The sequence below is a fragment of the Brachypodium distachyon genome, chromosome 1 (assembly GCF_000005505.3).
Source record: "Brachypodium distachyon strain Bd21 chromosome 1, Brachypodium_distachyon_v3.0, whole genome shotgun sequence".
In the NCBI taxonomy this organism is placed as follows: Eukaryota; Viridiplantae; Streptophyta; class Magnoliopsida; order Poales; family Poaceae; genus Brachypodium; species Brachypodium distachyon.
The window spans coordinates 31,012,254-31,133,405 of record NC_016131.3 but is presented as its reverse complement, the minus strand read 5'-3'; the positions used below and the strand labels follow the sequence as shown (position 1 = coordinate 31,133,405).

General features: G+C 48.0%; 10 protein-coding genes, 3 long non-coding RNA genes and 1 pseudogene across 32 annotated transcripts; 7 read left to right on the top strand and 7 right to left on the bottom strand.

The window, feature by feature from the left end:
- Window positions 1–623: 623 nt before the first annotated feature.
- Window positions 624–4,384, bottom strand: LOC100843239 (nudix hydrolase 2). The gene is made up of 9 exons (XM_003563537.4): window positions 4,104–4,384; window positions 3,234–3,460; window positions 2,635–2,700; window positions 2,281–2,418; window positions 2,075–2,152; window positions 1,931–1,981; window positions 1,785–1,819; window positions 1,222–1,330; window positions 624–1,096 (listed from the first exon to the last, which is right to left on the bottom strand). Exons 1-9 carry the CDS (start codon window positions 4,270–4,272, stop codon window positions 875–877), a joined length of 1,095 nt encoding a protein of 364 aa, XP_003563585.1. The 5' UTR covers window positions 4,273–4,384; the 3' UTR covers window positions 624–874.
- A 1,008-nt stretch (window positions 4,385–5,392) lies between these two features.
- Window positions 5,393–6,546, top strand: LOC112270030 (annotated as a pseudogene).
- Window positions 6,547–9,247: 2,701 nt separating this feature from the next.
- Window positions 9,248–15,429, bottom strand: LOC100842626 (protein STRUBBELIG-RECEPTOR FAMILY 8). 2 transcript variants are annotated; one of them, XM_003563535.4, is made up of 16 exons: window positions 14,991–15,429; window positions 14,737–14,869; window positions 14,124–14,195; window positions 13,979–14,044; window positions 13,836–13,907; window positions 13,685–13,756; window positions 12,683–12,754; window positions 12,533–12,598; window positions 12,350–12,415; window positions 11,936–12,261; window positions 11,403–11,665; window positions 10,824–11,095; window positions 10,489–10,624; window positions 10,232–10,371; window positions 9,995–10,151; window positions 9,248–9,775 (listed from the first exon to the last, which is right to left on the bottom strand). In XM_003563535.4, exons 1-16 carry the CDS (start codon window positions 15,100–15,102, stop codon window positions 9,614–9,616), a joined length of 2,187 nt encoding a protein of 728 aa, XP_003563583.2. In that variant the 5' UTR covers window positions 15,103–15,429; the 3' UTR covers window positions 9,248–9,613. The 2 variants fall into 2 exon arrangements, with proteins under 2 accessions (XP_003563583.2, XP_014753326.1); XM_014897840.2 differs by lacking the exon at window positions 14,124–14,195.
- Window positions 15,430–18,621: 3,192 nt separating this feature from the next.
- LOC100842315 (plant UBX domain-containing protein 4) lies at window positions 18,622–23,510 on the bottom strand. Its single transcript, XM_003563534.4, has 4 exons — window positions 22,855–23,510; window positions 20,346–20,631; window positions 19,310–19,405; window positions 18,622–19,222 (listed from the first exon to the last, which is right to left on the bottom strand). Exons 1-4 carry the CDS (start codon window positions 23,409–23,411, stop codon window positions 18,839–18,841), a joined length of 1,323 nt encoding a protein of 440 aa, XP_003563582.1. The 5' UTR covers window positions 23,412–23,510; the 3' UTR covers window positions 18,622–18,838.
- A 1,120-nt stretch (window positions 23,511–24,630) lies between these two features.
- Window positions 24,631–27,669, bottom strand: LOC100842014. The gene is made up of 3 exons (XM_003563533.4): window positions 26,603–27,669; window positions 25,406–25,712; window positions 24,631–25,297 (listed from the first exon to the last, which is right to left on the bottom strand). The coding sequence occupies exons 1-3, from the start codon at window positions 27,509–27,511 to the stop codon at window positions 25,161–25,163; spliced, it is 1,353 nt and encodes a 450-aa protein (XP_003563581.1). The 5' UTR covers window positions 27,512–27,669; the 3' UTR covers window positions 24,631–25,160.
- Window positions 27,670–29,920: 2,251 nt separating this feature from the next.
- Window positions 29,921–33,313, top strand: LOC104581511. Of its 2 annotated transcripts, none has more exons than XR_002961534.1 (4): window positions 29,921–30,439; window positions 30,541–30,649; window positions 30,720–30,877; window positions 31,126–31,230. It is a non-coding gene; the product is annotated as an uncharacterized LOC104581511 (long non-coding RNA). The 2 variants fall into 2 exon arrangements; XR_729486.3 differs by lacking the exon at window positions 31,126–31,230 and adding an exon at window positions 32,709–33,313 and having other exon boundaries at window positions 29,925–30,439.
- A 1,680-nt stretch (window positions 33,314–34,993) lies between these two features.
- On the bottom strand, window positions 34,994–36,973 carry LOC100840479. 2 transcript variants are annotated; one of them, XR_001406906.2, is made up of 6 exons: window positions 36,829–36,973; window positions 36,647–36,724; window positions 36,372–36,539; window positions 36,056–36,168; window positions 35,592–35,819; window positions 34,994–35,217 (listed from the first exon to the last, which is right to left on the bottom strand). It is a non-coding gene; the product is annotated as an uncharacterized LOC100840479 (long non-coding RNA). The 2 variants fall into 2 exon arrangements; XR_001406902.2 differs by lacking the exon at window positions 36,056–36,168.
- A 17,655-nt stretch (window positions 36,974–54,628) lies between these two features.
- LOC112270211 lies at window positions 54,629–56,087 on the bottom strand. Of its 3 annotated transcripts, none has more exons than XR_002962607.1 (2): window positions 55,656–56,087; window positions 54,629–55,577 (listed from the first exon to the last, which is right to left on the bottom strand). It is a non-coding gene; the product is annotated as an uncharacterized LOC112270211 (long non-coding RNA). The 3 variants fall into 3 exon arrangements; XR_002962608.1 differs by having other exon boundaries at window positions 55,660–56,087; XR_002962606.1 differs by having other exon boundaries at window positions 54,629–55,559; window positions 55,656–56,086.
- Window positions 56,088–57,308: 1,221 nt separating this feature from the next.
- On the bottom strand, window positions 57,309–61,341 carry LOC100841711 (triacylglycerol lipase 2). 14 transcript variants are annotated; one of them, XM_024458127.1, is made up of 12 exons: window positions 61,078–61,340; window positions 60,615–60,674; window positions 60,428–60,516; window positions 59,602–59,704; window positions 59,411–59,527; window positions 59,195–59,335; window positions 58,982–59,095; window positions 58,751–58,894; window positions 58,615–58,655; window positions 58,183–58,262; window positions 57,976–58,071; window positions 57,309–57,880 (listed from the first exon to the last, which is right to left on the bottom strand). In XM_024458127.1, the coding sequence occupies exons 4-12, from the start codon at window positions 59,698–59,700 to the stop codon at window positions 57,558–57,560; spliced, it is 1,155 nt and encodes a 384-aa protein (XP_024313895.1). In that variant the 5' UTR covers window positions 59,701–59,704; window positions 60,428–60,516; window positions 60,615–60,674; window positions 61,078–61,340; the 3' UTR covers window positions 57,309–57,557. The 14 variants fall into 14 exon arrangements, with proteins under 14 accessions (XP_024313895.1, XP_024313897.1, XP_024313891.1 ...); XM_024458129.1 differs by having other exon boundaries at window positions 59,602–59,687; XM_024458123.1 differs by having other exon boundaries at window positions 59,411–59,537; window positions 59,602–59,687; window positions 60,502–60,674; window positions 61,078–61,341.
- Window positions 61,342–68,049: 6,708 nt separating this feature from the next.
- Window positions 68,050–68,610, top strand: LOC104582140 (dehydration-responsive element-binding protein 2A). The gene has a single exon (XM_010231488.1). The coding sequence runs from the start codon at window positions 68,050–68,052 to the stop codon at window positions 68,608–68,610; it is 561 nt and encodes a 186-aa protein (XP_010229790.1).
- A 3,809-nt stretch (window positions 68,611–72,419) lies between these two features.
- Window positions 72,420–73,043, top strand: LOC104582139 (ethylene-responsive transcription factor CRF6). Its single transcript, XM_010231487.1, has one exon. It carries the CDS (start codon window positions 72,420–72,422, stop codon window positions 73,041–73,043), a length of 624 nt encoding a protein of 207 aa, XP_010229789.1.
- Window positions 73,044–75,740: 2,697 nt separating this feature from the next.
- On the top strand, window positions 75,741–76,570 carry LOC104582138. The gene is made up of 3 exons (XM_010231486.1): window positions 75,741–75,961; window positions 76,046–76,143; window positions 76,365–76,570. Exons 1-3 carry the CDS (start codon window positions 75,741–75,743, stop codon window positions 76,568–76,570), a joined length of 525 nt encoding a protein of 174 aa, XP_010229788.1.
- A 3,205-nt stretch (window positions 76,571–79,775) lies between these two features.
- Window positions 79,776–80,414, top strand: LOC104582137 (ethylene-responsive transcription factor CRF6). Its single transcript, XM_010231485.1, has one exon. The coding sequence runs from the start codon at window positions 79,776–79,778 to the stop codon at window positions 80,412–80,414; it is 639 nt and encodes a 212-aa protein (XP_010229787.1).
- A 3,387-nt stretch (window positions 80,415–83,801) lies between these two features.
- On the top strand, window positions 83,802–87,910 carry LOC100839873 (variant surface antigen E). Of its 2 annotated transcripts, none has more exons than XM_024461373.1 (4): window positions 83,802–84,244; window positions 86,497–87,027; window positions 87,111–87,335; window positions 87,442–87,910. In XM_024461373.1, the coding sequence occupies exons 1-4, from the start codon at window positions 84,239–84,241 to the stop codon at window positions 87,481–87,483; spliced, it is 804 nt and encodes a 267-aa protein (XP_024317141.1). In that variant the 5' UTR covers window positions 83,802–84,238; the 3' UTR covers window positions 87,484–87,910. The 2 variants fall into 2 exon arrangements, with proteins under 2 accessions (XP_024317141.1, XP_024317144.1); XM_024461376.1 differs by having other exon boundaries at window positions 84,113–84,244; window positions 85,617–87,027.
- The last annotated feature ends 33,242 nt before the right edge of the window (window positions 87,911–121,152 follow it).

The window sequence follows — 121,152 nt, the reverse complement described above, 5'->3', positions numbered from 1 at the left end:
CCTTTAGAGAAACTGTAGTAGTTGATGATTTCTCCTCAGGGCTCATTCGGATGGAATTTTAGAAGATTTTTACAGGATTTCAAATCTTAAGATCTTTTTCTAGGCCTTTTTCTATGTGCAGCATCATTTCATACGAATTGAGGTGCTAGATTCCTAAGGATTGGTCTCAAATTGACCTAACTCCTAAGCATTCTACACAATTTTTTTTTGAGAAACAAACATTTCATTACTTAATCATCAGCATGAAGATCATGCTGGATACACAATTACAAATGTTCAGGTACATGATTCCACCAGGTCCTAACACCCTCAGATGGACAGGCTAATTTGGCAGTATAATGCGCTGCCATATTAGCTTCCCGCTTAACATGAGTTACATTGAAATAGTTACAAAAAGTACTCTACTAAGCTCCTGAACTTGGGCTAGAATGGACAGCGACCTGATCGATGTTTTTCTTTTGATGGTTTCCCCTAAAAAATACATATTGATGAGTAGTACGTACTTGTTTAGAAATTTACAGCGTTCAATCTTTTTCGGAGATTTATAAATAGGGAAATCGAACGTTGCCTAACTACTCCTGATGAATTTGCTTGGTTGAAAAGCAACGCTATTTCACAGATCCTGCAGGCAACAAGCATTTATTTGTAACATTATCGGTGCAAACTGATAACACAAGCTAGCTACAACAATTTCTTTTCTCTAGGACATAAGTACAACAATTTCAGCTGTACTTTCCCTATGCTACGTCTCTTTTGAGTTACAGAATGGCGGAGGCATGCATCATACAGTCAAAATCAGGCGTACAAAATACCAATTGACCAACAAAATTATCAAGCGTGGATGCTTCAACCCTTTCGCTGTTCAAGTGAGATTTCAACAATTTTGTTGTGTACCATTGGATCCTGAAGCTTTGTCCAGATCCCTTCTGTTCATGTAAAAAAATGACTTCTTGTCCGTGAATGCGGATTTTATGAGGATTGGTGAAAATCCTGCATATTCCTTGTCAACCTTAGCCAGACCGACATCAAGAATGTACTTCACGAGTTCATGTTTCTGGACAAATGGTTGGGCCGCAAATTCCTCTACCGGTATCCACTGCATTCAAGAAGTGAAGCATCAACAGAGCATTCACACGGAAGTGGTTAACATACTGAAGGAAGCCTGTTAGAAATTGTCCCCTTTTTCTGAAAGAAGCATTGAGAGAGACATATCCAAAGTACCTGGGCATCCTCAATTTCTGATTCTTGTTTAGTAATGTCAAAGGAAAGTGGTCGCAAGATGCACACAAAAAATAGATCCGATTTGTCAAAATAAGCTTTGTGGCTCTGTCTGCACAATCATAGGTACATGCCCCCATGAGAGACAACAATTAGTTCACACTTCAAACTAAAATAGAGTGAATGAAATAAATTATAACAAAAGAATGCTTCACTATTTCATTTTCATTTGAGCATTTGCCCTGCCTATCTCGCTAACAGGATGTAAGGAGTTAATCGTCAACATTCTTATCATCTTTTGCATGTATATTGCATGCTTTACCAGAAGAACAAAACTAATATAAATTTGAGAATTTGACTCTAGCTATACCAATTCAGTTCACAACAAAATTAATGCAATCTCCCATATAGTATACAGTGCACACTGTAGAAGGCAAAGATAGTTGATAGAATGGGCAAATGAGATGACAGAGCTAGCTAGCTAGCTGTCACAAGTTTACTGATTGTACTATGGATCTTTAAGATGTGGAGGAACAAGAAAGAATAAAATGGATTCCAATGGTTACCTGAAAGCAAGTACTTCGATGAATTCTGTATCAATCTGATACATGATCCAGAAAGAAAAGGTAAAGGAGTATTAGTAGCTATAGCATATTTTGTCCGCATCAATTTATTGAACACAATTAACACTTCTCTATATGGTAGTACATACCCCTGTCTCTTCTTTTACTTCTCTTACAGCTCCAATGTTTATATCTTCACCCTACATGTATCAAGATCTTGTAGATTATAACGAGAGAAGGTGGTAAAAAGAGTCTGAATAACATCTCGACATGTGCAGAGCAGAAATTTTTACTGGTTCCACAACTCCAGTTGGAAATTTCCATACACCCAGCCCTCGCAGTACACCACTTTTTTCTTGGACAGCCAATACCTGCAAGGTAATTAGAATTTCAGTGACAAGGCAAACCTCTTTAATTTGATTTAGAGAGACTAGAAAAGGTGGCAACAGAAGCATGATTATCTAAACTTTTACACAGTGCTTTCATATACATTTGGTACCTCTCTTTTGTCATTCATTACAAAAGCTCCAACTCCCACGCGATGAGTAGCATTTACAGGTAATGTATGAGTCGTATTCGGAAGCCAGTACGCGAGCATTAAATAAGTTTCCTCTGCATGATGGTACCAGAATCCTTCCTACATCAAAATTAAGTAAAAAGAGATTCAGAGATCAAGCTCAAATGGAGAAAAAAAGAAAGACCATGCCCAAACAGAGTTTTAAAACAACACCACCCGAAATCAAAAGTTCAAAACCTCTCAAACAACTAGTATCAAAACCTAGAAAATTTGTTATTTCCAACTAAAATATACATGATGTACATAAAGAAACATGAAACATTCAAGTTTAGTTACCTCCACTGCTGATTGAATAAGGTTGGCAAGGTTGATGGGCAACTTTATCCAGACACCCCTTATTCCCTACAATGAAGACAACACGGAATTGCAATTGAGTAGAGTTTCAACAGAAAGATCATATAAAACACATGGTTAAATGCTAGTGCAGGCTATGCATTGTAAGCTGTAACATCATCCCTCGAGGTAGACATAAATAGTCAGGTGATGTTAATACACGCAAATATTAATCTTCGCCTTCGCCTATATATGTCATATCCTGGGTAATTGATGATCCCTCAACTCTCATATAATAGATTATTTGAATGAGTCACTGTTCTCATAAAAACACTGTAGTACCTTTCCTTCTTGAAATTATTTAATCTTAAATGCGAGTATGCATAGCACAGAAAACACTTAACATTAAAATAGCTTCCATGGGACTTGTACAGTCAAATTTATACATCAAACACCTCAAGATATTAGTCTATACAGTTGCGGTATTTGTGCTGCACATATACACGTGCATTTTATATTTTTATAGGACGATGGCATTTTTAACAAGTCATCATTCTAAAAGATCCTATGTCCTTTAAAATACCCATGGTTGATGAAACCACCTGCTCCCTCCATTTTGATAATGCTGATTTCAAGGAAGATGAGAAAACTTGTGGATCCATGGGGGCCGTCATCTCAATAATGACACCTCCATGTTTGTCATTCACAAATGGCAGCTGCTCCACATCCCCTCCTGTCTTGGCCGTTGCCGATTCCGCCACCGGTGTTAAATTCATGGAGGTTGACATAGTTCTGCTACCCACTCCACCTCTCTGTCTTCTACCTGCACCTGCAAAATTTGAGCAACAAACTTACTGACTGCCACTGCGTTAAGTAGAGTATACAACTATACGTAAGTCATGAACAGCATGTAGCATAAGCAAAACTGCACTGGATATGCTGTGTGGGGAATTTTAAAAGTTTCAGTCATGAACAACATGCTTTAACGCGGCGGATGGGGAGTAGTGATAGTGCTGACGGGAAGGTGGACTGGACAGGAAAGGCTTCCCTACAACAAATCATGACCGGCCTCTCTTTCTTTCCTTCTATCATGGTCACCTTTGTCACCCATCCAGCTTTATTTCTTTCGGTCAATTCTCCTAGCGAGATACAGTGGTCTACGGTCCGATATCCCAGTTTCCGGGAGTGGGATGTTCCACGTCTATCTACCACTAGCACACAAATTCCCTGGCCATAGTTTTGTACAACAAAATCAACAGAAATATTCCACGCGAGTTTAGATCACCACATCTGAAGCGCACGGGGGGAATGAGAATCCAAGCAAACACGCTCATGTCATGTAAATCCTAAATCGATCCGTGACGGAGAGCGAAGCTACTCGCTGATACTTAAAACACGCGGCGGCCTGACACTGATGTACAGCGGCGAGGACCAGGTGGAGGATCGTGCGAGCAAGCAGAAGAGCGACGAACCTCCGGGTCCGAGGAAGATGCGGCCAGGCGGCGTGGCGGGGGAAGAGCAGCAGTAGCAGGGGCCTAGCCCGGCCGGCGCCGCGGAGGGGATGAGACTGCGGTGGCGGAGCAGGAGGCGGCGGAGCAGAGGCGTCCGCGTGGGGAGGGAGATGGAGAGCGAGTGGGCCATCGGGCTCGGCGCGTCCCCACTCCCGTTTTATTGCGGCCGAGCGCCACCGGTGGGATTGGCAGCTAGCGTAGCGAGCGTACTGTAGCGCTGGCTGCGCCGAGCTAGGTGGGAAACGCGGCGGGTTTTACTTTGCGAGGTGCGGTACGTCTCGGCTCGGCTGGGCGTGTGTGTGCGCGTCGCGTCAGTGCGGGTCTGCGCCGCGGGACGGGTTTCGATTTCGACCGTACAACGCGTTCGCGTGGGTGGGCTCCGCTCCTTTCTTCTTCTTCTTCTTCCTTGCATGGGCTTCGCGCTGGTGGGAACGGCCTCGGTGTGCTGAGAGAGGCAGAGGTAATTGATTATTGATGGCGATGTCGGGTAAAAAGAAAGCAATATTGGCTGGCACCGATGGTGTTTTTTCGAACCGGATACGGGAGTTCCTGGTGACGCATGGGCTTGGGGTCGCCGGCGCAGCCAACCTGTTAAATTGAGACGAAGGAACTAGAAAATTGCACAAACCACTCAACTTTGGTAACCTTGTTGTGGAGAACACTCACTTAAAAAGACACCGAGCGGGTATTTTGCGCAAAAAAGTGACCAATAATAGGTGGATTTTGCAATTTCCTCCGAAGGAATCAACCAGAGATGGCTCACCTAGCGCCGCGTTCAGCGAAATAGATCAGCCAGAGGTGTACTGCAAACTCGATTAGAGCTTGGGGTGTTTTGTGATGTTTACTTAGGGCAAGTCCAGCAGTTTTCGTAAAATGTCTCCCCTTAATCTCAAAATAGGGGACTTCTCTAAAAATTTCCTCTCCTAAAAATTGTTCAACTCCAGCAATTCCCCTAAAAAATCTCCCCTATTCTATTTGAAACCCAACGGCTACCTCTCCAACGGCTAGTTTTTAAACGGCCGGATTTCTAACGGCTAGTTTTTTTTTAATCTATATATACATGATCAGCTCGCTTTCATATCTCTCACAATTTTGTTTCTGCTTCCTCTTCTACTTCGTTTTCACCATATCTCTTGCATCTTTCCACAACAAAATGAGTCGCCGCCGAAGCTTGGCACGTCAATTTTGCGAAGATTCCTCGTCTGATGATGAGGATCTCATGATGGTTGCAGTCATAGCCGAGGACGAACATGCAGGGTTGGATGCTCCGCGCCATCGAGGTTCACTTCCAGGACGACATTCTCTTCAGCACGAATTTGCGGAACGCTTTCAGTGTCTCCACAAAGATTATTTTGTTGTGAATTGTACCTTCAACACAAGGATGTTTCGCAGTAGGTATGTAACCGGTGCAATTTTGTTTATTTTCTGGCATACTAGTCGCCCTTCATGTCTAATTTAAGTTTTTCGTAGCAGGTATAGAATGCACCGTCCTCTTTTTCTCACAATAGCAAGAGCTCTAGAGGAACAAGATAGCTATTTTTCCTTGAGAAGAAATTGTGCCGGTACTCTTGGTTTACATCCTTATCAAAAATTGACCTCCGCATTCAGAATCCTAGCTTATGGGATATCAGCTGATGGTACTGATGAGTATTGTCGGCTAGCAAAGTCTACTGCTTTAGATAACCTTAGATCATTTGTGCGTGCTGCGATCGAGGTCTTTGGTGGTCGCTACCTGAGATCTCCAAATGCTGAAGATACTGCTAGATTACTTGCAATTGGAGAGCAAAGGGGATTCCCTAGTATGCTCGGAAGCATCGACTGCATGCATTTGCAATGGAAAAATTGCTCTACTGCACACAAAGGTTTTTTTGTTGGCCATAATCGTGTACCCACAATCATTCTTGAAGCCGTTGCTTCACAAGACCTTTGGATCTGTCATTCTTTCTTTGGTTTACCAGGATCCCGTAATGATATAAATGTTCTTCACCGTTCACCTGTGTTTGCGAATCTAGCTGAAGGGCATGCTCCAGAAGTGAATTATACCATCAATGGTCGCAACTACAACATGGAGTATTACCTTGTAGATGGCATATATCCGCGATGGGCCACATTCGTGAAGACAATTCGAAATCCAACAATTGAAAAAAATAAACATTTTGCACGATGCCAAGAAGCTTGTCGGAAGGATGTTGAACGAGCCTTTGGAGTTCTGTAAGCTCGTTTTGCCATTGTACGTGGACCAGCAAGGTATTGGGATTTGGAAACACTCGGAGAAATCATGACAGCTTGTATCATCCTGCATAACATGATAATAGAAGATAAGCGCGAAAGTCATGTAGACTACCGATTTCAGAACATGGGAGAACTGGTGAAAGATCGGTATGGTCGGCTAGAGGGGGGGTGAATAGGTGACTAATAAATTTTAATCTTTTTCTTTTCTAGAAAGATACAAACACTTAACCTAGGGTTTATTAAATTCTCTAAAGGTAATGCAACCCTAGGATGAAGTGCAATAGTCGAAGCAATTAGATAACAAGAATGTAAAGGGTAAGAATGGATACCACACGAGAGACGAAGATTTCACCGGAGTTTCACCGATTGGGGTAGGTGTACGTCTCCGTTTGGAGGAGTGCTCTATCACAAAGGTAGAGACGCCACAAAGGCTCACTCTATTCTCCTCTCACGGCACCACAAAGGTGAGTGAGCTCCACTAATGGTTTCCTTGAAGGCGAAGACCGAACCTTTACAAACTTGACCGGGGCTAGCTCCACAACTCAATTGGAGGCTCCCAATCCAATCCTCAAGCTCCACAATCCCCAAGGGAAGAGCTCAAGGCAACCACTTCCGTCTAGGGCTCCCAAATGCCCAAGAGAAATGAAATCCACAAGAGAAACAAGGGGAATCAATTTTGTGACTTGGTGAAACCCTAGATCTAGATCTTCTCCTCCAATCCTCAAAGAATCAACAAGGGGGAAGCTTTATGGAGGGAGATCTAGTAGAATGAAGCTTAGGGAGTTCTTGGGAGAGAGGGGGCTCTTCTTTGCTTCGTGCTCAGGCAGCAAACCCGTTGGGGACGAAGGGGTATCTATTTGGACTCCCCAAAATCTAACCGTTATGCACTGCGAGTTCCAGGGGCGAACTTCCGCTGGTCACCGGAAGTTCCGGGTGACCGGAAGTTCCAGACCTATTCCGGTTCAATTTCCGGAGATCCACAATGGATTCCAGTAGCGTTGTGGCTGGTCCGGAGGTTGGGCGGAAGTTCCTTGGTACCGGAACCCCACTGGAACTTCCGGACCTGAGCAGGCAAATGCACACCAGTTAGGCTCTAGAGTTGGTTCTCTCACACTTTTTGGTAGGCTTTATGTGGGTGCAAGATGTTTGTTTGTGTACGTGAAAAGCGATTCACCCATTACCTTCCCATGTGGACTCCCTCTTAATAGTACAGAGTTCCTACGACTCAATAACCGAAAAAGCCGCTAAAACTCCACTACCCTTCGTTTTTCAACTTGAGGGCATCGAATCGTTTTGTGCCATTTGATATCAAATCTGAAATAATTAACGTACGATTGGTCCACAACACACGTTGTCATCACCACCAAAATTAACTAGGAGAGAAATGCCTTTTCAACTGGTGATACCTTCTCGTGAAGAGGCAGGTACATTGACTTAGTTTCTTCAAGCTCATGGCGCTATTCGAAACAAAGAAGTTCATTGTCAGCGTCAAGTTGATCTAGTTGAGCACTTGTGGCAGATCCGCGGAGAGATGTAGCTTTCATAAGTGGTAGTAATAATGTAGTGTATGAGATCTCTAATATGTTTTTAAATTATGGTGGGGTGTAAGCGGTGCCTGTATCATTTTCTACATAATGCAATGTTTCTCTCGTAATGCGCATCTAGCAAAATTGCAACAATTTCATCTATTTCTTCGCTTCTCCCTCTCTTTCCCATCTCTTTCTCCCTCTCCACCTTTCTTCCCGACCGAGCATACCTCTCCCTCTCTACCTCCTCTCCTTTCTTCCAACCGCGCCTCTCCCTCTCCCCCTGCTGGCCAACGCCCGCATCTGACCGCCGCCGCTCCCCTACTGGCCGCCGCCCCTTGCGTCTGGCCCCGGCCGGCTCGGGCAGGAGAAAGGAGAAGGAGGGTGGGGACGTGGTTTTTTGGCGGGAGGGACGACCTCGCGTCGATCGGGGGATCAGGCTCCCTGATACATCTGCCCTGGATCGGGGAAGCCGAAATTTTGGAGGAAACTTTATGGGAACTGCTGGATGTTGATTTTGGACTTTTTTCCCCCAAATTTGGTATAGGGGAGGTTTTGGGAAACTGCTGAAACTGCTGCACTTGCTCTTATAGCGGAGATTTGGGTGCTAGGCAAACATTTTGGATGGAAAGAAATCGCCCGATGATGGATTCAACCGGTGTCGCCTCCGGAGACACTCGGAAGGTCTATGAACCAGCCCATTGCATTGCACTGTATTACTGCCAAAAGTTTATGTATGTGCATTGCAATTACTCCTACCTCTAAAAACAACATGTACTACCAATCTGGAGAATTGGTACAGGGTACTATTGAACAGGCCCTGACTCTTCTTGCTTCAAACTCGAAAGGAATCGTACTGTCGAAAAAGAGAGAAGGAATCGTTTGCTTTTCCGGTGACTAGTGAACTCGTGACTAGTCACTGGTCCTGGAACACAATAACTCATCGGTGTCGACGTGACGATTAATCTTCAGCATCCATCAACGAGTCATTGACAAAGCCATGCGACGTCGCGTCGTCGCCCATAGGGCTGACCGGCTGATAACATCGGCTTTGCTTGCATGCGATGGACAAAGCTTTTCTAGTTCTACTAGTGACCAGACTCCAGACGTCCAACGCAACCACCTGACGCGCACAACCGTCAGCATCAGCGAGTCGCTGCCAAAGCATTTCGACGTTACCACGCAATCGGCGGGCACGGGCTCCGGCTACGTTCGCCGATGCCCTAGCGAATCAGCCAAGCATGCCTTGCTGACAAGGCACAGCCGCCGGAGAGCCCCCCAAGTCGCTGTCTGCCAGCATTCACCCAGGTGTTCACCATTATTGATCACGAGTTCACGACGCACAAATCAGTCCATACCCCGTCTTCTTCTTGCATTTTTTATATACATACATATACACAATCAGACCAATCGTCGTAATAGATAATCCCTATGTTCCATATTAAGTGACTTTATATTACATGTATCTAGATATTTTTTAGGCATAGATACATATATATTTGGACAAATTTGAGTCACTTGATATGGAACGGACTTAATATGAGACGGAGGGAGTAATTCTGCACATGCAAATCACAAAATTCTCAGCAGTTCAAAATAGATAACCAACCTCACGGATAAATACCAGATGAAAATCGCTGGACGGTGTATTGTATTCTTCTTGCTTGACCTCCTGTATTATGGAGTACTACTATAGGTGACAAGAGTTTGGTCTTAGAATGCGTCCCATGCCGCACCTCCGCCTTCGCGCTCGGGGGCACGGTACGAAGATCCCAGATCCTCTGCCGATTGTCGTCTTAGCATGCTAGCCCTCTGCAACAGGCGCACCAGTTGCTGGACAACCTCCGACATCGGTGGACGGAACTCCGGTTCAGGCTACAAGAATTCAACACAAAAGGTCAGACAGAACAAATGAGGATCTCAGAAATTCTACTTCTGGAGACAGAAATTTACTGTAGTTCATATGTTAAACGAAAAAAAACTTTGACGTTGACAGGGATGATTGAGCCGGTTGCCAATGAATGGTGTTCGTAGTTGGGATGCGAGCTAAAACACAGCACAAACAATGTTGCTGATAAAACAAAATGGATTTACCTGAACACACAATGCAATTATGTCTGCGAACCGGGAGAGGGACTTCGCAGGATACATCCCATCCATTGCTGGATCGACCATCTTGGCGAGCGCATCAATGTCATGAAGCTGCGGGGTTGCCCACCCAACAAGGGACTGTTCCGACCTCTCTCTGGATCTGTACAACACAGCGATGAAGGTCATATTATTGGTTTTAATTTACAGAGCTATCACATCTTGCCATGTAGGAAATGGTACCTGTCTAGCGGCTTACGGCCTGTCAGTAGCTCTAACATCACTACTCCAAAACTGTACACGTCGCTCTTTACGGTGTATGTTCCTGACATGGCAAACTCTGGGGCACTGTATCCAAAAGAGCCAACCACCTCAGTTGATACCTGGCAAAACATGACATAGTAACACCGGTTTCAGCCCAACTGGCAGCCACTATGATCAGTTAAATATGAAAAACTAGAAATAATCATCATCAGTAGATGTGCTACTATGTTACTTACCTCTCTCTCAGGATTTGGTGATAGGGCAGCAAGCCCACAGTCAGACAGATGTGGGCTGTACTCTTCATCAAGCAGGATATTTGATGACTTTAGGTTTCTATGTACAACAGGGGGCAGGCACACCTCATGCAGGTACCTGAAGAAGGGTTGACAGCACATTGTTAGAGGGCCTGTGAAAGTTCTGGCTCGCTTCATCAGAAAAATACAGAGTGTAATGTACTCCCTCCGATCCATAATAAGTGTCTCAGATTTAGTACAAAGTTGTACTAAATCTGAGACACTTATTATGGATCGGAGGGAGTACTAGATTCAGTAGATTTGCTCAGCCAACATACTCTAAAGCTCGAGCAGTGCCTAGGACTATCCTCACACGGGCATTCCACGTAAGGTTCTTGCTCGCTTCTTCAGAAAAGTGCAGTAAATCATGCAGTGTACCATTTCCAATGTACTGATACACAAGAAGCCTTTGCCCATGTTCAACACAATAGCCCGTAAGCGACACAATGTTCGGGTGCCTAAGCCGAGAAATGTTGGACACAACCTCAAGAAAATGATCTTCTTCATACAAGGAAAGTGCAGCACTGTCTATCTTCTTCAAAGCAAGTACCTGTGACCATGCAAATAATTCAGTCCCAATGTCATGATGAAACAAAAAGAGAAGATACGAGAAGCCGAAGGGGCTGATTATATTATGTATAAAAAGTGCTACGCTTGTAAAAACATAAAAAGTAATTGTTGACTTTATGCAAGTAATGCATAAACTGACTCCATGATCCAAACAGCCAACATGCAAATTAAACCTGATCAAGCCACTGCACATCTCATTGCATAAAGATATAAACAACAACGGACTGTCGAAATGACATAGGTCGCAAATATCATGTAAGTCACAAATCTATATAAAATATGCTTACCTTTCCATTGGGGAAATCAGCCCTGTAAACACGACCAAGTGAACCCTCTCCTAGAAGGGAATCTTGACAGAAGCTGTTTGTAGCAACTTGGAGAGAAGCAACAGTATAAGAAGTCGCGGCACTAGGAACCTTTATCTTTTTTGCTGGAGAACCATTTGTACCATATACCCTCTCAGGAGTCATTTTTCCAGTAGGCTGCGGGAGTGTTGAAGTTGCTACAGAAGCATCTTGATGGCTCTTGTCCAAGATTTCCCTGTTAGAACCTAGAAAAGAAAATTTACAAGACGAATTTGGAGATTTAAATTCCCAACCACTCAGAATTTGGTATTTTGAAGTTAATTGACACTAAGCCCTTCTGTGCGGTTCCATTTCACCTTTTGATTATATTTTGATAACAGCAAAATAAGAAGTTCTTGATTCACTTTACGACAAACAGGTTTATGTTAAGTGCAAGAGAACCTAGAAATCTATATGTTCACTGCAAGTGGGAATGGGACACTGTCAAGTTTCATGCAGGAAGAGTAGGAGCACACCTCTGTCTATGTTCACTGCAAGGGAACCTACATGGTCTTTTGATTCACTGCTCCCACCATCCTTTCTTCTATGGACATTGTGAAGGCAGAACACCAACACAAAAAGTATACATGAGCCAGCAGCTATTGAACCAACAACCACCCCTATGAGCCGACCTGTTTGCAGACCTTGCTTCTTCCGACCTTGATTATTAGGAATCTGAGGACGATCTGGAAAACTTATTGGTGCTTGAGGATATTCTGGCTGATCAAGTGGACTCTGAGGCGGTGGCATGAGAGTTGGTGGTGGAGATGCAGGCATATTGATAAATGAGTTTCCACCAAGTCTATGATTGCAATTGCAGTAACCTATCAGCAGGTAAGAATGATGATTTCAATACTAAGATAGAAATAAAAGTATGTTATGGTACCTACGTTAAATTTGGAATGGAACTTAATTCCCCAGGTATCAAGCCGCTGAAGTTGTTGTTGGCTATATTTCTGTTTAAAGGTACGATACCATATGTAATCAGATAAGAAATCAGCGAGGAATATTAGTAGTTATCTTTTCAAAAAAAAGGTAGTAGTAGTCATGTTGACACATGGAAAGTCACTTACAATGTAGTAAGGCTTAGGTTGCTGAGGACATTGACAGTGCCTGATAGTTGATTATTTTGCATATAACTACAGAATGGGTTAAAACAACAATAATTTCCATGAAGCTGCACAAAATTGGGAAGTTTGAATTGAAGACTATTGAATACTCACAGGCTAGAAAGATTTGACAAAGAGATAAAAGACATTGGAAGATTCCCTGACATGTTGTTGAAAGATACATCCCTGCAAGGATTTTTACAAGCATAAGATGAAGTCATGTAGCAAGGGGGAAGTGCATATGCCCTGCTAACATTTATGGAGTGATCTGCCTATGTGCCTATGATTATCAGTTAATCATGCATTTCACAGGCAAAACTGGATAACTAAATTCAGTATCACCCAAACTGGGGCGTTACTTCTGGAGCTCAAATTTTATTCATGCGATAATTGGTGCTTGATTCAGATCAGGATCGAGAAGTGCAATACTTGAAGGCTTCATAAACATGAATGCAGTTTAGTTATTTTAAGGGTCCGGTCCAGAAGCATCACTGCAAAGGGATGTTGATTGTACAGTGATAGGATGATATCCATAGGGCAAAAAGAAAAAAATATCAGGGTTTCAAAACTTGGATAGATAGCTTTAGATGATCTCTTCATTTTTCATTTCATTTTTGTACATATTTTACTATTTAATAAAATGGCAATAGGTCTGATGACCTAAAGCTTTCCTTCAAAAAAAAAAGATATCTTAATGTCTCAAAGTCTAATGATCATGCTTATTGAAGAGACTAGAGAGAACAAAAGGAACATAATTCTTAATTAATTTGTGACTCTTATATCTCTAGCTGGACCAAGATGTTTTAGCATATCAATTCAGATAGTGAGAGTGATACTGCATCATTTTCTTCTGAAACGTAAGAGCCAGATGGTATTTAGAATCCATAGGTACTGTAAGATATTTCAACTTCAATGTGTCCAATACTTTCTAGTTGCTACCCAACTTGATTCAAGGCATCAAGCAAACAAAGAACAAATCCAGAGTGTCAGTTATGCCCTTGCCCACCGAATTCTAGTCAAAGAACGGACTTGGGTTCCCATATCCTTCTTTAGAGAATGATAGAGCGCCTAGCACAAAAAAAGAAAAGTGAAAAAAAAAGGCTCGGTAGGCCTTACAATTCAGAAAGTGAATTGAGGTTTCCAAATAGTTCACCAATTTCCTGAAACAGCGAGTTGTGACTGAGGTTGCTGCATGTAGATGGTATTTATAGTTAGACCATGTCAACAAAAAGTTGCCACGAAATGAATTAAATAGTATGTAACTTACAGGTAGACAAGTGATAACATGTTGGATATAGAGTATGGAAGGTTGCCAGAAAAGTTATTGCTTGCCAAACTCCTGCATCATCGCTATTAATAAAACATAAAGCACCAACTGCTAGTAAACATTTGCAAGGAAAGAGATATTACAGATAAGTAAGATTAGGTGGCAACTGGTAAGGAATTGCATCATGCAAGTTGTTGTTACTCAAGTCCCTGAAAGAAAAGAAATGAAAGATATAAGTTTTGAAGGAAATAAGAACAACAAAGATTTGTACTCGTGGATAGCTCATACATCGTTTTCAATGCTACTAGATCGGACAGTTGGTAACCAAGAGTACCGTTCAACCCCATACCAGAAAGGTTGCTGCAAAATAGGGAAGAAACATTGTATTTAAGTGTCCAGTGTGACTGTATTTATTGAAGGTAAATTTTGTAAATTATAATGATAAATTGGAAAGAATAAAATTATGAAGGCACGCTGCTAATCCATATAGTATAAACCCTTTTTCTACTGTAAACCACATTTCAATAGGAAACAAATAAAAGCATAAAGATTTCATAAAAAAAATGTACCAAAAGGTTAATCAAAAAACATAAATCAGGGACAGAGCAGAATTACATCAATCACTAATCCTCACAGCTTGTTATGAACATCGATTTTTTTAGTTAGTATGTACAGTAGTTGTTCTTATAAGCTTTTCCAGTGTTCAAATTTAGCTCATAATAGTTAGCATGCACACAATTGTAAAGACAGCAAGAGAATAACAGAAACTTTGCTGCGAACATGCAAAAATCAGCAGATTTTAGGATTTCAACAGCTGTTTTCCATGTCCACGGCAAGAACCAAGTTGTTTGCTTTCCATTTCCTCACTAAACATTTAGCAGTAAACAAGAGGATCTTTTACATTGAGGTGATAGCAGAGCCTGAGCAGGAGACGCCCATCCACGCGGCGCCGCAGGGGTCGCCGCCGCCGGCCGACCAACCGGTGAGCTGCGCCGGGCTGTTCCAGGAGGTATAGAGATTCACCAAAGCAGCAACTGCACCGATCGTTCGCAAGGACACGCACATGCGTACGAAACCAAACATCAGGTACTGAAATCACAAAGAGCGCATTTGAAGAAACCCCAAGAACTCGGAGCTGGGGGAATGCAGCATTACCGTCGGCCGCGTCGGTGTCGGCTCCGACCACCGTCACGAGGGCGAGGAGGAGGCCGGCCAGAGCGGCGTCGGCGGCCGGCGCAGCCATTCTTGACCTCTCTCCCTCCTTCATCCCCCTTCCCTTCTTGCGCTCCTCCCTCTATTCCTCTCCCCTATGGAAAAAAGAAACCCTCTTCTAGTGCTCCGAGGACATCACACGAGCAAGGTGTTTGACGGAATGACGGTGATCACCATGGCCAATGGCCCATGCTTCTCCCCCACTCTCTCCTCTATCTATCCAGCCGGGACAGCTAGCTGGCTAATATATGGGGAAGGACTTGAAGCAAGTGCTCGATGCCATGCTTGCTCCAGGCAGGAGATAGATGCAGTGTGGCGTCGGCAAGGATTAGTCCCTCTCCCCATACCCTCCCTATCTCCGGGTTCTTTCTTGGTCTTTGTCTCTCTGCTGTTGTCTGCAGCGTGGGGTACCGGTACCGCGGCGGCGTGCTTTGGCTTCGTAAATACGGGAGACAACCGAGCTGTGGGAGGGGGAAGGCTAACCTGGCACACTGATAATTTGGAGAAATACGATTGACTACTTCCCTACTCAGATACTAGAAAACGTGCAGTCAAACGGTGGCAAACTGAAAGCGTGGCAAAATAACTGGTCATCACAACTTATTAAAATTATAGAAAAGCACAAGTGTGTAAGATAGGTTACGCTGCCTTATATTGTTTCCTCGAACCAAAAAAAAAAGTCGCAACCAGCTGCCACAATTTGGCAGGGTATAGTTATGAACCAAATAGTATGTCCTAACTAATAAAACATTCTTTGTTTTTTTCCTAAAAAAAACATTCTTTGTGTTTGTTAGATCGAAATTTACCACCAGATTTGTCCTTAAAGAATAGCTTCACGATATAGAAAATTATGTTTATTTACTTACCTATCTTACATAATAGCTTCACGATGTAGAAAATTTACCACCGAGATTGACAATTCACATTGCAAAATCCAAAATGTCACCCGTTTTGCAGTTGGGGAAGTATATGAACTTGCAAAATGCCAAGCATGTGAGGATGCATACGGTGCGGAAGGCATGGATGGAGCGTGGATTGCCGATGTGGGCCCGATCTATGGGGTAGGGCTCTCCAAGAGTTCTTCACCGTTTGGGATTGTACGCGTAATCTCCTCCTTGACGATTCGGTGCCCGACTCCTTGATGTGGAACTGGTCCAAAGGCGGCTGCTACACGGCCAAATCAGCGTACCTTAACCTCTTCGCCGGGCGTGCCAGGGACCTGATGGCAGAAGAGGTGTGGGGCTCACGGGCCCCGGAGAAGTGTCGTTTCTTTGCTTTACTTGTGGCAAGGGACCAATGCTGGACCGCAGACCGACTTGCGCGGCGTGCTCTTCAACATCCCCCTAGATGCCCACTCTGCGATCAAGAGATGGAGACCATTTCCCATCTGCTCTTGGGATGTGTTGTGGCGAGGCAGGTGTGGACGAGCCTCCTCTCGCCTTGGGGGCATGCTGATTGGATCCCCGAGGCGGATTCGAGGCTTCGCGGCTGGTGGACGTCTCTCCCCCTCCCCCGCCAGACCCGCAAAGACTTTCGGACAGCGATCATCCTTGTCCTATGGACCTTCTGGCGTCACCGGAATGATGTGGTGTTCAATGGTGCGTCTCTGGCGGTGGCGCGGATCCCGTAGTGCATCCGGGAGGAGCTTGTGCGTTGGGAGCATGCGAGACTCCTTATGGGGGAGGGGTTTCTCTTGCGACTAGTGCGGCGATTGGTTGGATAGATAGCGAGTAGTCCTTTTCTTGTTTTGGCCATTCATTTATGGCATTGTTTGCCGTATGGCGTTATACTAGCCTATTGGCTCTTTTTTTTTAATCGATGATGTACCCGTTGAGTGCATTCTTGAAAAAAAAACTTGCAATTGGGCTTTTTTTTATCGCTGTTTGTTTCCCATTTTCCTTAATTAGGATGTAGTTTTTGGCACTATGGATGGTGGGCTATGAAAAAATTGTTTTCCTAGCCAATTTTTTATTGTTTGTCTAACCATCTTTTTTTCCTGCCTTTGTGGTTATTTCGCATAAAAAATAAGTACAGAGAGTTATGTGAAAAAAAGTTTGAATTAGTGTTTCAATTTTCATCTTTGATATGCACCGTATTTTAAATTCAATGGTGCATGTGAAAAGTTTGCTAGTTTGCATCGATGAATGTTGCATTGGATAAGTCGCCATGGCAATCTACGAATCTACGACCATGTGTCCATGTCAAGCGGAGTACTATGTACTGATCAACCAACCGTGAGTACAGACGTGACTGAAGGATCGGGATGTGGTTACCGACCGAGTTGTAAGCCACGAAAGCAGATAAAAACACACACATAAAAACTGATTAAGACAAACCAGCAACAGCTAGTGGTCTTTTTCACACCGTCGTTGTACCGTAGTTATCTTGATTAGTTTATTATTATTAGTTCGGTGCGACATTCGAAAAGCCGATGGTCAACAAAGAAATCTGTGACGTGTGACCAAACCGAATAATGTTGGATCCGCAGAGCAAACAGTTGAGAGGACACGCAAAACTGTTGGATTAGATTGGTAGCTCTGTGTGTGTGTGTGTGGTGGTAACACGCCCTGGGGCAGCTCTCTAGGGAACAGAAAACAATCGTGCTAATCGGCCATTTTGACAGGACAAACTTGTGAACAGAAACATGCTGGTAGAGCAAGAAGCGTCCGTGACAAGCAGGCTAGGCCCCGTACCCAAAGGCGAGATTAACCAAGAGAGGGCCCGTGCAAAGATCGCATCAAGCAAAGCGCCCGAGAGCCTCCAATAATTAAGCAGCCCAACCTGCAACGGAAGCAAGCGACGTCCTTGTTAAGCCGGATCCGATCTCGCCAAGTCGCCATGGAATGCAAACGTAGCCAATGCCGTCGCCCGTGGCGCGGCTGTCGGCGAGCTCCGGCCTCCGGGACTGTGTCGTCGGGTACAACGCGATGGGGAGGTTTTCGTCGTGTGCCGACGCAATAATCACGGGCGATTGGACCCAGAATCCATGACGCGATGCTGTGTTGTGTGACCGCGCGGATGGGCTCACTACTGAATTGGACAATTCTTACTTGCAGTTAGATCAGATGATGCGGCTCTGTAACTACTTGCTGTTAGATGGCTTGACTAGCAGAGCAGCCAGATTCGAGTTGGATAAAATTCTTGATCACTCCCATTTATGAGCAGAAGAGACGAGTAACGAGAGGCGGCTAGAAGAGGAACGGAACTGAGAAGAGTAAGGAGAGGCAGCTAGAAGAGGAACATAACTCTTTGTCCTCGTACTAGGATGCTGTTCTGAAAAATGAAAAGGCCACTCGACGCAGTAACAAGAATCTGGGAGTTTTCCTCCGGTTCTCGAAGTTAACTGTGAAATTCTGACATTCGAAAGAGTAACTCACCTCGGTTGTTTGCAAATTGCAATCAGCGTAAGGACAAGAGGACGTCGGGTCGATGATAAAACGCTTACATGAATGGTGAGTATCCGTTGCAGCTAACCGTGTCCTTCACTCCATCAGCGCCCACACACTACCAAAGAGGTCGTTAGATACAAACAAAATGACAGTTAAGCACACCAAACGTGATGTGGACTGGAAGCGGAATGCAAGCCAAGTATACTGACGCTATAGATGAATAAGATGGAATACCAAGATCTCAGTTGATTTACAATCTTAATACCTGAAGCAGCTAGCGAAAGGAAGCCGTGGAAGGCTGAAAAGCTAGATTTGAGGGAGCTTAGAAAGAAAAAAGACAAGGATATCCGCACGCCTTAGATGGATGATCTGTTTGATGAAGAGGGTCAGAAACCTGTTGAGCTACAATTTCTGAATGATCACTGAGTTTGCCACACCGGCTTCCTTGATGGTCTTGGTGGCGTCATCGATTGGCTTAGGGGGAAACCCGACCTGCAGTGTGTAGTCACTGGTTTCTCCTGGTCTTGTTGCATCAACGAATGCCCGTACATCACTGATTGTGTGGCTTGTGTTGAAACGTGCAACAACACGGCTGCCATCTGCAAACCTGATCTGTAGAGAGGTTGACGGCAAAGAATCATCCACTGTGATCGTCTTAGTCTTACTGGCAGCCGCTGTACTGGAAGCAGTAGCAGCAGAAGTAGTATCCGAAGGTGCAGTGTTTTCAGAAGGTGTCACCAGAGTTCTCCCCCCTCCTTGAAATGGAGCACTTCGCTTGACTGGCTCCTGTATCAAGGCATTGATTGAGATTGTCAAGACATGCATTTAAGAAACAATTGAAGCAGTACAAAAGGTTAGGCCACTGATACTTACAGGACATTTTTCTTCCTTCCGGACAAGATTTACATTCACCTTAGACCTCCCGTCAGCCGGTGCAAGTTCAGCTGGGCATTCGGAATTCTTGATGCTCTAGGAAAATGGAAAACCACACAGATAAAATGATTATTTACATACAATTCAGAAAGGCAGATATAACAACAGCCATATATGATGCAAGAAAAGAACTAACATGTGTTGCAAGCTTTATAAGACAGCTGAACAGAAAGTGTACGACTAAGATCAGCCAAATTAGCGAGGCAATAAGCAACATAGAAGAACGAATACAGCACTGAACAAGAGAATTCCAGCAAAATATAGCAGAATAAGGTATCATGTTGCACAGAAGTTCAATTTATGTAGAGTTATTTTACTGAAGTGACAGCAATAGCAATAAAAATATAACTTACCAGGAAACATGTCCTCACACGGAAAATGTATGAAGTGACAGGAATAGCAACAAAATTATAACTTACCAGGAAACATGTCCTCACACAGAAAATGTATGTTTACTAGTGGTAAAATAGGGCAATTGACCACTAAACATTCGCCCATCCCTACCCTAAATTTGTTTAATTGAGACCATCCTAGCAGTAAGACAAGAGCATCATCATGGAAGCAAGCTAAGTTTTCCTTTTCAATTACTACCAACTAAGTAACATTAACGTATATTCACAACGAGAAGAGGTCACGTCACATCCACATGATTGCTTTCCACTCACGAACTTATTCCAATTAACCATGATGCTATATTCCATGCACAATCATGGGCATGTAATGGCAAATAGTGAGAAAAATTACTCCAGGTTGGAAACAAAAAGGCGAACAAATATTATAAAAGTAAATACTCATAAAATAATAAAAACAGACATGTACCAGTTCACAAGACAGATACTCCCTCCATCCCGAATTAACTGACGTGGATTTGTATAGATTCTTATACAAATCCACGTTAGTTAACTTGAGACGGAGGGAGTATAAGTTATAACAAGATATACATATACACTCGGTTGCAGACATCAGAGTTGTTCACCTCTAAAAAGGATGCATGCTCTGGGTCATCAAAACTTCTGAGTGGACCATCATCTACTGTGAACCCATTGCTCCAGAAGTAGATGCTGTGAAGAATTTCTTCTGGTGGCTGTGGTGTGTCAGGCTGTACAGTTTCACCTGTTAGAAGTCTGCTAGTCCCAGGAAAGCTCCTTGAGCTAGAAGATCGCCGGCGAGCTGGGCCTTGCTTGACACCTTTCCTCTTAGCTTGCTTAAAAACCTCATCCACAACATTTTTGCGTTTGGATCTATCTCTAACAACCATTCCGCTGAACATAGTAATACAAAAATTATAAGCATGACAGAAACATTGAAGTACAAAGGATGTACATCATATACAATTAAAAAGAGCTTTCGCTGCAAAACATCTGTACCTACAGAACTTTCACGTTACAAACCATGATATCACAGATAATACAATTCTGATATATGTGCGATGCAAATACAATACCAAGGCCAGTCAACCAGGATTAACTTCCTGGCCAGTTCAGGGATGAAAGAAGTGGCAAGCTAATCCAAGAAGTGACCCATGTCAGGCCAATGTAATGTCATCATATTTTTCAACAATATTATTGCAAAAGATACAAAAAATATTCGATTCTTTGTTAAGCCACAATTTGGCTTCAAACATGCAGTTTGAGACAGTTCTTTTGGGTGGTTCATGGAGGGTTTTACTGTAGGTTTGGGCTAGAGCCTAGAATATAATCCATCAAATCACATCTCAAAATGAGCACCTAGCTAGTAACTTATGATCAATGCCTGATGAGAAGCAGCCTCAAAATAGTTTGATGCAAAAGGTTATTTATAAACAGAACAAGATAGGTGAAAATCATCAGCACCTTTTTTTTGTGATGGAATCAGTTTTTAATTTCTTATGATTGACCGGGCAAGAGTCACTGCCTGCCAGAATAAACTAACAGCAGCAGCTGTTGCCTCTCTTATGGCCTTTAACCTTACATGGCCAGCCAATCTACGGTTGGCGACAGTTTAGGTCATCTCAAATGCAAGAAAGCTTATGTAGACACTTGAAGAAAGAGAACAATACAAGCTCCCACATAAGCGTCACAACCTCCAATGCAAACTAATATTTTAGGTGCACTTGGACAACTAAAAAGCACTAAGAATTCACCTTAAGCATTGGACTCCAGTCTCCAAGTAAAGGGTGATATCAGCCATTAGGTTGGAAATAAATCCCATATGACTGGGTTTTGACCATGATGAGCAGTTTTAAGTGCCCTATTGGAGATAGCCTTACAGTATTGCGGGGTTGGACTGGTGGGAGGTAGGACCGGGGGTGATGCAACTGTAGGTTGTTTCAGAAATCTACACGGTACACACACTATGGTTTCCAGCTAGTGCCTGCATCAACACGGAATTGACCAGGTTCCACTAGATTCTATAAATTGGCTGATTGGATAATCACCATGAGTCAGTCCAAGCCCAGGTGTTTTTTCATTCTATGCTTTGCTAAGGGAAAACACTGAAATAATGGCGTTAACATCACATCTAATGAAACTTATACAAAAACCCAAATCTATTACTCCCTCCGTCCAACAAAGGATGTCTCAACTTTGACTAAATTTGAATGCATCTATACACAAAATCATGTCTAGATACATCCAAATTTTGACAAACTTGAGACATCTTTTGTTGGACGGAGGGAGTAGAAGATGCTAACTCACCAATAAGACTATAAGACAAACAAAATATCTAGGTAACTAACGAGTATACCAATTACCGGGGCTCAGGCATAGCCTTGCACTCTTGCTAACATGAACAATTAGCAGCCCCCATAACAAGCTCCAGACATCTACCAAGTACATTGATGATTGATCCTCACATTTTTCCTGGCTATAGAGTTCCAAATTTATTGGTATGCTGTGCAGATACAAGAATCTTTTTAAGGGCCATTTCGTTAAAATTAAAGTTTACAGTCAAATCACGAGTCTCAAGAAATGCCACCTTGCCAAGCACAAACTTGTAATGCCATATCAATATATCACATATCGTACTTGATGAAATGACATTAGATCATTATTACAATGATTACAACATAGATTAACAATATAGATGTTGCTATTAATAGTACTAAGGAACACATCAGATGGTCTAGAACAACGCCATTTAACTCTCATGACATCCAATGTTTAACGCTTGTACACAGTCCATCATTGTATCGATACAAGACCTAGGCATCCGGTGCGACTTAATGCCTAATTAATTTTAGCAGAACCGAAGCCAATAAGAAATTCACAAGATCAGATACTAATAAATAAAAATGAAATCACCTAGCAATCTTAAACACGTTTGACAATGGATTGATCACAACACAGGTCCAGGGCCCTTCCAAATCTCCGCATGCAAGTCCTAGATCCCAAAATTTAGCCACAATCAACAGAACCTAAAACCCTAGAAATTAGTGCCTCGACGATCTACCTACAAATGAAGCAAGCATCCCCAAACCAAAACGCTGACATACAAATAGCACTGACCTCTTTTCGCCGCCGGTGTACAACTCGGACGGCGGCGCCCATTCGTCGTCATCCGAGTCCTCGTCTCCGTCCGACCCCGCGGCCCTCTTGCCACGGCTGAGATCGGAGAGCGTCCTCACAGTCCCCCTCCCATTAGCGGCCCTGCTCCCGCCCTGGTGGTCGCTCTTCTGCCTCTTCGCTGGCCTCCTCCTCTCAGTGGCCGTCGCAACTTCAGCGGCGAGGGGGACATCCTCATCCTCATCCTCGTCCTCATCGCCGCCGCCCACGTAGTCCTCGTCGTCCTCATCCTTGTCGCCGCCACCCACGTAGTCCTCGTCCTCGGATTCCGCGCCGTCCTCAGCGGCTGGAGGAGGAGGCTGCGGTGCCGGATCGGGACCAGCGGCGTCGACTTCCGTGGAGTCGTAGAAGGAGCGAACGGCGGACTCGAGGGCCCAGTTGTGGCTCTCGAGGAAGAAGGAGGCCTCATCGGGGGTCGCCGAGGTCACGGCGCAGAAGGACTCCACCAGCGATTGCGCCTCCGCGGCCGGCGGCGCTTGGGTGGCGTCTCCGGCGGCCATCTCGGCTGCGGCGGCCGAGTGTCTTTGCTTTGTGGGGGGTTTGGGGAGGCCTTCCGGTGTTTTCTGCTCTTCTCGTTCGCCTTTCTGTTTTGACCCTCTCGACGTCTGGGCCGTGACGTATGGAGGGGCTAGTATTTGTGTGGACCAGGAGAAGAGACTTTGGGTGGAAACACTTCTGTTTCACGGCCACGAGCCCACAAAATTTTAGTTTGGGCTTTGAGTTTGTGAGAACTTCCGGCTGTTTCTCCCTAAAGTTCTTTTTGTAATGCCACACTAGCGCCTACATTGTACTACTCCCTAAAAAAAACTGTTTTCTCTTGTTGCCTAAAACGTCATTGCAGCACTATGTAGAATTCGTGCTTTGCTACTGAACGAAAAACAAGAGTGTATAATTTGTCAAACAAGTGTGTTTGTTCTGCCTTGGTTGTTAAAAAGGAATCAGCAGTGGGAGGATAATGATTCGCTAATCTTTGGTGCAAAATTGGTAGGTAGGGTTAGAACAAGTTAAACCATTTAATCCTTTTTCTTTATTCGTTCCTTTTGCAAGAGTTATGATCTCATTTGTCGGTATGAGCCGATAGGGGTTTTCCGGAACTTTATACCAAAAATATAGATATTACCTGTTTGTGACATGTTAAACAATCTATACAAAATAATTTTTAACCAAAATTGCAACAACATTTGAGACATCGCCCTTGCCATCTTGGGTTTGTTGAGCAGCGTCATCGCCGGATAAGAAGAGTATGATCCATGCCCTGTAGTCACTATCTTTCAAGAACTCGGGGCTGCAAAGATCCTCTGTTTCGAGCTCCAGCTCAAGCTTCGTAATGAGCTCCGCGGCCTCTTTCATCCAAGGTGGAGAGAAGATGGCAAAAAGAAGAAAAAAAAATTGTAGAGGAGACAAGGAAGAGAAGAAGCACATGAAGTTAGGACTTGGGCTGAGAGAAACCAACTGCTCACAAATCGACTACTCCCTTCAATACATAATAAGTGTCTGAGATTTAGTACAAAGTTGAATTGGTACTAAATATAGGACACTTATTATGGATAGGAGAAAATAATTTACATGAAGTAACTTTGTACTAAATCTTGGACACTTATTCTAGACTAGATCGGAGGGAGTAATTTGCATGGAGCATTTCTTCTAGTATCTCTTTTATGCTGAAACTGAACACATCCGTCCATAGAAAGAAAATGCAACTGCTAAGAAAATGACATGTAACCCAATCAATTCTTACCTATTTCGCCGCACACAAAAAAATCATACAAAAGGAGTTACAGATACACAAAAACCCTTTATAAAAAAGAACAATGTGGCCGAGGAGAAACAAAACAAAACTTTAATCAACATCGTAAAATTTGCTCTACAACTATTGTTGGCTTACAACTCGAGGTTATAAACCTGCAACACCAAGCTGCACGCACGCACGGGACTCTACAAACAAACACTCATCTAGAAGTACAATTTTACATACACCGTTTACACCTCGCGGTGTCACGAGCAATCAACCCATAATTTACACCCGTCGTCATATATACAAATCCCATACTTACACGTACAAGCGCACACCACTCACGTGCCACCCGCACACAAAAAAAAAGCCACCAACTTCTCCTGAAACTCAACCTTCCAGGATGCCAACCAAATCGAGCAACCGCAAAAAAAAAATTGCCAACCAAATCGAGCAACCATACATGTGTGGGTGAAGAGCAACGAGCCAACGAACGAACCACCTGGAAAGGACAAATTCACGAGAAACCGACTGTCTTCCCCAGCAGCCACAAGAAGAGCGTCCACTCGAGCATGAATATCGTGTGGAGGTACGACCGATCCAGCGTGAACCCGAACACGGTGATGCCGGCCTTGTTGTTCTCCAGGTAGGTCACTGCATGCAACGGGAGTTCAGTGAGTCCTTTTCCTGCTCCGTGCCAAGACCAGCTCAGCTGAACTGGATGGATAAGGAGGAAGAGAAGGTTAATTTGTTGATGATTACCTAATGCCTGCCTCTTCTGGAAGGAGATCACGTGTACTGTGTGCGGCAGCATGAACCTGGTGTTCTCCAGCAAGTCCTCGTCCCCAGTCTCCTCGCTGGATTCGCAGTCACTGTCGCTCTCAGGGTACTCTTCCAGCATGGAGTTCTGGTTGGATCCGGGATCCACTTCTTCGTCCGGGACCGGTTCGATGGTGCAGCAGGCGTGCCACTTGGTGGTCTGGCCGGTGAGGGCCTGCGCCTGGTGAGTGATCTTGGCAGCGCTGCTCAGGATTATGATGAGCCCGGACATGAGAACTACTGAACATAGCTGCAGAATTCAACAGGGACGTCAGAACCAGTATCTGGAGATGTTGCTGAATCAGCTGGTGTGACGAAATGTAAGAACTGTCGAAAACTGTGAGCGCCAGATTCTACTTGACCCCTTATTTAGTTCAAAATGGTGCAAGTCAATCGCATATGTTAGTTTTGAACTGAATCGTGTCTCTTCTAAATTACAGATTACGGAGTACTGCAAAACAGCTGGAGTAATACTGTAACTGGAACTTCTGACTTCTACTAATCATAATCATTCGTTAGATTTGTTAATGCTGCATAGTTGGCAGTCTGAGAATATATAAGATCTGAAATTGCAGACCTTATGGTACTATCGTTAATTCAGTGTCCTTACTTGGACATCCTGCCTTCAGATCCAGAGACAGATCTAGTCGCCAGCTGAGTGAATCACATCGCACCACACTAGCTTAGCTTTTTCTCACACGATCACTGCTACTGCCACTTAATTATAGAACTCAACCCAATTATTGAATTTGCTGGAAATCCCATCTAGTTTATAGGCCAGAGAAGCCTGTCCAGTAACCACCTTCTAATTCAGCAAGCAACGCAATACGGTCAAATTCAGCATTCAGAAATGTTGTTTTCTCCATTTGACCCAGTTCATAATTAATCGCCCCTTATATGCAAGGTACCAATCAGTTCATCGATACTAGACAACTTCAGTTCGCTTGGTTTAATACAGTAGTATAACACTAACACGTCGCGGAATTACTGGTTCTGTCTAAGCTAAGATAAGACGGTGTGCAGTTTACTCCTTGATTAGGGATTGCGATCCCCAATTGTGCCTAACTGAACACACGCCTCACATTGGAATTGGCCTAATTAAGACTCGATCGAGAAATTAAGCAATGGAAGAAGGCTTACCGCGAGCTCACTGGTGTTGAGGAGGTCGTCGACGGAGTCGTGGCGCGTGGTGAGGAGCACGGAGGCGAACTGGCTGGCGGTGCCGATGAGCAGCGCGGCGACGATGAACCTGCGGAAGCGGTGGCTGATGACCTTGAGCTGCTTGCGGATGTCAAGGTGCTCCCTGAGCACGCGCTCCACCCCGATCCTCCCCTCCTCCACCTCGACGAGCAGCGAGCCGGCGAAGTCCTCGAGCCTGAGCCCCTGGAGGTGGCAGATGAGGCGGAAGAGGACGCAGGTGAGGAGGTAGATGGCGCTGCGGTACATCCATGAGGCCATCTCGAGGGAGCAGGCGACGACGTCGCTGAGGACGTCGTTGGCGAAGAAGGGGACGCGGTCGGCGGAGGTTGCGTACCACCAGGCCTTGTATGCGGCCTCGGCGGCGAAGCAAGGAGCGACGAGGGAGGCGAGGAGGCGGAAGGAGAAGGAGAGGCGCGTGGTGTAGTTGAGCCTGACGCGGTCGCTCTTGGTGCGGAGCTTGTCGAGGTAGAGCAGGCGGCGGAGGCCGATGCGGCGGAAGGAGGAGGAGAGGCAGAGGAAGCTGGCGGCGGAGGCGGCGGAGAGCGAGAGCTGGACGACGGCGTTGAAGGGCCGCCTTGAGGCCCGGAAGGCGAGGAGGAAGTGCGCCACGGCCGGGACGACGACGCCGAGGAGCAGGAAGAGCAGCCACGACATGGCGGCGCGGCCCGGGGCCGAGTGGTCCATGCACACCCACCGCAGGCACGACCGGAACCACTGCAGCTCGTCGTCCGCCCGCGACACGGACCGCTGCAACGTCGCCGCCCCCCTGCCGCCGCCGCCGCCCTTGAACACCTCCGGCAGCAGCGGCTCCACGGACCCGACCGGTGAGGCGCTAGACCGCCGCCCCATCGGATCGATCCAACAATTCGCACGGGCGCACGGGTTTCTTCCTCTTGATTCACACACACGCGCTCTGTCTCTGCGCCCGTGGCCGTGGCGTTCCTTGGGTGGTGGCGGTGGAGGACAAGTGGAGGAGAGAGAGAGGGGATCTTTATATAAAGAGAAAGGATTCTGGGATTGCTTGTGCTTGGGATCTTGGTATCTCGCGCAGGTGTGTGGCGGGGAAGGGAGAAGGCGGCGACGGAAGTTGTGGAAGAGTTCGACGCTTCCATTAGCGTGACATGACACCTGGCAGTGTTGTCAGCCAGGGACCAGACCAACAGAGAGGCAGCGGAGAGGAAGGGTCAGTACTCAAATCTTTCACTTTCTCTTGATGCCTCCTTTCTTTTGACTTTTGGAAACACCACTTTACACTATTTCTGATTTCTGAAAAGAAAAAACACCTCGTCTGACCAAGATTAATCCAATATTTTTTTATGATTGTTGAATTTCTCTCTAACCAGTGCCACACCCCTATGTGGCTTCTTACCTGACCTCACATGGTCGCATGGATGATGAATCATCAGGCAGCAATTCTGATGCAGGTTTGACAATTGGCACTGAGTTTTTTTTTTACAATTGACACTGAGTTAATCACCACGCAAATTACAGCTTGCTAAACTTGCACCTGAAAAAGTTCATCCCCGTTGCAACGAGAAGAAACAGCACGTGCTCTTGAACACATGTTGCTACAGTGGTACTCCCTCGTTACGTGGTTTTAATATATTATATTCATATTCAACAATTTTTTCGATCAGTAGCTTATCACCGTCCGGAAACGACAGAATGTGACGTTACCTTATTCGGCCGCAACCGGGTTATGGCTTCTTGTATTGCCTGACTCCACCCACGTATAGAGATGGGATAATCTGGTCATCTGCAGAATTTCGTTTAGCAGTTTTAATCCTTTGACTCCCTCTCGATCGAGCATTCAAGTTTGGGTGGCTTTCGCAGTACGTACGTGCCCACTGCTTCCATCAATTTGCAGATTCCAAGCTGTCGTTTTCGAATCCAGCCTTCATCTCCGGGCATCTACCGCACAGCATTAAGTTCGGCTGATCGAGCGTACACAAGCTAGAACTCGTCCACTTTCTGCCTTTCTGGGAATTATCTCCCTCGATCGCTCTCTAGCTCGCATGAATCGAACAGCATCGTAGCTACGTCTCGTTCCTCCCATATATCGCTCTCAGAATCTCAGGTCAGGCGTCGTCGTGGCAACGGCAACGGGGAGTTGCCCGGCCTCCTATTCATCGGCCCTACCTCGGAACGGGACGGCCCGTCTGGTTTTGCCCCTTGTACGTCTCCAACAGGAGAAGAGCCTGTGTCGAAAAGTTGAAGCGAAATGCAAGGGAGATCTTTTGTTGCTGTGCGAGAAGATGATGCGCGGCGCGTCGGGTCGGGTTCGATCGCTTTGTTGTACTCGTCCGTGGTTTTTGGGTGGTTCCGAAGGGCATCATCCATGGAAAGAGGCCGGGGCGCCGGGGGTGATAATTGATAAGATAAGTGATCGGGATGATGAGATAAGCTTGTAGCGATTTTGGAGTTTCTTTCGTTTCCGGCCGATTTTGGAGGTGCGAGAATATCTGTTGAACAACTTGATTGATGATGTGGACTACTTCTGTGTCGAGGTAGCTGGATTGGTGCTTGTGTGTCAATGGTCCACGTACGTCTGCCCCGGTTTGGAAGTCGGTGGTAATTTTTCCTGCTCCTGCACAAAAAAAAGAAGGGATTATCGGTCCAATTTCACCGATCGCATAAATCTGCAGGCCAAGCGAGCGCGGCCGGCTGTGACTGCCCCGTGATTACCGGCAGATCACCGTCCGCGATTCAAGAGCAAAATCAGTCCAAACCATTCATGTGATCCTTCAGACCTCCAGCTCCCCTCACGTTATACCACTCTGCACCCCGCATAGTCCATCTTCGGTGGCCGGCAGTTGTAATCAGAAAGCGACCACGCCGGTTTTAAATTTACACAAATTAAACCTTGTCGTTTTGACACGAATCACATGATGCAGGCGCTGGCCCGGCACGACGTGCTGTCAAATAGCGAGCCGTCGATCCTAGGTAGACAGGGCACAGGCCTTGTTTTTCTCTTGGACAGGACACTTCTTTGATTCCGGAAAGGGCAGGGGATCCAATGAATGCCGATGAGTCACACGTTGCCAGCAAGTAAAGAATCGGCAAGCGGCGCCCAAGCTCTCGCGCACCTACGTCATGGTGTTTGTTTGATTGATGCGGCCTGGGCACGAGAGCCGTGTCACCCCCATCACGCTTGACCAGGAAGAGTCTGGGACGACGTAGGTTGTCGGTTACTTCCTCCGTCCTGAAAAGATTGACGCGAGGGCAATTTTCTGAAAACCCCCTTGAACTATTTCAAGTTTGATCTGTGGTCCGTCTAATTAGTCTCCGCGTCGTTCCCCATTTTTCCTGGAATCCCCTCGTCTCCGCTCCCTCGCCGGCCACCACGCCCTCACCCACGCCGCTCGCTGCCGCTCCCTCCTCCCGGTCCACCCTCCTGCCGACGTCACGCCTCCATCCACGCACTCTTCGGTCACTTCTCCGCCTCCCTCGCCTCTCCGCATCCAGCTCTTGCCGAGCTTCCGTCCTAAAAATTAAATCTTGGCCGTGGTTGGGCTTGCCGAGCGGTGGCGGAAGTGAAGAGATCCGGTGGAGGGGAAGCTCGTCCGGTGGCGCAGAAGCTCGATCCGGCAGGGCAACTGCAGAGATGGTGGACGCGGAGGCGATGGCGGTGGTCAGGGACGGGTGCACGTGGCGGGGTGGCTCGTCCGCGCCGTCGACATGGAGGAACTCTGCCTTGCCGTGCACGACGAGATGTTGCCCGGTGGATGGCGAGGCTGGATCTCAGCTCCACCATCCTTTGCTTCCTGAAGATCAAAGGTACGTCCTCAAGATCTAAATCGTTTTCCCCCTTCTTCCTCTTCGTCAGGATTACCGCCTCATGTCCTAATCCAATCTTTGTGTCCATGTGATTGATGAAGATGATACACAGCTGCCCAAAGCAGTGCCCTTCCCTTGCACCATCACCACCTTCAACAACTCATGTGGCTGGTAAATCTGCATCCCAAGCCAAGGCTCTCCCTTCAACAGGTAGGGGATATATACAGTACTAATGTTCTTTTTTATTTACCTGATCATGTGAACTTGTTTTCTTTTTTAGAACACATTCATGTAAAATTGTTATGGAGCAACAAAGACCAAAGAACACATGGAGCAATAAAAATGTATGAGCTTGACCATCTGGATTGTTTTAGATTCTGGAAGCCTTCATGCTTCATTGGCAGAGGCTTCATTCCTCATTGGACTAGGGGAGAACAGGTGATCTCTCTCACTCCTTTGTGTTCTGTTTACATACTAGCTACCCCCTTCAAAATATAATGATGCTAGTTGCAGTGATTATGTCTCAATATAATGATCAGCTAGAACTCTAGTCCAATGTGTATTGAAAAATTTACCATTTGAGGTTTCAGAAACTTAATTTAGGTAACTGAAAAGTTGTTATCTTATAATCCTATGTACTGTTGGCTTGGTTAGCTTCTTTTGATGCTAGTGCATTATCTTATCAGGCCCGGCCCTGGGGGGTGCAGGCGGTGCCCCCGCACAGGGCCACGAATTTTGAGAGGCCCCCTACCTTGGGATACATGGATAGGCCTGATACATACATGATACTGAACGTCGTTTGTATTGCAATTTCCATCCCTATCAATCGTGATTCCTTGCGTGATTCCCGTCTGCCCGACTCCCTCCCGATCGGCCAATCCGGCAACAGGTTCCAGATCGCCAGATCGGCTGGCCCTGCCCCTAATCACCACGAGGCGCGAGCGCAAGGACACCGCCCTAGCCTGCCGCCTGCGCTCTCCTTCCTTCAGACTTCAATCCTTCACCTATGCCAGTAATCCTGCCCGCTTGAGCCGTGCTGCTGATTGCTGCTGCTGTGCTGCATCCTCTCGCTGGTTGGTTAGATTGGGGAAGCCGCGTAATGATGAGCCTAAGAAATTGAACCGTCACCAATTCCCTTGATCTCGCGTGCGATTGTTCTTTGTTGTTCTGAAGTCTCCTAATCCTGCATGTCCTTACATCTACTTTCCTTTAATTTATGCATTGAGATTAGTTTGGCAAATTCATGCATTGAGAAGAAATTGGTGGATGAGATCGGTACTCATAGCATCATCAACAACTTTGCATAAAGAAATATTAGAAGAAATTTTTAAGGTAATATGTATAAACTCTTTAATACAAATGCAACTTTTGATTCATCGTTAGCTTTTGCTGGTGAAATTTGATATATACATACATTAATTATTATTATTATATTTTATTAAGGGCCCTAACTGAGCCCTGAGTCCTATTTTCGCACCGGGCCACTGAAATCTCAAGACCGGGCCTGTATCTTATAATTCTAGCCACAAACAAAAGGAATAAAGTACTGGTGCAGTCATCATTACACATGGCTGTGCAAGAACCAGTTTGAGATGTTAAAAATATAAAGCTCGGGGAAAATGATCAGCTGCTAGTTAAAAATTTAAAATATGGCTCATTGAAATATGGCATGCTAGTTTTTTTTGTGTGCAAAGCATGCTAGTTAAATTACTGTCAACAACAGACTGTCTCGACCACTCTCACCAGGTAGGGAAACAGGTTTCATTTTCAGTATGATCTACAGTATTGAACCTTAAACACATGTCCTTTAGTCTTATTTTCATTTTCAGTATAAAAACCACAACTATACTATCTGCAGTATAAAATTCTGTATATGTACAATGGGTGATCAATTCTGCATGTTCAGTTTGATTACTGTGTTAAATCAAATTATTGGCAATTCATGAAAATTATGCTTGCTGCTCAATTAAGGGGGGGGGGGGGGGGGGGGGGAGTACAATTCATGCCTTAATCAAATGAATGGACTCTGAGATTGCTCCCTTCCTTTCTTAGATTGCCGAGATTCCTCCCTTCATTTCTGATATTGCCGGAATTCCTCCCTTCATTTCTGAGATTGCCTTCCTTTTAAAACTCTGAGAGTCCTGAGAATTCTTCCTTCCTTTCTGAGATGAGATACTTCCTTTTTGAAATTGCTGAGATTGCTCGATTGCCTTTCTTTTAAATTCCTGAGATTGCTTCATTCTTTTCTCATATTCTTTGTTTAATTTAGGGAGCAGCGGGACGCGGTGGCCTGGAGCTCGCCTAGAGCAGAGGAACGAGGAGGACGCGGGGGGCTTGTCGGAGGACGACTTGCGGCTGCCCTTGGCGTCGGAGGTGCTGGCGTTGCGGGGAAGCTGATGCGTGGCCTTGACCGCCACCTTCGCGTGCTCAGCCTCGTGCCGCGACGCCGGCAGCGGCTGTGGAGGGGCAGGTCGTCGTAGCGGTCGGAGGTGGTCCGGGCGGAGGGACGGCGGCGGCGGCGGCGGCAGCAGGGCTCGCTCGGACCTGCTGGCCGGAGGAGATGGTGGGGCAGCGACTTGTGGAGGCGGAGCTCGCCTGGGAAGACGATCGGGAGTAGGAGGAGCTAGAATTGTTAATGTTTTACAATGTGAAGGTCTTTTTTGTAAAATGGCATTTAGTTCAGACGAAAATCTCCTGGCGTCAATTTTTTTGGGGACGGAGGGAGTAGTATCTAATTATCGGGATAAGTAAAATAAAGGAACTATACAAACTCATTTGTTTTTGGGTCTGTCTATTGCACAGGCGATTGTTTTTTCTTTTCAAAACAGTCACCTGTTATTTTGTCGCCTGGTTTTTGATAAAAACCAGTCACAATTCAGATGAGCAAAAATCTGCTTTGGAAAAGAATGCAAAATTGCACTACAAAAAACTGCATTTGCAGGTGAGAAAAAGGCTACAGGTGCAAAGAAAAAAAGACTAGCTGGGCACGCAATTCCAATTAAACCCACCGCAATTGCATTTTTTAAAGAACTGGGATTGCACTTTAGACTAGTGTCATTTATACATCAGATAAAACATCAAACTCCCTTAACTATAGATAACCAGAGAAATGTGACACTTTTGAGACATACATGCCGGTGCATATGTATCGGCAGCACAGTGGCGGAAAGAGAAACGAAGGGAAAACACGATGGAGCCTAGGGAAGAAAATAAGATATCCACGCAGCAAAATCACCTAGAGAAGACATGAAACTGACCACATGGATGTTGGCAGCAGAACCCACTGGTACTGTTGCTCTAAATCACCCTCTTGCGTTTTTTTTTCGGTGCTCTTTTCGACCAAGCAATGGTCAGCTGCAAGGAAAAGGATTAACATTGCTTCAATCGTGTATGGGCTAACAAAACGTCAGTAAAAAGCTGGTGAGTTTGAAACTAGAACACGATCAGTCAAGGCATTGTTATAAGTTTGGGATTGCAGATTTAAATTATTGAAAGTGAACTCACCAATCTGAAGCTGAAAAAAAAAGACAAAATAATTACAAAATCGACTGAAACTGAGAATAAAAAGAGACTAAGACTAACACTGAGATTGAGAAGAAATTAAGCTTTGATTACTAGGAAGAGCTAAATTGAAACCATGGCGCATAGATCGGCCAGAAGAAAATGAAGACATGTCAGCACTAGGATTACATTGATAAAGCAGTGCAAATAATTACACCTTTGCAAAACATGCAAAAACAAGGTAACCAGGGCCGTGCAAAAAACTTTGGAAAGAGAGCTAGATAGAGTTTGCACTAACTCCAAGCTGGAATTGCGCCTGCGAAACAATGCAATTTTAGTTGCCGTAGAGTGCAAAATATGTAATTACAAAATCTGAAAAGATATCCCTGCGATCCCCTAAAATTATAGATAGAATTCTAAAGCCTTTAGCAGATACAAAATCTGATTGGGCTTACTAAGCAGTGGATTTACAACCGGCAAAAACATGCCATTAATGTTGCTGGGAGTGGATAAAAAAATTGAAAATATATTTGTGTAATTGATCTTTACCACAATGTAACTTTATTGCAGTAACGTCATGCTAGGATTGCACTTTACCAAAAAAAAGTGCAATTCCGGATACAAATGGGGTTCGAAAACAACTACGTCGATCATTAGAAGAAGTTAGCTTTATTGCACCAACGTCTTGCTGGAATTGCACTTTAGAAAATGTGTGCAACTACAGTTGCAAATGAGTGTAAACACCCACGATCATAGTTATTATTGCACTAACGCCGTGCCGGAATTGCACCCTGCGGGAAAACGTGCAATTACTATTGCGAGAGGGTGCAAGCAGAAGAAGCACATCTCAAACCACTGAAATTTAAAAAGAACACAAGTGCTTCACAATCAATAGGAGGAGCTTGAACTTCCAGAGAAAAAGACATAATGAACACATAGAAAAATAGAAGAAATAGTGATTGTGAAATTGCAATTGCACTTTGCTAAGGTTGCAATCGCAGCTCGCCAACATTAGAATATTTGAAAGTAATCTATGATGAAAAATGACATGCCTGAAGTAGTAGAAACCACCAAGACCGCTGTGGTCATATCGTCTACGAGCCGCTTCACACTGCCGCCAGAGGATCCAAGTATCTCAACCTGCCTGCTGCAGTCCTTTTGCAGGGGGTGAAGCAGCTCTGGTGGATGATGTTCTGACTGAGCAGGAATGGCGAGTCCAGGTGGGAGAGGACAAGCCTCTCTCCAAGACGTGGACGGGAAAGGTGAGCGAGGTGCCCCTGGAATCACATATGTTGCTCCGGTCATTACTCATAAAACAACAACAATACATGCACAGAAGGACGGCAATTAAATTAGATAAAAATGCAAAATTCTTATGGTAATCATATGACTTGATATCTGCAACCAATTGGGTACCATTTGGTTACTGCAAGTGTTCAAGAGCGGGCTATTGACAATATAAACAATCTACATATGCAGAACACTAATTATTCACCAGCTAATCAGGTATGTACTCGCCCACAACCTACATTTATTGCATTGCAGCTGCTCATAGTGGTGATTGTAATCCCAACTTGACAAAAGTTTGATTGCATTGAAAAAAGAACATTGCAGAAAATATACTAACAAGGTGGAATGTCTTAGGGACTACCTATTTTTAGTTTCTGCGATTATTTTCAGATAAAACACCTCTAGTTTTGAAATCAATCTCTGGTCCTGCTTGTTTGAGTTCCTGAAATGAATATTGCACTCAAAATATATCACCAAAATGCACTGTCATTCACAGAATCACCAACAGCTGCTCCACATCACAACGGTCAGAGTCATGTTGCGAGCTAAATTCCTTCTTATAAGATCCAGTGTCGCCAGCAGAAATAACCTGCACACCAAAACACCATTAAACACACAAAAGTTCAGCTAAAGACCCTATAAAAAAACAGCATGAGCTGAAATCAGTACATATTTAGTCTAGCACCATTGGTACTGGTGACCAAATTAACACTACCTGAAAATTTCAACAAAAATGGACAGCCAGGGCAAATAAATCTAACTCTGGTGGTTTCAGAGCACAGAAATCCACAACATATATATCATGAGCAACACAATGAAGACTACCTCAAAATTTGCACCAATTCAATCTGAAAATTTCAGAATACGCTAGAATCCTATGTACCAAAACCCACACAAATCATTTCCGAAATCATATCTGCGCCAATGATCCGTTACACCTAGCAAAAAATCTGAATCCATCAGCCAAACAGGACACACTTTCGCACCACAAAAACAAGAGGAATAAGAGTAAGAATCCCTCTGGCCGGGCGCATCACAACCCTGGCAACTACAACCGCGAAGCTCTTGTTCTAGTTTATGCTATGCGCGAATCAGAACACCACATCCGCACACGGTTGAGACAAAGAACAAGGGAACTCACCAGCCCAGCCCGAAGCATGCTCCGACACGAACCAGAAAACGAGGGATTCAAAGAGAAATCAACAGCTGCTTCTGCTGCACATCCGTCCCCAACCAACCACGACGAGCGAGCAAAAAATCAGAGACTCACCGGAGGCTGGCAGAAAAGCAAACCCCTCTCGGCCCTGCACTGGTCACCTCGCCCAAGCCACCAGGGCCAAAATCAGAGGCGCAAAAAGCAGGAGTACGCGAGCCACGAAATCTCAATCGACGGAGAAGGGAGAGCGGGGGACTCACCAGAGTAGGGTACGGCGCAGAGAGGAACCCCACGCCGCCGATGAGCACTCGAACCCCTGCTGCCTCTGAAACCTTCACCTAGCCAAGGAGAAAGCACAAAAAACAAAAAAAATTCAGCGGTCGAAACTCAGGAGCACAATAGCAGCAAGGGGCTCGCACAGAGGGGCCGCCGGGGATCTCACCGGAGGGCGGCGGTGAGCAAGACCCGCATACGGCGAACAGAATCGCTTCCCCTCTCTCGGCGGCTCGGCCTCTCCAGAAACTCGTACTACAGCAGAGCCAACTGACAAACTGAAGTAGCCGACTGAGTCTGGAAAGAAAAGAGACGACTCGAGGAAATTTTCACAAATCTTGATGTGCCGATCGAGCGGCCCCGATTGTCGCCTGATTTGACAGAAAAAAGTGCCTGGTGTATAGCAAAACGGTTTGTTTTTTCTCGGTGCCGGGAAATGGCCAGATTCTTTTTTTTTTAACAGCGAATGGCCAGATTCTTTCTTTTTTTTAACAGCGAATGGCCAGATTCTTTGATGGGGGGAGGAGCCGAGGAGGGGCCGAAAAGCATCGCCCAGGATTGATACTTTCGTCAATAATAACTGGAATAATGTAATTAGATGATTAGCTCGTCCAAAATATAATTGTATTTTCTTTTCAAGCGCCGTGGGTCAACTCTTGGTTGAAACAGCTGTGGTTTCCTCAACCCCTGCAACTTTTTTGTCCATTGACTCTTGATGGTGTAACGAATTGTATGTGGCTAAGTACATAACACCATACGAAAACCAGAAGACGAAACCAAAGTAAAGCGCACAAATATTTAACCATTTTTTAAGCAAAGGCAAATCTGTATGTTTTTTAGACAAAAATCTGGCTTTATTTATTCAAGGGACCAAGTACAATTGATCGAGAAAAACTAAAATGATAACAAAGATTCCAGATAAACCAAAATTTACACTAAAAGACCTTTGAAGCCAACTTCTCTAGCTGTACCAATCGCATCTTAACAATTCTCCAAATCTCTCGTGAAAAAACAGTAGAAGACCAAACATGCATAAGCTGGACTAACCTTGTAGGTTTTAGAGAGCCGCATGAGACGACCACACCATCGGATGAGAATTTGAGATCGTTGAACACGTGGTGGCCGGGGACACATCCCTTCCAAATCAGGTTGGTAAACATTTTAATTTATTTCTAGAAACCATGTTAAGGTCTGGAGGAATAATGTCCTACTTGTATAGGCTTTAAAATGCATGTATCAGATGTTTATCTTCCGAAAACAAATTTTAAGACTTTTAAAAGACGATACTTTCAAAATGAAAATTCGGTGTCATTTCTAAAGCTGGATTTTAATTGAATATGTTTTGACAACTGTTTTCTTCCGTTATTCCATACTATAGTTCTATTGCATAGTTTTACAGTCGTTGCTTTTCTCAATAACTTTGTGCTGTGGATGGCGTTCCACTAATAGACCCATAATGTTTAGTTGCTTCTTGTTACAATTTTTGTATCTATTTTCATCGGCGGAGCCACAACCGACGACCCCCGCGGCTGCCCGGCTCCTCCACTAAATTCCTTTGAAATCAAAGTAAAAGTGATGATTAATTAAAGTAAATTTTAATGGGGGCAATCTCAATTTTAGAAGTGTTGTAATATAATAGAATCCTTACATGGGTCGGGTCGTAATCCTACGTGGCGACGACCAAGTCAACAAATCCCAAAGACCGGTCAAATCGCTAACAAGGCATAACCATGCCAACTAAGCGCCGGTCAAAGGAGTCAAAGGGTCAAGCCTCCCATACCATGGTCGAAGGAGTTAGAGTAGGGGCCAAGAAAGTTTTAGGGGTGAATTTCCTACTTTACCCTCTCTTTCCCTCTCCCTCAAAGGTAGCCATGGTCTTTTGTCATGGACCTCTAGGCATGTATCACTCACTCTCCATTGGAATAAGATCAAAAGGAAGAGGGCTAGAGCAACCTAAGGAGCACGCTCTCGAGTGCTTGGGTCGAGCCTTCCAAAAGATTAATGGATTCATTCATTAGGATCGAGAATGAGCTAATTAAGGAATTAGTAGGATATCGAGAAGGAAAGAAATTGTCAAGGTCTAGACCCTAAGACAAAGAAATAGGACATGCTTGTCAAGTTCACTTTTTTAAAGAATTGGAAGTCAAAGGATGAGGGAGTGGGTGAGAAAACTTATACCAAAAGGTAGTCTCGACTCGACCTCGCGGACTTGACTTGGGAATCCTAGTTTCGAGGTTCCGGGTCGTCTAGTACGACCCCGACTCGAAGTAGAGGGATCAGGTTAGAGTCTCGAGGGTATCCAAACCTCGCTACTTGGGAAGACAAGTTCGGCCCAAGTCTAAGGCGGCCCCTAAAGATCTCTCGCCATAGGTGATTTGGGAAGACGAGTTCGGCCCAAACACTTGGCTAACGACCCCCTCGAAGCCTCTCCTAACATAGGACTAAGTCGTACCCGCAGGGTCGACCGAACCTATTCAAAAAATATCGACGTGTCAACTTGTCCCAAATGTACGGCGACCTTCGCTATAAGGCCGACGTACACCCCCTACATATTATTCTCGTATTTGTGCCATCGAGCATTGGCACCCCGTACTCCTGTTGTTTTCTAGAACAACAACAAGAAGGAAGGGAATACACTTTGGCCAGGCTTCACTAAATGCTGGCTCAGCCACAATCTACTTTATGTGATTCTTGAACTGCAAGCTCAAACACTTGGTGACTCTTAAAGGCTATATAGCCTTATTTGCCTCCAAGAGTACATGTGTGCATCAATCGAACATTCATCTTTTCCGGAAGAAAAAAAATCTAAACATCTCCTTAGCTGATAAATGTTCATATATTCACTACAGAATAAAAGTTATATGTGAACCAGTCTTTGAAAAATAACGTTGCTCTCGGTTCCCAGTCCGCAACACCTTACAGAACAAACCACAAATCGGCTAGAAAATAAATAAATGAAAGTCGTCGTTTCGATCTTCAGGTAGGCATGAGCAGTCCCAAGTGTCAACTTGTCCCAAGTGTACGGCGATCTTCGCTAAAAGGCCGGCGTACACCCCCTACATATTATTCTTGCATTTGTGCCATCGAGCATTGGCACTCCGTACTCCTGTTGTTTTCTAGAACAACAACAGTGGCGCCGACCATGGGGAACCCTCGCCGCAATTGAAGATTTGATGGCACCAACGAAGCCCAACTTGCCGCGAAATCTACATGGTTACAAACGAAGAAAGCAAGCGCCTTGGGGGCTCCTGAGGAAGAAGAAATTCTCACCAATCCAGATGCCGCCGCAAGCATGGGCGCCAAGACGGAGGTCGTGGCCACACCCCCGCTCCCGGCCGTCCCCGAAGGAGCCGAAGCACTCAGAACCATCGTAGGCGGTCCTTCGGTCTTCACCGGCGTGGTGGCAAGGATCGGCAAGCTACCCGCAGTTACCGCCCCCGCAAGGGACGCAGAACTCGGTATGCCTCGTGCAATGTGCTTCGCGCCGCCTCCCCTGCAACCGGTATTAACCTTGCCCTCGGAGCCTACAAGGGGAAACAATGTGGCATCAGGAGGATCCGCGCCGGAAAACCAAGGAGTCCCGGCTTACGACCCCTCCAACCCGGGACTACCTCCTTTGGCACTCGCTGTGATCGCCCATGGCGCTCCTTGGTACCACCCATATTGGGGACTTCCGCCGCACGGTGCTCTCCAAGTCACACACGCTCCAAACTAGCCTCGCTTTGTGAGTGCCCCACAAGTGCCCCTTGCTCCCCCCGCCGGGGCCGAACAAGGTGGCAACCAAGCTCCGCCCAAGGTGTGCCCCTCGGAGAAAGAGATCCCAGCATGCACGGAAACGAGCAAGTGGCGGAGTCCGGAGCCCTTGCCGGGGTGAAAGAAATCCTCGCCGACGCTCCGACCCTCTAAGAAGACGTCGAGATCCCTCTCCGAGTGATCCTTCTAGCGATGAGAGCGACCCCGACGAAGGAGGATCTCGTCGCCGGAAAAACCAGAAGGGCCAACCATGTTGTAACCCGCTCATGTGGGAGATCCAAGACACGGCTTTCCCACCAAGGTTCAAGCCGCCGACGATATGGCCATACGATGGAGATTCCAACCCTGTTCAATTCCTGGACGTCTACTCCACCGCCATACAAGCAGCGGGTGGAGGCCTCACCAAGATGTGCAACCTTTTCCCGCTCGCGCTCACCGAGATGGCGCAAACTTGGTTTTATAACCTACGGAAAAATTTCGTGCATTCGTGGGAGCGCCTCCAGGAGGTCTTCATCGCCAACTTCCAGGGAAATTTCAAAAAACCCGTGCAAGCTCACGAGCTTTAGGCCATGAAACAAAGGCTGGGAGAGTCTCTCCGAAGCTTCTTCCATCGCTTTGTGAAGGTCCGAAGCCAAATCGCCAACCCGCCATCGACGACCGTGATCGACGCTTGCATGCAAGGCCTTCTCCAAGGAGAAGTGAACGCGCTCTAAGTCGCAATCCTCCAAAGACGACCGAAGAGCTCTACCGAATCTTACAAGAATACGCTTGGGGCGAAGATGGAGACATCTCCAAGAAGGACACGCCACGCGGCACGCCCGAAGGGACTCCCTCGTCGGATCAGCCCCAGGCGTACACACCATGTTCCAAGAGGAAGAGGAGGCGGGGGAAGAAGGCCCCCGGCGACCAGGCTCGAAAGATCTTCGCCGTCGAGGGGCAAAACTCGTCCCAAAAGACTTGGCAGCCCAAGAAGCCTCCTCGCCCCGCCGATGGAGGCGCCGGAAGATGCCTCATCCATAACTCGGCGAGCCACAGCACCGAAGAGTGCAATACCCTCATCGCAGCTCGTGAAGAGTTCCAAGCACGAATGCAGGCCCGACGCAAGGACGAGAAGGCGCCCGAGGCCCCACGCCCCGCCAACGTCATCCTTGTCGACCCCGCGCCCAAGGAAGAGAACCTCCCATTTCAAGAACCCGCTCACCATGTTGGGGTGATACTCGGGGGCTCCTCCACAGGCTGGGGGTCAAAGAGACAACGCAAGGAGTATGCGCGCGAGGCCAACGTCGTCGGAACCTTCACTCCAACACCACCACCCAAATGGGCGAGTGTACCCATTTCCTTCACCGAAGAAGACACTAAGGGGATACGCTTCCCACACGACGACGCCCTCTTCGTGACGGCCATCATCTCAAATTGCGAGCTCAAGAAAATACTGGTGGATGGCGGGAGCTCCGCCGACATCTTGTACCCGAGCACGCTAAAGAAGCTGATGGAGCCGCAAGGAGGATACAAGAACGGTTCCTTGCAACCGTCGCTTTACCCCCTAACCGGCTTCGTCCCAGGCAAGTCCATCCAGCTGCTCGGCCAAATTAAGCTCCTCACGACCTTCGGAGAAGCCACTAATCACCGGACCGAGCTCGTGCGCTTCGACGTCGTGGACATGGAGGCCTCCTTCAACGCCATCCTTGGCAGGACGACCCTGAACCGCCTCTGCGCTGCCGTCCACCACAACTTCCTATGCATGAAGATCCCGGGCCCAAAAGGCGTGATCACGGTCCGTGGTGAGCAATCCTCCGATAGGAAGACGCTATATCGCCACGAGACTAAGTGCGCCGAGAAGGGAGAAGCGTCCAAAAGCATCCACATGCTCCCGAACATAGGGGAGTCCAAGACCGATCACCCGGAACGCTACATCCCTAAGCCCCTTCCCGAGGGAGAGCATAAGGAGATACGCGTCTCCGGCAACGACGCCACGCGCATCGTGAAGATCGGAGCCGACCTCTCGATCGAACTCGAGAAGAAGCTCATCGACCTACTCCGGGAGAACTCCGACCTTTTTGCTTGGTCTCCCTCCGACATGGGAGGAGTCTCACGCGACGTCATGGAGCATCGACTCGCCGTAAGGCCCGACAAGGCGCCCGTAAAGCAGAAACTCCGGAAATTCTCCACGGAGCGAAGCAAGGTCATCAAGCAAGAAATGGCGAAGCTCTCCGAGGCCGGACTCATCTGAGAAGTTTGGCACTCCGAGTGGTTGGCCAATCCGGTCTTGGTGAAGAAAGTAAACGGCAAGTGGCTGATGTGTGTCGACTTCACCGACCTGAACAAGGCATGCCTCAAGGACGACTACCCTCTCCCGCGGATCGACCAGCTAGTCGACTCCACAGCGGGATGCGAGAGGTTAAGCTTCTTGGACGCCTATTCAGGGTATCACCAAGTCCACATGGCCAAGGAAGACGAGGAGAAAACCAGCTTCATCACTCCCATTGGCACCTTCTGCTATCGCAGAATGCCTGTTGGTTTGAGGAACGCCGGTGCGACCTTCCAACGCCTCGGCAGCCTTATCCTCAAAGGGCAATTGGGGAGAAGCGCCTAAGTTTATGTTGATGACGCCGTCATCAAGAGTCAAGCAGCGAGTACCCATCCCGCAGAACTGCAAGAAACCTTCGACAACCTCCGCAAATACGGCGTGAAGCTTAATTCCGAGAAGTGCGCGTTCTTAGTTCGAGGAGGAAAACTCTTGGGTTTCCTCGTCTCCCAACGGGGGATCGAGGCCAACACGGAAAAAATCCAGGCCATCTAGAGATGGAGCCTCCTCGCTCCGTCAAAGATGTGCAACGCCTAGCAGGGAGGATGGCGGCATTAGGACGATTTGTCGCCCGATCAGCCGAGAAGGGTCTTCCTTTTTTCAAAGTTCTGAAGGGCCTCAGCAACTTTGAAGTGGACTGACGAAGCTCAAAGGGCCTTCGAGGAACTCAAAACCTATTTGTCGACTCCTCCACTCCTCACGAGCCCGAAGCAGGGAGAACCTTTGCTCCTATACCTCGCCGCGACTCTGGACGTTGTGAGTGCAGCCCTTGTGAAGGAAGAAGATGGGTCGCAACGTCCGGTGTATTATGTAAGCGAAGCTTTGCAAGGAGCAAAGGGTCGATACACCCAGATCGAAAAGATCGCGTACGCCCTCCTCATGGCCTCTCGAAAGCTCCGTAATTACTTCATGGGCCAGACCATCATGGTGCCGACGACGTTCCCCCTCAAAGAAGTCTTCGGCAACAAGGAAGCCACCGGAAGGATCGCCAAATGGGCAACGGAACTGGCTCCCTTCTCGTTAGAGCCTACCGAGAGAATGGCTATAAAATCCCAGGTCCTCGCCGACTTCGTGGCCGAGTGGCATGCGCCGCAAGCCCCGCCCGAAGAGACGTCACCCAAGACCGGGCCCCCGAACCGCATTGGATAATGAGGTTTGACGGCTCCAAGCGCCTCAACGGTGCCGGGGCTGGAGTCGTACTCATCACCAAGAACTCGCCTGGAGAACGCTCACCGGGGCAAGGTCAGAGGAGAAGCCGCGCGCCCCCTTGCCTCGGCTCGAACTGCAAGCAGCGACAACACTGCCCGAAGCCGCGTGCACGCAGGAACCGCGTCCCCTACAAAGACCGAACGACCTTTAGCACCTGCAATGGCGAACCAGGCTGGCTAAACGCCCCTAAGGAGCACCTACGAGCCACCGGTCTCGTCTTCGTCCTCGGGTGTCGCCGAAGCACGTCTTAGGCACCGGAGGGGAGGAAAACGAGAGTGGGCTGTGCCCCTCCCACTCTGCATGGCTTCGTTTTTATAGGCACGAAGCTTCCCTCGGCGTCCGGGCCGGCCCCTCGCCGGTCGGCCTGGTCACAGCAACAAGACAAGGGATAAGCGACCAAGGGACAAAAGTTGCAGGGCAAAGGAGAAAAGAGAGAAGAAAAAGGAGAAAAGGGGGCGGTCGCCCTAGCCGTTCTGCCCGTGCTGCACGGCCGCCAGTGTCATCCCGGTGACGAGCTCACCTGCAAAAGGAGAAACGAGGACGAGCTCCTTTTCTCACCCCGTACGAAAGAAGACGAAGGACATCGGCCATTGGATCCAGGGCTTCGGCGTGCCCACCTCCGTCCGATCCCCTCATGCAAGCCGGCGAACCGTTATGTAGGCCGGGCTATGAAGTGGGCCTTGGCCCAGTAACGGTCGCATGAAAAAAAAAGGGAAACCTCTCTGGCCCGGTCGGGCGCAGCCCGCACGCCCGGGAAGCCCATGAAGCCGAGCGCGGCCCAGGAACGCTCCTGTGCACGGGGGACGGCCCAGGGGGAGGATTTTTACAGACCCCCCCCCGGACGCGGAAAATCTCAAGCTCCCCCCTGGCGGCTCGGGAATTTCGCGCCGAGACCCTCGGAAGGCCAGAAATTCACAAAAAATTCCCTGCAGCTCCATTACCTTGCAAAAGAAGTCCCCCAATCTCCAAATTTTGCAGGAAAGGCCTTTGTGGCCATGACTTTTCAGATGGAAGGTCCCGAAGGAAGAATCCCAGGAGCCCTAGGGATGCGCCAAGCCCACCTAGGTCTATCTTCCTCCTCGAGAAAGATTACCTAGCTGGTGGTTCCCCCAACGCAACGTCTCGAAGGACACTCCCGAAACCACGAGTACCTCACAAGGCCGCCCACCTAGGCCCGGTTTCCTCGCAAAACCTACCTAGCCGGTGGCACGCCCCGAGGAGAGCTACGCTCGAGGCATCAAATGAAGAATCTCGACACGACATCAACGTTGGAGTTGACCCGAAGGCATTCCCAATACCTGCGGCTCAAGGGGGCTACTGTTGTAATATAATAGAATCCTTACATGGGCCGGGCCGTAGTCCTACGTGGCAAAGACCAAGTCAACAAATCACAAAGACCGGTCAAATCGCCAACAAGGCATAGTCATGCCAACTAATCGTTGGTCAAAGGAGTCAAAGGGTCAAGCCTCCCATACCATGGTCAATGGAGCTAGAGTAGGGGCCAAGAAAACTCTAGGAGTGAATTTCCCACTTTACCCTCTCTTTCCCTCTCCCTCAAGGGTAGCCATGCTCTTTTGTCATGGACCCCTAGGATTTAAATACCCCCCATGGGGGCATGTATCATTCACTCTCCATTGGAATAAGATCAAAGGGGAGAGGGCTAGAGCAACCTAAGGAGCCCGCTCTCGAGTGCTTGGGTCGAGCCTAGTCTCGACTCGACCTCGGGGACGCGACTTGGGAAGCCTAATTTCAAGGTTTCGGGCCGTCTAGTACGACCCCGACTCGAAGTAGAGGGATCAGGTTAGAATCTTGAGGGTATCCAAACCTCACTACTTGGGAAGACAAGTTCGGCCCAAGTCCGAGACGGCCCCTAGAGATCTCTCGCCATAGGTGATTTGGGAAGACGAGTTCGGCCCAAACACTTGGCTAACGACCCCCTCGAAACCTCTCCTAACACAGGAGTAAGTCGTACCCGCAGGGTCGGCCGAACCTATTCAAAAAATATCGACGTGTCAACTTGTCCCAAGTGTACGACGACCTTCGCTATAAGGCCGGCGTACACCCCCTACATATTATTCTTGTATTTGTGCCATCAAGCATTGGCACGCCGTACTCCTGTTGTTTTCTAGAACAACAACAAGAAGGAAGGGAATACACTTTGGCCAGGCTTCACTAAATGCTGGCTCAGCCACAATCTGAACTGTAAGCTCAGACACTCGGTGACTCGTAAAGGCTATACAGCCTTATTTGCCTCCAAGAGTACCCGTGTGCATCAATCGAACATTCATCTTTTCTGGAAAAAAAAATCTAAACATCTCCTTAGCTGATAAATGTTTATATATTCACTACAGAATAAAAGTTATATGTGAACCAGTCTTTGAAAAATAACGTTTGCTCTCGATTCCCAGTCCGCAACACCTTACAGAACAAACCACAAATCGGCTAGAAAATAAATAAATGAAAGCTTTCGTTTCGATCTTCAGGTAGGCAACGAGGCATGCATTAGAGCCAAAGTGCCAAATAGCATATCAGCTGCTCATCAACTTATCAGACAATAAATAACTTCTTTTGACAACATGACACAGAACTTGAGTCTTGACATACGCTACTTTTCTCACTGAATGAAATTGTCAAGGAATGTCTATTCTATTTCTATATGAAGGACGAGAACTGTCGATGAACGAAGGACGGTGACTTTTGTTAATAACTGCCACTGGAATAGCCTAATCAAAATAATTGGAATATCCTAATCAAATTTGGCCGTCTAAAATTTCAAAACCAATTGACTACAGCATTATTGGGAAATGAAAATTATGGTCAATCCAGGACACTTTTCTAGACCATTTCCTGGCCCTTTTGTCAATCAAGATCAAATTGCAGTAAAATTTATTGGCACCTTCTTGGCAACGCAAAATGAGAAATGATGAATAATTAAACTTGAAAATGGCTCCATCTTTGTTTGGAACTTGGAAGAGATGGCTCCACAGGTAGCTATTCCTTATCCTCAAATAAGAGATAAAAGATCTTTCGGAGATTCTAAGTGGGCACGTGCCCCAGTCTTTCCGTACTGCGCGCTTCGGTCCGTTAGATCTCACGATGGACTCTCTCCTGACCTTTCTCCCTCCCCATTGCTCTCTACCCCTCTCTCTCTCTCTCTGGTTCTCCCGATTGGAGCAGGGCCCGGCGATTCCAAAATACTAGCGAGCAGCGCGGAGGAGCAGCGTGGGACGGCGGCAGGGGCGGAGAAGCGTCGGGCGGCGGTGGCGCACGGTTTGGTTCCAGCGCCGGCGTCCTCTATTACACCTTGAAGACGGGCACCATGGCGGCACTGACGGGCGCGTGTGTGCGGCAGCGGTGAGGAGCAGTGCGTCCTCCGGATTCAGGCCGCCGTCGTCGCTCTCCCAGCGCATGCCACGACCGCGGCGCTTCCATCCTGGGCTGCCGCCGCCGGCCTCCCAGCGCGTCCCGCGACCGTTCTCCGAATCCGCGGTGCAGACGCTCTTACCCGCGTGCCGCCGCGGGCACACCCTTCCAGCCCGCGCCGCGCCCGCCGGCCTCCCAGCGCGCGCCGCTGCCTCATCCCTTCCAGCACGCGCCCGCCGGCCTCCCAGCGCACGCCACCACTGCTGCTGGCCTTCGGCGCGGCGCCACCGCCGACTCCAAGCCCACAACAGCCCTTCCTCTCTGTAATCCAGTGAAGGGGAAGAGGAAGAAGTGACGTTCGTTTTGCCCTTGCCCTTTCAATACTCCTTGTTTTGAGATGATATTGATCCATTCGCCTAAACTGGAGTATTATTATCAACTAATCAATGCCATTAGATAAAAAAAATAAACGGTCTAAATTAATTTTGGGGTATCTTAGAAGAGTTCATGTAGTGTGGTCCACATATAATTGCTATATTATTTCATCCTAGTTGTCATATCGAAACTACCTCGTTGTCATGTCATGTGCTCCATAATTGACATGTTGTTTGGTACTAGTTGCCAGATTGTGACGACCTAGTTGCCACGTTGGTTGGCTCATAGTTGACATGTCGTCACTACCTAATTGCCATGTTTTTGGTCTTAGTTGCCACATTTTTTTGACGTATTTGCCATGTTGTTTCATATCGGTTGCCACGTCGCGACTACCTAGTTGCCACGTTGGTTGGTTCATAGTTGACATGTCGTCACAACTTAGTTGCCATGTTTTTTGATCTTAGTTGCCACATTTTTTGTCGCATTTGTCATGTTGTTTGGTATCGGTTGACAGGTCGCAACTACCTAGTTGCCACGTTGGTTGGTTTATAGTTGACGTGTCGTCACTACCTAGTTGTCATATTTTTTGGTTTTAATTGCCACATTTTTTTGTCGTATTTGCCATGTTTTTTGGTATTGGTTGCCAGGTCGGGACTACCTAGTTGTCACGTTGGTTGGATCATAGTTGACGTGTCGTCACTACCTAGTTTCCATGTTTTTTTGTCTTAGTTGCCACTTTTTTGTCCTAGTTGCCATGTTTGTTTGGTATGAGTTGCCAGGTCGTGACTATCTAGTTGGCATCTTGGTTGGGTCATAGTTGACGTGTCGTCACTACCTAGTTGTCATGCTTTTTTGATTTTAGTTGCCACATTGTCTTGTCGTAGTTGTCATGTTGTTGGTACCAGTTGCCAGGTCGTGACTACCTAGTGTCACGTTGGTTGGGTCATTGTTGACATGTCGTGCACTCTTATCTGCCATGTTGTTTGACACTAGTTGCCATGTTGCTGGCTACTAGTTGACATGTTTTGTATTCTAGTCGCCATGTTGTGGTGTCATAATTGACATGTTGTGTACTACCTTGTTGCCATGTTTTTTATACGAAGGCTCAATTAATGTATTATTCACACCAAACCACCGGTTTATTTTATTGAAATATGTGTGCATATCACGACAAGTAAGCGTGGATAAACTGGCAAGTAGTAAGTTTGAAGTAAGCATAGTTAATCTGACAAGTAGACGTAATTATCCCGATAAGTATGTAGGGTAGGGCGCCGTACGCCAAGCGCTCGTGGAAAACGCCACTGCCTGGTCACAAATTAAGCACTATATATCTACTTTCATCACAGCAATGCATGAGTGCAGCATATAGCCAAAAAGTTTAGAAAGACAACGACGGGAAAATAGGACTGATTGCTTCATCGATCCCAATAATGGATTTGCAAAAAGCCTTCTGCAAAGAGCTAACTGGCGGAGCTCCGCCAACTCGTGTTCCGGCGGACGATTTCCGACCAGGTGCGTCCGCGTTGCCTCTTTTCCCTTTTTTTCTCCCCCGTGCTCGCTCCTTTCCTCTTTTCCCTTTTCCTTTTTTTCTCCTCGTCCCGCGCTCGAAGCCTCGAACTAGTATGCGCTCTGCCTCGTACCACGGTGCACCCCTTGCCAGACAGTCGCCCAACTACTACTGGGCTTATTTGGGCCTTTCCACTTTTTTTTTTTGCCTTTTCTGTACCACAGAAACAGTGCTGTGGATAGGCTTTATTTATTTTTTCCCTTTTTGGGAGAGTGGTTTTCAGGGAAGAAAATGGATGGGGAAAAACCACTTTCAGTCGAAAATACTAAACGCTTTCAAATCATATCGGTGAGGTTTTAATTGTTGTGGGTATGTTTTTTTTTCAATTTCAATGCGCCTCCACGTGGGCCCTGCTGTTTGATGGATTTTTGTCATGATATTTCGGCAAAAATGAAGTGAAACACAATGTTGTGACCTTGATACACGGATAATAATTAATTAATGCAAAACGTGGCATTTGATATACAGACTTTTCAGTTCTATGCAGAATATATGTGAAGTGAGCACTAATAATAAGTTGTCTGGTCATGCAAGCAAAAAATAGAAATATTCAGTGGATTAATCCTATTCCATGCATGGAGATACCAGTTATAACTAGAAGAAATATACCCATGCATGTTTCCATCGATCAGAGCTTCAAGTTTAATCAAGTTGGTCCATCTACAGCATATATGTACGTGTGTGCATGCCCTGGCTCTTCTAACTAGAAGTACACGCACGCACCCTGGTCGGAGCTAACTGATTTGATTCAAATCTTTGAAGTTAATTAGTTGGATAAGCAAGGGAAAAACAGAACAACCAATATATCAGGAGCGGCATGGATGAATTTGTTGACCGGCCATCGGGCTCATTTATCAGCGTGGACGCAGCCTGTACGTGTAAACTTGGTGTATGTATCTGATTCCTCTCACGAACATTTGGTCACGTTGGTACAGTTTGATCTAAACACTCAAGTTTCGTTGGATAAGTCCGTGATCCTAACAGCTGGGAGACTTGACCGGGTTTACAAACGAAGTTGTTAGCTCGTAACGGCAGAATGCCTCTGGAGATCTGGACGTGAACGCAAGTATAAAGAGGAGGCGAACAGCAGAGCGAGAGGGAGGCTCGGAGGCAGCACTATGTCAAGATGCAGAGGTTGAAGATCAGATCGTTGGAAAGGGAGGCGCAGCCAGGTTCTGCTCTCGATTGGCAATACACAAACACATACCCACACAACAGATCATCTTCCCTCCGGCCAAGTAGATCGATCGTCATCTCCGTTGGCTTCCTGCCGATGGCTTCTTCAAGACCATGCAAGACTCGCGACCATATGGTGAGTAGATCACATGAAGGTGACATGCGATTATTATTATTATGTTCTTCTTCTCTTTAATTGCAGGTGTTTTTGCATTTTTATGGCATCCGTGGCTCTACCGGGCGCCGTATCGTCGGATGGACCACCGTCGCGAATATGCTCTACACATTCATGATGTCCGTGGCTCTACCCGGCGCCGTGTCATCATCGCGGATAATCATTTGATACGAGAAAGATGTTTTTGTGGCATCCGTGGCTCTACCTGGCGTCGTGTCGCAGCCACGGATGGACCACCATTGCCGGCTATAAATTCGTGAGTCCACGGCTCTACCCGGCGCCGTGTCGTCGCGGACGGTTAATAAAAAAAAGAGAAAGAGATACTATGGCATCCGTGGCTCTACCCGGCGCCGCATCGTCGCCACGCATGGACTACCGTTGCCATCTACAAATTTGTGAGGTCCGCGGTTCTACCCGGCGCCGTGTCGTCGTCGCAGACGGTTAATAAAAAAAAGGTATTATGGCATCCGTGGCTCTACTAGCGCCGTGTCGGCGCCACGGATGGACCACCGTCGGCGTGCAATTCTACAAATTCGTGATGTCCGTGGCTCGCAGAGTTTCAGTTGGCCACAGCGTAGGAGTCAGAAGACGGAGACAAGAGAGATGATACTTCCGAGAGCACACGCAGAGGCTACAAGAGAGCACACTGAAGCTATGCTCGATCGGGAAGAAGAAGCAAACAAGAAACATCAAACTAGCAGTTCACCACATCTGCTTGGCCAAGAGTGAAGGCCACGTCCAGAAGGAAGGAGCAACGAGGAAGCTGTCCAGGAGGTTGACGTGAAGCAACAAAGCCAGCATTGAGACAAGACCCCAGTACAGCATTAGTAAGCAGATCATCAAGACACCGACAATAATTGAGAGCTACATGATAGATTACACCGGCACCACCAGTTTCATCAAGTCATCTTCACTAGTTGTCCCAAAAGCTAGCAGTTAGTAGGCCATGAGAGGCTATCAAAGAAAAGAGAGAGGAAAGGACCAAGCACTAAGTCAAGTTGCTCTACTGAAGATGTGGTCGCAGGGACAAGGAAAGGAGAGATCAATTCTATTTTGAAGTATCATGAGTTAATCTCGCATGCTCCAGCAACCACCATCACCGTACATGCTGCATACATGAGGAAACAAATGAATATCGGTACATCACCATTCATGTGCCGTCTGTGGTTGACGAAATCAGACAACAACATCATATCGAAAAAGTCATTTGAACATCAGATCCCATACAGCTACATGGGGCAAGATGATTGCAACATCCCTTGCATGTAAACACAATCGTATAGTGGATTTGGCCTTCGTGTCACCGTGGTTTTTTACCCGATTTGGGTTTTCCACATTAAATTTGTGTCTCATGCGTGTGCTTGATGATGTTATTTACTTGGTTGCAAAACCTTGTGATGACCTGAACCCTAAAGATGACCGTTGAATGTTTGATGTAGCTTAACCGGAGGTGTTTTGCGAGTATATATACCGCAGATGTAGTTAATTGAAATTCTTCCGAGATTTCAGGAATCAAGAACCTTGCAATCGTCTTAGTCAGATATATAAGCGCAGTACAAAAAATACATGTGAAAAGGGAATATGGAATTTGTCGAGAATCGATAAAATACAAGATTACCCATCTCCATGTGTTTATATCAGTTTAATTTGTATACAATAGTATACTGGCACGCCCACACTCAAAACGCCATAGCGGATAAATTTAAATATTTATCTTGCAAAAACACCCGCCCCTGCGCATCTCCCTTCTCCTTCCACCCATCCTCTTCCCCCCATCACCCGAGACTCTGCTTGCTGTGGATCTCGCCGCACGCCACCGGAGACCTGACCGCAATCGTGTGCATTGAGGAGCCTTACCGGGACGCGGTGCATGGGCGACATGCCTCCACGAGGAGCCGTTTTAACTAGCGCTTGCAGCAGTATGGTCCGCCACAGACCTCATCACCGGTAAGCCCAACCATCCTTTTGTTTCAAAGTTCAAAATTAAAAGTTAAGGAAATCTACTTTAAAACGACCGAAAGCTCACACTAAAATTATTAAACCTCATCTCAAAGGGACTATAAAACTTGAAAAAAAAATCAAGGCTCATCTAAGGGAAAATCAAAGCTCTTCTAAAGAAAATTAAAAGCTTATGCAAAGAAAATCGAAAGCTTATCTCAAGAAAGATTGAAAAGCTGTCAAAAGAATTAAAATCTCATTTCAAAGCAATATACATCTCAGAGTAATTGAAAGCTCATCTCAAAAAATTGAAACCTTAGATCAAAGTAATTCAAAAGCTCAACTCAGATGAATTGAAACCTTATATGAGAACAATTCAAAGCTCATCTCAGAGTCAATGAAAGCTCTTCTCAAGAAAACTAAAAGGCTATGCCAAGAAATTTGAAAGTTTACCTCAAGGAAGATTGAAAGCTCATGTCAAAAGAATTTAAATATCATTTCAAAACAATATATTTCTCATAAAAAATAAAAATATTGTTAGAAGCACATCTCAGAGAAATTGAAAGCTCGTCTCAAAAAAACGAAAGTTTGGATCAAAGTATTTCAAAAGCTCAATTCAGAGGAATCGAAACCTTATATGAGAACAATTCAAATCTCATCTGAAATAAAGTGAAAGCTCTTCTCAAGAAAGTTGAAAGTTTATGCCCACAAATTTGAAAGTTTACCTCAAGGTATTGAAAGCTCATGTCAAAAGATATAAAATCTCATTTCAAAACAAAATATTTCTCATAAAAAATAAAAAATATTGTCTCAAGACAATTGTAAGCACACTTCAAAGAAATTGAAAGCTCATCTCATAAAATTGGAAGTTCAGATCAAATTAATTCAAAAACTCAACTCAAAGGAATCGAAACCATATGAGAACAATTCAAAGCTCATCTCAAAGAAAGTGAAAGCTCTTCTCAATAAAACAAAACGCTTATGCCAAGAAATTTGAAAGTTTACCTCAAAGAAGATTGAATCTCATTTGAAAAGAATATATTCTCGTGAAAAATAAAAATCTTGTTTCAAGATAATTGGAAGCACATCTTAGAGAAACTAAAAGCTCGTCTCAACAAATAGAAAGTTAAGCTCAAAGTGATTCAAAAGCTAACATTGGATGAATGGAAACCTTATTTGAGAACAATTCAAAGCTCATCCCAAAAACAATATGAAAGCTCATTTCAGAACTAGGAAAAATTGAAATCTTGTATAAAAAGAACTAGAAGTTTGTCTTTGAAAATTTAAGGCTCGTATAGAAAAAAATTGAAGCTCTTCCAAGCAAAGTATTTTTTTTAAACGCTTATGCCAAAGGAACTGAAAGCTCATGGTAAAAATATGGAAACCTAAAAAAACTCAAAATAGATCTAAAAAGAAATTAAAAGGTCGTTCCTAGAAATTGAAATATCATGTCAAAAAAAGAAGGCGTAGAAACACTAAAGGACTAAAAAAGAGTTGAACATCTTCTTTGGAAAAACAATTAAAATAAGATGTCAGAAGGATGTAGAGCTCATCCCAAAAGAACTAGTGAATGATTGAAATCCCATGTCACCATATGTACTGCATCAGGGCATGATGAGGAGTTTGTTTAATTTTGAGACTACTGGGAACATACATATGTGATCATTGACTACATGATACCACTTTCAGTAGTTGGTTTTTAAGATCATTCGTCGTAGAAATTAAACATGGTCACTTGTTCCGTAGACTAATTGTGGCAAATAAACTGGCAACAAAAAATTGTAGTGGTTCCATACGAATATGCAGAACAAACATGTCTCATATAAGGCGTCAATAGGAACACATCACAAAAACTTAACTCACCCAAGGAATTGACACCATCTACAGCTCGTAGCCTTCTTCTAAAAAGTGCAAGCTCTGGATGTCCTTGACCTATAGTGTCTAGACACCACGATTCCCTGGCCATCGCTCCTCTGGATTTCATGTGTTGCATAGAGAATCAAAATTAATAATAATGAGAATGTGAGATTAGACGAACCAAGTATGCAAGTTGCTGCTCAATCATTTGCTGATTTTAAACATTTTGAAAACTTGACAGTAGTATAGGCTTTACAGTACTAACATAACTTTGGAGATGAAAAATCTTGTCATCTCTTTTTCTTGCAAACAACCAAATCAGATGTGTTAGCGCTTACATAGCTAGCTTAGGAGAAGAATAAAACTCCAAAACTACAACAACCAAGAGAGAGAGGGGGGAGGAGGGGGAGAAAAACAGAAGAACAGTCAATTGATTAGACCTTCTCACCAGCAGCATCCCAAAGAAGAAATGAATCAGTTAAACACCCAAATCTAACCATCATCGCATCATCCCCTAGCTAGCTTAGCTATTTCGCTTTCCAAAGCACCATCTCTTCGATCTCCAGTGATCCATCCAATGTGCAATCCTTGTTCCTTTTGCATCTCAACTTGAAATTACCAGTGGCCCGGGTTCAACAATGCCAATTGCTTGTTCAGCTTTTTGCATAGTACTATATCTGCTCTATTGGAACCATAAAATTAAAAGAAAAATCATAACCACAAACAATTATTGCTACTCCCTCCGACCCCGAATTAACCGATGCGGATTTGTATAGATTCTTATACAAATCCCCGTCAGTTAATTCGGGACAAAGGGAGTATAATTTCTACTGCTGCTAGTAACCACAAACCTGCTGCTGCTAGTCCCAGTTTGCAGATCATTGGTTAACTCAAAACAAAACAGAAAAGTTGCTTCCAAATTTATTCCAAGTAAAATGCAGCTATACAAGTATCAGAGCCTAAACTGAAACCATCTCTCTACAGTAACCACCATGAGCACTTGCGACAACAATGAACTTGCATAGACAACTTATTCAGAGATCAACGACATATCAGGAAAAACAAGGAGAGAAAGGAAGTGAGCACCTGTTGATGCTTCAACAGCAGTAAAACTACAGACGAAGAGGCGAATAGAGCCGCACGCTCCTGTGTGGTCTCTGAGCAGGCAGGCCAATCTCGCCCCTGTGCATAGGAACAACCCTGCCGTGTAAAATACCAGATGAAAAACCAACGATGGGCAGCTTTATGAAGGGGGAGGGTTTCGAGTGTGTCACGCACTCACTCTACCGTGGGATTGCCGGGCCAGAGCAAATCCGGCGAGGAGAAGGTATACAAAGAGGAGGGTTTCCAGCAGCCGCAAAGCCCGATGCCGCGACGACGGGGACTCGTGCCGCTCTGCGAATCGCCTAAATCAGTCACCATCACGCCGCTGACTCGTCGCCGAAAGACATGGCGCAGCACCAGTCGAAAAATCCCCCGCGGCAAGAGATTTCATGGATGGAGGAAGACGACTGCTGGGATGCAGGGACCACGACGCCGACGAGGGATTTGGCTTAGCACGAGAGCCGGCCAGCCGGGGATGGAGGAGAAAAGGGGAGTTGAGGAGGCGGAAAGGAGATGACGGTGAGAAATACCAAAAAAAAGAAGGGGAGAAGGAAGGGTCCTGAGACGGAAGAGGAAACGACCGAGCGACAGAAAAAGGGAAAGGAGGAATCGCACGGAGCCGCGCGGCGCGGACGAGCGCTAGAGAGTTGTTTCGGATTGCTTGATCGATCCCAAGAACGGATTTGCAAAGACCCTTCTGCTTGGGCCGTGTCTGGCCCACCGCGTTTGGGCCGTGGCTGGGTCGCTTGGGCTGTGGCTGGATGGTGTCGCACGGCCGCACGGGAGAACGCGGAGCAGGCGCGCGGGCATCTCCGTCCTTTTGGCTGGAATCTGACCTGTCCAAACAATATCTCATACGAACACTATCCCTAATGTTATGATGCCTCTTTCTGTAGTTCATAAAGGAGAAGTGAAGAGGTTGGACTTTTTTCGGAGTAGACTTTTACGGCAGGAAGGGAATGCACCAATACGTATCACTGGTTAATTGGCCAGTTGTATGCCATCCAAAGGATCAAGGTGGATAATGAATGTTTGTTTACTCAACAAGTGGATCTGGAAAATGAGAGTACGTGGAGTTTGGCAGAGGTTGCTTAGGAAAAAGTATAGAAGTAAAGATATCATTCCTCATGTTGCCTACAGAAATGGTGATTCACATTTCTGTTCTGGTGTTATGGGGGTTAGAGACATCAATCTTAGCTTCTGTAGGATGGCAGGAAATGGGAAAATAAACTAGATTCTGGGACGTCTCGCTTCCAGCACCTCCTACAACGGTATCCGGGCTAATGAGATCGATACTGAGATGTCATCAGCCGGTAGAGGAATTGACGGCAGTTACTTACAGCTATGACGACAAGACGATGACAATGCCCTTTTCAGTATATAAGAGAGTAAAAATACAAATGGTTACACATACATTTGGAATTTCGGTCCCAAAAAAAAGCCGAAGCAGGCCACATGAGAGCTGCGGGTGAACGATGGCAAGAGGTGGAGTGGATGAGTGTTTTGGCTAGCTCACAAGACGTTAGGGTTCAAAAAGCATATGAATGATACAAATGGTGTGCCTATATATAGTTAACATTATGACTGACCATGATAATCTTCGCTTAGCTGAGCTGTTTTTAGACTCTTGGGTTTCTAGCTATAGCTGCTTTCTTAATCAAGTTTCAAATGGATATGTATAATACATTTGTGAGAGGAAAACCATAATATTAAGCTATGTAACCTTATTACGTGATTGCCAAAACTAAGGAATGTAGCGAACTCCTTCAGAAATAAACTTAACACAAATAACCACAAAAGTGAACTTAAATAGGAAGTAATGAGACAACAGCCGAGAAGATTCATCAGCATCTTTCAAATGATAGTTTAATACATGAAACCGAAGTTCCAAATGATAGTTTAATACATGAAACCGAAGTATTTGACCAAATGATCAACCTGACAAATATAGGCATACACTGCCGCCTCAGAAGTCATATACATGGACAGCTGATATGTGGTCTCAAGGTTTGATTGTATAGGATGCTAAGGAAATTTACTGCTGAAGCAGATCATGGAGACCTGAAGTAATAGCCCTCAGTGACGTTGAAAGAAGTCGACCATCGGTGCGTATACAAGTTGTGGGGCATTAAAACCTATCACAAAGTCGGCATGAGCATAGTCGGGCACATACAGCACCTCAATGTTGTCGCTGTCATGGCTCCTGACCAGTGTCCTCAGGAGGTGCCTGGTGTCAGGGACATCGCCGAGGAAGTCTTGGCCACCATGTGTGAGGAACATGGGGACATGGGTGGGAATGGATGAGAGGTTGTACAGTGGGGGGCGTGGCTGGTTGTAATGCTTCATGTTATCCTTGGCGTTGCCGTAGTCGTACCTTCTGATGCCTTGGTGCCTGACCACTGATTGCAGGGAAATTGGGAAAACATAAGTTAGCCCTGTTCCTTCACAAGCTTTGAATAATAGAAATCTTAAGCTGTCTGACTGGGATTCTTACTCTGCGACAAGTGAACAAGGTTTTTGATGGAGGTAGACTGTGGAGCATGCTGCAGGAAAGCACATGTAGTTGAAGTATTGAGGCAGCAGTCCGGTCCTTAAACCAGCAGACAAATCCAGGCAATCACAGTTAATACAATATCGGGCAAATTTTATCTTAACATCATATATTATTTGGAATCTGGAAAAAATTATGCAAGGAGAGTACCTGCAACAGCTGAAAACAAATCGTAGCAGTCAATTTCAGGATTGCCGCATACTTGGATCAGAATCTCATGTGCAACTGGCCTGAGATGCAGCAGCACGTTCTTAACAGTCAACACGAGTATTGAATGAACACAGTAAAAATCGAAACTGGTCACGCACAATACAACCATACAAGTATCCACCAAATTTAGATTTTCAACAGATGAGTGGCAAGTCTGAACGTATGCGACTTCTACTTGGCAACCTTTGATATCACATCGAGGTTCATATAACGATGGGCTCCTCGAAAAGCTTAGCACTTGCACCTCTACTTCTAATTGATATAAGTAGCCGCGAGATGCAAAACTGAAAGCAGGACCATGGTAATTACGCACATGCGCATACTGCATTTTCTTCCCACTGGACACACTTAACTTGTAGTCAAGATACCTACCCAACAGGATTGAACTCATGATAACCTAGAAAGTGAAATGCCTGCACAAGACAAACAAAACAATTAGACCATTCACCATGTTAATTTTACAGGTGGTAATTAACAAAAACAACAAGTTTGTTCAGCAGAATTTTACTTCTGCAAGGAAGATCTCAGCAGCAAGCCGGGTGAGTTTGGATTTCGTCCTGCTCAGATAAGCAATTGGGCAGAGCAACACAGCTGATCGCACCAAGTGTAGTACCTTGTGCTCGGAGAAGGCTGCAAGAATAATCAAGGTTCCCTAGAAAAATACAAAGTAAAAATTTGCGTCAGCATCCTTCCCAAGTGTCAACCCAGTGACATCTTCAAGAGGGACATATAAGCTCACCAGTGAGTGACCAATATAGTGTACTTTTTGACCTCCTGTGTGATTATAGACCAACTCAAGCACGGAAGGAAGATCATAGGCAGCGATCTCGTCCCACGTCCAATTCCAGTAGGCCTGAAAATATCACTATTAGTGAAAGTCTAAGGAAAATCGAGTTCCATTTTTATTTTCGACTGAGAAAATTGAGTTCTTGATCAGGTTTGAGATGAAAACCGGATCTTTTGGGGAGAGCGAGGTATGGTTCCGACTGGTATTAGTTCCACGGGTGTTGGCAAACCAAACATCAAACCCACCGTCTGCCAGAAGAAAGCCAAGTGATTGCTTTGGTGTACCCAGTAGCCAAGAAACACCATCCTGTCCAATCGACACATTTGATTCAGGTAATGAATGGAACTCAGTGGCAAAACATTTGTCCAACAATGCCCTTACCACCATAAGCCCATGGAATAACAGCACTGGTTGTCTCGTATTATTGGTCGAATTCGTATCAAAACGACCATGAGGAATCCTCTTTAAGCTAAGAATGTATCCATCTTCTGTCGTCACCTGCCATAGGCTGTATACTTTTAAAGAGGGCAGAATTTTCTTATGGAATACTAAAACTGAATTTGAAAGCATACCTTGTGATCTTCACATGGATAGCCGAAAGCTGCTGCTTCTGATTTGCACATACTAAATGGATGGGGTGAAGGTGGACAACGCTGACCTATATCATCCATAGAACTATTGTCCCCCCATGAGAGAGCATTGCAGGAGTTAAGGCCAAGCGAAAGAATCAATAAACTAAGCAGAAACAAATTCCTAGCCATCAAATTAAGTAGAATCATATGTTATGAGATAATGAGAGCAAGAATTGTATATCTTTCTGATGAAGTGCAATTGTTAACGCATCTCTTTTCAGAGAGCACTGCCGCTCTGAGTGTCTAGTGTGTTGGAATAAATAATGGAGGAATGATCTCCTAATAAGAAACAGTTTCCCATCTTCAATACTAATGTAATAAAAATTACCGAAAAGAGTGTTCTGGATTGCTCTCTTGTTTATGGGAAATAGTTCTTGCTTGACAGAAGCATGAACGTGCCACAGGATTACAGGAGAAAGGCTTTAACCTTATTCTGTCCAAAACTGTATGTATGATTGCACGAACATAAGCTAACTAAGTAAAACAAAAATAAATGTCCTAAAACAAATCATCCCATTTTGATGATCAGACATAGAAGGCCCTACGGTTCACTTCACACTAATTATGTGATCCTGTCTGCTGAAGGACTAGGAATGCTTGAGAAGAAAAGATAACCCCCTGAGAGCCGAGCTCAGCTCGGGTGGTCAGCCCAGCGAGGTATGCTGGCTGCCCACCAGGGTTCGACCTCCGAAGGTAATATATGTACCTATATACTTTCGGTTTGCAATCGCACATTTCTTACAGTTTAAATTAGAAAAAATATTACCTTCTTTAAGGTACTAGCAACATGTATTCAATTTGTTTTGCCAGGGATATTCCATATATTTATAAGCAGCAAACCTGTGCTTCGTTCAGCTGAACAGGTAATCCAGGCGTCATTCAGATATATCACCATTCATCAGTTCATCAGAAAAAATAAAAGAATGTGATACTGCTTGTTGCCATGACATTACCAACTGCATACACCTTTTCGTCAAAGAGCCAAAAGAGGTGGGTGACTTTACATGAAATTCCTGAATTGACATTTGAATAAATTTCAAAAGCCAGAAGAACGCAAGGCTCTCAATTTGTAGGAAAATATGAAAGACACATGATTACTACGAAGTAAGCGAAGTGTTTATCAAAGTGAAAAGAACATGGTTGTTGTATCAAGCAGCGCTGCAGCAGCAACAACACAATCGCGAGAGAGATATAACAACAGCAACTATTTCCCTCTCTGTGCAAGACATCATTATCTAATGGATGCAATGCGGAGCACCTAGAGCAATAAATACAGATAACGCTAGCATGGCCTCAAACCGGGCAAATGATTTCAGCATATGAATTTAGTATCGTGACGTTCATCTATTCATCTGCTGTAGAGACTGACCGCAAAGACAGCAATTAAGTTTGTCTCTGAGAACCAAAAATGCTTACCAACAGTCGACAAGTATACACCTATAGAAGCATTTGCACGAACACATGGCGCGCGTCTGCGTCAGGCACAACGCATGAGCAGGAGGATGTCCCACTAGTTCCCTCTGATAGCCTCCAACGCACACGTGAGGCCATGTCTGTGGTGCGTGCGTGCGTGTGTGGGTTGGCTACTTGCTCGCCTGCGCGCGTCGCCGGCTCGCCGGCCTTGGTCTCGCGGACGCCGAGGCTGGCGGCACGCGGAACTGAACTGCGAAATCCGAATCAAACGGGCCAAACTTTGTAACATATTACTGGGCCTTTGAAAGCACCAAACTTTGTGCCGAAGGCCATCTGTAGCATGGGCTTTCGACGTACGGAGCTCTATAATGACTCAGGTTGTGCAGCTCGGCCCGAGCCCATATTTCCAGCTCCAGTATGCGTCGGCCGAGCCCAATTCGGCTCGGTCTAGCCCGAGCTCTCCGCGGCCCACGATGCGGCGCCGCGCCGCGGGCTGCTGGCTGGGCCAGCTCGCGTCCCGTCCGGCACAACCACCGTGCCGTAGTCCAGCGGCAACCGCGCCGGGTCGAAGAAGTACTCGCGGTAGCCGTGGATCCAGTCATCGGCGACCCGCGCTCAAGCTTCTGCTTGGCCTCCCGTATCGCCATCAGCGGGCGGGAAGAGCACGCCACCTCGAAGACCGTGCGACCACGTACCCTACCGCCCCCTGCAGCAGCAGCAAGGAAGACGTACGGCGACGCCGGCGTCGAGCTCGAGCCGAGCCTGCTCAGCTGCTGGCTCGTGCCTACACTGACTATAATGTGCACTCATGCGATCTCGTCGCCTAATAACAAATACCGCAGCAATTCATTGTTCTAAAAATAATAGTCCTACAAATTTAGGACAGTAAAACAGGGCACTATGGGAGCTATCTCAGGCTATCGGTAACGTGAACCATCCATTTTCTTGATCGAACATTCTATGGCCGTTCGATCTGCTTTGTGGTTCGATGGGCTGTCTGCCCTAGTGCTGCTGCTCCCGAAGAAAAATTGGAGGTCTCTGGTTAATTGGGCCGAGTCGGCCCATTATCCCAATTGGGCGATAGCTTTGCGCCCGAACCGCCGCAGAGAGACGGCGATGCCTTGTCTTCGTCTGCAGCACCAGTTCTTGCTCGCCCTCAAGGCCTCAACCTCCATGCCATGGCAGATGTGTTAGCCTCGCCCTCGGCCTCGACACCATTGCAGGATTCCCTATCTGTCATTGCCACCACGAAGCCGCGCCCTTCCGCCCAACGCAGCCACTTCATTTGCAGCGGAAGATCGTGGAGGAGGTGAGAAGGCACGGGAGTAAGTGAGAGGGCGCGAACAGAGCCCGAAACACTCCATCTTCCTTGCCCAGATTTGTGGTGGCTTCACTCTGGTAAATACATCATGGGTAACTGCACCGGCGGTATTCCTCATTCTGTAATCTAACATCTTCCTCTGAAATAATACGATTTAATATCTACCCTTCTCTTATTCCACTTATGCTTTTATGTGCCCTGCTGATGATGTGGTACGACATTAGACAGACAAACATACATAAACCTTGTTCGTTTCTCAGGAAGTGTCAGTTGAGATAATTGATCATTCATCGAAAAAGAAAACATGACGGGATGATGCATAGGCTTCCCAGACACCTAAAACATAGCCAGGGACTTAATGAATCCTCTATATATTCCTTGCAGCTTGGAATTGTTCATTTCAGTCTCCAAAAGCTACTCTCTATTGCCAGATCTACAGATTGGCCAATAGATGACTGGAGTAATACTAATACGATGTCTTCAAGATGCTCAAGAGGTCCAAAAAACTGAATTTCCATTCTACAAGGCCAATCACCCCTCCACGCTGAAATTAATTTAGGTTAAACAGAACCAGCCAAGGTATATATATCCTGCCACGCTTTTTGACCGTCTCAATGCATGAGGGAAAGGTCCTACACTTAATTAGGTCTTCTTTGGTTACACTGATTTTTTATAGGTCTTGTATACCTGCTAAATAGGCCACTCATTATTTATATTATATGAGAATTACCTCATAAGTAATAGATATTAATTTGCACTCCTCGCAAGTATTTCTGTGCTGTTGAATTAGTTCTGTCTCCTGGCATATATCCTTACAAACACCATGCCATCCACCTACATTACTAAGGACATCTTGCTATTAACATATTTGTTAGGTCTCTTTCAAGATTGCGTGCATAAAGATTTATTTAATTCTTTACCTACAACTATAACCAAACATATCACTTTGATCAAACATACAAACTTATATCGAGAACCACTTAAATATCCCCGTTTACATGTGTTGTCCCATTTCAGATGGATATATCTTCTTTTGTGAACATGGACATTTCTGCCTTGTTTAAGTTCTAGCCTATTACTTCTCTTTGAGGTGTGACCAATATGTGGAGAAGTTCATCTAGAAAAATAATATACGGAGAATTTCATGCAAATTTAATTTCCATATTTCGTGGCTTCATATATTTATGGAAATTCCTATCGCTAATGTCAAAATGGACGGGCATAGCAACACGCTGATGGCTTAAGAGCTATTGATCGTCTGGTCGCGTTATGGTCGCCTCTCACCAGCAGCTAGACCCATATAACAGTACTAATGAATTAACTACATGCAAATTTAACTTTCATCTTTTATGTCCCCTCGTATTTATGTTCTTCCTATCCTTGTACTGTCCAAACTGATGAGCGCATCATGATCTAGTATTTAAAAAAGCTCGTCAGTGAATCACGAAACTGCAGCAACCTAAATTCAGACTGTGAGATTTAAACTCATGTGGTGGACATCCACTCCTCCAAACACTCAATTAATTTGTAAACTACATTGCTTCAAAATAAATTAACTATTTATTGGGCTGGCCAACGAGAGAGTCCCATGTAGGCATGCCAGGCCATGTTGTAGCTAGGCACAAAACTTCGAAATCACGGAGCACCTTCCATGCATTTGCTTCCACGTCCCATTGTCGGTGTTGTATAGTCGAGTCTCCAAAATCATCTCCATCCAAATTGATGGAGTGTTCTCATTGAAAGATTGGAACACCGGACCTCATCAAGGACCAGGACACCCGGCCATAGTGCTATATATCAGGTAGCCAACTTGAGATATGTGTAAGACCAAACTTGTCTGGCGTAGCAGCAAGTAGCCTTGCGGATTGGTGCAAGGTGTTGGTTTTCAACCCTGCCGGCTGGTTTGATCCCACTTCGATCAAACATTGGTGGGTTCATATTTTAGACAGGGTTTTTGCGGCGATGGGTCGCAAGTCTTCGCGTGCGGCGTCGTCTCTTTTCATCCTTACCCTTTGGTCCGTTTGGAAGGAGAGGAATAACAGAATTTTCAACCGTCTTCATCGTCCTGCGCCCTGTTTAATCTCAGCTATCAAGGCCGAAGCTTCCCTATGGGGTCTCGTTGATACTTCTGGTTTAGGTGCCCTGGTTTCGGGTAACAATGATGTCCCATGGTTCTAGTGCCCCCCCCCCCCCCCCTCTCTAGCTTGTTCTTCTTTTTTGTTGTTTTGTTTGTAATTGTTACCCTCCGGGTTGAGTTCTTCTCGACCCTCTTTGATATATGAACGGCACGCTGTGTCATTTCGTAAAAAAAAAAGATATGTGTAAGACAAAGGGGGAGGAAGACAAGATATGGAATGCGATACAACGGAGGTCGGGATGGGGTAGATAGGGAGTTGGTGCAAGACACCAATGGAAGGTAGGAATCGATGGATCTGCTTGGGGAAAATATCAGAAACATGATGCGCACGAATTGAACTGAAATCCAAATAGGAAAGTGATCGAGTATGGTTTGTGACAGAGAAAAAAGTTTGCACTTTCCTAGGAGAATGACATTTCATGAGAGGCGCATCAGGTTACACGGTTACACGAGTTCCCGCACATACTAGTGCCACAATTTAGATGGCCGTGACATCAGATCACTATATAGGCACATTGTTATGATTGAAACATTACTTTCATTTTAGAGGTAACAATTTTTTTTCTGGACACGTCGCACACATTGACACACCAATGGCCAGTCATTAACACCTTGTTTGGCTCCCATCATTTGGGCCTGGAATCCTATAATTCATTTTGGATTCCAGGAATCAACATGTTTGGCTGGCACATTATTTGGCTATATGAATTCAGTCTGAAATTCCATGGAATCACACACCTATACCCAATCCCAATTCTTTTCTAAAAGACGTCATTGCTTTGGATTTGTCTCTCATTTTACAAATCCGTGTGGCAGACAAACATGTTACGTGATCCGAAATTCAAATTTTCAACCAATCTAATTCCTATAATTTTTTGACTTCATTTCACATTTACCAAATGAAATGAAACGTGGGTTACCAAATGGGCTGTAATTGTAATGTAGAAGGAAAAACGAATAAAAATGTCACTCACACATTGAGAATTTGAGACACCATTGGCGCCAGTCACCACCACTCACACATTGATACCCAGCACACATTCTGTGCTTGCATGTGGGAGCATGACATCAAATAAATTGACAGGTTTTACATGTCAATTCCATAAGATCCAACTATCCACACTCCAATTAACTTATAGATACCAAGTTCGTCCAGATGTAAATTCCACCTCGCTCCGTTGTGTGCGAGTGCACGCATCACTTGCTTGCATCACATGCATGCCCTGACACGCTACCTGTTGAGCTAATTGAGGTGACTATGCCAAACAAAAAATAAATACTAAAATGATCCTTGAAAATTAGGCTCACCAGTTTCAATCTTGAAAACTGACATCAACTTTGATCTTGATGCAGCCTTTATAGCGAACGTGTGCACATATAGTCCCCAGCGATCACTACTAGCACAAGAAAAAGCAAAATGGCCAGAAAACCTTAAGTAGTTGATGTATGCATTATCTAAAGTAATCAACATTGTTAGAGATATTAATTTCATTCAGAAAGTAAGATCATGAAAACCTGTAATGATGTATCGCTGTCTAAAGTGCAAAGCTGTTAATTCTGTTGAAGAGAAACAATTTCATGAGAGTAACTAAATTGGGGCACTCTGTTCTAGTAGTTTTCTCTTGGACATAAATCATTGCATATAGGAGTATATCCTTAATTATTTTTCCTCTCATGTACTCCCGCTAGCTGCATCAAGAAAATAAGTAGCCTTTTGTAATTATTTTCACCTTCTGTTTATATAACAACAAATTCAGCCACTCACTTATGGATGTATTTCATATATATGCCACAGATTTGCCAAGACATATAAGTCTGGAGGACAGTTGATAGTGTCTTTGAAAGCAGATCAGGACCCTTGAGTGTGAAGAAACGCCATGACGGAAAGGTGAACAGCTTTTCTCTATCCACACTCTACCACAAAAATGGATAGGTCTTGTCATATAATCCTTTGCTTATCGAAAGCTGATAGTTAGTGAAAATGCTAGTGTTAGCATCGTATTTGATTGTTGGCGCCAAAACCATTAGGACGGTAACACAAGAATATCAGGATTATTGAATTAAGCTCATTGATGGAAATCTAGCTTGGCATAGGTGGAAAGCGTTACCGGATAAAACCAGCAAGATAATTAAGAACCCTAGGAGTTGAGGTGCTTATTGGCGGGAAGCTATGTTCACATGGAGAAAGGGTTACTACCTAGACACGTGTCGTTAGTTCTTGTACCGGTTGCAACCAAGCATCCAACTGAATTATGACACATATGAGTATCGAATGCTTTGATTTTCTCAATTACAATATTGACTGTCAAATAAAATAACATGGTTGCTTTGACATCATTAATTTATAGTAAAGAATAGTCTGTTTTGGTTCTTCAAAATTACCTGAGAAAATTACCTACAGATAACTCCCAAAATACTTCCTCCTTAGGAAAAACATTTTCATACATTTGGCATAGTATATCTAAGATAACTTATATAAGTACATGGAATTACAAAATGACCGAAAAACCTAAAGGTCGATCGTCAATGTGCAGGAATATCTAAATTAATCTGTATTATTTGAGATGTTTATTTTTCCTGATCAAGAATGACCAGAAAACCGTATATATAGTTCTGGATGTGTGTCAATATCTGAACAATTTTATTAAAAATCAACCGAGACATATTGTTCCAGTACTTTTCTCTTAGACATACGGATGCTATAGGATATATCATCATTAATTAATTGTTTCTCAAAGCATGTACTTGTGGTACATCAATAAAATCACTATCAATTGTAACTGTTTCCCCCCTTTAAATATTAAAGGGGATATGATCACAAATTGAGTCCTTAACTTGTTCTTGCATCATTCACTTGTAGATGCATTCGATCCATTAGGCCACAACTGTTGTGATGTTGGACTGTTGGTCTAAGTTAATTGGATGACATGTGATACTTGTTGGAAATATTAAGGGTATTAAGACCCTTGGATACGGAGAAGGACCAAGATATGTAGGTCGACAAAACTAGCTAGAACGTCTTATATATATTTGGAGGCAGTAGCTAGGTTGTTTTGGAACAACCAAACAAGAAATTAGATAACACTATAACATGCAGCTAGTAGCTAACTTGTGATAAACCGGTAGATGGGATCCGTCAGATCACTGAGAGTCAAATGTGCCACAATATTCACTGATAGTAGAACGACGTCGAACTTGTAATCACCCGGAGAAGCTGAACGGTATCCAAGCAGATAGATAGCACGACACCACGGCCGGGGAGTAGGTAACGCCAACGATGACGTTGTCACCTGATGACAGGCTCTGCAGGAGAAACAGCAGGAGGGGGTGGGGACCATGCGACGAAGACAAAATTGGAATCAATAGCGCATGCTCGCGTATCCCTGGCCCCTTGCTGGAGCATTAAAAACACGGCTTTCTTCCCCCGGCCCTCCTCCTCTTTCAGGCTGACCCCCCCCGGTAGATCTGCCCTCCCCACCCATCCACCGTCCTCAATATGCTAGCTAGGTTCAAGAAGATGTACGCAGAGGAGCAGCTTGCGGCACAGGCCGAGGAGGCGGCGAAGAACAGCGCTTGGGAGGAGATGTGCCAGGCTTTCGGAGGAGAACCCAAGAAGAACTTGAAGGGGGTGAGGACGTTGGCGAATGGCAGGTACGCTGCTGAGATCCGGGACAAGGTCGCGGGGCGCAAGGTCTGGCTTGGGACGTTCCCGTCCCTCAAGCTCGCCGCTTGCGCCTACGAGCTGGCTGCCAGGGGGATGCTGTCGGGGGGACGCCATGCCGTCCCAAACTTCCAGCAAACTCCGTCTCCCGCCTTACGTGCCGAATTCGATGACGAGCTGGCCGCACAGGCGCTCCGTTACAGGGAGGCGGACGGCGGCGGTCGTCCTGTTCCTGCTTGTCTCTTGCGTTTCGCCAGGGTGCCGGTGCCACCGGTAGAGGAGTTCCCGGAGCAGCCGCCGTTCACCGTCGAGGGCCCAGGTTGTGAGATTACGTTCGTCCGCTCGATACCCCCAGAGCCAGTCTACATCGAGGCAGTCGAAGAATCGTACCTCGCGACGCCAACCTGCACCTGGTGAACCTTCAAGAATATCAGGCATACTGCGCTCAACATGACGACGCGCGAGCGTGAGGATGCTCTGAGGGCATATGCATGGTTGTTGGTTGTGTGCCATGGTTCATCAGGGATCTGCTCACAGATCCTCCTATGTACCGAGATTTAGTTCAAGCTGCATGCATTTTTCTAGTAATCCATTTTTATTTTAGTTTTGTTGCTTGCCACCATGTAATCCCTATTCCCTTCATGTATCATCTGCCGTCGTCATGCATGTTTGTTGTTTACCAATCATGGATGTTAATCTCTTTAGTTACTCCATCAATGAATATTTTTGCTTAATTTTCTGTGGTGGTAAATTGAGAATTTTGTTTTTGAGATAAAGAAAGTATTTACTATATATTAATCTACAGTTGGCGATGATGGTAGATTAGGCCGCCCAAATATAATCCAATATACCATATCACCCAATTAAAGAAATTAGAGCCTCCAAATTCAACACAATTAATTAGCACATTCCTTAATTACTTTATATAGAATTAGCAACAGAATTCCAAAGATAAGGATCCAATAAAGAGCAAAAAAGTTGTTCAGAAAGAGAAAACATTTATTGGATTAAATAAGTGAAAACAGCGCGATATTAATTCCCTACCTGGGAAAATTTATTATATTAAAAATAAAATAATATAATGAATTGCGCTAGCTATAACGCGCGGGCACCTAGCTAGTAGTACCACTCAACATGCCCTGGGTTACAGCTGTTCGTCCAAAGCGAAGAAATTCAAGGGGGCGGCGTATGCAAATTCACAAGAACTAAATCATCCCCACCTTTTCAAACATATATTGTGCTAACTCATGAGGACCTAAATGCATTTTTTTCTAAACCTTTGTCCCGAACTTGTAAAGAGGCATCATAGCTAGCTTTCGGACAATTGACCAACAATCCATCTCGATATATCATTGCAAGGTTTGCTGATCACATTTGCCAATGTATATACTATGGAAGTCATCAACATCCATACTCTGGCCAACCAAGAACACGGTTGTGCCAACATCGATTTGTGATAATATCTAAAGAGCATTGTGTTAAAATTAGATTAAAATGAGGCATTTCCTTCCTATACCTTAAAAGACATCTAGCCCCCAAGTGGGTTTTAGTGTAAATGACACCATGATTATAGAACTAACTATTATTGGTAAGCATATGCTCATCTTATGAGCTTAAAGGTTTAAAACATCCATGGTTGGAGCACCCCCCCCCCCCCACCCACACACACACACACACCTCAAAGATCGAAGAAAGACGACTTATTTTACTTTATGCATATTTTTCCAATTGATTGAGTAGGAAAGTTATACTACAAAGAAGGGGTCATATGGGGTGAACTTGGATTGGAATCCTAATTCTGGCTGTGCTTTTTGTGCACTCTGAGTGTCAGGAATACATACTGACATCTAGCCGCTAATAGATTCTGAAGAGAAACCCTTTATCAGGTAGATTTTGAGAGGGATATATAAAAGATGCATCTTTCTTCCCCGAGTTTTATTTTCCTCCCCTAACTTGAGTTGTGAACATTCTCTCTCTTACTCCATTATCCTAAAGCTTAGAAGCTCGATTTGCTTCTCCTCCCTTGCTCAAATCCATACAAGCCTTTGAAGGAAAGAAACATGAGCTCTCGATCTATCTTTGCACTTTTAAAGGATTTGGTTCCTTTCGAGTTCACCAGTGATTTTTTTTCTTTTGGAGTTTAATCTATGGTTTACAAAGAATGACCCAAAACCCTTATATTTCACGTGTATAAGTTGTGTACGCCCAATCACTAGCATCAGAAATTAATACCAATATGATTAAACCTATACGGGGTAATCACTGTGGGAAAAATCTCAAGTAATAGTTTGTATTTGTGATATTGATGTCATTGAACAAGAATAGACGAAAAACCTTGTGGTGATCGATTGTAGAGATATCTAAGGGAAACTGTGTTAAAGTGAAAATAAAGGAGGCATTTCATTTTGGTATATCTTTCTTGGACATGCATAAAGGATATAGATGCTTTGTTTCTCATGTACATTTGGTACATCAAGAAAACTAAACAGAGCCATTGTAGGATCACTCACTTCAGGATGTCTTCCATAATTTACAAATGATGTGATGTGTGCCTAAGATAATTTCAAGAGCACGACATCAAGCACAAAGATTATGAATTAAGCACCTGCTAGTAGATAAATTAGTATCTAGGTGCAGAGCTTTCCTTGCCCAACAGGATAAAATAAATTTGAGTCAATCTTTGTATCCAATTTTTTCCCACTACAATAGAAACCCCACAAGCTCTTTAGCGGAAAACATCGCATACATGGAAAAGAGGTACCAGAAGATGAAAAGATCATTGGCAGGAAGCCTTTCCTAGTGGAAAACACTACAAGATAAAATAGTTCAGATAAAACCCTAGAAATGAAAACCACACCGGCGGAAAGCCTCACTTACGTCAAAAAACCATTTGGACAGAAACCAAAGAATATGTTATAATTAAGCTCATTTTACTGGAAAGGTAGCATCGCAAATTAAAGGTGGAAACCGCTACCGACTAAAACCATTAAGATTTAAACCCTAGCAGTACGTCTATCGAGGAGCTCATTGGTGGGGACTATGTTACGTGGAAAGGATTAATACCTAGACATGTCTCGTTAGTTATTATATCATTAGCTAGCGACCATGCATTGATCCAATTGATTTATGACACATAAAATTTGTGTTTTTTCCAATACATATATGTTGCTCATCGAATAAAAGACATGGTTGCTTTTGCATCATTAATTAAAGATATCCCGTGCGACTGTCTCCAGCCGGTTGCATCCAGAAGCCGAAAGTCCCTACTTGTTCACTAGCAGAAGAAAGGACCATACACAGATCAAAAGAATGAACTTGAAGATAACCTGCAAAAATTGAACAGCTCTAGACGTGTTAAAAATGATGTCATTCCTGCATTTTCAAATAGCCATTTAATCTTTCTGTATCTGAGCATTTTCAAATAGGTGTTAAAAAAAAACTCCCACCCGGAATGTGAGCTTTAATCTTTCTGTCAACCCCATTTAACCATTTGCAAACATATTAGTTGGGAGTGGGGCTGTACATATAACCCACTAACTTACTAACTTCTGATTTACCAAGATAACTTACAAAAGATATTTTTTAGTGGTACAAGTACTTAAATCAAGTAGACATATACCGCCGACGGTTTTTTTTACAACCTCTGTTTAACCTTAACTTACGTCTCCATTTGACACTGGACTAGCAACGAATATCGCAACTAACCAAAGGAGAGTGAGCATAAAGAAAGCGGTACTGCAGAACAGCCATGCATTTTTTGTCTTATATATTATCTTTGGCGTTACTTTTTTGAGCAAGCTAGCTTTTGGGCCGGTTCAACAAGTCGTCCAGGCAAGGTTAAGCAAAGCAAACTTTGTGCTTAATTGATGAGCATGAGTCTATCTAGGTTCAATCATATCGGCGCTCACGCCGTGAATGCATGCAGGTGCCATGTGGCATGTGAAAGCAGAAACTCAAGGCGCGCCCACAGAGCCGAGAACCGAGCCGAACGGCAACACCCCACGGCGAGGTGAGACTGTGCGTGTGACTACTGGGAACCATTGCGCCGAAGACAAAACCTGGGGGTAAAGCAAAACAAACTCTGGATAGAAGCGAGAGCGCATGCCACCCTTCGAGCGTTAAAACCACGCCTCTCCACCCCGGCCGGCCAGCCTCATTGTGTACTCTTTCCCCTAGTAGATCCGCCCTCCTCCATCCACCGTTCTCTGTGCCCAAAGATGATGTCCATGGGGGAGCTCGCGAAGCAGGCCGCAGAGGCGGCGAGCTGGGAGGACATGTGCCGGGCGATGGGCAGTCGTCCGACCAAGAAGCTCAGGGGGGTCAAGTCTTTAGGGAAGGGAAAATACGCTGCCGAGATATGGGTCAAGGAGCTGGAGCGCACGGTGTGGCTCGGGACATTCCCGTCCCTCAAGCTCGCCGCCTGCGCCTACGAGCTCGCAGCCAGGGGAATCCTGTCGCAGGGGCGCAAGGCCAGCCCCAACTTCGAGGTACTTCCTTCGCCGGCCTTGCGTCTAGAGTTTGAAGACGAGCTGGACAAGCAGGAACTCCACCACCGAAAAGGTTACGGTCCTCGTCCTGCTTGTCTCGTTCGGTTCAGGCCAGAACCAGCGGAGTCCTTCGACCCGGCCAGCCTTTACATCGCGCCGGTGCAGGCACCGGCAGAGAGCTGCGTCAGCACCACCCTGAAGACGGGTCCGGGGGCTTCTACTTCTTCTTCGTCAGGCGAGGGCCAGAGCGCCTCCGGTGGTCCGTTCAAGGCCCCGATGTTTAATCCTAATGTCACCTTCCTTGCAGAATCTGTCACTGGTGACAACTTCACCGCCGACGCGTTGTCTCGTGGCGGCCTGTAGGTTTACCCTTTGCGTCCTTGCTCCCATATGGTTGTGTGCCTTCATCAGGGATCTGCTGACCGATCCTCCTATCTACCGATTTATTTCCAGCAGCATTTTCTAATAATCTGTTCTAATTTATTTTGTTGTTTGCCACCATGTAATCCCTAAAACTCATGTATATATCGTCTGCAGTCATGCAATGTTTTGTTGTTTAATCATGCATATTAATCTGTACTCCATCAATGAATCCTTTTATGCTTTTTGTTCTGGGCCGGTTTATATGCTGTGAGATGATTGTTTTGTTTTTGAGCTAAAGAAAGAATATAGTATTACTGAAACACGACCTGCGTGTACTTTAAGAAAAATAATAACGTCATTTCATACAAAGCAAAGAAAAATTCAAGGGGGGCAGATGCGAATTCACAAGAAAGATTGGCGGCTGCGGCAGCGGTTGGGGTGGCCGTGGCAGCTGCTGCAACGGAGGCAAAGTAGAGGGTGTCATCACAGGCTATTGGGCCATGTGGTGATTGTCCTAGATTGGCGGCGACTACGCATGTGTGGCGCTGTTCGTGTTCCGGCAGGTTTGCAGATTGTTCCCATGACTTGTCGGGCTAGCTACGATGGCAACATGTTTGTTTGCTTTCTTCGGGGCTGAGATTATGTCAGGAACAACAGGTGCTACGCACGTCGACTCATGGTGAGGTGTCAAGTCATGCCTGTTACTGCTGGTCCGGAAGCGATGATGTGATGACGGTACATGCAGTTTCAACGACAAGTCTGCGCACTCCGGTGGAAACACTTGATCCCAAATCAGGCAATGTCGAGCGCACCTGAGTTGTGACCTTGTTGAAGGTGGTGACTCGAAGCTTGTCTTAATTTGGGGATGAAAACCCAGAGTTCGGTCTTAGATTGGAATCAACATCATCGGCGCACGTGCGGCGTTTCTTCTTGGAAGCCTCACCTAGGAGTTGTGTTTTGTTTTCGTTTTGGGCATGTAACATAGGGTTAGTGGCAGTCTGCTAGAATCAATGTTTTCCTTTTTTTGACTTTGTTCGGCTATTTTGTCTGGCTTTGCCAGACTCAAATAATATATGGCTGTGTGCATTAGTCGATGCAGAGGCCGGGGGTCATCCTCCTTTTCGAGAAGAAGAAAAAAATCCCAACGGCGCCTTTTCAAGCATATATATTGTGCTAACTCCTGAGGGCCTTAATGAATTTCTCTCTAAATCCTTTTGTCCCAAACTTGTACATGCATGCATGGCCGTCCACCAGTACCCGAGTATCATTTTTTTTTTTGAGGAACACGGTACAACCGCAGACGCTCACAACACGCGCGTACACTCACCACTATGAACGCACACACGCACACCCTACCCCTATGAGCACCTCAGAAGGACTAAGCCGGCAGATCTTGAGAGATTGACGAAGTCACCGCAGTCGCTTCGTTGTTGACGGGTACGTCACCTACCCGAGTATCATATATTGCTTTGGCAGTTGGCATAATTGACCAACAAATTACTCCATCATTGTTAATTATATCATTAATTTGAAGATCTCTTGACAGCATTCACCAATGTGTATGTACTAAGAAAATCATCCACACATCTATTACATTCTCATGGCCTACCAAAGAACACAATTGTTTCAGCGCAATTTTGAAGAAGTTTGGTTAGCCTTCAGAAAGGCCTAAAATGGGCATTGCCAATCAAACTCACAATAGCCGATCACCATATCACCATGCCTTGTTGCCATGTTGTCGACTTGAGTAGGGAAATATTGATTGGGTCTTCGCCAAGTAGGATTTAAGGCTTGGCCCATATAAGGTATTTAATTACTTTACTATAACAGCCAGCCATAGCTCCAAATCGAACTGTTACGGTTCAGATCTGAAAGCCCGGAGTTAGGCCGGACCCTCTGGACCAAACCTAGGGTAAACAAAAACTTGTTGCTCTCACGAAAATGACTCTGGGCAAATTTGGTGCTATGTTCGGTCTTTCTCCGGGCACACTAAAATACATGGGGGCGCTATTCTAGGCATTAGCTAAGATGGTAGAAGGTTTAGAGCATCTCCAGCCGCCCCCCCCTAAAGGCCACCCCACAGGCCAAATGGGGGCGCCGGTACCGAAAAACCCACCCAGCCGTGCCCCACATTTTGTTTTTTCATCCGGCACAGCCCAACTTCACATCCGGCGCCCCCAGGCCGAACCGAACCCACGGGGGGGGGGGGGGGGGTCTGTCTGGGGCACCGGCTTGAGCGCAAAAATATGCGGGCTAGAACTATCAGCGGCACAAACCAAAAACACACCCCATTTTTCCCTCTTTGTCGGATTTGGCCACTTCCGCCCCCCGAATCGCTGCCGAAACTACCCTCTAACCGGTGACGGTCCACAGCCGATAGAAAAGACCCGGCCGCCGCAGTTCAATTTCCGCCGTCCGCCGCAGGCCAGTTCCACCCCCAAGTCATTGCCCACCCCACGGCCACCTTGCTCGGGAGGTGTTCGACGATTTGCCAAGGCCATGGATTCGGACGACGAAGATATGCTCGCCACGCTTTTAGACAAGGAAGTCGCCGCTGCCGATGATGCTGACTCCGACGGCGAAGAGGAGCATCTAGTCATCCTCTAGTCCCTTGTTGACCTGATCGCCTAGGATGCACAACGGCCGGGAAGGGGAGGATCGAGGAAGGACCGCCGCAAGAGCAAGGTGAGGCAAAGGATGGAAGGCTACTGCATGCTGTATGCCTACTACTTCGTCGATGATCCATTGCACAACGATGTGGTCTTTCGGCGCCGATTCAGAATGTCTGGGAAGCTCTTTTTGAAGATCGCCGAGTACCTCTGGGAGTACGACGATTACTTCAAATTGAAGAGGGACGCCGTCAGCACACTTGATTTCACAACAATTCAAAAATGCACGGTATCCTTCCAGTTGCTTGCGTATGGAATTCCTGCCGATACATAGATTGACTACCTCCGCATGGCTGAGTCCACAGCCATCGATTGAATGCGCAGGTTCTGTAGGGAAATTGTGGCGGTGTTTGGAGATATGTACTTGAGAACACCAACTGCAGAAGACACAGCTGGGATCCTGGCACAGAATGCAGAAAAAGGATTCCCAGGTATGCTTGGCATCATTGACTGTATGCATTGGTCACGGAAGAACTATCCATTTGCACACCAGGGCATGCATAAAAGCCACAAAGGATCATGCAGAGTGGTGCTTGAGGTAGTGGCCGATCAGGATCTGTGGATTTGGCATGCCTTCTTCGGTATGGCAGGATCGCACAATGACATCAATGTGCTGCAATGCTCTTGAATGTGTTTGCCAAGCTCGTTGAAGGCACTGCTTCTCCGGTGAACTATGAGATCAATGGCCATGTGTACAACAAGGGATACTACCTAGCAGATGACATCTATCCAAGATGGTCGGCCTTTGTGAAGACAATCTCAAACCCGCCCCCAGGAGGACCAAGATCTTGGTTTGCGACGCAACAGGAAGCATGTAGGAAGGATGTCGAGCGGGCATTTGGACTGTTGCAGGCTTGATTTGCCATCGTCCGGTACCCTGCTCTCACCTGGTCCAAAGATTAGATGCGGGAGGTCATGACTGCGAGTGTGATCATGCACAACATGATCATTGAGAGCGAGCGGGAATGTCCGGTGTATGACACTGAACCGTATGAACAGATGGGTCCTCTAGACAATTAATGTTAACCACCAGGTGCCGGCCGCCTTTGCTGCTTTCCTCGCCAGGCTCCAAGAAATTCGAGACACTGGTACTCATCAGCAACTTCAAGATGATCTGGTCGAGCATTTGTGGAGGCTCCGAGAAAACGTCTAGTTCTTCTTATTTGTTTGATTGAATTTGCTTGAATTGTGATTCAAAACTTATTAAATAAATGTGCTTGTTTGAATTTGAAATATTTGTAGAATTTGGTTTAGGGGAGCCGTTTGGGGACGGCGGCTGGGAAACAGCCAGGCCACAAAAACAAAATCCAGGAACTGGCAGGCCGGACGCCATATGGGGGGGGACGGCTGGAGATGTTCTTAGGTAGGTTTTTAAGCTTTGCTTACCCTTCTCCGTTGCCATTCATAATGCACCTATTAATAGTATGCATTGCCTATGACCCAAATGATTTGCATTATACCATAATAGAGAGAAGCAAAATACGCTTCTATTATCCTTTGATTTTTGAGGGGTAACTAATCATATGCATATCATCTTTTCGGGACATATATAACCTTCACACGATGCTCGACAAAAATCGTAGTCCCTTAATTGTTTGTCATCACGCACCAGAATCCACAAGGGATGCTAGATGCACTTTTAATATGATTGTTGATTTTTCCAATACGTATACATTGCTCCTCAAATAAATGAGAATGTCTCTTTTGCAAAATTAATTTGCATTGAACTGTAGTCTATTTTTGTTCTTCAAACTTACCAGAGAACATTAAATTACCGCCTTCTTAATTAAGTAAAACATTTTAACATGTTTGACGACACATAATATCCAAGATAACTTATATAAGTGGATTTTTAAAAAAAAATTATATAAACCCTTTGATGCTATATATTCACTAACATCAGGTGCTCCAAAATGACCAGAAAACCTAAAGGTTGTCAATGTGCGGGAATATCTCAACTAATCTATGGTTGACCAAGAATGACCAGAAAAGCTTACAGTTCACGCATAAAAATTATAGCATGCCTGATCACTAGCATCAAAAAGTAATACCAAAATTATTAAACCTATATACCAGGTAATCACTCGGAGGAAATTAGCTCAAGCAATTAATTGTTTGTATTTGAGATATTAATGTCACTGAACACGAATGGACTACAAACCTTTTGGAAATCGATTTGTGGCAATATCAATGTGTTAAAATGAAAATAAAATGAGGCATTTAATTTTGGCACATCTTTCTTGGACATGGATAATAGGATATCGATCCTTTATTTCTGATGTACATATATTCGGTACATCAAGAAAATAACTAAACAAATTCACTGTAGCATCAATCACTTCAAGATGTCTTCCACAATTCACAAATGATGTGATATATGTGTGTAAGATAAGTATGGAACGACATCCGATAGTTATTTTGACCCAAGGACTATCCCGTAATGGTAAGGAAGTACAGAGATTATGAATTAAGTGCCATGTTAATAGATAACATAGTATGTAAGTGCAGAGCTGCTTCGCTTGCTCAACACGATAAAATAAATTTGAGTTAATCTTTATCCAACTAAATGCTTAGTTATCATAGTCATACTTTCCTTTTTTTTACTAGATTTGGTCGTTTACGCCAAAACCATTACGATAGTAACCCTAGAATATCATTAGCGGAAAACAACAAATACATGGAACAACGGTACTAGACAAACACAATTTAGATATTAACTTTATAAGATGAAACCTCATTGAATGAAAGCCTTTCCTATGATGGAAAACACTAAAGACAAAATAGTTAGATAAAACCCTAGCAATGAAAAGCACGTGGGTGAAAAGCCTCGCTTGCGACAAAAAACCATTTGGACAAAAACCCAAGAATGTGAGAATTAAGCTCATCGGTGCAAATGTACGTAGCATCGCAAATTAAAGGTGGAAACCGCTAGCGGCTAAAATGATTAATATGTAAACCCCTTGGAGTTGAGGATCCCATTGGCGGGGAGCTACTTTACGGCAAAGGATTACTATCGAGACATGTGTTGTTAGTTATTGTATCGGTAGCTAGTGGCCATGCATTGATCCAGTTGATTTATAAAACATATGATTGTTGATTTTCCAATACATATACATTGCTCATGGAATAAATGAATTGAAACAGTTGCTTTTGCATCATTATTAATTTATATTAAGGTGTGTAGTCTACTTTTGTTGTTCAAAATTACTAGAGAATATTACGTACCGATAGCCCAGTAATTAACTTACTGCCTGCCTTCTTAAGAAAAACATTGTCATACGTACGTTTGACGAGACAATATATCCAACTTATATAAGAGGATCTTTTAGTGGTACAAGCTAGTACTTAAACCGAATCGATATATACCGCCGACAGTTTTTTTTACAACGTCTGTTTAAACCTTACTTACGTCTTTAACAGTGGACTGGCAACGAATATACGGTGAACGTAACTAACCAAACGAGAGTGAAAGTAAGAAATATACAGGTCCATTGTGTGTGCAGAACACCTTACATTTTTCGCCCTATTAATATACCTTTGCCGTACTTCTTGATCAAGCTAGCTTTTGGGGTAATTCAACAAGCCTTCCAGGCAAGGTTAAGCAAAGCAACACACTTGGTGCTTGAGCATGACCTGATCATGATCTAGGTTCATTTGATCGGCGCGCGCGACCGAGGATGCGCTCACGCCGTGAATGCAGTGCGTGAGGACCACAGATACGATACGAACGGCAACAACAGCTAGCGCACACACCACGGCGAGGTACTTACGTGCTCGTGTGACTATGGGGCAATATTATATTGCGCCGATCGAAGACAAAACCAGGGTTAAAGGACTAAAGGCAAAACAGAAACTGGAAGCTAGTAAGCGAGAGCGCATGCTGCCCTTGCTGCCTTGCATGCCCTTGGAGCGTTAAAGGCCACGCCTCCCCCTCCCCCTCCCCCTCCCCAGCGCCCGGCCACATTGTGCTACTTCTTTCCCCAGTAGATCTGCCCTCCTTCCTGCATCCACCCTTCTCTGTGCCCAAAGCAAAGCTAGATAGTTTGCCGAGAAGATGATGACCATGGCGGAAATCGCGAAGCAGGCCGCGGAGGAGGCGGCGAGCTGGGAGGACATGTGCCGGGCCATGGGTGGTCCTCCGGCCAAGAAGCTCAAGGGTGTCAAGTCTTTAGGGAAGGGGAAGTACGCAGCTGAGATCTGGATGAAGGAAGTGGGGCGCACGGTATGGCTCGGAACATTCCCGTCCCTCAAGCTCGCCGCCTGCGCCTACGAGCTCGCGGCCAGGGGAATTCTGTGGCGGGGGCGCAAGGCCAGCCCCAACTTCGAGGTAATTCCTTCCCCGGCCTTGCGTCGAGAGTTTGAGGAGGAGCTGGACAAGCAGGAACTCCACCACAGGGGGCATGAGGGTTCTCGTCGTCGCCCTGCTTGTCTCGTTCACTTCAGGCCAGCAGCCAACCTGTTCGGCCCGCCCATCACCGTCGTCAGGGCGCCGGTGCAGGCCCCGGCGGAGAGCTGCGTCAGCACCACCCTGGAGACTGGTCCGGAGGCTTCTTCTTCTTCGTCTGCAGGCGAGGGCCAGCGCGCCTCCAGTGGTCGCCGGGCGTTCATGGCCCCGATGCTTAATCCTAATCTTACCTTCGTTGCAGAGCCTGTCACTGGCGACAACTTCACCACCGACGCGTGGTCTCGTGGCGTCCTGTAGGTTTACCTTGCCCTTTGCTTCCTCCCATGGTTGGGTCGTGTGCCATGCTTCATCAGGGATCTGCTGGCAGATCCTCCTATCTACCGGTTTATTTCAAGCAGCATTTTTCTAATAATCTGGTTTAGCAACCTTTATTTTGTTCTTTGGCACCTTGTAATCCCTATAACTCATGTGTCGTCTGCCGTCATGCAATTTGTTTTGTTGTGTACCAATCATGCATATTAATCTGTACTCCATCAATGAACCTTTATGTTTGTTGTTCTGGCCTGGTATGTGCTGTGAGATGTTTGTTTTGTTTTGAGCTGAAGAATATATTTTTTGAGGCCTCTCGTCTGCGTGCCTGTATAGCTGAACGTACCACGACCTGGATTACACGATCGACCCCTGCGTGCCTGTATAGCTGATGCTTTTATAAAATGGGACCGGGAGGCCATGGGCTTCCTGTTACTCTAAAGAAAACAAATTACCTTCGATCATTTCATACAAAGCAAAAAAATTCAAAGGGCAAGATGCGAATTCACTTGCAAGAACTCCATCCCGCACGGCATTTTCAAGCATATATGAATTTCTTTTTTTGACCCGACCTAAATGAATTTCTCTCTAAATCCTTTGTCCCGAACTTGTACATGGCCCTCCACCAGTACCGGGGTATCATATATAGCTGGCACAATTGACCAACAAATTGCTACATCTTTTCATATCATAAATTGAAATGTCTTTTGACAGCATCCACCACTGTATTTGTACTAAGAAAACCATCCACATACCCATTCTCACGGCCTACCAAGAACACAATTGTTTCAGCAATTCTGAAGAAGTTTGGTTCTAACCTTCAGAATGGACTAAAATGGGCATTGCCAATCAAATTAAACCCACAACAGCCGGTCACCAGTTTCAATCTTGTACAGCGGCATCAAAGTTGATCTCGTTCCAGCCTTGTGGCGGTTGCATTAGAAATTGTACAGTTTCCATGCGTGCATACAAATTGTAGTGTTCCTGATCACTTTGCATCGGAAATAACAAAATGATTAAACCTATATTGAGTGACCGTTGTGTGAAAATATCTCATGCCATTGTTTGTATTTGAGACATGTCATATTGAACAAGAATGAAAAAAAATATACCATTCTCTCTTGGGTCAATTTGTGGCGATATCTAAAGAACAATGTGTTAAAATGAAAATAAAATGAGGCATTTCGTTCACGTACATCTCTCTTGGAACATGGATGATATATAGGATATATCCTTTGTTTCAAATCTACTTTCGGTACATCGAGAAAATAACCAAAGTGAGTCACTGTAGCATCATTCACTTCCGGATGTCTTCCATAATTCACCAATGATGTGATCGATATATATGTGCCAAAGATAAGTATTGGGGACATCCATAATATTTTTTAAAGGCGAGATCGAGAAGCACCATGATTATAAATTTGGTACCATGTCAATAGATAACATAGTAGCTAGGTGCAGAGCTTTGCTTGTTCAACATGGTAAAACAAATTGAGTCGGTCTTTGTATCTAATTAATGATTTGTTATCAAAGTCATAGTTTCCACTTCAATCTGTCACTCGATTTGGTTGTTGATGCCCAAACCACTATTTAAATAAGAAACCTTAGAAGCTCGTTTGCGGAAAACATCACAGACGAAGCGTTACTAGACAATATAGTTTAGCTACAAACTTTATAACTAAGCAAAAAAGCTCATTGGCGGAAAGCACCGCATACGTGTGGAAAACACTAGAAGACAAAAAAGTTCATATAAACTAACCCTAGAAAATAAAACGGCGGAAAGCCTCGCTTACGTAAAAAATGTCATAACACAAAACTATTCAAATGAAAACCCTAGAAACTAATAAAAGGCTTCACATGCAAGTAATGAGGTACTAGTTGTACGTATCGCATGAATACTTCTTTTTTCACATTTATAACTTTATATTACACCATCCTCTTCTTTGTTGCTTCTCTGAACCATTTGATATGTTAAAGTTAATATATTTTGTTGCTTCTCTTGATCGAGTGTATCGATTGGGATTACTTGAAAAATTAGTAGGCCGTTGGGGATTTGTAGGGAACATGCATTTAAGTTTTCTGTCGTATGATTGATTTCACAACATGTATGAGCTGAGGTCGATGGAATTTGAATTGTACCGCAGGGAGAGGTGGAGAGCGTCACCGTTCTTGCATGCACTCGATCGGTTGGTTTGTGAGGGCTTCAATTAAGGACACTCGCCGAGGAATAGTTTACCATAAAAATAGTTGTATTTAAATGGTTCTTCTCAAATTAAATTGTTTGTAAGCATGATCTGATACCACACATATGACATCTTCATATTTGGTAAAGTTTGAGTGAAGTTATGTCCATATTTCCTTCTTTTGCTCCCATCCTAATGATCTCATCTTTTTTAGTTCAGAGATGGATTGGAGCAAGCAAGGTAGTGTTTCATATATTATTTTTAGTTCAGAGTATGGTGTTATTTAGTTACAGATATGCTTTTTATTTGTTATTTTGAATAATAATGCAGTGTTAAACATATAACTTTGGTCAGAATTTTTTTAGTTAACATATAACTAAAACTGTATATATGAAATGTGGGCGGCATGCAACTTTCTAGTGATATAACATTTGCAGCTTAGGAGCGTTTAAAATTTTCTTCTAGAAATTAAGTTGTTGACAAAAGCATAATAATCTGCTATCACACGTGCATGAGATCGCCATATTGTTTTTTTTTGTGTACTCCCTTGCTTAATTCTTATCTTGTATATTTTTTGTTTACTCCTTTGCTCAAAGTTTGTCTCGTAGTAGTGTTTTATGATATCATGCTATTTAATTTACATATATGTTTGTATTCCTCAGCTGGGATATCAATGTGTGGTCATAAACACCACAACGTACCAAGTCAAGCGCACTCTCTAAGATGGTGTAAATCTGAGAACTTACAACCGGAACTATTGGATCGTGGATGGACAGATCCGAGAGAGGTCGCATACCCATCCTGCAACTTAAACAAATTTTACAAAAGAAATCAAATCTGTCGAGTTATTCTTCTTGTACCCATGAAGATAATGATTCTCTTTTCTTATCTGGCCGCTTCAACTATGGCACCGGCACTTTGCGATCAGCTTGACCTCTTCCTCAATAATAAGAGCATCTCTAACAGGTACCAATGAACGAACCCAACTTAAGTTTGCGGCTTCGTGATCCAAGAAAGTGCAGGGAAACTAAACGAGAGCTGCAGCATGCATCAAGAAAGGAACATTTCGTTGGTGAAAAAAAAGAAACATTTCGGCCTCAAAAAGAAGAAAATATTATTTCCCATTGCAGAGGAAACCTACTCGTGAAAGGCCACGACGAGGTCAGAACTCAACTCACAATGGAGATGCAGGGTCACGAAGAATCACACGGATTCGCCGGTTAATTTCCATCGGTAGGTGGCGACCGATTGGCACGACGACGGAATCTCTTATATATATTTATCCTGCAATTTCTGTATAAAAACCACACGTCCGGCCACAACGAGGCACCCCTTTGCTGCTCTGTTCTTGCCATCCACGCCGTGTGCAATTTGGTCCCAACTGCGTATCGCGCCTTTGGCTATTTTGCAGCTTCCACAGCTAGAGCGCGGCCATTATTAGAAGGCTCGTCAAATTTAAGCTTGCTCCTCTCCGACCACCCCTGCCCTCGGGCGCGCCCTGCCGTTGCCCCCTCTCTGCAGGGGAAGGAGAGAGAGAAGGACGAAGAAGAAGAAGCTTTGGCGTTCAAGGGAGAGACAGAGCTCTGCCTCGCCGGGCTCCGGTCCGTAGATTCCTCCTCGGGCGTATATATGGCCGTGAGTGATCTCATCCCATTCTCCCCTTGCATGGATGTTTAATTTCCAATTTTTATATGTGAATATATAGTTCTTAACCTTGCGTTAAACATTTCTCTTGCCGTTCGTTGGTTGCTTCGCTTAATTTTGGTGCCCGTTAATAACGATAGATCTTGTCAATGTCTTTGTCAACAAAAATCATCGATCGTGCCATTTTGAAGTTTTAATTTCGTGGAGATGAAAGTTTCGGTACCCGAGGTAGCTAGATAATCGGCCTCCACTTCAAGCGTCAGGCATGATCCGTAGGCGCAGATTAAATTCAAAAATGAACAAATACATTAGAAAATCTCCGTGCATGATCTACAGACAACGAACAAATAGAGCCAAAATTCGAGTGTTAGACAACTTGAACCTGTCCTCACTTTGCTTCTGTTAATTGAATTTGCCTGGACAAGAGGTATTACCCAGGTTTTGTCAATCGAATCATTTTTCTTCCACACGGTAACGAGAAAATCTCGGTCATTTACCGTATGAGAACCTTTTTAGTATGGCACATAATTCTGCAAGTACAACCAAAGTATAGTGGAAGTAGCTAACTTCTTAATTCGAAGATCACATGTTAACTTGCAGTTTAAATTCGAACAATTGAAGAAAAAAACAGAATAGTTTGTTCGTTAAATCAATCTCCGGGAACTAAGAAATTCGAACCTTAGGTGGTCTGTCTGCATTTTTTCCCTTTCAATCCCTTTCGGAAAACATTTAGAAGCACACGGTCTTGTTCTCTACTGGGAGGCACGTCGCTTTCACGCGTCAATTGCCAGCTACTGGGATATCATATCAATCAGCATGAACTCAATTAGCTGGGCTCGCTACGGTTATTAGTAGAATATAAACGTCCCCGCAAAAAAAAACACATGGGATCCCATTTCTATTGGAACGCTCTTTGACTTTTTTTACACTAACTTACAATTATCTTATTTGTAAAATAACTTAATTTATGCCAATCCAATATTGTTGGATATATGTTCATGGCACCATGATCTTTTAGTACATTTTTTTTTTAAAACAATGGGCTCCTTCCATCGATTTTTATTAAAGAAACCGCCCCCAGTTCTTACACACAGTTCAGATAAAAATGAAAAGCAACAAAACAAGACTGGAACACAGTGCAGATCAAGCAACAGTAGTTAAGTCTAGCCAAGCTACCATACATCACTCCACAACAGTTTAAAGGTCTAGCAAGATATATGATCTAAACTCCCAGCAGCGCTCAGCCTGCGATTCTCCTACTCAGGGGAGCCCAGCCTTGACGCCTCGTGAAAGCTTCAGTCATGACTTGCCGTATCTTCACGCTCCCCGCCTCTAACTTTCTTCAGCTTGCTTCTATCTGCAGCAGAGCCCAAGCATTCAGGTTGGCATATAGCGAAGATAATTGTCGAGGGATCATGTGGGAAAATTTGTCGGAAGCAGGCATTGTTTCTTGTTTTTAAGATTTCAACTAAAAACTCTTTATTTTTAAGATTTCGGATGAGCAAAAAGAAAAGAAAAAAGTTGAATACTGTAAGGCTTTGCTATGTATATAGTTTGTTTGCCGTTAGCATTTTCACTTGGTTTCTTCAAATTAACTGAGGCGTTTGTATAAGAATTTGATCAAGTTTCTTTCAGAACAAGGAAAGATTTAGTTAAGGAGCTAAAAACACAAAGTCCATGGCCAAACTACTTAGTTTGTTGAAAATATTTCAAAAAAGGTGAAAAATTCAAAGATGTACAATACGCCCATTTACAAAAACATAAATCATGACAAAATTATGTATTTATGCTTGCTGTAGTAAGCCTTCTTTTTTACAACACAAAATATAGATTTGCTTTACAAAAATTTGAGGTGTTATGCTAAAACTAAGAATTGTACTTTCATGAGAAAAAATTATAATTATTTTTTATAATGTATAAACAATTTTCAACCCGATTTAATTGAATATACGACAAGAATTAGCAGAAAAGAGAAGAAAAAACATGAATCTTACCTAGATGTAAAAGCTAGGCAGGGATTAAAAAAACGGAATACAGTGCAAAGAGATCCTTGCAGGGGTACGTACATAGTAGTGTGTTCTGTACATCCCGTCGTCTTTGGACTTCGCTTTCATAGCATCGTAAATGTGTACTAAAATGTGGAAAGCTTTTTTTTTTACTGGGTAAAATGCGGAAAGCTTTGGTCCACGAGAGCTGACAACCGAGCGATTTGATTTTGTGGGCGCGCGCGCGTGTGGATGCAGAACCGGCCCAGCGTGCCCAAGTTCGGCACCTGGGACAGCGACAATGCGCGCTACACGGTCTACTTCGAGAAGATCCGCGAGAACAAGGGCGCCACCGCGCCGCCGCTCCACCGCCCCTTCAACCCCAACGAGGACCCCCCCGAGGAGGAGGACCCGGCCGCCCCGAGGCTGATCGTCACCCCCGCCGGCTCTTCCTCCAGGCCGGCCACCTCCAGCGGCCAACGCGCCGCGCATCACCAGCAGCAGCCAGCGCACGCGCACCGCCGAGCCGGCAGCAGCAGCAGCGTCCCCTCCGACCACGGCGGCGGCGGCCGGCACCACCAGAGCAAGTTCGCGCCCCCGCCGCAGTACCAGCCGCGGCCACAGGCTCCAGCGCCAGGCGCTCATGGCCACCAGCCGGCCGCGCACGGCGGCGACCATGGCCACCACCACCGTCCTACAGGGCACCACGCGCAGCATTCCTCCAGGCAGCAGCAGCAGCAGTCTTCGGGGTCGCGGGCAAGGTCCGCCTCGCCCCGGCACAGCGCGCAGGTGAGTCAGCTAGCGGCCATTTTTACTTTGTTTGTTTGTTGTGATTTGTGAATTGTGATTGGAGATGGGGTCGTGGAATGCAGGGGCGGCAGAGGCCGACGGCGGTGCCGAGGTTCGGGGTGTGGGACGAGCAGAGCGCGGCGGCGCAGGGGTTCACGGTGCAGTTCGACAACGTGAAGCGGCACAGGGAGGTGGCGCGCGGCAGGGGCGTGCCGGACGTCCCGCGCCGACGGATGCCTTCCCCCGAGAGCTACGCCGCGGCCAGGCGCCGCTCCTCCTCCCGGCAGCACACGCCCTTCGTCTCAAAGGTACACATGCGCACTAATTAACGCACGGTACAGTGCCCAGTGGCAACACATTTTTCTGCCATTTCTGGAGCTGAAATGCGTGTGATGCGCGTGTACGTACGTGCAGATGTTCGGGTGCTTCCTGCAGCATCCCACGACCAGAGACTGATGAGGTGCTTTATTCATTTGGGATGATGTGATATATATCGGCTGGGGGCAGAGGCGGCGGTGTGTTTTCTTTCGGTGTCAATTTCTTCTTCTTCTTCGTTTCACACTTCTGCGGGCCTTGAGAGGATTGTTCTCGATCGAAGGCGGTTCTGTTCATTCTTCTCTTTCTCTTGCGTTGGGAAACAACAGGTAAACGAGAAACAGGTTGCTTGGGGCTTTGCACACGGTGGGTTGTACACATGTTGTATGTTGTCATGTAATATAATTACATGCATATTTTTGTTCCGTTGTTTGTTTATCCCGGATAGATCCTCCTTTTGTGTTTAGACTTCTGATACAATACACCCCCTCTCCTCCAACGAAAACACAAGGATGGTTCAGATCACTCCGTACCCTTTCATAAAAAAAGCATGATGGATATTAATTAATGTTTTCTTCTTTTCTTTCCACGTGGCTCCGAACAACACTAGCTGTTTTTGATTTTGCCGGAGATTGCACTGTCGGATCACGATGAAATTTCACAAGCTTGTAGTAGACACAATTCCGCACAATCCCACAGAAGGGATCAGCGAAATACTTCTTGAGCCAGCGGGAAACATGCGAACAAGTCGGACGTCTGTGCTGTCCCGCACGGCTGTGAGAAATCCAAACAGCGCTCGGTGTTTTACAATTTTCTGGAGATTCCACCGTTGGATCGCGACGAAATTTCACGTTGTAATGGTAGACAAAATTCCACACATTCTCACCGAAGGGATCGTCGAAATCTTTCTTGAGGCAGCGGGGAACATGCGAACAATTTGGACGTTTGTGCTGTCTCGCAGGTACGTGAGAAATTCAAACAACACTCGGTATTTTCAAGTTCTCTGAAGATTCAACCGTTGGATCGCGACGAAATTGTACACTGTGTTAGTAGACAAAATTCCGCACAATCTCACCGAATGGATCGTCGAAATAATGATTGCATCAATGGGAAACATGTGAACAAGTTAGACATTCGTGCAGTTACGAACGGCCGCGAGGAATCCGAATAACACTTGGTATTTTGGAGTTGGCCGGAGATTTCACCGTCGGATCGAGACGAAATTTCACACCGTCATAGTAGACACACACTGCTACAGAAGTGGTCAGCAGTGGCGGGCCAATTTCAACACCGGTGGCGGTGGACCCACCCGCCACTAAGCCTGCGCCACTAGTGCTTTGAGGCAGCAGTGGCCGGTCGGGGCACCACCACAGGTGGTGTGATGCAGCGGTGGCCGGTCGGGCGCACCGCCACTGGTAATGATTTGAGGAATTAAAAAAAAAAGTAGGGCCACACGGGCCTGTGCTTCAATGTCGACAATGGTGGAGAATACACATAAATAAATTCATACGGAGTACTTGTTAACAAGCAAATCTCGAGCTTTATTAACAAGCAAATGTCGAGCCTTACAAAGAATAGAAAGCATAAACATTGATTAACCCAGAAAACAAATAAATTACAGAGCATGCACATCGATCAAAGCTTAAACACGTCGGATCCGTCAGGGGAGAAGCCGGGGACGGCCAGAGTGGCGCAGCTGTACTTGGCCGCCACCGAACGCCTGCTACCATCCTCCCGGGGAGCAGGTCAGTCACCAGAGAGAGAGAGAAAGAGTAAGAGAGAGAATGAAAGAGAGAAAACCAAGAGAGGAGCGAAAAAAGGTTCAAAGTTCCGGCGGCGCGCAGCAGGGCCGAACTAGCCCGGATCCGGTCGAGACAGGCTTGAGGGCGGCCGGATCCGGTGGAGGCGAGGCCGAGGGCGCCCAGATCCGGGGGAGATGGGGCTGTGCGTGCCCAGATCCGAGGGAGACAGGGCTATGCGCGCCCGGATCCGGCAGAGGAGGCGTCAGCGACGCGAGGCAGGGAGGAGGAGGTCCTGTGTAGCAGCGTGGCCGGTCGGTTGGCGGCGGTGGTTGGCTAGGGGAGGGATCCGGCGGTCGTCAGAGCAGCAGGGCGTGGTTGTGGTTGGCGAGGGGAGGGAAGGGAGAGGTGGCTGGAGGAGAGAAGGGGGAGGAGGGGATGGCTCGGTGGGGGCTGGGCTCAGGAGAGAAGGGCTGCAGAGGGAGAGAAGAGAGATCATGGGAGAGAAAGAAGGGGAGCCGGTTGTGTGCAGAGGAACAGCAGAGAGGAGGAGGACTTGGTGGGGAGGGAGGAAGAGAGTTGGTTCGATGGGGGTGAAAAGAACGAGAGAAGGAGAGAGGAGGATAAAGGATGGATGCCAGCTCATTGATCCACCGCGCCCAGCCTCAGCCAATCACGGATCAGCATCCGGTTTCATCTGGATTGTGCAGTTGTGCTTCTTTGTGCCCTTCTATCTCTAGTGGCGGGTTTTATGGCAAAACAGCGACCGGAGGTGTGTAAAATTTATATAATTTTTACTTTTTAGTACAATATACTTGTGTTTTGGATTATACTAAATTGTTGCTTCATAAGTATGTAAATGTGGTCAACTTTATGTAAAAATAGGGTGCCATTTTGAACTATATTAAAAATACTTGCTTCACAAAATACTCTATTTTTGTGTTTATAAAATGGAAAAAATATTTTTATAACTAAAAAGTCTTAAACCTCTTTGGCAGTTGTTTGGCATGGCAAGATGCACCTCTGTGCAAAAAATGAATACAGTATCATGAATTATTGCATAGAAATGGACGTGACTTTGGTCATTTGGCTTGAAAGCCATAAACATTCGTACTTGATGGTCCATTTTGTGAACGATTTTTTTGAACATTTGTCAAAATACAAGCTTACCATTTTTCATGACAACTAGTACACATAAGAAGACTCCATGCCAAAGAATTGACTGTTTTTGACATTTTCTTCATATTTTTTGAATTTTTGCAAGATGAGGTGAAAATTGTCGGCACATCTTTTCATAGAAAGGTGTTGAATATTTTAACACCCTCCGTGAATCTTACCTAATTATTACTTGGATACCTTAAATTGATTTTTTGAATTTTTTAGGAACAAACTATCACACATTTGTAGTTCAAATTTGAATTACTTTTGAGAAATGGCTAGAAATTCATTTAAATGGATAAAAGTATAAACAAAGCTATAAAATTAAAAACCTTTGTACACAGCCAATTAAATATGTTCTAGTTTGTGAAAAAATTGTGTAGGTGCCGTTTGGAACCATAAAATTCTACTTGTTTCACAAATTACTTCATTTTTTGCATTGAAAAAAATAGAAAAACATTTTCTCTGAGAAACATGAAGTGATATTATTGTTCTAGCATGTTAAGGAATAGAAATGAAGACTTCAGCAAAAAGAATCACATTGTTCCGATTTTTTATGAATTAGTTATGGTTTTTGCAAATTTCAGCGGTCTCTGAGGGGGTCAATAGTGGCCGGTCTTGGCTAACAAACCAGCCACTAGTGACCCCCATCAGTGGCGGGTTGAAAAAACCAGCCATTGTTGGGAGTCACCAGTGGTTGTTCCCATGGACGGCCACTGTTGGGGGTTCACCAGTGGCCGTGGACACGCATAGCCACTGGTGCTAGAGCACCCGTGGCGGTGATTCTCTTGTCACCATCTCCACCGCCACTAGTGCTAGAGCACGAGTGGCTGTGGCTGCCCACCGCAACTGGTGGAGCACTAGTGGCCGTGATTTTTTTGTCTCGCTCGAACAACCACTGAAGGTCGTGCGCCAGTGTCACATTCTGGCGTAGCGACAATTTCGCACAATCTTACCAATGGGATTGTCGAAATAATACTTTAGGCTACAGATACTTTGCGAGAGAGGAAGGAGGCAGGAGAAAGAAAAAGATTAGGCAAAAGGAGAGCAAAAGGAAGTAGAAGAAAAAACGTGAAAAGACCATCCTACCCTTCTGAGTTTGGGAGGGGGGTTGTATTGAATTAGGCCTCTTGTGTTTAATTTCTTTTTAGACAAGTTTTTTATTAATTACAAATCGGTGCCACTAGACCCAAAGTGCCAAGGAGAGACAACATTGAAGAAGGACCTGCCACTAGCCGAAGCTGCGGTGCAAGGGGCATCTGACGTGACATCATAGTTTAACGAAGAAAGATCCGTATGGTATCTTAATTTAGATAACTTTTAGCGCTAAACCCAAAGAGATTCAAATTTTCTCTCTCGATCACCAAACATAATAATTAGATACAAAAATGATACAAAGTATTGGAAAAATTGTATCTAAATATGTGGTCTAAGATAAGATGCATTGGAAACATAATAAATGTGAGCTTGTTTAGATACAACACTAAAAGATTACAAACTATTGGAAAAATTGTATCTAAATATGTGGTCTAAGATAAGATGCATTGCAAAAACTGTATCTAAAGCCGTTGACCTGAGAAAAATGCGAGGGTTCTGTCGCACCACCACGAACCAAAGATGCCGAAAACACTTGCAACGGAAGAAGAATTAGCACCCAAAGCATATATTTTCTTTGGAGCTTCCATCAAATCATCATTCGTGACCTTTTTGCCATGTGCGGTAAAGATAAATTTTTGCCTGATAATTATCTCGCATGTTAGTGGAAGATGGCGGGTGGCCTTCTTCCTTTTGACCCGAGGCTGACTCCTTGTAATTTTTTGGGTGAAATACACCGGTAGTACATATAAATTTGGAAAAAATGCATAGTTTAGTCCACGAATTCAAAAAAGAAAAAACCCGCATACAATTCTATGAGAGCTTACGGTAAAAAAATAACAAGGTGTCTCTTGAGCTAGACCTGATATTTTAAAAATCTTAATTAAAATCTTAGCCATCTTGCACATTCCCAAGAGGACATCTGGATCCAATGGCTTCTAACCTGTGTCCTGCATACAAACTCCCTGTCGAAAGATCGACGTGAAGTACACGCCAAGCTAATTCGGGAAGGTAAGCTGGGCTGGAGGTCGTAGTACCCAGCAAGGCTAGGAAGCTGTAATTCGAACGTTATTTTTTTTACAGCACTGCCTCCATAGTTTCTTTCCATAGACACTGGCCACAGGCCACCGCCCACTGCACAGCCAGCTTGTAATTAGTGATTCCAATTAACCGTGCCAGCACAGCCCATGAACTCTTGCTTGTTTTGAGTTTTGACCATTGCCCAACGCACGCAGAGCTACGGGTTTAAATCCACATATTCCTCCACCACGCAACCAGCGCCTCAAGAGAGTATACAATCTCTATACTTCGCCGAGAGCCCTGCCTGAGACACGGAAGAGAGAGATATGGCGGACTGGTCGGTGCTGCCCAACGACCTCGTCGTCAAGATCAGCGAACTCGTCCTGGCAAATGAGGACCTCGACCACTACGTCGACTTCCGGGCCGTCTGCCCCCAATGGCGCTGCGCCACCGCCGACCCCAGCATGGCCGACGGCTTCGAGCTCACCAACTGGATGATGCTCGAGCGCGAGCTCGACCGCTCCACCCTCGACCCGGGAGCCACCGGCGTCGTCACCTTCGTGAACCTCGGCACGGGGCGCTTCCTCCTCAAGGACATGCCGCGCCTCCGCAGCAGGTACTTCTTCGTCGGCGCCGCGGCCGGATGCGGCCTCCTGGTCCTCGGGGAGAAAGCGCCGCCGCACCGGACTCTGGTGTACAATCCCTTCACAGGCGCCGAAATCCAGTTCAGGGCGCCCATCCCCGCGGAGCAGGTGAACGCGGTGGCCGTGACCACGGTGACGAGCTCCTCGTCTTCGTCTCCGTCGACGATGCGGGTGTTCATTTTCACCGGCCATTACGGCCACTCCGTGATATGGGCTGACGAGCGCAGCCCGAGTTTCCAGGAAGCCAGGTACACGGCGAGTTGGCCGGAGCCGGGCTTCGTCTTGCAGTACATGGCGGCCTCCGCCGGCGCCGTGCACGCCACCAACACCTATGGATCCATCATCTCATCCACCGACGTCGTTGCCGAGGAGAAAGACGAAGAAGAATCCGGGCGGAACATCATCACCATGGCCGCTGCCATTCCTGGCCCGAGCTTGGTGGAGGAGGCTGATTCTTCCGAGCCCGACGAGCACCGGTACTTTCTGGTCCGGTCCGAGGGGGAGCTGTTGCTGGTGCGCGGCAAATATCGCCGCACGGGCCCGGTGGTCTACAAGGTGGACACCGTGAACAAGGTGCTCGTGCCGCTCAGGAGCATCGGCAGCCGGGCCATCTTCGTCAGCGACCTCCGGTGCCTCGCCCTCGACGCCAGCAAGTTCCCGACCGTCCAACCTGGTATTATCTACTACGCGGGCGTCTCCTTGGTTATAGCTCGCGACTATGAGAATGTCGCCGGCGGATGGACAGAGGTCCCCGAGGATCTTGACACGGAATGCCTAGAATGTTGTTGCCGCCCTGTCACCCTTCCCCAAATCTTCGCTAATTATTGCAGGGCCTTCGAACAACACTCCGAACTAGAGAAGATGCTGCTTTTTGGTGACAATTGTTACACCTATTCCGAGTGGAACGAGATGGATGGAAACGGCGAATGATCGATCGAAAGATCTAAAGAAGCAATGTGGCTGCTCTTCTTAGTTATCAAAACTAGCTACATAGACATACATTTCATGTAGTACTTAATCTTCCCAATTTCTCTATCCTGAAATAAAGTTACTTCTCTGGCTTTTTCTAAGTTGTAACAGTTTTGTCTTGGGTGTGTCTATTTCTAAGTCGCCCGACAGTTAAAAGCCGTTGGATTAAGATCTAAAGGTCATCCACATTCTCTCATCTCTCACTTGCTATCGTTTGATTAAGATTCAATGGCTAACATGTCGATTGATATCTGACTAAAAAACGAGCGATTTATCAATAGCAAAACCGTTTTGTCTTTGTTTTTGTGACAACAAAGCTATACATGCTTAGGAGATCGGTTGAGCTGCCTTACAGCTCGCTTGGTTGGCGGTGATTAAAGGGGTATAAGACTTTAAATCTATTATTTGCACGGGGGTCTTGGGAGTTGAGAACAGGGGAAGAGGAATTAGGAGGTGGAACTCCCTCACTTCTTCCCTGGGGAAGGCCTGGTAATTCATCAGTGCAAGAGGAATTAGACGATGGAACTCCATTTCACGTCTCACCACATCAAACCAAACAAGAGAATGAGATTAAAAATCAACTTCCCTTTCTACTCCCACGCTAAACTCAATGCTCTAACTCTCATTCCCCTTCGCTAAAACATGCCAAACACGCTGTTAGTACACCAAACTAGTACTTTTTTTGACAGCTTATGTAGACTAGTACTTTTTTTACACCAAACTAGTACTTATGTAGACTTATCATTAGAGAAGATAGATAATTTAGTCCCTCCCCACAGCTTCAGACCTAGGTCTATTTTCACCCTTCTGCACTACCAAAAATGGGATTTGTCGTGTCCCAGTTGCATGGCAAAGTAGGTTTCTCTCGCAGTGATGGTGCTACTTAATTTTCCAGTATTAAGTTTATAAAATGTCGCTTCATCAATGCAGATTGCAATCCTATAAGTTGTTTAATTTCTACTTGAATCTTATATACTCCCTCCGTCCCAAAATAAGTGACTTGAATTTGCATAAATTCTTATACAAATCCACGTCAGTTATTTCCGGGCGGAGGAAGTATATGTTTGTTATATAGTCTTGGCATTGTGACAGAGCAATGATTGGAAAAGTGGAGATGTCGTTTCTCCGCTAGGGTGGCTGGATTATATCCATCTGAAAGATATATCTTGCTTTGAAATACCTACGATATATACATTTAGATCTCCAGTAAGACTAAATACCAATGGCATGTACTTTGTCTTAGAGATCACTGTACATTGGGTGCCACCATAGGAAGGATGGTGGAGGAAAAGAGGTGTGTGTGCACTGACAACAAGGGGTGGCTAATTACCGGCACTCAATCAGATAATAAGCACCCACGCAACATTAGAAGAAGGGTTGATTAAGGCACAACAATGGTGCACCAACTTTGACACATTCGACAATGGTGGCGGGCAGATCCTAACGTGCATGGGTGTGACATGAACCGAGGAGGAGGCAAAAGAGGGGATGGACCATGGTGTGTAGGTCAGCGGTGGCCGGTACTGGAGGGAGGAAGCGACCTGGGGAAGAACATGAGCGAGATTAGGATTCATGTTGTAATCCCCATAGCGCGATGTTTACGCTCTAGCGGCGTCCTTATATCTTATGATGGAATATTACAAATTAAGTTTTGGAAAAAAAATTAGCTCCCTTGTCCGAGATAATTGTGCATGAAATAGTGAAATAGAGTCATGGCTAGATCAAAGCTCATTTATGTGTCCCTCTGGTTTTGAAGTTTGGAAAATCAGTTTATTGCATAGTTACTAAAAATGACCTTCATATTTATTTGATGTTATCAAATTTATATTATGATAGACATTTAAAAGGGACCTACTCATACAACCTACATAAATCATCAATACTAAAAATTTCAGTTAGCTCGGCAACTTAGAAGGTTAACTCCAGACCTTAACGTTGTTTTCTAGATTTACGATACAGAAACTTCGAGGAGATCTACTGTCCGTGTGGCCATGAACTGTAGTACTACGATACTGTGAGGATCTAGCTAGTGTTGTTCGTGTGGACCTCAATGGCGACGACTATGTTGACCTTGAGTGAGGACAAGGGGGTGGCTAACTGGACCGAAAAAGTATTAAGCGCCCACTCAAGCTTATGTACAATGCATGGAGACTTATGAAAATGCTTAAAAAATAAACTGGTTTTTGTTTAAGAAGGTTACTGTTTCTATAGGACGAGCGCTTAATTAGGCACATCTAGCTCGTATAGAAATAAGCATTGATGCTTAAGAATAAATGGGTTTAATTTTATAAGCGCATCCTTACACCCTCCATTATACATGCTCTAGAACAGATGTCCTTCCACGAATTTGATCATGCATGGCATGAAGGCTTAACGTGTTAACTTCTTTTGACCGGTGTCATGTAGGCTTGACTGTGCCTTGTTGGCAAGTTGACTCAAGTAGATAAATGTTAACTAGGTCTTCGCGGATTATTTTACTACAACATGGAGGAAATCACGGTGAGTGGCAGTAAGTTGGGAAAGGGTAGGGAATGGAATGGGGAGGAAGAATCGGCTATTAAAGGAGAAGGAAAGGTCCAATTCTTTATATGGCTGCTGCTGCAGAATCGGGGCGGCTAGGGGATGGCCTCACAATGCAAGTTGCATGTTGTGTGATCAAGTGCAGGAAGGGGCGCGCGGCTCATTTCAAGGCACCCTTTTGCGAAGGAGGTCTGGCATGCACATGTAGTGTTAAATGGCCAAGTCTTGGGAATGTGGTGGCCGCTAGTTCTTCGCTGCGAGCATGGTGGAGACGAATCGTCTCTGGACCAAATTCTGTCTCCAAGGACAAGGAAATTGCAATGGCGGCGCTGGTTGCCTTGCATTTGTGGAAGGAGAGGAACTGTAGAGTGTTTCAACAGAAAGAAATGCTTGCTTTAATTTCGTATCGCTTAATTGAGGATGAATTTGGTCTCCTTATGGAGGCAAAGGAGAGGTAGTTTATTTAAAAAAAAATTGTGTTGTAGCTCGATGGGCCGTGCTTGGATGTACGAGGACAGGTTACGTGTTGAGTGGATAGAGCGGCTGAAGACTTTTGTCGATGCCGGTGTGGAAGATATGCATAGGAAAGGGGGTGATAAGATGTGTTGTCCCTGTGTGAGATGTCGGAACAGCAAGCTGTACGACCAGAGGATGTCGAGATGCACTTGCTCATGCGGGGATTTGTGTCTGGTTATTCAAGGTGGACTTCTCATGGGGGGGGATGGCATTGAAGTTGATGACGGCATTGAGATGGAAAACATGAAGTCTGACGACCAGCCTGGTGAAGAAGCATACCGTGGCGAGGATCGAGTACAGGACGTTCCAACCGGTAGGATGGTTGAAATGCTGGACGATCAGCATCTGCAGAATCGGTTGGATGACCTCGAGGATGAGAGGGTGTCCTGTAAGTTCGAGAAGCTGAGGGAGGATGCCGAGACACCGTTATATGAAAATGCCGGTGTGGATAACAGTGTGCTAGAAGTAACGCTCGAGCTTTTGCGTATAAAGGCAAAATACAACATCGTGGACTTGGGATTCACGAAGATTCTGAGTAACCTACGTACGGTACTTCCTCCGGGCAACAAGTTGCCTAAGAGCACGTACGAGGCGAAGAAAGTTACATGCCCCCTCGGGTTAGAGGTCATCAGATACCATGCTTGTTCGCTGGACTGCATCATATATAAGGGCGACTACAAAGACATGCACAGCTGTCCAGTATGCAAAACATCCTAATACAGGAAGAAAGACCCCAACCCTGACGGCGGCGAGGAGGAAGAAGTGAAGCGTGGTCCGGTGGCAAAGCGGTCTGGTATCTCCCATGTGGCACCAGGCTGGAGCGTTGGTTCCAGAACGAGAAGGAGGCCAGGTGGTTCGTCTACCACGACGCGACTCAGGCGGATATCGATCACGAGGGCATGTACCGCAACGATGATGGAGTCCTCAGACACCCCGCAGATGTGGCTCAATGGAGGACTCTGGATAACGAATTCCCCGAGTTCGGCGTAGAGCCCAGGAACATCAGGTTCGGGATGAGTACGGACGGGATCAATCTTTTCGGAAACTTGAGCAGCAAACACAGCACATGGCCGGTGATCTTGTTCATATACAACCCCCCGCCCCCCATGGCTTGTCATGAAGAAGAAGTACATCCACCTATCAATGCTCATACAAGGCCCTAAACAGCCTGAAGCTGATCTGAATGTGTATCTGGAGCTGCTGAATGATGAGCTCAAGGAGCTTTGGGAGAAGGGTCGAAAGGTTTGGGACGCTCATAAGAAGGAGGAGTTCACCCTTCGAGAAGCTCTCCTGACATGTGTGCATGACTACCCGGCGAACGGGAACTCATCGTGCCAGTCAACACATGGGTACAAAGCGTGCACAAAGTGCGGGGACGAGACAGAAGGGTTGTTCCTGCCAGAATAAAAAAAGATTGTGTACATGGGACACCGAAAGTGGCTGGAGATGAAGGACCCGTGGAGGGATGATAAGAAAAACTTCAACGGGAGGGCAGAGAGGTGGCACAAACTGAGTGAACTGACTGGACACGAAGTATACGAAATTGTCAGGGGCCTCGAAGTCGTGGCCGGGAAAGCACAGCCGGCTGCTGGTCCAGATGGCGGCCTTACGTACAAGAGGAGGTCCGTGTTCTGGGACCTGCCTTACTGGAGGTTCTTATAGAGCCGTCACACCATGGACGTCACGCATGTCGAGAAGAACGTGTGCGACAGCCTGTTGGGCTTGATGATGCACCACGCGGACAAGTCAAAAGATGGACCAAAGGCATGGAGGACCTGCAGTGGATGGGGATAAGGGAGAAGCTGTGGCCGATAGAGGAAGAGGCACCGCATGAAAACAAGAATGGTGAACGCACGATATATACGCGATGCAAACCTGTGTGTTACAGTCTGAGCAAAGCCGAGCTGCATAAAATGTTCGAGTGTCTCCATGGCATCAAAGTTCCATCGAACTACTCATCCAGCATCAAGAAACTCGTTGACATGAAGAGCCACAAGCTAGTTGGCATGAAGTCTCATGACTGCCACGTGATTCTCACGCAGCTACTTCCGGTTGCAATAAGAGGCTGCATGGAGCCATGGGTGAGAGAGACGGTCATGAAGCTCTGAGAGGATTCTTGTGGTTCCGGGGAATCCAGCTACAGGAGAACCAGGAACGGGGAGCTCTCCCCTTTTTCCGCCTGACTCTTTGATCTTAAACTTAAGAATGCTGGTTTTAAGAACGAGTGATTGCCCTTCTCCGACCCTTACTGCCCAACCGGAGAGCGGATGGCTAATGTGTTCCACTTATTGAACAGGGTCTATGGTCGGTCCGTGACCCCTGGACGCCGAAGGCATCCTTGGGGTGATCTCGTAGTTCCTACGGGGTGGAGACAATGGGGTCGGTCCATGAATTTTGCTTCCTTTTGCTACATTTCGACACGATCGGCCAGAAGTCCATCACGGTGGACCGTTGCCTGCAACTGAGGGACGTAATGATACAGATATTGTGCGAATCTGAGATGTTCTTTCCCCCAACGTTCTTCGACATTATGCTCCATCTGATGGTCCACGTCGCCGATGAGATATTGTTGTTAGGGCCATCGTTCCTGCACAACATGTTTGGGCCCAAACGATACAACGGGGTTCTTAAGCGATATGTTCGTAACAGAGGGCGTTCCGAAGGAACCGTCATGGAAGGCTATCATGCAGAAGAGTGCGTTGAGTTTTGCACTGATTGGTTGGCGGACCGCAAACCCATAGGGGTCCCCAAATCACGACATAAGGGGAAGCTAGAAGGTGAAGGTGGGCTTGGCCGGAAGGATCTTGATGTGCATGCCTGCCAAAGAATGGACGACTTTATAAGAGCACACACAATGGTGCTGCAACTCACGCCAGAGGTCGAAGAACTTCGAAACCTCAACCCTAACAGGAATGATGATTGGATCTAGCAAAAACACAATTCTACATTCGCCATGTGGCTCAAGGATCTTTGGTATCCGAGGGCTGCGGCGAATGAAGATGAGAAGATTGTCCAGAAGTTGTCACGGCTTCCCGACCGCAACGTCGTGACATGCCAGTCGTACGCAATGAATGGGTGTCGGAGCACGGTCTCCGACACCGGGGATGCCGAGCACCCCCTTTTTGGTTCGGTGGAGTGCGAGGTGATCGTTCCGGTGATCGCCGGCGTGGCGATAGACACGAAGTGTAGACACAAAAGTTTTTACCCAGGTTCGGGCCACCCGAAGGTGTAATACCCTACGTCCTGCTTTGAGTTGTATTCACAAGTTTGAGTACGTACAGATCACCCGGGGAGTTCCCGGGTTGGCTACTTAGGTGAACACTATGCTATGTTCTAATCACTCGGGTTTGGAACCCTTTGACCGGTGGCATTGGTTCTCCTTTTATAGACAAAGGGATACCACAGGTGCCAATGCATGCAGCGTGACACGTTGCCTAGACGCGTGTCACAGCCACACGGAATACACTTTTGCTCATCCATGCTGGTCACCATGCAACGCCCGGTCCACTGTACACGGTAGAAAAAAATGGTTCTCAGGGTAGTCGCTGATAAGACTCCTGTCGGTGCATTAAATGCACTGCGCCCACCGTCTTGTCCTGTCTTCACTGTTCTGCGGGTCCCTCCTGCATGCCCGAGCGCGGGTTGCTGGAGTGCGCCCTCCCGGCTAGCGCACCTGCTAGTTGCCGGGAGGCGTTCCTTCGGCTTCCCCGGGACCGGGGTTCCCGGGAGCATCTTGTACTCGGCCCTTAGCTTTAACTTCGCCAAAGGCCATCTCCTCGAGGCAGGCTTCCCAGACTCGCCGCTTCCTGACGGGGCTTCGTCACTGGCGACCCACGCGTCCCGTATCAGTGGGACCCCGTGGGCCACTGGTACGACAGTAGCCCCCGAGCGTGGGTCGGCAGCCTTGAAGCTTCCAGCAAGTGCTATCCTCGGTCGGTTGCTGGGCTACGCCCTATCCAACGCGTGGGTCCCAAGGGGGAAATCCCTTGGCACCCGGCCTCGTGGGCCGCATTTATAGTTCCACTCCGAGCGGAACAGTCGGACGCACGATTTCGTGCCTTATCCCCCTTAAACACCAGAGAGTTAAGGCCACGTCGCGCACCCCCCTCTGAATCTCCGATTCTTTAGGGCTCTTTATTGCCGATCGTGGGGGTGTCCGTTGCAATCCGCCAGCCCCGATAAATACCCAAGGCCGGCGGCGGGCACTCCCCATTGTCTCTCGCTCCTGCCATTGCCTCCTCCCAAGCTCCCCGCGTCCCAACTCCGACCAAATCTCCTCTCCACCTCCGCCGATGTCTTCCAAGGGCCAGAACCGTCCCAAGGGGAGCACCAGCAAAGGGGAAAAGCGCGAAAAGGCCGGCAAGAAGGAGTTGTCGGACACAGCCCGGAAGGATGACGAAATGCGAGCAAAGTTCGCTTTCTTCTCCCTTGGTACAATGGCGAGGGAGTCGACAAGCTGGTCTTGGTGCTGGCCACCAAGCACAATGAGCACAGGCCGACGCGGGTCCTCCCTGTCGGCGCGGAGTGCGACGGGCACTACTTCCGGATCTTCAGGAGGTTCATCCTTGCCGGGTTCGTGCCGCCGCACTTCTACTTCCTTTCAGCCATCATGGAGACCTACGGGCTCATCATGGCGCAGCTTCACCCCACGTCGTTCTTCACATTGGCTGTTTTCCAACACCTCTATGAAGCATTCATGGGGGTGATGCCGTCGGTGGCACTATTCCGCCACTACTACTACCCGAGGGTGGAGAAGAAGGCTCCCCTGTCCTTGGGGGTAGTGTTCCGATTTCACGACAGGATCAAATCGGAATTCATCGAGCCGGGGAAGAAAAAGATCGAGCACGAAGGCGCCGCGACTGGTGCTGGGTGCGCACCGACAAGCTCCAAGAGTTCCACGAGGAGCCCCTCGGGCCTCCGAAAGGGCTCTGACGACTGGACGCTCCGCGACCAGAAGGACGACGAGCTGGCCCCAATCTGTGCGAAGATCAAGGCGCTCCGTGAGGCTGGGTTCATGGACACGGATGTGGCGCGTCACTTCATCGGTAGGCGCGTGGCCCCGCTACAGCGGCGCTCGCATCCGGCGTGGATCTACACCGGGGCCGGCGACCGGACCCGGCTGCAGCGCACGGAACTCCTCTCGGAGGAAGTGCAGTTCTGGGTGAAGGGTATCACCTGCGCGGACAAACCTTACCGGCTGCTCCCGCTTGGAGCGCACCCGCTCCACACCGGGATCCCGAACCCGGGAGCCCGGGATCTCCCACTCTGCGATGAGTTGGGGATCGTGGAGGACCCCTCAGCGCAACCCCAGCCCCCCCCCCCCACTCCGACAACTCCTCGCTGGGCGTCGGAGGAGACCTCGGCGCCGACGACGTTCCCCCGGCAGCCAAAGAAGTCGTGCCCGAGGAGGACGACGAGGAAGATGACGTCCCCCTGGTGAGGCGGTCCGGTGAGGTGGTCCGCGGCGGAGCATGCGGGCGGGCGGGAGGCCAGCCCGCAGCTCCAAGAGCCTCACGGCGACACGGGGGCTGGGGCCTCCGGCGGCAGCAGCCGCCCCGACCACACCGGCGACTCTGACAGCTCCCCCCGCGCGAAGCGGCCCTCCGGTGAGGAGCATCCTGCCGGACAGGGTGCTCAAGCTCAAGCCGGCGGGGTAAGTCCAATGTTGTCTAGGACAACTTTGATTTCACGAAATTATTTTGTGCCTGACTAATCTAGTTTTGCGTTTTCTAGTTCGTCGAGGAAGAGAGGGCAGACCCAACCAAGAAGCCTCGCCCAGCATCGGGCGGCGGCGACCAAGACGCTGCTGACGCAACGGTTGTGACGGCGGCAGCGGCCGCTGGGGATGCAAGGGTCCCCGATTCGAGCTCGCAGGGCACCGGCCCAGCGGCAGGTACGTGCAAGTTCGACACTTCCTTTACCTATTCCAAAATCGCCGTGCTTGACGCAGGTGCCATTCGTGCAGCTGCCGGAGGGGTTCCGGCTGCGCCCGCGCCTATAGAGGTACGGGTAATCGACCTCACTGGCGAGGTCGACGATGATGCTCCGGCAGAGGTTCCCTCCGTCGGAGCTCTTCAGCAATCGGTCACGGCGCCTGCCGGGGCCGTGACTGCTGCCACAGGTGACACCACGCAGGGGGCGCCGTCTGAGGTGGGTGACACAGAGCAGCCTCCGCCAGCCAGGGCGGGCGGTGGAGCCCTGGAGAAGCCCCCGAGCCCCCAGCTCGCCCCTTCGTACGAGCAGGGAGCAGCGGGGCTCGGCCAGGCCAGGGGCGCGCCATCAAATCCCGACGTGCCCTCGGGGTCGCAGACGGTCGCTGCGGGGTCCTCCTCCTCCGCCGGAGCCACCTTCAGCCAGGGAGAAGGGGAGCTCGCCGGGCGGACTTGGGGTCGGATCACCTTCGACCCCAGCGTGTTCCAGCAGGGACACCAAGTGATCGACAACATCCAACAGCAGCAGCAGCAGCAGATGTTTGTCGATTTCTTCAACGACATGCAGCAACACCAGACCCGTGTAGTGGCGGAACTGGGTGCAGTGCGATGGGAGGCGGAGGAGCAGCGCACCGAGTTACAACGGCTCCGGGAGGAGCTCCAGCAGGCGTGGCAAGCCTGCTGTGCAAGGGGTGCCAGAGGCGCAGGTTCTCCAGCAGTTGTGGGATCTCCAGCAAGAGCACCAGCGGGAGCTCGAACTGGTAAAGGCCACACACGCCAAGAGCAAGGAGGAGCACCAGGCGGCTCTGGACTCGTTCCAAGGGCGTCTCCGAGAGAAGACGGGGTTACTGTCCGGCTACTCCCTAGAGATCCAGTGCCTCCGCCACGAGGTCGGAGAGCTGGAGACGGAGGCTGCAACAGCAGCCGAAGCCTTAGCGCGCCGAGAGAAGGAGCTGCAGGACCAGGCCCTCTCCCGGGAGCACGAGCTTGCGGGGCAGCTCAAGGCCGCCCAAGATGCTAGCTCGTCCATTCAGGGCGAGCTCGACATGGTGCGGCAGGAACTTTGGCTGATTGACGAAGACAACACCAAGAAGGCGTCGGAGATCAGTAGGCTGAAGTCCGAGTGCCGCGAGCACAAGCTGCAGGCCCAGTAGGCTCACGGTGCGTGCACCGAGCTGCGAGACCGCAGGACAGGGGAGGTGGCCAGGCTGAAGAAGATGGCCGACTCGGCGTTGGAGGCGCTGCAGGGGTTCGACATCCCTGTGGCTTCCTTCGATGGGGCAGACATGGGGAGCTTCACTTCGTTCTTCGCAGACTTCTTCGGCCGTCTGAGCGGCCTACAGAGTTGTGTTTTCGGCCTTCGGGGACCGGCAGGTCGGCCTTGCGGCCGAGCGGGTCGCCGGGCAGATTCTCACCCAGGTCCACTCCGCCCACCCCGACTTTCGTTCGAGTCGGTCTTTGACGCCTGGTTGGACGAGGAAGTGGCCAAGACCCACCGGGAGGCGGTGCAAGGCGTCGTGGACGAGATGGTGGCGCCGATGCAGGGCAAGGTCGACGAAGACGAAGCCGCTGCTGAGGAGGTTGCCGGAGAAGCCCTCGATGCCGAGGATGCCCCTGACACCGACACAGCCGTCCCGGGAGCACCTCCCGCGTAGTTTCCTTCCTTCTCTCTTTTTTTTTATTTTCCTGCAAGTGGTGTGTGGCGCCTTAGAACTTTTTTTATATTAGCTTTCCCTTGTCATTACCAGTGCTACTCGTTAACTCGTTTTGCTCAAGTTTCAATATATATCCGATGCTATTTTTACTTGCTTCTTTGCCTAAGACTAGCTTGCCAGGGAGGGGCTCTGTCCATCTTGTGTTTTAGCCTTGCGTACCCGGGGACTTGCCAACTACGTGCTTGGCCAGATTAGGGACCCGGGACAGACCCGCGGTGCCGACCTACGACCAAACAGCAGCGGCTAGTCACTCCAGCTGCGGGTTAACTACCCCAGCGCACACGCCTCCGGGACGGACCCACGAGCCACATGTGGGGGGCGTCCTCACCCCACAAGTGTCCTTCCTGCGCTCCAGCAACACAGGGACCGAGCTTACCCCAGCAAACCAGTGTTACTGAAGGGAAAAACTAAGGACCTAAAATGAGATACTTAGCTTCCCGTTCTTTTTGAACTTGTTGCACCTTGTTGAGAGCCGTGGCAAAGACGTGGTGGCAGTGCACCCTCCAGCAGTAGCTTCGGAGCTGCGGAGGCATGCACCGCCACCGCGTCTTTACGATGCCTCTCGCTTGTCTCATCGCCATTTCTGGTGTCGTTCCATAAGAGATGTGGCAGGGCCGCGATGGTGGGAACACCCTCAGCGACAAGCGCAGAGGAATGCGCCACCATCGCCTCTCTGCGACATCTCTTACCTTCTTGCCCGTTGCTAGTGTTGCACTTGCCCTGGTCTCTTTAAATAGCTCAAGCGCTGCACTTGCCTCCACATGCGCGGGACCACCAGTCGCCGCGTGGAGGCACTGGCCCTATACAACTTACTTGCAAGACGACGACACCCGTGACCACCCCACGAGCATCACAGTGTGTCTTCGCCTCATCTTTACCCTGCATGTCAGATTCCTACAGTGCCCAAGGTGCATAGCAAAAAAATTTGAAATGCACGAAAAACAGTATAAACTGGATAACCTCCTTCCTCCCAGCCCCCGGGCACGGAAGAGTCGACCTCAGACCTGGTTGTGAGCATCTTTACATTTCCATGGTGCCTCGCTAGCATGTAGCACGTTGCGGACGGGTCCGGCCACTGCTAGGCCTCGTTCCGGGGTGTCCCGGTAACGAGCTTGGTTTTTGGGGTTCCGGCAGCTCCCTGCTCACAGCCAAGGCTGAGGAGACAATTCTGTGCACCTAGAGCAGGAGACAGAAGCATTAACAAATAGCAAAGCATAACATTCATTGAAGCAACACTTATCTTTATTCAACTTTGTGCTAGCGTATTACAATCGGGCCTTGCCCGGCTACACTAGCTTAAAGAGGCACGCTGCCGCAGCATCACCCGTGGGTAAGGCGCCACCGTTTCACGGGTAGAACTTGCATAGGTGCTCAATGTTCCAACTATTGGGCACCGACAAGCCTTCTTCGGTTTCCAGCCGGACAGCCCCCGGTCTGGTCACCTGCACTACTCGGAAAGGGCCTTCCCAGATTGGAGTCAACTTGTTCCCGGCCTTCGTTCCTTGTATCCGGCGCAGGACGAGGTCTCCAACCTCGAGCCCCTGGGGACGGACTCTCCTATCGTGATAACGACGGAGTCCCTGCTGGCAGCTTGCAGCTCGTACAGCAGCCCGGCATCGAATCTCCTCGATGAAGGTAAGGTCATCAATCCTCTGCGTGTGTTGGCTCTTGTCGCCGTACGCGCGTACCTGAGGTGATCCATACTTGAGCTCAAGGGGTAGCATAGCTTCTGCCCCGTAGATGAGGGCAAACGGAGTTTGACCCGTCGCCCGACTCGGTGTGGTCCGCAGTGACCACAGCACGGGCTGGAGTTTCTCAACCCAGTGTTTCCCATGGCCTTTGAGCTTGTCAAAGGTTCTCGTCTTGAGCCCTCGCAGCACCTCTGCGTTGGCTCGCTCAACTTGCCCATTGCTCCTCGGATGAGCAACAGAGGCAAAGTGAATCTTAGTGCCCATGTCCTCGCAGTAAGCTTAGAACACTGCACTAGTGAATTGCGTGCCGTTGTCGGTGATGATGCCGTTAGGCACACCAAACCGGCACACAATGCCCTTGAAGAACTTGATGGCTGCCTGCGCCGTGAAGGCTCGGACAGGCTCCACCTTGATCCACTTCGCGAACTTGTCGATGGCCACGAGTAGGTACTCGTAGCCGCCAACTGCTCTCGGCAGCTTGCTGATGATGTCCAGCCCACAGACCGCGAACGGCCACGAGGACGGGATAACTTGCAGGGCTTGCGTTGGTTCGTTGCTCTTCTTGGCGTGAAACTGGCATGCTTCATAGGTCTTGACTAATTGTTCGGCATCAGCTAGTGCTGTCGGCCAGTAGAAGCCGTGCCGGAACGCTTTCCTAGCTAGTGCCCTGGAGGCCACATGATGTGAGCATGTGCCTCGATGTATATCTTCCAGCAACGCGCGCCCTTCCTCCTGGGGCACACAGAGGAGCATGATTCCGTTAGGACACCTCCGGTAGAGTTCTCCGTCCACCAGGGCGTACATCTTAGCTTGCCGAGCTACTCGCTCCGCGACAATGTCTTCCTCCGGGAGGGTCCCGTCCCTGAGGTAGCGAATAATACCCGTCCCCCAGGGTGGAGGCTCCCGGCTAGTATATGCCACCAACTTGGCGGCATAGTCCCCTGCAGCGGTAGGGTCACCCTGAGTTGCCGGAGGGGCTTCCCCGGCAACTGTCTTGGGGTCGACAGAGGGCTTTGACTGCCTCTGCACGAACACCCCAGGAGGCACCTTGCTGCGTTCCGCTGCCCATTTGGACAGTTCATCCGCAACAAAGTTGTCCTTGCGCTTTATGTGCTCAAATCGAAGTCCTTTGAACTTGGACTCCAATTTTCGCACTTCCTCCACGTACACTGCCATCTGGGGGCAGTCGTAGTCCTTATTTACCTGGTTGATCACGAGTTGAGAGTCCCCGCGAACAACTTGACGCTTGATGTCGAGGGCGATCGTCGCACGCAGTCCGGCAAGCAGTCCCTCGTACTATGCTGTGTTGTTGGTGGAGTTGGCGAAGTCAAGCTGTATTACGAACTTGAGTTGGTCTCCAGTGGGTGACTCGATCACCACTCCGCCACCGGCGCCCTGCAAGCAGAAGGCGACGTTGAAGTACATGACCCAGTACCCTTCGTCCAATGTGCCGGGAAGGCTCGCTTCCGGCTCTTCTTCCTCTATGCCTGTTGACGTCCACTCCGCGACGAAGTCAGCGAGAGCGGTGCTCTTGATGCTCTTGGTGTTGGCGAAACACAGCCCAAACTCCGCCAGCTCCATCCTCCACTCGGCCACCCTCCTGGTGGCTTCACAGTTGGTGAGGGGCCTCTCTAGGCAGAACCCCGGCACCACCGTGATGCTGTGCGCCTGAAAGTAATGGCGTAGCTTCCTTGAAGCAAGCAGGATCCCAAGCAGAAGCTTCTGGACTTGCGGGTACCGTACCCGGGCATCGTGCAGCACTGTGCTAACGAAGTACACGGGAAGCTGCACTAGCCGCTTGCGGGGGGCAGCCTGTGTGGGCTGTCCCTCGGATCCAGGGGTAGAGGAGCTAGCCAGGGGTTCCTTCATCTTGCCGGGAGCCCCCGGCCCTTCTGTCCCAGCCCCCGGGACTTGCTCTTCCCTCTCGGAAACGAGCACGGAGCTCACTACCTGGTCCGTCGCTGCTAGGTACAGCTGCAACGGCTCGCCCGGTTTAGGGGCGACGAGGACCGGCGGCGACTTCAGGTACCTCTTCAAGCCCTGGAATGCCGCTTCCGCCTCGGGAGTCCAATTGATTGGATCCTTCTTCTTCATCACCTTGAAGAAAGGCAGGGCTCGCTCGCCCAGCCTTGAGATGAAACACCCGAGCGCCGCAACGCACCCGTTGAGTCGCTGGACGTCTCTAACCTTGCGGGGTGCCTCCATCTTTTTGATCGCTTCGATCTTCTGTGGGTTGGCTTCGATTCCCCGGTGAGAGACCAAGAAGCCCAGCAAGTGTCCCGAGTCCACACCGAACGTGCACTTCTCGAGGTTAAGCTTGAGCTTGATCCTGCGGAGATTGTCGAACGTCTCCTGCAGGTCAAAGACGAGTGAGTCCCTATGCCGCGACTTGACAACGATATCGTCCATGTAGGCCTTGATGTTCCGGCCTAGCTGGGACCCCAGACACTCGCGCAGGGCGCGCTGAAATGTCGAGCCCGCGTTCTTCAACCCGAAAGGCATGCACGTGTAACAGCAGCAGCCAACCGGGGTGATAAACGTTGTTTTCTCCTCGTCCTCGACCGCCATCTTGATCTGATGGTAGCCGAAGAAGGCATCCAGAAAGCAAAGACTCACAACCCGCTGTAGAATCTACTATTTGATCGATACGGGGTACAGGGAAGGGGTCCTTTGGACATGCACGGTTAAGATCAGTAAAATCTACACACATGCGCAATTTATTTCCAGCTTTAGGAACTACAACAGGGTTTGTAACCAAGTGAGGTATAATACTTCCCTGATCGCCCCGGCGTTCTTGAGCTTCTCCACTTCCTGCTGGATGAAGTCCTTGCGTTCTTGTGCTTGCCGGCGAACCTTCTGATTGACGGGCCGCGCGTCCGGCCGCACCGCCAGCCAATGCTTGCTCGATCACCTCCCTAGGGACTCCGGGAAGATTTGACGGCTCCCAAGCGAACACGTCAGAGTTCTCTAGGAGGAAGGCGACGAGGGCGCTTTCCTATTTGTTGCCGAGGCTCGCACCGATGGAGACGGTGCGTGCCTCGTTGCCGGCATGCAGGGGCACCATCTTGACCTTGGTGCCCTCCTCCTTCAGCTTCGTGCCCTTGCTTACGCACGGGCTGGAGCTGGAGCTGCCCTCGGCATCCTGCCCAGGAGCGGCTCGCACCTTCTTCTGTGCGGGTTGTTCACCCGCAAGTGGATCCTCGTTCCTGGCAACACCGTAGTCGCCGGGATCAGCCACTGCCGAGGTCTTCACGACCTCGCCCACGCACCAAGCAGCGTATGGAGAGAACACCGTATGTTGACGGCATCGTCATCATGCCGTAGGCGCAATGGGTTGCCGCCATGAACTTGATCAATGCTGGCTGACCAATAATCCCGTTGTATGGCAACGGGGTGTGAGCCACATCGAAATGATGTGCTCAGTCTGGAACGCTTCCCGAGAACCAAAGGTCACCGGGAGCATGATTCGCCCCATGGGCTGCACCACTCAGGGGTTGATCCCCCGGAACGGGTCGGTAGGCTTCATCTGCTCTAGGGCAGCTGAAGCTTTTCCACTAGCTTGGCAGACAGCAGATTGAGGCTTGCCCCGCTGTCCACCTGTACCTTTGTCACCGTCACGTTGTTTATGATCGACGACACTACGAGGGGGAGCACCCCTGAACCCAACGGACGGATCGGGTGATTGTCCGAGTTGAAGGTGATCGGCACATACGACCACCTCAACGGCTACTGCGCCTCCATGCTGGGGAGGAGCGTGCAGACCTCACGCGAGAGCCGCTTCACGGCGGCGTGAGACATGAGAGCATACACTCCCCCTTGGATGCAGGCGACGTCGCGAGGCTCCTGGAAGCCAGGCTCGTCGGCGTCGGCGTCGTTGTACACATCCTCGTGCTTCTCAGTGCGAGGCTTGTCGCGTCCCCGGGGAGGCCAGTCCTTGCCACCGCGGGCCTGACCGTGAGCCCCCGCGGGTTCTCCTTTGTCTCTGCCGGCTGCGCCCGGCCTCCTCCGCCGCAGGGGTTGTTCGGGCAGTCCCGGGAGAGGTGCCTGATGTCCCCGTAGTTGAAGCAAGCCCCGGCAGCGCTTCTCCTTGATGGTCTGGAGAGTGCGGCAGTCCTGTGCGTCGTGGGTGGCGTTGGTGTGGATGGGGCAGCGCGCGGCCGCTGCCGGCTTGCTACCCGATGCTCCCGCCGACGCCGCCTTCTTGGTGGGCCTCTGGGGAGCCCCCGGCTCCGCGGCAAGCACTTGCTTCCCGCCGGGTTTTTGGGAGCTCTTCTTTCGGGAGCCCTCTGGTGGGTTTGCCGCTGCTTTGGCGGCAAGCTCGGGTGCCAAGCGCCCTTCCTCGGCCATTGATGGTGTAGAGATCCCTTGTGGTCCGGATCCGGTGTGTGTTGAGCTTTTCACGCATCTTCAGGTCCCGGACGTTAATGGCATACGTGTTGATGATGGCAGCCACCTCAGGGATGGAGTAGGAGAGGTTGGAGAACTTGTTGCTGAAGTCCTGCAATGTCTCCCCCGGTTTCTGCACGGCCGTGTGCAGTTCCGCCATGGTTCCCGGGCACTTGTAGCCACTCTGGAACGCGTTCACGAATTGCTCGCGCAGGTCAGCCCAGGAGGCCGACTGGCAGGTTGAGCAACCAAGTCCTCGCTGATCCTTTGAGGATCATCAGGAACCAGTTGGCCCTGACCTTGTCGTCGGCGCCAATGGCGTGCATGCCCAACGTGTAGGTCAAGAGAAAGTGCTTGGGGTTCACGGTCCCGTCGTATCTCCCGAGCGTCGGCGCTCGGAACTTGCGGGGCCACGTCACCCATCGCAGCTCGCGAGTGAACGCGGCGCAGCCGTCCTCGGCGCCCATGGGAGCATCTTCCTGCTCCTCTGGACGATGGCGGTCTGCTTCACGCCGGCGCCGGCGCTCCAAGCGTTGGCGGAGGTCTTCATGCTGGCGGGCGTTCAGGACGCCTCGCGCGTCACCCCGTGTAACGGTCGGTGACGAATCCGAGGACCCCACGGGATCCTCGCCTCCTTGCCCTCCCAACGGGGGAGGGCGTTCTCCATGTCCTGAGATGGGGGGCGCGTCTCCGCATCCCGGGTTCTGCCCCCGGCCTGAACCAGCTGGGGCGCCCTCGCCTTGCGGCTACTGGGCGGCGAGTGCAAGGAGCGCGTCTAGCTTCGCACTCCATGCTTCATGCGCCGGCGTGCCTTGCGGTGGCTCGTAGCGCAGCATGACACGTGCGGCTATGATGGCTTCCGCCGGGGTCTGGGCGGGAGGCTGCCAATTCTCTGTCGCACCGGTGGCACCCGGGGTGCCACCGCTGCACGACACGAGGGTCGCGTCGCCTGGTTCCTGGGAGGATCGCACCCCGGGCGGCAACGTGCAAGCTGCCCGGCAAGCTACCAGCCCGGCCGGGCTAGCGGGCCTTCAGGGAATAATCTCGCCTCGGCGCTTCCCGGAAAGTAACTTGCCGGGAGGAGGCGTTCCCGGGCGTTTCCCGGGAAGTAACTCGCCGGGAGGAGGCGTTCCCAGGCGTAGGGTCCTGCTATGAGGACGAGGCCGAGCGAACAGAGGAGCAGCGCCACGTGGGCGCGCGGCAGGCGCCCGGTGTACAGGATCGTCAGGGCAAGGAGTGAGGCGCATGGCGCATTTAATGACCCGCAGGAGGGGTGTTATCCATCTAGTCGGGCCCAGGGCTAGTTTTTAAGCCTTAGACCCCTAGCCGCGGGGTTGGCGCTCATGCATGTATGCCAGCGCACCGAGGAGGAGCTGCCCAAGGTCCCTACTCGCCACTTGTAAACCATGCACTGTGGCACCTGTGGTATCCCCTTGGCTATAAAAGGAGGACCCCCGCCAAAGGAGGACCCCCGCCAACGGTCAAAGGGTGGTTGGTTTTTCAGTTGGACGCACGGACTGACTGCTTCATCCGTTCGCTTTTCGGTGGACTAAGTCATAGTTCACTACCACTAGCCCAGAATAGTAAGGACCACTTAGCCAGAATGGGAGTACCTGGGGACCCTTCCCCGGCAACTTGTAAACACTCGATCTTACGATAATACGAGCTCAGACAAGCAGGACGTAGGGTTTTACACCGCAAGGTGGCCCGAACCTGGGTAAAAAGCGTTTTGTGTTCATTGCATTCTTACGCTTTGCATTGGCCTTGCCGGCGATCGCCGGAGCGATTCCCGTAGCCCACTACCGAACCTAAAAGGGGGTGCCCGCACATCCCCGGTGTCGGAGCCCCGTGCGACGACATCTGGCGCGCCAGGTAGGGGCCGCGTGAGGAGAGCTCACCGGTGACCGGCGGCGGCAGCGTCTACACCAACATTGGCCCCGTCTTTCACGACGACAGAGCCAACCACCATGCCTCCCAAGCGGGCTGGTGACCCTCAGATCGATCCGCGTGATGCCCCAGCGGCACACACGCGGTCCCATAACGCGCAGCCCGCGTCGCTTTTTCAGTTGGACGCACGGACTCACTTGTAAACCGAAAGCGCGCAGCGTCAGCTGCGCCACGAGCACATCGCGTCGCGAACGACGCCGACGGGGTCGCACTCCGCGCACCTGGGTGCGTCCGGGGATAGAGCGGAGGGCAGCCCCTCGGGAAACCGGCTGCCTCCCGCGCAAACCCCGGCGGAGGCCATCATCGCTGCGCGGGTCATGGTTCGGTACGAGCCGCAGCAGGGCACGTCGGCGCACGAGGCATGGAGCGAGGAGCTGGACGCGCTCCTCGCGCTCGCCGCCCAACAGTCACAGGGCGAAGGCGGCCCGACAGGCTCAGGCCACGGGTAGAATCCGGGGCGCAGAGGCGCGCCCCGCGCCTCGCGACAGGGGGAAAACCCTCCCCCGCAGGGAGGCCCTGGAGGCGGAGGCCCGGAGGGTTCCTCAGACTCGTCACCCGAGGTGACACGCACGACATCTTGAATGCCCGCCAACAGGAGGATCTGCGCCCGCGCCTAGAGCGCCGGCGCCGGCGCGAGGTAGAGCGCCAACGCCCGCAGGAGCAGGAGGATGCTCCTATGGATCCTGAGGACGGCTGCACTGCGTTCACGCGCGAGCTGCGGCGGGTGACATAGCCCCGCAAGTTCCGAGCGCCTGCACTCGGTACGTACGATGGGACCATGAATCCCAAGAATTTCCTCCTGACCTATACGTTGGGGATGCATGCCATCGGCGCCGACGACAAGGTCAGAGCCAACTGGTTCCCGATGGTCCTGAAAGGATCGGCAAGAACCTGGCTGCTCAACCTGCCTGTTGGGTCCATCGCCACTTGGGCGGACCTGCGCGAGCAGTTTGTGAGTGCGTTCCAAGGCAGCTACAAGCGCCCGGGAACCATGGCGGAGCTGCACACTGTAGTGCAGACACCGGGGGAGACGCTGCAAAGCTTTGTCAACCGCTTGTCCAGTCTCTTCTACTCCATCTCGGAGGCGGAGGCTGCCGCCATCATGAACACCTTTGCCATCAACGTCCGCGACCCCAAGATGCGTGAGAAGCTGAGCACGCATCGGATCCGGACGACGCAGGATCTGTACGCCCTGGCGCACAAGCGGGCCATGGCCGAGGAAGGGCGCTTAGCGCCCGAACTTGCAGCTAAAGCTGCCGCGAGCCCAAGAGAGGGTTCGCAGAAGAAGAGTTCCCGCAAGTGCAACGGGAAGCAAGTCCTCGCTGCAGAGTCAGGGGCTGCTGCGAGGCCTGCAAAGAAGGCCTCGCCCGGTAGCGGGTCTGGCGGCAAGCAGGGCAACGCGCCCCGCTGCCCCATCCACGCCAATTCCACCCACGACGCACAGGACTGCCACATCCTGCAGGGTATTAAGCAGCGCCACGAGGAGCGCCGAGCACCGGCGCCTGCTTCAATTGCGGTGACATCGGGCAGCTGGGTTCAGGGGTCATACCCTTCGTGGTCTCACCGATCATCAGCAACATGACGGTGACCAAGGTGCTGGTGGACAACGGAGCGGGGCTGAACCTCCTGTCCACCAGGTTGGTGGAGAAACTTCAGTTGCCGGTGGAGCAACTGAAGCCCACTGACCCGTTCCGGGGAGTAAACCCCGGGATCGTGCGCCCCCTGGGGCGCATCACGCTGCCGGTGACCTTCGGGTCCCGGGAAGCGTTCACGACCGAGTACATAGTGTTTGACGTGGCGCACACCCCGTTGCCCTACAACGGGATCCTTGGTCGGCCAGCGCTGATCAAGTTCATGGCAGCGACGCATTGCGCCTACGGCATGATGAAGATGCCGTCCGTGTACGGAGTCCTCTCCATCAGGTGCGGCCTCAAGGACGCGGCTTGGTGTGTTGGCAAGGTCGTCAGGGCCGCCACCGCAGCCGACGCCGGCGACGAGGACGTTGCGGGAGACGAAGGCTTGCCGGGCGACGGCCCGGCAACAAAGAAGGCCTGCACTGCCTCGCAAGAGTTTGCCAGGGGAAGCGCAGGCTCGAGCTCGTGCCCCGGCAAGGGCCAAAAGCTCCGGGAGGAGGCCGCCAAGGTGAAGAAGCTGCCCCTCCAAGCCGGCAACAAGGAACGCACCGTCACCGTCGGTGCGAACCTTACTGCCGAATAGGAAAGCGCCCTCATCACTTTCCTTCGGGAGAATGCCGACGTGTTCGCTTGGGAGCCGTCGGATCTTCCCGGAGTCCCCAGGGAGGTGATTGAGCATCGACTCGCGGTGCGCCCGGGCGCCCGCCCCATCAAGCAGAAGATCCGCCGGCAAGGGCAGGAGTGCAAAGATTTCATTAAGCAAGAGGTGGACAAGCTCAAGGCTGCGGGGGCTATCAGGGAAGTTCTGTATCCCACTTGGTTAGCTAACTCTGTAGTAGTGCCCAAGGTGGGGAATAAACTTCGCATGTGTGTAGATTTTACTGATCTTAACCGTTCATGTCCCAAGGATCCTTTCCTTGTACCCCATATCGATCAAATAGTTGATTCCACTGCTGGTTGTGACTTGCTGAGCTTTTTAGATGCTTTTTCCGGCTACTATCAAATTAAGATGGCGGTCGAACACGAGGAGAAAACGGTGTTCATCACCCCGGTTGGCTGCTACTGCTACACGTGCATGCCTTTCGGGTTGAAAAACGCGAGCTCAACATTCCAGCGCGCGTTACGCGAGTGTCCGGAACCCCGGCTAGGCCGGAACGTGGAGGCCTACACGGACAATATCGTCATCAAGTTGAAGCGCGGGGACTCGCTGATTGATGACCTGCGGGAGACGTTTGATAACCTCCGCAGGATCAAACTCAAGCTGAACCCTGAGATGTGCACCTTTGGTGTAGACTCGGGCTAGCTTTTGGGTTTCTTGGTTTTGCACAGGGGGATGCAAGCCAACCCACAAAGATAGAAGCTATCGAGAAGATGGAGGCTCCCCGCAAGGTGAAGGATGTCCAGCGCCTCAACGGTTGCGTTGCCGCGCCGGGCCGCTTCATCTCGAGGCCGGGCGAACGCGCCCTGCCTTTCTTCAAGGTGATGAAGAAGAAGGGCCCAATAGAGTGGACCCCCGAGGCCGAGGCGGCATTCCAGGATCTTAAACAATACCTGATGTCGTCGTCCGTCCTCGTCGCCCGCAAGCCGGGCGAGCCGCTGCTACTCTACCTAGCAGCGACTGACCAGCTGGTCAGCTCGGTGCTGGTTGCCGAGAGGGAGGAAGACGTTCCGGGAACTGAGGCTGCGGGGCAGGGGGCTGAACGGCCCCCGGCAACCGCCTTGGACCCAGGGACCACCCCCGAGCCGGCTGCGTCGGCACCGTGCAAGCGGCTCGTGCAGACCCGGTGTACTTCGTCAGCATGGTGATGCGCGACGCCTGTACAAGGTACCCGCAGGTGCAGAAGCTCCTCCTGGGGATTCTGCTCGCGTCCCGCAAGCTGCGCCCCTACTTCCAGGCGCACCGCGTCACGGTGGTGTCGGGGTTCTGCCTTGAGCGAGCCCTCACCAACCGTGAGGCCACCGGGAGGGTGGCCGAGTGGAGGATGGAGCTATCAGAGTTCGATCTGCACTTCACCAACTCCAAGAGCATCAAGAGTGCGGCCCTGGCAGACTTCATCATGGAGTGGACGTCGACGGTTGTAGAAGAGGAGGCGCCGGAGACCAGCCTGCCAGGCAAGCTGGACGAAGGCCACTGGATCCTCTACCTCGACGGTGCGTTCAGCGTCCAGGGAGCTGGTGCTGGGGTCATCATCGAGTCACCAACAGGGGATCAGTTGAAGTTTGTTGTCCAACTCGATTTCCCGAACTCCACTAACAACATGGCAGAGTACGAGGGTTTTCTCGCCGGGTTGCGGGCAGCAATCGCCCTGGATATCAAGCGCCTGGTCATTCGCGGGGACTCCCAGCTCGTGATCAACCAGGTTAACAAAGACTACGACTGCCCGCTGATGGCACCGTACGTGGAGGAAGTCCGCAAGCTAGAACGCAAGTTCAAGGGTTTGTGATTCGAGCACGTCAAGCAGAAGGACAACTTTGCGGCTGACGAGCTGTCCAAGATGGCAGCAAAGCGCAGGAAGCCTCAGGCGGGGGTGTTCTGCCACAAGCAGGCGGCTCCTTCAGTCGCCCCCAAGCCGGTTGCCGGGGAAGCCCCTCCAGCAACCGAAGGAAACCCCGCAACAGCAGGGGTCCATGCCACTGACGTAGCGGCATGCGTTGGCAGGGAGACCCCACCCTGGGCGATGGAAATCGCCCGTTACCTGAAGGGAGAGGCCCTCCCAGAAGACAACGTTGCCACGGAGTGAGTGGCCTGGCAAGCCAAAATGTACGTCATGGTGGACGGGAACCTCTACCGCAGGCATGCAAATGGAGTCAAGCTCCTCTGCGTGCCCCAAGACGAAGGGCGCGCACTGTTGGAGGAGATACATCGAGGCACATTCCCACCATGTGGCCTCTCGGGCGTTGGCCGGCAAGGCGTTTCAGCACGGTTTCTACTGGCCCACGACCCTGGCCGACGCGGAGCAGCTGGTGAAGACGTGTGAGGCATGCCAGTTCCACGCGAAGAAGAGCAACCAGCCGGCGCAGGCCCTGCAGGCCATCCCGTCCTCGTGGCCATTCGCGGTCTGGGGCTGGACATCGTCGGCAAGTTACCGAGGGCAGTTGGCAGCTACGAGTACTTACTCGTGGCTATCGACAAGTTCTCAAAGTGGGTGAAAGTGGAACCAGTGCGGAAGGTGACCGCTCAGGCGGCCATCAAGTTCTTCAAGAACATTGTGTGCCAGTTTGGTGTGCCTAAACGGCATCATCACTGACAACGGCATGCAATTCACGAGCGCGGTGTTCCAGGCCTACTGCGAGGGCATGGGCACCAAGATACACTTCGCGTCCGTTGCTCACCCAAGGAGTAACGGGCAGGCGGAGCGAGCCAACGTGGAAGTGCTGCGGGGGCTCAAGACGAGAACCTTTGACAAGCTCAAAGGCCATGGGAAACACTAGGTCGAAGAACTCCAGCCCATGCTGTGGTCAATCAGGACCACACCTAGCCGGGCAACGGGCGAAACCCCTTTCGCCCTTGTCTACGGGGCAGAAGCGATGCTGCCCCTCGAGCTCAAGCACGGATCTCTCCGAGTACGCACGTACAGCAACTCCAGCCAACACGAGCAAAGGGTTGACGATCTGAACTTCATCGAAGAGCTTCGATGCCGGGCTACTGTGCGAGGCGCACGCTACCAGCATGGACTCCGTCGTTATCACGACAGGCGAGTCCGTCCCTAGGGGCTCGAGAACGGAGACCTTGTCCTGCGCCAGATACAAGGAACGAATGCCGGGAACAAGTTGACTCCGAAATGGGAAGGCCCCTTCCGGGTAGTGCAGGTGACCAGCCGGACAGGTGACCAGGTCGGGGACTGTCCGGCTGGAAACCGAAGAAGGCTTGCTGGTGCAAAATAGCTGGAATATTGAGCATTTGCGCAAGTTCTACCCGTGAAGCGGCGGAGCCCGACCCTCAGGTGATGCCGCCGATGCATACCTCTCGAACTAGTGTAGCCGAGCAACCCCCGTATGTAAACCACTAGTTACTGTGTATAAAGATAAGTGATTTTTTTCCTGAATTTCAAGATTGCCTTGTTTGTTTGTATGTTCCTCCTTCTTCTGTCTCCTGCTCTAGGTGCACAGAAGTATCTTTCCATACTTGGTTGTGAGCAGGGGCTGCCGGAGCCTTGAAAACGTAAAACCTGTTGCCGGACCGCTCTGGCACGGAGCATGCAGTTGCCCGACTTCCCGCAACGTGCATCACGGCACGAAGTTGCCGTGCTTCCCGCAACGTGCATCACGCAGTCGCTGCGTCTGGGAAATAAAAGTGCTCACATCCAAGTTTGGCATCGACCCTTCTGTGCCCGGGGGCTGGGAGGCAGGAGAGTTATCCGTACTGTTGGAGATATGCCCTAGAGGCAATCATGTGATGATGTTATTTCCTATGTATTCATGAGTTATTGTTATTGTCCTTGAACATCATCACTAATATGTATCAATAAATACGTGATTTGTTTGTGAGACTATGTATTCTATGATGTTGTTCTAATGGTCCCTAGTCATTGAGGTTATGCGGACACATAATCTAGACTAGCAATGTGAATCAATATGATGACTATGTTTCACAAGTCATAGGGCAAGGTGTTGCTGACTGATAGCATGGACTCGACAATGAGATTGTTGAGTCGGACAGACCCGCACTGAGACACAACGAGATGATTGTCATTTGTTAGTCTCAAGTACGATGTATATGCCAGTCCTAGACCTGAGGTCATCGTATGAGCTTGGGATGTGAATCGGCCTACTTAGGGGTTGCCAAACGCTACTCCGTAACTGGGTGGTTATAAAGGTAGCTTTCAGGTTTGCTGAGAAGCATGCTGCGAGTCATGGTTGATCAAGATGGGATTTGCCCCTCCTGTTCGGAGAGATATCTCTAGGCCCTCTCGAGTGATCAGATTCGGAAAGCATGGCCATGCGACTTGGGTTAAGTGTTAACCCGTTCGGGAATCTGTATCACAGGAACGAGAAGAGACTCGAGCTATCCACAAGGATGACACGCACTCGCCTTGAGCTCGACACACATATCGCGAGGCAAAAGGAATGTTGCATATGACACATTGTATGGTTCGTCAATATACCTTGTGGTTACTCGGGAGTTGGCACGTGCTGCTAGGCGCCGCTACCAACTATCGACTTGAGTCGGTGCCAGTGGACGAGTAAGGTGTTACTCGGGCCCGCAGTCCGAGCTCGTAGTCGTGGCCGACTGACCGCGAACCTGAAGGGTCACACGCTTAAGGGGTGGGAACTGAGTTGGATCGGATCCAACTCGTATCGGGCTTGGACTCCTAATGGGCCTCAAGTGTTGAGCCCACTAGGGACGTCTATATAAGTGGAGGAGACCAACCCGTCTAGGGTTAACCCGAGTTTAGGCGCGAGTTAGACTCGGCCGTCGCACCTCCACGCCCCAAGCCTTGCGATCGGATCTAGCAGTCCGCCGCACGGAGTTCCTCCCTGTACGTGTGGATACCTCGGAGGCGCTGCACCTGCGGCGCTTGGACAAACTGTTCGTGGGATCGGCGAGGAGGAGCAGGCTGTTCGACTACTCGGCATCGACGCGCTACATCGACTCTACTTCCGCTACGGGTCTGCGCGTCTAGTGGTAATCTCGTGATCCATTATCTACAGCATTGTTCCGGGCGGAAGCGGTAGAAAATTTTATTTTGTGCTAGCGTAGCATACCGCGTTCCCCAACACGTACTGCTCTGTGTTTTCGTGAATTTCGAAAAAAAATTGCAGCATCTCGGGCTTGGTAAGAATCTAATGTGCAGGGTAAAGTTGGAATCTTGCGCACTGTAATGCTCGTGGACCGCCCGCAGGCCATGGCGTGTAGCAGCGCCTTGAGGTGCGGAGTGACCGCATCACGAGGGACTCGCCACACTCCGAGGCCCCTGATTCAGGAGGAAGCCGCCACGTGTGCCACAACAACTTGGCATGCGGAGTGGCGAAGACCGTACCGCACTTCAAGGGGCAGGGTGCCATGGGTGCTGCGCTGGCCCGGCGCGCGTGGTGGCAAGCCCCTCCCCCACGCCTATAAAAGGGGCGTCCCGGCCATGGAACGGCTTAGAGTGGAGCCACCACCGCCATGTCCTTGCCTCACCTCCTCTAGCGAGCGGCTCCAGGACGAGGGTTGTCGCGGAGACACTGTGGTGGTGCATTCCATCAGCGCTCAGCGCTGACGGGTGCACTGCCGCATCCCTCCAGAGGGTGTCTCCGCAAGGAGCGAGGGTTGCCGCGGAGACACTATGGTAGTGCATGCCATCAGCGCTCAGCGCCGACGGGTGCACTGCCGTAGTGTCCCTGCCGCACCCCTCCAAAGGCGAGGGTCGTCGTGAGGACGCTGTGATGGCGCCGGTGCTGGCGTTCGCCGTTCGCTCCGGCCCACCACAGCGTCCCTGCCGCGTCCCTCAGGTAGACTTTCCCCAAGCAGCGAGGGCTGTTGCGGGGACGCCGTGATGTCTTCGCCACCCGTGTCTGCTGGTGGTGGCGAGGATGTCACGGCGTCCCTACTGCACCCCTCGGAACAGGTTCCTCCGAAGGCAAGGGCTCTTCCAAAGGCGAGGGTTGCTGCGGGGACGCGGCGGGAGCATCGTCATCGGCGCTTGTCGCCGGCGGCGATCCTGCCGCGGCGTTCCTACCGCATCCCTCAAACCAGGCGCATACCTCCGGCAAGCGTACCGAGCACGAGACCAAACGAAAAGCTAAGTGCTTGAACCTGAACGATAAACTCTCTGAGAACTAAACGTAACTTAACGCTGCCTCGCTAAGTGTGGCCCTGAAACCTGCGTGTGGCTGGGGTGTTAGAAGGACGCTTGCGGGGGG

Bases quoted from the DNA above. Each gene is read 5' to 3' on its own strand.
- LOC104582138 (XM_010231486.1), top strand. From the start codon at position 75,741: ATGGAAGGCTACTGCATGCTGTATGCCTACTACTTCGTCGATGATCCA. The intron at 75,962-76,045 runs GTATGGAATTCC...CAGGTTCTGTAG, and splicing joins GTATCCTTCCAGTTGCTTGC to GGAAATTGTGGCGGTGTTTG. The intron at 76,144-76,364 runs GTATGCTTGGCA...AGCTCGTTGAAG, and splicing joins TGCAGAAAAAGGATTCCCAG to GCACTGCTTCTCCGGTGAAC.
- LOC100842626 (XM_003563535.4), bottom strand. From the start codon at position 15,102: ATGAAGGAGGGAGAGAGGTCAAGAATGGCTGCGCCGGCCGCCGACGCC. The intron at 11,096-11,402 runs GTAAGCATATTT...GCATGGTCACAG, and splicing joins CTGATTTCCCCAATGGAAAG to GTACTTGCTTTGAAGAAGAT. The intron at 10,372-10,488 runs GTAAGTAACATA...ATGTTTTGCCAG, and splicing joins CACCAAATCCTGAGAGAGAG to GTATCAACTGAGGTGGTTGG.
- LOC104582137 (XM_010231485.1), top strand. From the start codon at position 79,776: ATGGCGGAAATCGCGAAGCAGGCCGCGGAGGAGGCGGCGAGCTGGGAG.
- LOC100841711 (XM_003563532.4), bottom strand. From the start codon at position 59,808: ATGATTCTACTTAATTTGATGGCTAGGAATTTGTTTCTGCTTAGTTTA. The intron at 58,895-58,981 runs GTGAGCTTATAT...GTATTTTTCTAG, and splicing joins ACTATATTGGTCACTCACTG to GGAACCTTGATTATTCTTGC. The intron at 58,263-58,614 runs GTAGGTATCTTG...GCTGCATCTCAG, and splicing joins CATGAGTTCAATCCTGTTGG to GCCAGTTGCACATGAGATTC.
- LOC100842315 (XM_003563534.4), bottom strand. From the start codon at position 23,411: ATGGCCGCCGGAGACGCCACCCAAGCGCCGCCGGCCGCGGAGGCGCAA. The intron at 19,406-20,345 runs GTGAACAACTCT...CCATTTTCCTAG, and splicing joins AGCATGCATCCTTTTTAGAG to AGCATCAAGAATTCCGAATG. The intron at 19,223-19,309 runs GTAAGTATCAGT...GCCTTGATACAG, and splicing joins GGAAGGAAGAAAAATGTCCT to GAGCCAGTCAAGCGAAGTGC.
- LOC100843239 (XM_003563537.4), bottom strand. From the start codon at position 4,272: ATGGCCCACTCGCTCTCCATCTCCCTCCCCACGCGGACGCCTCTGCTC. The intron at 3,461-4,103 runs GTTCGTCGCTCT...CAAATTTTGCAG, and splicing joins CATCTTCCTCGGACCCGGAG to GTGCAGGTAGAAGACAGAGA. The intron at 1,097-1,221 runs GTACTTTGGATA...TCTTGAATGCAG, and splicing joins CAGAAATTGAGGATGCCCAG to TGGATACCGGTAGAGGAATT.
- LOC100839873 (XM_024461373.1), top strand. The intron at 87,028-87,110 runs GTGAGTCAGCTA...CGTGGAATGCAG, and splicing joins CGCCCCGGCACAGCGCGCAG to GGGCGGCAGAGGCCGACGGC. The intron at 87,336-87,441 runs GTACACATGCGC...ACGTACGTGCAG, and splicing joins ACACGCCCTTCGTCTCAAAG to ATGTTCGGGTGCTTCCTGCA.
- LOC100842014 (XM_003563533.4), bottom strand. From the start codon at position 27,511: ATGGGGCGGCGGTCTAGCGCCTCACCGGTCGGGTCCGTGGAGCCGCTG. The intron at 25,713-26,602 runs GTAAGCCTTCTT...TGAATTCTGCAG, and splicing joins TCAACACCAGTGAGCTCGCG to CTATGTTCAGTAGTTCTCAT. The intron at 25,298-25,405 runs GTAATCATCAAC...CGTTGCATGCAG, and splicing joins CCAGAAGAGGCAGGCATTAG to TGACCTACCTGGAGAACAAC.
- LOC104582140 (XM_010231488.1), top strand. From the start codon at position 68,050: ATGTACGCAGAGGAGCAGCTTGCGGCACAGGCCGAGGAGGCGGCGAAG.
- LOC104582139 (XM_010231487.1), top strand. From the start codon at position 72,420: ATGGGGGAGCTCGCGAAGCAGGCCGCAGAGGCGGCGAGCTGGGAGGAC.